Source organism: Melopsittacus undulatus, chromosome 4, assembly GCF_012275295.1.
Source record: "Melopsittacus undulatus isolate bMelUnd1 chromosome 4, bMelUnd1.mat.Z, whole genome shotgun sequence".
NCBI classification, from domain to species: Eukaryota; Metazoa; Chordata; class Aves; order Psittaciformes; family Psittaculidae; genus Melopsittacus; species Melopsittacus undulatus.
In genome coordinates this window covers 98,876,436-98,998,331 of record NC_047530.1, presented here as the reverse complement: position 1 = coordinate 98,998,331, position 121,896 = coordinate 98,876,436, and the positions used below count along the sequence as shown (strand labels likewise).

Sequence of the window (121,896 nt, the reverse complement as noted above, 5' to 3'; positions counted from 1 at the left end):
GTGTATAGTGAGCCAGCTTAGGGTTGAAAGGGCTTTTCCGGGCTGATGCAGTCACCGTGTACTGATGTATTCCCTTATATACTATAACCACTGCTAGTTGCTCCTTTCATTCCCCATTTTAATTCGAGAGCCATTTACCAAAGTTATGTTACACTCACGCTAAATATTTCTGGTCCTACTTATGTGTAGTTGTAGTATTTGTGAAAAGGAGTAAAATAAACCTGGGGAGGAAGAGAAAAGGGACGCAAGCACAGCCGAGAGATTGTGTGCCGTGCCGGGAGCCGAGCACCAGGTGGCGATGCTGCACTAGCTCTGCTGCTCCTGGATCCCTTTCGGAGCATCCTTGTCGCCCCCAAGTGCGGTCCGCGGGCTGTCCCTGTCTGAAACAGCTGGAAAGCTGAGGTGATGGGATGCCCCATCGCTGGGACAGGTCTGTGTCATGGTTGGTCTTGGTGGCGAATAGGTTGGGAGCGATGGTGGAATTGCAGATCTGGTTTGGATTTGGTGATGTGAAGGTGATGGCAAAGGAAGGGCAGGGCAGGGTGACTCCAGCAGTGCTCAGCAGAAAAGGATGCAAAGCTCACTGGGGCTATTGCACATGGCGGCTGCAGGAGGGAATGAACAGGCTGCAGCTGTCAAGGGGAAGCACAGGGTCCCTGTGTTGTTGCTCTGGTCCCTCTGGCTAATACCAGGGTAGGATTTGGGTTTGGCTCAGAGCACTGGCGTTTCACACGTCCTAATCTGTGGCAGTGCTTGGGCTCAGTACATCTGGCAGGTCAGTGCCCCAGTTTGCAGGGGCAGTCTGTGTTTTTCAGCTCTATCCCTTGCTACTGAAAGGACAAGGAGGCTGTGGCCATAGGGGGCTTCCCAGACCCACTAGAGAACCTCCTGTCGCTGGGAGAGCAGGACCTGGGGATGGCTCTTGGAGTGCAGCACAGACATGCGCAAACTTCCCTGTCCCAACAGATAAGAACTGCTCAGGATAGTAGTGGAAAAAGCTGGGAAATCTCTCATGGCTGTCATAAGAGTGCTCCTGAGCACATCCTGCAGCAGCAATGCTATTAGGTTTTGGGGGAACTGACATCACTCTGGAGAATTCAAATCCCCTTAGGGTCTTTATGTCCCTTGATACATGCCCAGGAAGCATCTGCCTCTTGCCTCAGCATCCCCCTTGGCCATACCTGTGTTTGTCAGTGGGCCTCTACAACATGTTGCTCAAGGCAGGGCTGGGATTCTCCTGTCAGGTGTAGGACCAGCAGATCTCTGCAGAGCTGGAATGGGGACACCAGGCTGTTTTGCTACTGCTCTGCCTCATCTTCAGCCACCTTACCTGGCCCCTAATGGTGCTTGGATTCCCCACAGCATGTTTTCTCTTTCTTGTTGGCAGGGACCTTTTTTTGTGGTTACAGGCACTGCCTGAGCTCTCTCCACCCAGCTCCCAAGGAAGAGGCACTCACGCCACTGTTGCTCTTACCTCAGCCTCTCGCAGCTGCATTGCCCGTCATGTTCTGCTATGCTTGTGGAAGTGGTAAACACTCAGTCACCCATGCTGCTGCAGGATACCTAAATCTTTATTCACAATCACAGTTATCCAATTTTGCACAATGAGTTATTCTTCTCTTTAAACAGAACACAAAACATCTTAAAGTAAAGCAATGAAATGCGAATGACACAAGAACACGGAGGTACATGGGAACCTACACCAGTCAAACAAAACAAAAGGTTAGAATTGTTGTTACTGCTTTTGCTGTGGTTATTTTTGTCTCCGCAGAGAGAGCCTTGCTCTCCTTCTCCCTGCTCACAACCAGAGGCCAGCTGATGCCAGGAGCAGGACTTAACCCCAATTTTTTTAGCTCGGATGCTGGGGGAGTTTTCAGCTTCTGCTAACTCCTAGAGTTTGGTCCACAGTAAAACAAACACAGTTATATATTAAAACACTCTGGATTCAAGAGGTGAAAAGGGAATTCACACCACTGCACTGGTACCCATGGATGGAGATTCTTGAAAAATAAAATATACCCCTTGGCTTGCCCTGCGCGGAGGGGAACCGGTCCCACTGTTGTGGGGGAGGCTTGGGAGGCTGCTTATTGCACGTTTCCCCACATCCACTATTTCATCAACACCTTCCCACTCCTTCGCTTCCTTCTTTCTGAAAGCTTAGCCCTGGAGTCTGTATAACTGCTGAACTAGGCTCCCTGTATCTGCGGGTCATGGCTCTGTCCCAGGGCAAGCTGGAGGCTGGCTGCATGCCTGCTGCTGGCACGGTTGCTGTGACTACCCCAGACTTGTGCCAAACAGGCTCCCTCTCACTCCTTGGTGAGAGCATCTGGACACAGGACCCATAATGATCCAGGGCTTTTGACAGCAGCTTGGAGGGCAGGGCTGGGTTACGGGGGTACATGAGAGGTATGCAAAGAAATAATGTAAATCCCTGTAACCAGAATATCAGCGTTCAAGTTAGTTCTGCCCGCCGGGAGGGGCTGGGGGTAGCTGCAAACCCCTGTGGTAGGCTGCAGGGATGGTGATGCCTTTAGAGAAAGGCTCTACAATGCTCCCTCCAGCCAGTAGCCTCTTCTGTAGTTTCCTTAAGAGGACAAAGTAAGGATATGTTTTTCCAGGTGCTCCTGTGAGCAGCTTCTGCAAGTGCTCCTTTACCCACCTGGCTGGGGCATCCTGCAGTGACTGTCTGTGCACATTAAATGCTTTTATCCCTGTGCCATGCTGTTGCCATGTGTCCTATCAGTGGCCATATGCTGCAGCACAGGAAAAGGCTTTGCAGAAGGGGTGCAACTCCATGACCTTCTCCAGCCTGACCTTATGGGTAACACAGTGTGGCAAACACCACTGTTGCTCTGCCCCAACCCTGGTCGCACCTCAGGGCCCAGACATTGTCTCTATCTCCTGCATGGCCCTGGAAGGCAGGCGAGATGATAGGTGGCTCCTGCTACACCAGGCTCAAGGGCCAGCAGCCATGAGGTTGCCGTGGCAGGCACCCACCATGGGGACAACACGGTTCCCAACAGGGGCAGGAGGGATGGGGATTTATCTAAATCAACTAAAACAAACCAAAGCCCTCAAGCTGGGTTGGGGTTTTTTTCTGTCCTTTCTTCCTAACACATAAGGACAGCCATGGCTGTGAAGGGCTGAGTACCACCCGGCTGGTTTTGTCTTGAAGCACAGTGATGAAGTTACCAGTAAATGAAACCCGCAGACATGTGGGTTGATACATTCTTCCCCAGTGAGGCTGGGGTTTTTGTTTCTTTTTTTTCTCTTTTATTTTCTCCCTCACAAGTGCTGTCTGGATGGTAGGGGAAGAAAGGTGTGGGAGACATCCCCCTCTGCTGCAGGCCCATGGGGGCAGAGATGCTGCTGAGTCCCTTGTGCTGTGTGGAGACCACACGCAAATCCGTGGTGGTGGGCTTTGAGAGCTGCTTGTCATGCAACAGGATGGCAACAAGAGATGGCTGGATACCACTGAGAGGAAGCAAGGCCAGTGCCAATGCTGGCTGCCAAACCTGCCATGAATGCTTCTGCTAGGGAGCAGCAGGGGACAGCCCTGAGGAGCTGCTCATCTGCCTGCAGGCTTGGGGAGGGTTTTGCTTCACAAATACTGGGTCCACTTCTGCACTGGCCACAGTCTTTCTGCTGTGAATGTGCTCACTGCACCTCCCCCTCTGGGTCAAAGCTTGCTTCATTCCATCCTTTCTAAGGAGTTTCCTATAGTCAGGCTGCTTGTACATAGAAGCAGGTTTGTTTTGTTTCTCCTCTTCTGCTAAGCTGTCCTCTGTATGTGCAGTGTCTCTGGAAGGAGAGGTGTAGCACTAAACCTTCTGTCACTTGTTGTCCCTGCTAGACACTGGAGGCTCCTGTCTGCTGTGCATGGTGTAGAAAAGGGATGACTGCACCAGCTGGTTTTTTGAGATAAAGATTAAAATCCACAAGGGAGAGTGGTCCATCGCAGCTTCCCTGACACACTGGAGTTCAGCCCCAGGGCTTGCTTGGAGGGTAGAAGACCAGCGTCTAAGCTTGTCTCATCTGTGTTCCATGGAAAAGGGGATCAGGGTGGTGGTGGGTGATGTTTTTTGAATCTCCTGGATGATGAATAGAGACCAAGACCTGTGTTGTTTCACAGTCTTCTCCCCACCTGCCTAGTCCCCACCACAGCACCTGCTGCTGCTCTAAGTGCTGCGGTATGTTTTGATGATATCTTTGATGGCTCGTCTGCAGATGGGGCAGCAAGCGTTGGCCATCTTCTTGAGCTTCAGCCCACACGAATAGCAGAGACACATGTGTCCACAGGAGTAAATGACTGTGTCTACCATGTTCTCGTAGCAGATGGTACATTCATCTCCCCAGGGCCCTGAGACGGATGGGGAGATGGGCGACTCAGGCAAGCTGACTGGAGAGTTGGGAGCTGTGCCTGAAACACAAAGAACAGGGTCACTCCTGTTAAAAGCCTTCCTGACATCCCATGGTAATTTCTGCCCTGAAGCTGGTTACAGAGGGAGGAACCATGCTCTAGCAGAAATGGATGCTCCAGGATCAACGGTCCTTCCTGAGACCTACTGTCCCATTCCCTGAGCCCTGGTTCACATGCCAAGGCTCAGGCAGCAGAAAGGCATCTGGTGGGATCTACTGCCCACGTACAGCAAACCAAGAGACAGCTGTTCCCACACAGCAGGGACAAAGAGCAGTTTCATGTTTTCAAACCGCTGTCTAAACATTAACAGAGGAAAAATCAGGAAGGGTGGATCAAGCCATCTGCTTTGAAAAGCGAAAGGCTGGGTGGCACATGGTGGCAGCAGCTCCTAAGACAAGCAGCGCTTCATCTCTAGGACCAACCCAAGGATGTAGAACCATAATGCCTGGCCACTATAACTCATCCCATGTAGATCCCTCAAGATAGGGGTGGGGTGGTACATGCATGGACAGCATCTAGCTCGCAGTGGGTCACTGCTCTGAGAGCTAGGAATGGCTGCAGCACTCATAGTGAGGCCTCACCATGAGGCCAGATGAAGTAGCAAGCTAATGAGAAAATTAATGTGCTTTACCCGAATGTTTGCTGTCACCAGTTATTAGACTTGAGACTGGTAGGTACCGTCAATTAAAACCACTCTTGGTTTGGACAACAACAAGGATAAGTTATATATCCCACCATCACTGCCTTGGGATCATGCAGGTACCTGGGGCTTTTAAAGTGCTGCAGAACAGCCTGTCATTTTCTAGTGCATGTGCATTTATCTAAATCTCACTGGAATTGACTGGTATATTAGAAATATCAATACTGCCTTTTCCTGTGGGGGTACTGGAGGTGTGAGGAGCAGGAACATGGGGCTGTAGGCATACCCATAGCTGCAGTCTAAGCTAGCGTGCAAACATGTCACTGCCACACAGCTCTCCAGAAGCTCTCCAGCTCCGTGCGTCACAGAGCCACGCACACAACAGAAACTCTGCTACCTCCCTGGGGACCTTTCATGATGAAAAGGGTTGGAGAAATATTGCTGTCTAGGAATGTAAGCAGCTTCTACATAAACCAGACTGAAAATAGCCCTTGCAGAGGCTCTCCCTTCCTCCCCGGGGGAGCTGACAGGAGCCTCTATTGATCACTGTGGTTTCAGAGTCCTTCTGAGAGACAAGGGTGAGCCTGTAGAGGGAGGCAGCGCAGAGCAGGCCAGGGGAGCCAGCGGAAAGGCACTGGGGGATCCCATCGTACTTACCACCGATAGAGCTGCAGAGGGGGCCAGAGACACCGCTGCAGAGGACGGTGGGGGAATTGGGTGTCGATGTAGGCAAGCTCGGTGTGGACAGTCCCAGCCGCTCCGCTAATATGGTGGAACCTGCACCGCAAGAAGAGAAACCTACAGTTACCGTTAAAACTTGGGGCTGACAAGGCACTGGGTGTGTGGCAGGGGGTGCAGCTCTCGGTTCTTGTCAGGATTTGTGTCTCATCAGCTTGGAATCTGAGAGGGGGATAAAGGAGAAGGAAAAAACCTCCTATGCCTTTTAAATGCTTGCAGCTGGCCCTGAAGAGACGTCAAGCTCCCACAGCCCCTGAAATTTGCTGGAGCTCCTTTAGCCACCATAACCCTTTGTTTCTGCCCGTAAATATGTCTCAAGCCATTAAGTGCAGTTACTTTCCTTATGGTTTCATGCTCATGTGCACCCCTGCACTATATCCAGCAATGGGCTTGTGAGGACACAGCCTGCAGCAGGGTGGACTGGACTGCAGCACAAGAACACCTTGTCAAAGCACTCTTCACTAACCCAGTACAAAACTGCATCATTCCAGGCTCCAACGAATTCATGCAAAGTCACTCAAGGCCTTCCCAAAGACTAACACAAGTGTTTTCCTCACTCAGAAAACCAGCTCTGCTCAGTGCTCTGCCTCTTTTGTAGGATGGCTTCTGTCAGAGGTAGTGATAAGTCACCAAAATGCATTTAGCTCTGGGATGAACAAGGATACCTCTCCCCCCATTCTGGAGCATTATCTCTACTCCCTGCATGTCTGGATGTGATGGCTCAAGAGTGCAGAGCCCATTGAAGTGCCTTCTAGGTGTCCCCAGCTCCATGACCTCTTGCTTTAGCTGCCCACTATCACCTCTGTGTTTGTTAATGTGCTGTTTGCCAGAAAAGCCAGCTCTGCCCCACAACCTGCTTGGCACCCTCCCTCCATCTCAGCCTCTTTCTTCTGCTGTTATAAAAACAAGTATCTTTAAACCCCTTTCAGAAGGGATTAAAAAATAAATGCTTCAAACCAGCTGTTGCAAAGGTTTTGTAGGGGAATTTCAGTGTTAATGATGCTCTCTGGTCTTTAGTAAGACAGTGGTGAGACAATAGCAGGCGCATGCATGAACCAAGGTATGGTTTCTTGGTGGTTAAGAACTAGTTTGCCTATGGTGTTAAAGTTTCCAGTTCCTCAGTTGAGAAGACAACCAGGGTAAATCCAAATCAGAACTAAAATGCTAATAATTCTTCATGTCGCCATATAAGGAGCTGAGAGGCACAGAGGATTTAGATCCGCGGTGTCCTTGAGGAGTCAGAAGCTACTCTCTAGAGAAAAAGCAGCAGCAGGAGGCCAGGAAATCCCCATGGTCCTTTAGTTCCTATTTGCAGGGATGTAGCTGCTACTGAGCCAAAGAGGACCGAACCTGGGAGGCAGGGACTCCAACAGCCAAATGTGAGCTGTGCAAACAAAGCACAAGCACAGCAGGAGCCAATGCCAGATTCTCCTGTCCTTTTTTATCTGTTTATGACAGAGCAGTTAAGTGTAGCACAGGGAGGGGGGGGGGAGCAGGTTTAGGTCAAAAATCTGTTCTGAGGACTGCATATGGGAGAAAGAGCAATCAGCTTCAGCCTTCAATCCATCAGTTTTACCCCAAATCAAAGGAGGAGCACTTTGCTCCCAGGCACAATCTGAAGTTGATTTGGCCTATAAAGGGCTTTGGGGCTCTCACACTTGAGTTGCTGTAGAAAAGCACCTCCTTTATCACACAGATGGGAGCTGAGGCTGGAGTTTAGCTCAGTCAATATGCAAAAAGAATGATGCAGTCTCTAATGACAGCCACTAGCAATGGCCCTTCCCTTCCAATCTGACAGATGACCGTAGCAGAAAACTTGCCCTGTGGGTAGCACACACTGTAAACAGGCCCAGCAGGGGCATGGATTTCAGCTCATTCCCTGCACACAGAACAAATAGGAACACTGAGCAGCTGAACAAATTTTTCAAGCCTTCCCTCTCCTCCGTGCAGCCTGGAGCCATTTCTTCCATTTGGCTGACACGCAGCACATTGCATTTGTAACACCAACCTGGTCATTTCATTCAGTGTAAAATAAAGACTATTAAGAGTATTTTCCTTCTTGGACTAATAGGAGAATTTGGAGGTGCCCCAGCAGTCACAGAGTATGAATTGATCATGCTGGCAGCACTGAAAACAGCCTTTCCACAGTGTGAGGAGAGCTCATCATTGCAGGAACCACAATCTTCTGGTTGTAGCTGGTCTGAATCCCAAAATGGCCTTACCAAAGACCCAAGGGCCAGCACACACCTTCCCAGTTCTTTCTCCTAACACAAGGCTCAGCTTTTGACTTTTCTCCAGTATAAGTATAGAGCTTTGTTCAAAACAATGAGTTCCTACCAGACAAGACACACTTCTCCCTTGGTGACAGAGTAATCAACATAAGACACGTTACTCACGCTGTTAATATATTGCTGGATTGTGTGCAGATACCATGACAAGGAGCATGGAATGAGATCATGAGCAGGGTGGAATGAGTGTGGCCAGCTTGGTTTAACTAAAACCAGATATATGCGCTCAAGGCCAAACATGCTCATTGTGTGCACAGAGCTCCCACCAAGAGCTAGCTTTCAAACCACAACTTAAAAAAAAAACAAATAATCCTAAATAAATCAATTTAACATTCTTCCCCCCTCTAAAGCCCCCAGATAAATTGCCTTTGCTGCTAACTTGTCTCATGCTTGATCTCAAACATGCTGAACACACTGGAATCACCTTTAAATGGATTTTGAATCAATTCCAATAGTTTTAACTTTGCAAAGTCCAGTTGTTAGCAAAATTCAGTGCAGATTGACTTTTTCTCTGCACTTCTGTCATTGCTCTGGGAGAGGTGCAAATAAATGAACCTATATGTCAACCCACAAAAGGAAATAGAGTATTATATTTTCAGCAGAAGAGAACATTATGATGGAATGTCCAGACAACATCACGCCAGGAAAGGCTGCTAGTATGGTAAAGGTTTGTAATTCAAAATGGTCTTGCCAAACTGGGAATAGGATCAGAAATAAATGGGATGGTATTCAATATGATCAAATGCACAATGAAGGACTTAAGTGAAGATAATCAGCTACCAAAATACAAGAGACGGAACTAGTCTATTCAATTAGAAATACAGCTGTTCTACAGAAAAAGGCCTGGAGATGGCTGGAGGTCACCAGATGATCATAAATCAACAACTCCATCCTGTTATGAAAAGGTTTCATGAACCCAGCTTCCTAGAAGGCTGGTTAAGGACTGGAGCAGGAGCCTGGAGGACTGTGGTATCTCTGTCCCTGGAAATACTCAAAACTCAACTGTACATGGTGTTGTGCTAACTTGGAAGTTAGCCCTTCTTTGAGCAGGAGGATGGATTAGGTAATTCCCAGGGGTCCCTTCTGACCTAAAATGTTGTATAATTCTATGATTTTTAGATGGCAACATTTTTCACAGGCTGATAAAAGGAGAGAAGAAACAGTCTCTTCTTCATAGAAGTTCTGGATAAGACAAGAATTATGGGTTCAGACTCCTAAGGTATTCAGATTAGATGTTATATAGATAGTGAAGCACTGTAAAGCAATCAGACTTCCTAGGGAGACCATGGCATCTCCATCATCAGAGCTTTTTAAGAACAGGAAGGTGAATTACGTAGTCTCTTGGGATCACATCCAGCAATCACAGGCACAATTACAGGTTGGGCAAAAAAGAAATTCAGAGCAGCCCTGCAGAGAAGGACTTGGGGGTGTTGGTCAATGAGAAAATGAACATGAGCCGGCTGCAGTGTGTGCTCACAGCCCAGAAAGCCAACCATATCCTGGGCTGCATCAAAAGGAGTGTGACCAGCAGGTCGAAGGAGGTGATCCTGCCCCTCTACTCTGCTCTCAGGAGACCTCACCTGGAGTATTGTGTGCAGTTCTGGTGCCCTCAACATAAAAAGGACATGGAACTGTTGGAACAAGTCCAGAGGAGGCCACGAGGATGATCAGGGGACTGGAGCACCTCCCATATGAAGACAGGCTGAGAAAGTTGGGGCTGTTCAGCCTGGAGAAGAGAAGGCTGCGTGGAGACCTCATAGCAGCCTTCCAGTATCTGAAGGGGGCCTGTAAGGATGCTGGGGAGGGACTATTCATTAGAGACTGTAGTGATAGGACAAGAGGTAATGGGTTGAAACTTAAACAGCAGAGGTTTAGATTGGATATAAGGAAGAAATTCTTTACTGTTAGGGTGGTGAGGTACTGGAATGGGTTGCCCAAGGAGGTTGTGAATGCTCCATCCCTGGCAGCGTTCAAGACCAGGTTGGATGAAGCCTTGGGTGATATGGTTTAGTGTGAGGTGTCCCTGCCCATGGCAGGGGGGTTGGAGCTAGATGATCTTAAGGTCCTTTCCGACCCTAACTATTCTAGGATTATATGATTTATAATTTTTATAGAATCATAGAATCAACTAGGTTGGAAAAAGCCTCTAAGATCATCAAGTTCAACCTTTACCCCAGGATAAATATACTTTACTCTCATAAGCTCTTTTATGAGAGTAGTTATCTGTATCCATAATTGCCCTTTTATAGAACATCCTAACTGTCACCAAAATACAGCAGCTGTGGCTGTCGAAGATGCTTTTGGCTCTCTGTGTCTATTGTGGCAAACAGGGTGGTTTCCCAGAACATTACAATCCATTCCCAGGGGGTATCTCCTGAGGCTGTCCCAACTTTTAAGCTTCTCTCTTAAGGACAGCTGTCTGGGAAAGCTGTGTAGCTGAATGATTTACATTGGAAATAAGGCCAGATACAAATTCAATACTCTTTAAAAATACAGAAAATGTTCTATTAACTCTCACCCTTAATTTATTTATAAAAATCATAGAATCACAGAATGGTTTCGGTTGGAAAGGACCTTAAGATTCAACCCCCCTGCCATGGGCAGGGACACCTTAAAGTATTGTTTCTACATCTCTTTCTTATAACAAAATTATTATGTTGACCTGCTTATTACTGTGCAGGCTCCAGGGAATGAATTGGAAAACAACCACTACAACAAAGCCAGGTGGGAAAAGCATCATGCTGTCTGCATATTCCTGCTGAATATGCTTATGGGCATTTGCTGTGATGCAAGTAAATCCCCAGGGAATCTCTGTAGCCTAGAACAGAGAGTATCTTCCACAAATCTGTTCTGCAGCTATTCCAAACCCATTGCTAGCAAGTATATCAATACCCCCAGATTCAAACCACAGCTGAGATGGAGAGAAAAGTAGACTAATGCCAAAGAACATGTTGCTTCCTTATTACTGTTGACTTTGGATCACTGGAGGTTGGGGAAACTGCCAATTTAAGGTGTTCATAACGCATTTCTTCATCTGGTATCTATTCCCAAGAGAGGCAATAGCAGGGCAGGACTGATCTTGGGACTCAAGTAATGACAAAAGGCTGAACTCCACCAGATTATAAAAAACATCCATCAGGCAGTGATAGGTACCCAGTAACTTCTTGGGATTTATTAGGGTATTCCTCACACAGTCCTGGCATGGGGAGGAGTGTTCATGTTCATAAGGAGATGAAATCAAGACTCAATCCATTTTACTAAATCTCATCTCCTTCTCTCATTCTTTTTCCCCTCATAATTAAATTCAACATTTTATAGTCCCTTTGCACCTTATCAGATTTTAACCTGAAAGGCCTGGAAGCACAATGTGTCCATCAGAGCACTGAGACTGTGCTCCACAGGCTGAAAATGCCTGCTGCTTTGCAGTGGAAATGCAGTACTGCATAGTCTGGAGATTCTGCTTTCAAGAATCTGCTGGTTGCAAACAGGAAGAAATATTATTTCTGCCCCCAGAATGTTTTCTAGCAATGCCAAACACCATCTCAGGTGTTTCACTTGCCTTCTGCTATTACCTGTCTAAGCTCTTAATAACTATTTCACAAGCATCATAAAAATAACGCGTAACCACTCCAGAGCTATACTTTTTTTTCCCCCTTTGAACCTACCCAACTAAAAGTTTGCTCTTCCTGGCTTACAAGACACTGTCAGTAAATGACCATTACTGTCCAGCTCACAGTTCACATAGTTTGATCTTCACCTGTTTAATGGGCATTCCTTAACCATAGCCATCATAAGGACTATAGTCAGATCTTAACTAAACATTGTATCTAAAAGACAAAATATGGGAGCCTTCTGCCATAGTTTCTAAGGAAGATAAAGGTTTATGAACTTACTGACTTGCCCATATGCTGAGTATCATGTGAAGCACATTGACAGCCACTTCTCTTTTTATAACACATTTGCTGCATAAAGAGGCCAGTTAATACAGATACGGTAATTACCAATAGTAATCACAGATTTTTGATGTTCCATGCAAGGTGCCGTAGCTTCCAGCATACAATGGAAAACATCAGTACAGTTGCTGGAATCTGGCTGCAGCCTTCAGCTGGCATATCTATGGGTGCTCAAGAGATCTGTGCACATCTCATACATTTCAGTCCAATGAGCACTGGGCAGAATCACATGTCATAATGACATTCATAGTCATTTAGCTGCCTTTCAGAACTCAAGTAGATTTCCCTTTGTTAAGAGACAGATTTTTGAGCCTGTTAACTAAAATAATTCCCTTATCACAAAAATGGTTCAATATCCATTCTCACATTTAACAGTATCAATATATCAGGCCCACTACTTTTGTTATCTAAATAGGATCAAGGTCCATTCAAAAACCTGGCACAGTCACGGGTACTGAGCTCATGTGAACTAAGGCCTAAGGAAATCTGCCCCATAATATGTGAACTCCTGCAGTGTGAGTGGGCTGTGATATTGCTAAAACTGGGCACCAGAGCAACTTAATCCTGTGAGTCATATTTTTGCTTAATCTAATCTACTACAGAGCTTTGGCTTGGTAGTAACCACTAGTATGTGAACACCCTTGATAACTACCCATGTGCAAGACTGGTAGGACTGGGAGCTTAATTTGGTACTTACTATGTTTTTACTGAAAAATCTTCTACATAAGTCTTTTTTTTTTTTTCTGCTCACTGATGTACCTTGGGTAGAACTTCCCCACTTCATTTATTCCTCTATTCATCCACCCATTGCAGGAAAAGTTATGGATATACTTGCTTTTAGAGAATGCAGACTAGTAGAATTACACAGCTCTTCTGCATACTACAGAGCAAAAGCCTGTACTGAAGATGCAGTAGGGAACATGTAACAGTGCACTAAATGTATGTTCTTTTGACCTTCTATTCTAGTGGCAAAACACAGCGTACTGAGATCTCCTGGGTTCTCTCCTCCATCTTCTTTAAGAAAGACAAAGTTTCTGTCTTTGGGTGTTCCTCAGGCACATGTCAGACTAACAAACACCTCTTCCTTGACATGAGAACTGGTATTACATCAGTGGTAGATCGACTAAAAGGTGGGTCTTATGAAGATAAGCTTTGCAAGACTTCAATCTTTCCACTTTTTGTATTTCAGTAACTGGTTTTTGCTAATGCAAATACAACACCAGATGTAGAGGGAGCTGCAAATACCAAACAAGAAGATAGTCTCAATGCTAAAATGACAGCCCTCCCCACAGCATGCTTTCTACTCCGCAGAGCAGCCATTTCTGCACATTACCACACTTTTTTGCCTTCAGTGAAGGCTGCAGGAGAGCTTATTCTGCCCCCCCAAGGGCCACTCATGCCTTGCCCAACAGGGATTTTTGAATCCATCATCCTAAAACAAAGGAACAAAGCACCTGTTACTGACTGGGCATATGTAGTTAAAGATCAACAATAATGTTAGGGAAGGATGTAAGCATATCCATCATTCCTGAATGCTTTACACAGCCATTTGTTATGTTCCCACGGTGATGGCAACAATACTGCATTGACCAGAAACCAGAGCTTCCTTCCCCTTGGGCACAATAGTTTTTTGGCCAACCATGCTCTCAGAGCCTGGCCTCTCTGCTGCAGCTCATCTCTGCCCCTCAGGTGATTGACATCAGTTGGGGTTTTATATATCCAAGTATTTCCTGGAGGATTTTAAAACTGTTCTGAATAGAACAATATTACATTTTGTTCTTTACAAGCCCATGAAAACATAAAAGATTTTGCATTATGCTACAGAAATGTCCAGAAATCTAGGCCAAAAAGCAGCCTGACAGATATTGCATGCAAAACCATAAAGCCTGTATTTGCAGATGGGTGTCAGACAACCACTGTTCGGGGAAGTAAAAGTTAGATCCCAACCACATAGAGAAGAACAGTTGAGACTGTAGTGTGAATCAGAAAAGGAGTGTACTTTATGGCTCCACTGGTGCCTTGTTGTCTGCTGTGTCCAGAAGGGCAGCAAGGGACCAGCACATCGATTACCCTCTGGCAGTCATGCACACTCCAGCTAAGCAGGTGCAAATGAAAGCTCCAAACACTACAGAGGGTTTTGATTCAGCAGCTCTCACTGCCCACGCCCAATGCGCTGTCTGAAAGCAAAGAGCACACAGCAAACTCAGAGGACATCTTTCCTGACCTGACAGCTAAAGTTCAGTGGTTACTCAGCACTTCATCCTGCAAAAACCTGAGGGCACACACACCATGCAATGAACATCTAGCTGAACTGAAGTGAAAGAGCCTCTACTGGGGCTCCACCTCTCAACCTGAGAAATACTAGACCAACACAGCACCCAGAGAGATGCTCACCACATGAAAAATGACAGTTGGAGCATTCATCTTGTTTAAGAAAAACAAAACAAAAAGCCCTCTAAAAGATCACAGGTATTAATTACCCTGACCAAATATGTTTTTGTTTATAAGCAGCACCTTTCCAGATCCATCTCAAAAAGGCCAAAGTATTGGGGACACAACATCTGGCTCAGAGTATTTGGTACACCACAGCAAAAGTAGTTCTGTGAGCAAAAGGAAAACCACTGCCTAACCCAGCACCTTCCAGCTCTGTGCTTCAGCAGGAGGGACATGTATAAATACCAGCACTGCTCTGAATTTCCGTGGGACTCTTTGCTGGATGAAAATGCACCTGATAAAGAAGGAAAAGAAAGAGCTTAGTCTGCTATGTGACTTTCATAGTAGCCAGAATAACTAACTTATTCTAGTGATAGTTCAATGAATAGGCAGATTTTATCTGTCCTGACAGACAAGTTGCAGATCAAACAGGCTGGTATATATCCTGTATATTCACTGTAGTCAGGCAAAGGCATTATGAGATGAGGGAGATCTATACATCACTTGCTATGAACATCGTAGTGCAGGCAGGGATAGTTTATTATCCTAGTAATGATAATAATTTCTGCTCTTGTGGAGGAAAGCATGCAGAGAATGAGACATTTGCAAGGTCTGTGACTGTTGTCTAAAGATCTGCTTGCTTTACCCAGCCTTTACCCAGATGCTGGCTGATACCTCAGTACCCAGGCTAATGCCCACTGACTTATCTGTGGGTTAATTATGTGTCACCTGTGAAGAAGTCTTTAGTGAGATGGTTCAAAGGTGCCATTAGCAGGTATTAACGCTGACCTTTACCAGAAATGATAAGCATTTGATTGCATCCAGCTCCCTGTGACTGTGGAGTTTTCCAAGGCACGAGTTATAAAGCAACTTGTCCTAACACAACAGCTTTTTGGGCTAATTCTCCTTTGAAACAATGGATATAAAATGGGATGTGAATGGAGAACCATGTGCAGCGCTAGAATCAGACTCAGAAGTTACAAACACTGTAATGCTTTTGTGCAGTTCTTACAGCTTAACATCAATAACGTGTACATCACTTGGAATGAAAGATAAAACCATGCATGATAGGAAGGTTTATAAAGAGGCATCAATTAATGCAAGCAGACTTCTTTCCAAGAGTCACTGAATCTCAACTTTCTTCCTCCTCCTCTAGTGTCTAACACCATAAAATACCACATACCCGGCAGTACATAGGAAAACTAGGCAGTTAAGTGCCACACAACACAGGTCTGTTAGATCCCAATCAGCTTAATGAGGCCATTTCCCATAGAAGTGGGAAATATTTCCAATATAATAGAATATAATACAAATTTAGAAAAAGAAAAAACCCAAACCACAGACAATAAAACTCTGGGGTACTTCTAATTGAATACGTGCTAAAGGAAGAGATTCATTGCATGCATTTCTGTGCGACAGTTATATGTGCTTATCAGGCTTCTCTTGTGCTGTGTTTAACTCGACACTTTCTACATCACTGGAATAAACCAAGGTGGAAAAGGACCAAGTTCCCAAAGGGGTAACATGGCATGCTGGAGTCCTGCAACAGCCAAGGGGCAACCACGGGCTAAGAAAATTGTTTACATAGGAAGGGACAAAAGCCAGGGAAGAGAGAAGGTAAGATGGGATCAGCTCCCAGAAAGCCATACAGGTTCTTAGGAGGATTGGGCAAGACAAGTGCCACAGGAGAGACCAGAGAAATCAGGAGAGTCTCCCTTGGAGATAATCTGGAGACAGTAGTTGCAGGAACTATATCAGAAAGATAAGGAGAGTTCCTGGGACATAGAGAAATAATCCTGATTAGAAAGGAGAGGGCAGTCTTCAGGGCTAGGTTATGGCCTGTGAATCACTAGCAGTGCACAGAGAGGTGGTGACGCACCTGGAATGGAGCTAAAGTCAAGGGCAGGGGGGTTGGAACTAGGCGATTTTAAGGTCCTTTCTAACCCCAACCATTCTATGATTCTAGGGTTCTATGAAAACCAAATGACAATATGATGAACATCACAGAATGATGGAAAGTGATTTCTCCTGATAAACCATTGCTCTGCGTCACCCAAGACACTACTCTGTTCACCCATGAAACTGCAACTCTTTTCAGCTGCTTACTCAAAATAATGGCTCTCTTGCAACACAAACAGTACTACCAGGGCTGCTAAGCTTGACACCAGTAAGAGTCCTGCTGTAATGGGATCAACTGAAGTTTGCCTGTACACACTGTCACTGAGGCTACTTCAGATCAAATTTCACTGTTGACTTAAAGAGCCCTTTGCCAGCACCCTTTGTCCCCCAGGATTCAGCTGATCTAATTCCTAACTTGGTCCTTTGCCAACTGTTGTCAGAAATCCCAAGGAACCAAGGATTTATAGTTGTTCAGTCTGCAAGTCCCTGGTCAGCTCTTTCTCCCCTCACAACTCTCTCCCAGTTTTTAGCCCATTGACCAATTTCAAGGAAGTCTGAAGGAAGGATGGAAACCTCAGCAATAACTGATTACTAAATATTTTGTAGCTAAGTAGTAGCATTTTGCATATGCCCATGGTAAAGGAGGCAGGATAGCTTAGCCCACACAGTCTATATGTGTTCAGTATGGAAGTGAATACACTTACCCACACCAAATGCTGGCTCTTAGGTTGGTTTTTGTTTTCAGGCCTAATGCTGCCTCTTGGCCAGAGAACTGCAATATTGTGCAGCTGTTCTGATGAGGCTGAAGTTATTGAAGTGTGTGGATAGAAAAGAGACACAGAAGTTGGCAGCTCAGCTTCATTGGTGTGACTGTTGATGGAACATGTTATTTCATTGCTCAAAACAAACTTCAATATTACTGGAAAGGATGAAATCCACAAGGGAAACCACACCAAAAGAAAAACCCCAAACAAATTCAACTCAAAATAAAGGACATAAAAGAAAATGAAAGAATATCCCCAACCATTTGGATCCCCAAATACTAAATATATGAACTTACTGCTCTTGATAGCTCCTCCAGACATGAGTCATACATTTTAAAGCCTTATGGGGTCAATCTAACTTCGTAAATTAATTAAACCACCAAAACCAGACTGATGCATCCAGACTGGCTCATTTCAACCTTTCAGAGCTGTTGATAAGACTGTGAGTGAGCTGAAACGCTCACCAGCAAAAGCTGAAAGCAGTAAATCAAATTTAATAGGCTGGGTTTGTCAACTGCACAGGAATGATGCCTGAAAAAAACCCAACCCAAGCCTGAACTAATGGAATTTCTAACGGATATGCAAAGACTGATCACTTCTACATGCCTAATGATCTGGGTTTCTGTTTGGTTGTCTTCACGTGCATAACCCACAGAGTTTCTGAATTAAGACTATTAGTTTACATAGAAACTATTTAGAAGGGCTTCCTATCCTGACAAAAAGATCTATTGCCTCCCTCAATAGCTGGCTCCTGTAGTTAATTACCCTCACTTATGTTTAATTGAAATTTGCGTTCCTTCATTTTCCAGCAGCTTGGTATTTGTTATGCTATTATCTGCTACATATAAAATTCCCTCCTCTTTCATTTATTTTCCCTCCATGTGGTCAAGTTGCCTTTTAACCTTTTCTTAGCAACACAGTGACATCCTTCCACCTCCCACTACAGATGACTGTGGCCTCTCAGGTGCTACAGTGTTGGCTGGGTTTAATTTGCTTTCCCTTTGCTGGAGTGACATAAAGAAAAATGGCGTTTCCAACCTCATCTTTCTTTTCTGGGTTTTTTCTTTCCCCTGCAGCAAATACAGTCAGTATATGATGCCAAATCAATAAGATGGAAACAGAAGTCAGAATTCTTTACTATCAAACCAATCCAATGCTTCCCTCCACTCTTTCAGAGCTCTATAAGACCACTGGTCTTGGTAGAGATAGTCTCCCCTGGTATTTAGATTAGGAAATAAATGTATCTATCTCCAGTGCTGTGCAATAACTGCATTAAGCAAATGTCAGCTTTTACAATAAAGCCACGAGCCAGGAGAGACCTGAGCTTGATTCTGCTCTGGGTCAGGACCAAATAACTAATCTCAAGGCATGAAATTTAGTATCCAGTGATCAATACCTTGAGTCAAAAATAACTCTTCTCTAGGTGCAAGAGTTTCATTGCTGTTCTCCACTTTTTCCATCCTTCAAACGAGATAAAACTGGAGAAGAAGCAAACCCAGCAATTTTAATTTCATTTTTATAGTCAGCTGTAACGCTGATGTTGCTTTAACAGTGCATAACATTGCTTTGATTAATCTAATAATGGTATGCCTCCAGAAATAGAATGACATCTGCTATTTAAGATAGGTTTGGTACAATTATGCCTCTTGCACTATTTGTGTCTCACTTCTTTCAAGGATATGGAACTTTACTTTTTCTATTAAAACTAGAATAAAATTACTATAAACACATCTTCTCCTTGATATAAAGCTCAAACTACAAAAGACAGATCGCACCCAATTATTCTTGTTTCCATTCTGAAGATGGAGCTTGTCATTAAAAAGATGAACACTTCATATTCTTCTTACATTTTCTAATATTATAATGACAGATACTATAGCAAGCACCATAATCTGTTCAACTGCAGTGCAAACAGTGCACATCACCCCCCTAATAACATTGCCAAAGCAAGAGATGGAAGTTCATTATTTTCTCTGCCTTCTGTTGAGATACTGCTGATCCATATAATTACTGCAGTTACAGAAATGTGCGGTGCTGGGACAGTGTTGTGTTCTTCTTTGGGCAGTTGCACTATACTGATATGGTACTGATACTGGGACTGTATTGCTCCCAGCATTGTTATACTGGAAACATAAGTCTGAAAATCTCTGTATTTTTATACCTGCTAAAGATTATAGGCAAGCTCCAACTTCATAGCTTTTAACTGGGAGAAAGCAGCTTGCTGTCCAACCTGACATGGATAAAGCTGTACACTCAGCAGGGTTCTACCCTTTCCTTGAGAGAGGCAAGGTCAGCAAGTCTGGTTCTTTTCACTTACATCTCTCTTAAGAACAATAGCCCATTTTTAGCTTCTCTTCCTGTGATCAAGACCAGAAAAGTCTGTTAGGTGGTCACAAATACAGGTAGTAAGGACTTTTCCCACTCAGCAGATTTCATTTAATGCAGATTCATCTAAAACATGCACTGGAGGTATAGGGGTTTGGGCTGAGCTTGTGAACAGGTAGGGAGGACACACACAGGGTATGCACAACATCAGGTTTGCCCAGGATGCAGAGTGCCTGTGTTCAGGTCCATGCTCTGTTGAATTCTGTATAAGGACATGCTTCTCTCTGGTGAAACAAATCCTTGATGCCCTCTTTCAAGACCCATTGCAAGCAAGCTACTCACTCCCAGAACTGCCAGAATTAGTGATCTCATATGAAAGGAAGCACTGGTCGATGAGTTAGTTTTACCAGCAGTTCAGTGACCTGGGGATGTTTTCCTTCTAACATATACAAGAGCATTTAATCTCCTACTTTACTGGGACATGTTTCACTTCACCTACCATTAGCACAGTGACATGTTGGTGGAGAGCAGAGCTAGCCATGGATTATGGTAAAGTACCCACAAAAAATATAATCAGGCTGAATTACCACTGACTGAGATTGGGGCACCCGGAAATAAATTGCAGTATTATATTTGTCATCTGTGAGCCTTTAACAGCCACGAAACACTCACAGCACAGGCCTATGGTCAACTTTAAGCAAATTATATAGGACACTTCGTACTGTTATTAAGGTGAACTGGACCCTGCAGATAGATGTGTATGTTTACCAAAACTTATCTTCAAAGACTGTCTATAAATCATAAAAAATGAGGTGTTGGTTGGCTTTTTGTTTTGTTCTGGGTTTTGTTCTTTTTCTCCCTGTTGTGTAAAAGGGACATTTTAATAGTGATGTTTTTAAGCAATAAGGAATGTAAGTATATTTAAAGTTCTATGAATATAAAAGTATAAACAAGAAAGGAACATCTTAAAATCACCTCCAGTTAGAGGAGCACCAGGAATTAGAACATCTTCTCAAAATCCACCATTTAGTTTTCTGACACCAGCAAAACCATGATACTGTCCAAATTCGTGTCCAAACACATTCTACACTTGCATACAATATATACACACACCAAGAAAAAAAGTAAATTTGATCCTAAGGAAATGCTATTTCAATGCTTTTACCTTGCACACCCTCAAATCATGACTTTCAGCATTTAAAACACTTCAGTTAACAGAGCTTTAAACTAGAGCTAAAATATCAAGAGAAAGAGGCCAACTTTTCAGAGATCAGTCAACCTCTATGAGCTACACTGCCCTAAATAGGGCTGGAGGAGGAGGAAACCCTTGTCTTGTTGAACTGGCCAGTGCTACGCTCTGTGCACTGCTGCAATTATGAGGCAAGGGGCTTCTTCTCTGCTTGTGGGCCTGCCTCTCACATACAAGTCTGAGGACATCATGGGACTGCTCTTTCTGAGAATCAGTAATGCCAGGTAGCTAACAAACACACAGAAAAGGGCATCAGATCTCATTTTTTCTGCTGTCTATGGCCTACATTAGCTCAGCCCAAAGCACCTCTCCTCCCGCTTCCTCACTCCTCCTAGGTCAGTGGTGACTCATCTATACTTTAATGGAGGTCTCTGGGGCTTAATTCATTACCTGAAAAGAGCTTTGAGTCCATGAAGTGAAGGATGCTAGAGAAGTGCAAAGAGGTGAGTCTTGCAATTCATATCTGTGCTTTTGCACGGTTGGGGCTTTTTTCCTTTTATAAAACAAAATTCATACTTCATCCTAGAGCAGGGAGGGAGCCATTCGTTCCCTCCACCCTTCCCCATGATGTATCCCCCCCTTGCTTTCTTGTGCATGAAGTTTGGAAAAAGGGGTTTCCAACATACCTAACAATCGAATTTGCATGACTGCGCCGTGTAAAACGAAGAACATCCAGAGGGGCTGGGAGCAGTCCGTGCAGACCTGCATGCCAATGCTGGCACCATTGTGACTCAAGTGCAGCTCACCATCGGAATTCACCATAAATCCCAGGATGTCTCCACTCTGAAGGGGCACCACGACTCGGCAGATGGCCCAGAACTCCTTTCGGTCAACCAAGGACTCAGGGTTATAGGGGAGGTCGCTGGGGCGCAAGGTGTTGGGGTCGCAGGATGTCACCCCATAGGACAGCGTCCCCGTGCGCACAGCGTTGGACTTGTTGATTTTGACAAAAATGGTTTCATTGATCCGAAGGGGTCTGCTGGTGAAAACCAAAGTCCTCTCCTCCCGTGCGTGCTCCAGACGGGCCACGGTTTGGTCATCGAGGATCTTGACGTGGGGTCCCCGGAGGTGGTGGAAGCGGAGGTCGCTCTCCAGCTGGGAAGGGAGGAGGTGGGAGTGCTGGGAGTTGAGGGAGTTCTGCGGGATGGGACACGTGGTGGCCGTCACGTGGAAGGTCTCCTCCTGCAGGTTGAGGTCGCAGAGGCTGACCGAGAGGCGCGTGTCCTCTGTCTCCCGGCGCAGCGAGGGCCGGCGGATGGCGGTGAAGGAGCGGGGCCGCAGGCAGTCGGGAGGGATGATCTCACTGTCTGTGGGGAGAGAGGAAACAACAGAGGGGTCAGTTCAGAGGAAGTGAAAATGTGCAGGGGTTTGCAAATCACTATCGGTTTGATTGATGTGTTTAAAAGAGAAAAACAGAGACCTGCTGCCATTAATAAGATTCCCCTTTAAAATATGGAAGTCGAGTGTCATAAAATGTATTTGCAAAAGATTGCTGTTCTTGGTACCTTCCCCAGCAGCATCAATATCTTCAGCTTCTGAGCAGGCAGACTCAAAATCAATGGAAAGAATTGACCGGGGAGGCCCTCCTTGGAGAGTGGAAGGAGAGGGTAAATATCTGAAATGTACCCTGAATGTAGCAATCAGTATCTCTACAGGCTCCAAGTTTTCATGCCCTCTTTGCTGTCTACAGTAATTCTCATAGATGTAGGAAATAAATACCTAATTACACTTTTTTAATTTTATAAGCTGCTATGTTCAGTTCTAATTTATTTATCATCAGATGAAATTTCGTAAGTATTCCTGTATATAATTAATCATTAGACTTCTGGTGCTCACTGCAAATTAGTAGAGATACAGATTTCACAGTGCAGAACTTGGGAGAATGCAGTTTTCCATAAATAACATAAAATCATTTATTATCTCCAAGCCAAACAATTAAAAACCAAATCCAGATATGTAACAAAGGAAGACGCATTCAAATCCACCAGTGGAAACAGAATTGCACCTTATCCTCTCTGTTAGTCTCATCTGCTGTTTCAGGAGCTAACCATCAATTTATTTGATTCTTTTTCTAAGGAATATAATCACCTGCCTTGAATGCCTGACTTTAATTTAACGTATCCTTAGCTGTGATGTTGCCATAGAAATTTTAAAGGGCAACATACTGTCAAAAACCTCACATTATTTAAACAGATTATAAAAGTAAGCTAAGATAATGCAAAGATTTATCCTTATGCCTGACTTTCGGAACTCTGAGATGCCCATAGCATCAAGAGACTATTTGCTGTGAGAAAACGGAGTGTGTGGGTAATTCTCTGCAAACATTGCAACAGGCTGTCACACATACTGACCGTTCCACTGCAGGAGCTATACCTGAAGACTGTTGTGGCTTCAAGAATGAGTCCAAACAGTATGAGGTTGGGACCACCCCTACAACACAAACCTATGCAGCTAGCACAAAGCAGCACAAAGCAACAGACCCCAGCCTGGACCTGCCACAAACATTGCACAAGGTGGAACTACAAGAAGAGGCAGGGAGTTATTCCTAACCAACCCCCCTGCTAGGCTCTTACAGTGGGCACCTCTCCCAGCCACTTATCCTTGGGACTTTCTTTTATGACAGAAAAGAGAGCAGGAACTGAGGAGTTTCCCTCATGGGCTGCACCCTCTCCCAGTACACCAGAGTAGTGGCTCTGTATTGGTATGCTGAGGAAAAATGCCAGCTACTGAATAACCAACATCTCCTGCAACATCTGAGGTCTGACTAACAGCCTTTCCTGCCCTCCTCTTCTGGGAGCTCTGACAAGAGCACACCCACACACAGTTTGGCTTGAGCAGAGATCTTTGCTTTGCTTAAACTGGATTATTCCAGGCTCCTCTTGAAATAAACTATTACAAGAGAAGCACAGTTTCAAAATAAAAATGGGCTTTGTTTCTCATATTTCATTTTCCCCATACTGATCTTTCAGCTTCTCTTCCAAGAAGTTCATTAAAGGAATGGAGGAATAAATAAAAAAAACACAGAAATTACCACAAGTAGTCTAGAAATGGGTCGCATTAATGATTTGTAATATATGGGCTAGCATTTGCACTGAAAATGCTCCTGCTGGATGGAATTAGACTTATTTTACCCTCCTTTTGCTGAAAACCTACATAGGAGAACAAATTAATAATGGCAGCTGACGACAATCCTATGGTGTAGGTGAATGGGTAGAGACCTTTCAGAATAGAAACAGAAGGTCCTCTCTATTTTATTCCCTGTAACTATGCATGTGCAGCCTGGCTGACAACAGTGATGTGTGGGTAGCTTGCAGCCAGGGTTTTGAAACAGCTTGTTTTCCACCAGGATGCTTGCATTTCCCTTTGGCTGCTGAACAAAATATCTTTTTCCATCTGAAAAGAGGTTAAGAGAGATGGAGCTTTACAGACAAGACACATGGCAGTGATAGCAAACCACATCCAACTGTTTTACTTAAACCCATCAGTAGCTCAGATGCCTAGCTACTTAAGGGATAAGATGTCTACAGCATATGGGAATGACTTGAGACTTAGTCCATTAATGCCTGCAAATACCCATGGAAGAAAGGATTGCAGTTTACTGGTATCTGGAGTGGGTCTGTGAAATTTTAGAGGTGAGTCTCTAAGAGATGCTAGCCTGCTCCAGGGCTCTATGTTTTTATAAATCTCAAAACACCCAGTCAAAGAAGAAAACAAATAAATAACATTAAATATAAGGTAAAATAGGAGTGGGATTCATCTTTTGGGGTGGTAGGTAAATTGGGAGAGATATGGAATGCCGTTTACCCAGAAGGCACAAGGTCTATAAAATAATGGACAAGGAATGGACAAGGTCTATAAAAGAACAATTCCAGTGAAAAGTGAAACAAATGAGGAGACTTTGAGCTGTTTCTTGCACCAGAAGATGCCAAGGAATGAAGCTTCCACTAAAGCTTTAATTGTCACTTTTTAAACAGAGACCAAGCTGTTCATACTGGGCACAGATCAAGCTGCTCATGCTGGAGTGGCCCACAACGCCGCATGACTCCTGCAAAACATTTACAACTGACCTTTAATGCTTACAAAGGAGGGACTCTCCATGCAGGAGTGTTCAGGCATATTTATATTTGCAGAGACAAACCTGGGCACACATCAAAAAGGTAGGACGTCTTTATATTACAAGACTCTAAAATACAAAACAAGTCCAATGGCCCATTACTGAGGAGATCACTCGGCTTCAGCCTGAAGAATTCAGAAATCATCTCTTCTTACTAAATATTCAAGATTATAAAATTTCCTGCATAAGGCAGTTGGCAGTATTTCTTTGGGAAAAGTCAATTGGTAAGAGACCCCCTTGGGTGAGAATAGATGGACTTGTGAGCGAAGACCATAGCTCTCATTGAGTCACCAGAGCAAGCTTTAACCCAGCTGGTTGGGGTTACCAGCAAACTGGCTGGGACCATGGCAGCTCGATGGAATCTGACTGCTCAGGCTACTTTCCAGAGAGCATTTACTGAGCTCTGCATCACTGCAGTTATGGTGTTAATACTGGATTTAGAGACTTAAAGTTTCTGGTAGCAATACAGACACAGCCAAAGCAAAAAGGATTTCTACGAAATTCACATTTTCCACTCCTCAGCTGGAGAATCTGAGACACTGAATTTTGGTCAAGGATGTCTAACTTCACAAATCTTTTTGTATCTTTAAATGGCTTTGTTTAACAAAAAAAATCAGGAGTAATTCATTTTGTGAAGTAGAAATGAAGGGCACTTGTGCAATTCAACCGTCTTCTGTTATCTTCAGTGGGGTTTAACCACAGTATTTAGATTCTTAGCAGCTGACTCCTTACACAGAAAATTAACTTGAAGTATTTTTCTCAGATCGGAGGCTTCAAATCTCTCTCTTTTCCTGCTCAGAGGGCATGGAAAAGCCTCCCACTTTGTACAGGCTCAGTATGACTGCAGTAACACTTTAGAACAGCATTTACAAGGAGCTGGTGAGCAGCCAGATACAGCTGAAATCACTGCATCCAGATCAGAAATATTTCGCTACTATCCTTATTTTGAACTACTGTTGTCTTCTTAAAATCATCTATTTACTTATAATATGTACAATATGAATTTATTATAGATACATTAAATGTGCACATACATGCACATTTAATATAGCTACGTGCACATCAAACACAAACACATTTCTATCCAGCCGCATGAACAGATCATCTCAGCCGCACACAAACCCGAAGGGGATGTGCTGCTGTCAGACAATCAGATCATTATTTCCTTCCTCTTTTCCTTTTTCAGTACTGTCTGTTACTGCCTGGGGGCTTGACTTTCCAAGGTCACAAGCAGTCAGTATTCACACACCTGTAAAGGAGCTAAGAAAGCAGAGCAAATGGCATGCATACACACACACATATGCTGGCAACTTGCAGAGTCCAGTATTTAACTGCAAGCTCTAAGGTAACAGATCTACACCTCTTGATGTGTTTCCTGAGGCTGGTGCAATCCTACGGCACCAACTATATTTCTTCAGAGTATGAGGGCTGCAACCTCTCTCCACAATAAACTATGAAAGACCCAGTATAAACAAACTAGAGAAACCAGATTGATAACCAAAGAACCTATCCCTTGTCTAATGAGCTTCCCTCCCAGGAGAGAAAAATGCTGAGATGTCAAGGAACGACCTAGTGATTCCTTGCATCTGGAGAACATTTCTGTCCTCAGCTACTAAGCAAAGAGTGAAAAATTGGTAGGGTCATAACTTTGCTGGCATGCTCCTTCCCTTCCCATGCAAAGCTTCATGTTTTTCCTTCTTTCTGTTCTTTGCTTTATTTCTTCCAAGTGCATTTTTCTTCTCTTAATCCCTCACTTCACTGGATAGTAGTATTTCTAGTGAGTACTGGAGCTCATCACATAATTTCTGTGACCAAGGAACCTCAGAGGTGCTAAACTACCAAAAACACGTTGTAGTCAGTGCCCCCTACAAGAATATTCTATGCAAATGTACAACTGCAAAAGGTTATATACTAATGAAGGGGCTCCATTCCTATTGAGGGATGCAGATGAAGGCTCCTTTTCACCAGTGCTACCTGTCACAGGTGGTTAGGTATGGAGGATAGTTGGCCTTCTGACACCTGGAATCTTGCACTGTCTCCTCCATGGTCTACAGCAGACTTATGCAGCTAACAGTCCATTTGGCAAGACATTGACATTGCAGGAAGACTTGCTTGAAATATGTACCACACCATAAAATAACATCACACTCAAAGGCAATGGGAAAAACGACCAGTCATAGGACAAGAAATAAATCTGTGCTTCTGGAAACCTTCTGTCATTCACAGCCTCATACTCCCCATTGTGGGAGTTCAGGTATTAATCCTGGCTCAGCTGCCTGCCTTGCGAACTCTGCCCATATCACACTGTGGCAATCTGATCCCTTGCTGACTCAGTCCTAGTGAGCTGATGTATGTATACTGCTGAGGAACTGCCTCACTTCAGCAAGAAGTAGCCAGAACCATTTCTGTATTTTGTTTATAGCTCAAAATATACTTTAAGGTGGCTAGGACTGAAAATTTGGTAAAATGGAAACAACTTCTGTTCTCATTTATCCCTCCTAAAACACGGATGAAGATCACTGTGCCTGGGGGCAAGGAGCAAAACCAATTCCCAAATCCCTTTGGTTACCAGATTGCCTTGTCTGTGTATGGCACCCAGTCCACAGCGTCACCTCCAGTGGAACGAAGAGCAGCTGTGACTGGTTCTGGGAAGAGAAGGACTGTTGTGTGTCCCTGGGTTCAAAATCCACTCAAGTTAAAGGGCAACTGGAAGCAGCCCTTCAGGCAACCTGGAGTACTCATGGCAGTGTACTCAAGATGTCCTCACCACCATGGGATGCTCTGCTGTAGGCTCTCTCGGTCTCTGCCATTTGTATCTTAACTGTTTTATTGTACCAGGATGAGCTAAGCAAACAGGATAGTGAAAATTGCCCTTACTTAAAATAAACATGGGAGAAAGACTGAGAAGTGAAGAAAGCCGAGGCCACACTTGCAGTCACTAAGAAGCAAAGCTCCACTCACAGAGCATGTCCAAAGTGCTTTTGCCTGCTGGCAATGTGTCTGAGCAGACACTCATGAAACTATTTGTTTCTCTGCAAACTTGTATTCTCCATGTGAGGTCTGAAGAACGGGCTGGGCTGTGCCTCGCTCAGCGTGATGCTGCAGAAATCCATGCACCCAGGTGAACACTGCTGCTGTGATGCTGCACACAGGTTTCCCCTTGCCCTCCCTGCTTGTTACTGTTAAATCTTGCAATTTATATGATCCGAGACCACTCATTGCATTCATTTTTCATAAACCATCAGGCGCCAGAATGCAGCTTCTCGGATCATACAACAAAGCCACTTCCATAGCATTATTCTAGCATGTGGGAGGCAAATGTTTAAAATCCCTCAAAGGAATGATTCAGACTAAAAATCTCCTTGGCTATATACTTAGGAATTCATTTCTACAAAGTACATTTCCCTTACGAACAACCGAGAAATCAAACTGCCTGAGTTATTGCCTCAGAACAACCATTCCTCCTCCTTAAAAACACCCACACTATATCAAGGACACCAGTTAAGTAAATACCTACTTATAAAATACCTGCATATATGCATGTCACTATTTCATTGACAGTGTAGCATCCCACTTCAAATAAAGCCGCTTCCCTCTGCTTTCACTGCTCTGGCTCCTCTGTTTATGCATACACGTACAGGAATATATGCAAGACTATGGCCAACAATGTCACTTGTACCAGCTATATATATGTGAGATGCCCAGGCTGCTCTTTAAGAGACAGTAAAATCCGCTCTGGGTCAAACATCGTCTGAGATCATGACAGACCACATTTGTTTTTCAGAATACACTGACTTGTTATTACCGCATGGTCAAGGAAGGACCAACACGTTTCATGTGCATTCATATGGTTAAAGCAGGAGTTACTGGCTACATGCAAATTTTGGCTTCCTGCTCGTTTCAGTCTGGAAGGCAAGGTAACTGGTATTTCGTAACTGCCATTTTTATTGCAGGAGTGGCAGATATTTAAATCAACTGAATGCATTTGTTTGCCTGTAACCAACACAGCCCAAATCAGCTTCCTGACAAAACAGACGTTTTTCCACTATTGCTGAAAGCAGTTGAGAGAAGGGGCAGAAGTCAAAGTCCATGCTGAGGTTTGACTCTGTGGAACCAATTGCAAGGCTACAGACATCTGCCACTTTAACAGAAAAGAGTGAAAATCAACAGTGCTTAACAAGCATCTCACTGGACTGACTTGTCTTTGCTCTGTGTTTGTATTTGCTTGGATAAAAATCAGCATTTCTTTCCAGGCATCTTGGGAGCAATTGAGCACTAAAGCTATTTGGTTTGCATGATTCAGTTTTGGAGAACTGATGAAAAATGGATGGAAGAGAATAAACCTAGCCTTTGAGTTGTTGTCGACTGCTAAGTGTTGATATATTTATTGTACAAATCTGGTGGCTTCCTGGGGCCATTTAGCACCAAATCCCACTTTGAGGAAACACTGCTTTTGTACCACTAGGCTCAGAGCAACTGGTGTCCTGCCAGGTGAATCTCAGGAAACCCTCGGGATCTGTTCAGAATACTTTTCTAAGGATAGAAATAACCTCCCTTGGCTTACTGGGATTATCACAGATTTCTTGTCATGGACTGTCGATGCTGTACCAATAATATGATAAAATATCCCAGTAAAACAAATGAGAAACAAACAAAAAGAATCAATGCTAAAAGAATGTGAGCTCATGTACTGCTAGTCTCCAAGCTGAAATATTCAGAAAGAATAAAAAACCCAAACCACAAAACAAAACAACCCAGAGCTTTAGGGAGTCGCAGCTGGTTTTAAGCCAGAGTGAACAACTGCGGTTTCCAGGCCAGCTTAGTAATTGATTGATCATCTGCTTATTCTTCAATAAAATCTTAGGAATGAAAGCATACAATCTCATACATGAATAAGAATAGTTGAAGGCACAAAGGTTGAGTGCTGACTGATAAATTGTAGTTTTGGGACACATGCTAGCTAACAAAGTGCTCTGAACAGACTGGTTCATAACAAATGTTCATACGATTCTGCCTAACATCTCTAAAGCACGTCAAATTGATTTGCACATATGAAACTGCACAAAGAGCATAACCAGCCTCATAAAATTGAAATAAATTACTGTTTTCCTTAGCAAATAGGAATTTTCTGCAGGAGTCTGACAGTAGATTATGAAGAATAAACTTCCATATATGCTTTTTACAGCTGCAGATTTGCTTTCCACAAAAGCTGATGCTCTCAGAGAGTCTGCAGGGTGCTGGCAACATCTATGTTACAGACAACACATTTGGGGGCTTTTTTCAGGTTTTTTTTCATCTGAGTATCCTCATTTCAGTGGGCCTGAAGACTAACAAATGTCTTTCCGGTTGAAGACGTGCTTAACCACTGCCACAGCCACCTCTGGATGTTGACACCTCTTTGCCTCATTCCCTTGATTGTGTTCATGGGTTTTCCATTTGATGTTTTCCAACTCCCCACAAAGTCAGGGAAATATGGTCTGAGCAAAAATCCTGTGGTTTGCATTTTGTGGAGGCCACCTAATCTCCATTATTCACTCCTTAATCTATCTCCCACTCACGCACATGAAATCTCTGAACTTTACTCCCACCCCAATGCAATGATTTCCACCTCCCTTTCCCCAGGCCTCCTAGACTCCATGATCAGCTCTTATACGCCCTCTTGCAAACCACACTAAAACCATCATCACTTTAAGGTCCATATCAGCATTATTTTAATCTCAGTCCTACCTCTCTCTGTATAGTGCCCCACCTTTTCTTTCCATTTCCTTTCATTTTTAATACAGCTGGCAAGTCTTTTATTACTTCATTTAATTACTCGTGCAAGACCTAGTTCTCTCTGGAGACTGGCAATTGCCACTTTATCTGATTCTTCCTGACCTTTAAGATATACATTTCTCTGTAGAAAACTTGTGTTTTGTTGAGCTTTTTTCTTCTTCCTCATGGGAAAAAAAGGCAATAATTGCAATTTTTGGTTGTCTAACAACTGTACAGAGCTCTCTTCTCATACCCAGTGACTCCATTGCTTGCTTCTGGCACTATCATTCCTTTTACCCTCCTTTCTCCTAGAAATTTCAGCCATCTTACCTCACCTATTCATGTAAGTAGTTCACCATTGCATACAGAGCTAACCCCAAGTTTTACCTTCATGCACTGTGTTGCAGATTGCTACAGGTAATCCAACAACTCTCCTCCCTACATTACTGTGCGAATGTTTCCATAACATCTCAATGGTCTCAGCCAATTCCCAAGCTACTTCAGACAAAAGCTGTCATCCTCTGAATAATTTGACAGCAATTTTCTTCAAAACATACTTTCTTCTTCCTTCCCATCCATCATCCTCCCTCACGTGGTATTTATGTATCTTGCATTTATCCCTTTTCACTTGCTTTCATTTACCCCTGTTTCTTCATGCAGGCAAGGACATGACAGCTCCTTCTCCAACTTGTCCCCACGTTTCCCAGTGAAAAGCTTCTGCCATTGCTGACAGTTTTACACCCAGCTGCTCAGGGAGAAATCAACCCACCAACGATCCCTGCCAAGGTCTCCCCAAGGTCCAGCATCTTATCTAGCACCATTGCTTATCAAAATGAATTAATGCTATTGGGTCTTCACACTTTTCCTTAAGGCACTGCTAAATGACAGATTTCCTAGATTTTGGTGCCCCACAGGTACTCCATAGCTAAGAGCACAACATTTTCTAGTGAAGATGCAAACTGTAAAGAGCAGTGATAACACAGAATGTTTCAGTCAACTAACTGAAGAAAAACAAACTAAATTGGAAATAAACAGCATTTCAGTCTAACCTGAAACAAGGGGCTCAGTTCATCTTATTTTCTTTAATAAAAATGAATAAATAGTGGATCAAGAGTTTCTCCAGCTGATTTCTGGGTCTTGTTTGGAAATCACTGTTGTTGTTTCAAGATTCAAACTCTGTTTCAATACCCAAAACCAAAATATGTAATTTTGAAAATAGTGAAAGGAAACATCTAGACTTTGCCAGAAGTGTTTCTATTTTTTCAGCCATGATTAATTAAGTTTACAGATCATCTCTCCTGCTCCAAGCTGGTTCCTCACCTAAAGGTTCAACAACTGTATTTGCGAAAGAATGTACATGATACTGTTTTCTTCCAGAATATTTTCTCTGGTTTAATTCCTTTAATATCTCTTTCTTGAAGATTTTCCACCCCAAAATCCAGCATGAAGCAGCTTGCGAAAGATTTCTGACTTATTTTCCGCATATACGTAATGACAGTGCAGCCATTACATCCCCATCCACCCCACTCCTATTCCAGAGCTGGTGTGGTCTGGAAGACGCACTCTCCCAGTTATGCATGGGGACAGTAAATCAAGACTTTGTTTGATGAGCTTGTTTTAAAATAGCACAATTATTGCGGTCTGCACCAATTTCTGACCAGAAGTTCAGCATGTGTTTAAGTCTGTTCCATTTCATGACAGCGTTTAATAATCCACTTCATCTAAACAAGTATTTATATACCACTGAAGGCAATGGGACATACACATGAGCACACCAGTTATCCCAAATCAGGGGCATGGGGTGAGGTTTGAAAACTACATCCCAAGTCTAAACTCCAGTTTCCATCACTGTCCCATTGTCCACTTCATCTAAAGTATTTATATACCACTGAAGGCAATGGGACATACACATGAGCACACCAGTTATCCCAAATCAGGGGCATGGGGTGAGGTTTAAAAACTACATCCCATGTCTAAACTCCAGTTTCCATCACTGTCCCATTGTATGGTACCAGAGGAGCAAACAGCAAATGAGATTCCCTGAAACAGTAGCCCTAAGTCAGTCATTCTAGCTGTCACAGCTGGACAAAATTAAGGGGTGGAATCACAAAGAGAGTCAATGCCCATTTCTGTCAAGGTACGTAGTTGAAAAGTTCATCTCTTTGATAAATTCTTCATATATTCTGTCATTTCAGATGCCCATTAGGCTTGTGATTTCTTTATGAATGATTTTGATACCTGAACTACAGGAACTAAAGAGCTGAATCTTGTTTCTCAAGCTTCAGCTAATTCCTTAACAAGAAAAAAGACAAATTCCACTCTCTCACCCCAAAGGAAAGCTTCAACACCTTGGCTACCAATAAAGCTAATTTAAATGCACAGATCATAGAATGTGGCCTCAAAAGGTTTAGACAGAAAGACAGGAGGCTTTTTTGAAGCTGCAAATTGAAAGCATAAACAAGAATCAGCCAGAGTGCCACAGTTTGGCTGCCAGTGAGGGCAGAGTAACCTTGCTGAAGCCACAGGGTTCACATAGAGAATCACGTCCAGTGTACAGTTCTGAATGATAAATAGTGGCCAAATCTTCTTCAGGTCTCTGAAGAAGAGGACCCAAGGCTTTGATTTCCAAAGGTTCTCACTGTCACCACATCCCATCTTCATCAGGACCACATTTCTCCCTCTTCCTCCTCTTCTTTCTCCTTTCCCCATCTGACTGTCTAAACACAAGCAAGTTTGGTCATGCTGGGATTCCAGGGATGAGATGGAGGATGGTCTTTCAGGAAAATAATCCCAAAACTGGGGCACAGCCCCCGTTGTGGGCAAAGCTAGACTGTCTGATGGGAGCCAGGATGTGACCATCTCATTGCATCCCCAGCCAAAACACTGCACCTGTGAAACACAAGCTATAGGCATGGCACTGGGGAGATACCTGAATCTGCAACTGGTTTCTGCTACTACTGATCTCTGAGAGTTTTCAAGGAGGGCTCAGGAGGTGAGTAAGACATGGGCACTTAAAAATGCAGTGAGTTTTTTGGCTTTCTTCTTTTTATGCAGGGTGATTTTCCTTTTCTTCTTTGACCTCTCATTAAGCTCCTATGACAGATGTCTGCCATTTCTCAGCAAATTCCTCTTGCCACATGATGCCCTGTTGTACTGTCAATGCATTTTCACTAGGAATTTACATTTCAGCTTATGCCAAATGTTGCTCTGAGGGACACATACACAAAAACTCTTTCTTCCCTGCTGGCAATGTCTTGGGTTTACACCAGTTTGGCTGGGAATGGGTACCAGTGTTCATTCGTCCACTTGCCTAGTTTCAATCCATTAAACTCCCATGCCTTTACTTTTACCCTCTATTTCCCTGAGCCCTTGATGCTACACTTTGCTGGTTTGGGAAACAGTCGATCAATTCTCTACTCTTTGATGGTTTGTAAAAGGTAAAGTTTAGCTCCAAAATGTCATGGACAAGCTTAGTTTTGGAGATTAGACTGAACTGGGCATAATCAGCAACAAAAGAGCCAATACAGCAACGTTATAGCAAGAACCTTGCAGAGATCTGCATGAGGTAGAGAGATAGTGATGAATACAAGGGTGCTTCTCCCAAACTCAAGGATTTCTCATTCATTTATAGATGCATTTCTCTTCTATTTCTGCCTCCTTCAGCATCAAGGTTTATAACAAGATTTGGTGAGAATGTTATTGTGAACCTTTCTACACATACCCTGAACTTCCGCAGGGAACTATCAAACCCTTGCTACACAATAACAAAAATTGCTGGGTTTACATCAACTGAAATGTCATCACCAACACCAGTGATGTCTTTCTCAGCCTAAGAAATCCGGGATCGATCATAGGTCTGTCTTGGACCTGGTTATCAAAGGAAAACAGTCCCTCTCTCCACTGTGCTCAGTGCAATCCCACTGTTCCTGGTACTGTAACAGCTCTGACTTTAAAAATGTGTGCTCCACTTTGTCATTTACAGCTGGGTAAATATTCTTTTTTTCCAAGCACAGATGTAGTCCAGAGCAAAAGCCTGGATAATTCAGATTAGCATTCATTCTTGCCAACCACAGGATGGTACTAGGAAGGTGCACAGCTACAGAAACATGCATTTCTGAGAGGTAGATGAGAAGAAAAACCAGATGATGTGCTCAAATTATCCTAACATCTAAAATAGAGGAGAAAGATTATCACTGGCTGCATTTCTGCTCTGCAACTTCATATTGAATTAAGCAAGGGGGGGAAAAAATCCCCAAAAGGAGCTTAGATGACTTAGGAGGAAGCCATGGATGCATGCAGAAAGGGCCCCATGAAGCTCTACATGCTTTGCTCCAGCCCAGGCTGAAGCCGTGCTACCAGCCCCTTTCACTGTGTGTCCATAGGAAACACAAAACACACGGACAGCTGTTGCCATAGCCACCCCTTTACATCCCAGGGTCAAGTTTTCATCTGCATGGAAATATTATTTATAAGGTAGCTGAGGTGTGCCTTGCACCTGACAGTTAAAAATGGCAAGTCCCATCCCAGAAGAGCTTATGGTCCAAATTAGACATATCACAGCAAGAGAGCATCAGAAACACAGGGAAGAGAAGATGAGATGGTGAGGTACTGCCTGTACAGCCTGTCAGCTCTTATTCCTCCTTTCAAACACTGTAAGGGCTCTGCATCCCCATGTGTACTTTTACAGCATCCTGCTGGTCTGCTCTGCTGCAGACACTGGGTGATGACACGGCCTCAGCAGGGACACGCTCCCTGTCCTCTCCTGGCAAAGCTGAATCCTCACGTCTGAAGCTAAACAACCCTTCTGAGGAGCTGCCAGGCCCATGAGCCCCCCCAGCCAAGCATCCTTCCCTCCACTAGGTCGCAGTGGTGCACAGGCACGTCCTGCTCCTGGGTGGCCACATTGCAGGAATCAAACAGGGGCTGCTGTCAAACCCACCACTTGCAACAGGGTCTGGCAGCTAGGGGGAAATGGGGGCTGCATTTAGTCCCTGCATTTACACCCAGCGTAGCACACAGACTTTACCAGTGGGGTGGCAGACTGATAGTACTGAGAAAAGAATTTCTCTCCATTCTGGCTTCCCAACAGCTAGCGTGGTGCATCCCAAGCTCCCTCATCCCACCAGGAAGATGTGAGGTTCACCCAACCCATGCTGCTGGCTCTGCCATGTTGGCTACCTCGCAGCTGGGAGAGCTACCCACAGCAGAAAAACTGCCCCATCTGCAGAGAAATGATGACAAAATTGCCACCGTGGCAAGAATCTGCAGGAATGGTGATAAATGACCATATCTGCTGCATTTCACTGCTTTGTCTGCCAGCAGCATTTCACTCAGGTCTGGTAAAGCCACCACAGCTGCCCATGCTCTCCCAGGCTCAGGCAATGTAAATTCCTTCCCAGATGAAGTTTGAAACACTTCAAAAATCCATATTTAAGGGCAATATGAAGCAAACAGTATTTAATAAGGAAGCAAATAACAGGATGGCTGCTGGCTTCCCATTTACATCTACTACAATCAAAAATCTATGGGGTTAGCAGGTGTTTTAACTGTACGTGAAGCTGCTGCAGAGCTGAGGGTGCCCCTTCATTGCTATAAGGTGGCTTCGCCTGCTGCAGCACCTATGAGTGCAAACCAGAAGGAACAGTGTGGGTCATGTGCCTGTTTTGTGCTGTCCACTTCTGCATTAACCCTGAGAGAAGCTCCCTAAAGGCTGCTGATGAGAAAGCACCATCCTCCAGCTCTGTCCCCACGAGGAGACAATCAACATTCATGTCCTGCTGCTGATTGCCATCCATGCCCCAGCATCCAGTTTTGGAAAGGGAGTTCCAGTTCAGGCTGCCAGAGTGGCCCTTCCCAGAGGCACCAGTGCTATGACAGGATTCACGCTCCATTTGAAATGAAACATCCCAAGTAACCTCGAGAGTCTGTTTCTCCACCTCTCTGCCCTCCAGGAAGCCTTCTTCTCCCTGGAAATTTGACATTTCTTAATCTTGGCTTGTTTTCCAGGTCAGCAGACTTGTCCCCCGGCGCTCACAGTCATTCAGCAGAGGCGTGTCAAACACTGTCACCATCTCTGTGCCTTTGCCATCCTGCCAAGCATGCCTGCTCCATGGGTGGCTGGAAGCAAAGCCATGAGAGCCAGCTGTGCACTCACTCAGAGGATGTTCTGCCTATGCGGTACCTGCCAAACCACCTCAAACCCATCACCAGCAAACACAGAGCCAGTCCCAGAAACTGGCAGGAGTGGAATGATTCAAGTGATAGATTCAAGCAAGCCAGGCACGGCCAAGATTAGCTACTGAGCCAGGCAGCTCCTTCCCTTTACCTCCTTGGCCAACTCTGTGCCATACCCATGGCCATGCATTGCCTGCCTGTCTGAGCTGCACAGCTGCGTCTGCCTCAGTGGTGCTTGCAGTCCCTGCAGCTAAATCCAGCATCATCAAGGAAAAGGATCATGGTGTTGTCAGCAAGACTGACTGCAAAAAATGATGCTGCTGCAGTGAGTACCCACATCTCAGCCTGCTGGAGCTGGGGCAGGTGGCACTGGAGTTCACTGCTATCTCAAAACTGTGAAAAAAAAAGGTTATTTGGGCCTAAATTAAATGTAGTTAGGCACTGGCACCATTAGCCTGGGCAAAACTTGTTGTGTCAAGGCATGTCTTTCCTGCTGTGGATCTGGGGGACTCTTGTGCCCCCAAAACAAGGTGCTTCTTGGTGGACTTTTTGGGTAATAAAGAGTCACTTTTTCCCCCAGAAGAGCAAGCCCTCATGAGTACATGCATCCAAGCACCTCCAACCATCAAACTGCACTTCAGCTCCAGACCAAGAGCTCCGCTTAAGCTGCAGTTTAAAGCGGGACCATTTCTGCCTCGCAGCAGCTCAGTATCATCATCAGTTTTCCAACCGTGCACATGGGAGTGTAAATGCTCACAACTATTCAGCTGCTTATGTGGTTTTACATTGAAAATACGTTGCTATGGAAAGCACAGCACGGGAACATGCAGCCACCACAACGCACCACGGCAGAAGCAGCCCACAGCTCCTGATGATATTTGCAGGCCCTCCACTGCCATCCACACAACGGCTGAAAATAGACTCAAAGCTCAAATGAAGCATCTGTAATTCTTCATTTCTGCTCGTCCCTCCCCAAGGCACCAAGACTCTTCACAAAAATCATACCAAGCATCCCACATACGCTCTGACGTCACTTCACCCATTTCTAATTCCTCGCTGCACACATGCCTGGAAAAGGAAATTCCTCCCAGCCCCATTTTCATTCTGTTTCTTATTTTTGTCTAGGATGCAGGTTTCCCTCCAGAGCCACCTTTCTGCCGGTACCCACAGGTGCTGCTCAGCCCTTACTGCCCTTTAGCCACAACGTAAAGCAAATCTCTTGTGCTGGTCCACCTTGCTGATCGTGAAGAATCTGATTTCTGTCATTTAAAGCTGACCTTGTCAAAGGTAATTCCTCATCAGCAAAGTTATCTGCAAATACATATTCAGTGCAGGGGAAACCTGTCTGTACCATTAAAGTCCCAACCTTCACAGTCTCCAAAACCATGGGCTGGGTCCTGAAGGATGCTGAGCATTTTCTGATCTCACCTGGGAGAGCTTAGGCAAAGCAAGGCAGATTTGAGCCTGCAGCACCGTGAATGATGAAAACATTGGTTTGTTTTTCTTTCCTATGATTTTTTAAAATATCTGAAATACTGTTTGTTTTCTTTCTCATATTCTGGAAGAATTTATGGATACTCAACCGCACCATAAACACACAACCATCAGCCCTCGATTTCTAAAAAAGTATTTGGATTAAGCTATGAAATTATTTACAGGGGTCATAAACATCCTCCTGGAATTTGGCAGCTGGGAGAGGGCCTTGGAACTCACTAATTTACTTACAATGTAAACAACTTGCTAATAAATAAATAAGCTCTTAATATCTCACCCACAAAAAGAGGCACATTGCGTACAGTATTCAGGGGTCCTTTGGAGGTCAAGGATTCAGCAGCTGAGTTTCTCTCAAGATCTTTCTTTGGTGAACGTATGTTTATGCCAAATGAACACCTTTATTTTGAAATCAATTTAAAATTGTCCCATTGCTTTGAATGCTGGAGAAGCAGCTGCTTGTTTCCTTGTTTTGCCTGAATGGGAGTAAGGGGCCAAAAGGAGCACTTAGAAAGCCGAGTAAATGTTTGCTGACCCTTTAGTAGTCACCATCCCTGGAGGGACTGCTATAGCTCCAGAGTGCCTGCCAGGGTAGAAATGCTCTCCAAACCAGAAGGATGTCCCATGCCAGAGCCCATGAAGCAAAGTGCAAAATACCACGCTGCAATAGCCCTGCATTTGTGTTTTACTGCAAAGGGGCAGTCAGAACATCCTCCCTCCTGGCTCAGCATCCACAGCTCAGCCACTGCCTACTAGGTGGTATAGAGCAGGGGGAATGGAAAACAAGTATCCCACACTTCCTGTCTGCTGCTGTGCAAAGGATGAGTTAGGGCCCCTAATGGATGCTGGGAGTATTTAAACTGATAGAAATGTGATTTTCAACTTCTGTGAAAAATACCACTGTGCCCTTGAGGACAAAGGAGGACGAGTGGCTGGTTCAAAGTGATCGTGGATTGAAGCAATACTGTCATCAACGTTGGTCCAAAATGTGTTTTGTCAAAAACAGCAATAGCCTTTTACAAACCCAAGGTAAACAAGGACTGCTTTCACGTACTGCTTCACTTATATAAAATCAAAATCAATCTCCTCCCCTAATTTCAAGCATTTTAAATTAAAATGTTAGCTAGCAAACAGGAGGAAAAAAATGTTTCACTCACTTTCGCTGCCCCAGACATGGAAGAGAGGGAAGAATGCATCAATTATGAAAATCAGGTTTGTTTTAACCATGTAAGGTTATACAGACAGCTAGAGACCTGAATGAAGAATTTTAAAAGAGGAGTCCCAATGTAACCAGGTCCTACAATATCATCACTGTTCAGGAACAAGCTCTCTGTGTCTCTTTACCCCATTTATCTACAGTTGCAAATGGCTTCAGAGATCTGATTAACTACAGCACAAAAAAGCTTCCTCCCTCTACCCGGCAGCCGCCATCTGCTTCATTGGGAAAGATGAAGCTGCACCAACATGAAGGTGGATCATGCAGAGTCCCCCACTGTGCATGGCATGGGTGCTTGGCACCCTTCCTTTCTGGTGGCACAGCCAATGCTTCTTGGTGCCCTGAAGAAGCTGTCCCTGCAGCACACCTATTATTGTCTCTCATCTCTTCTCAAGCACCCAAGGGAGAGGGAGTGGGTTGTGAGGATGCTGGAAGCAACCCCCATGGGCATAAAAGCATAACCAGGATGCAAAGTACCTTCTGTAGATGCTCCCCAGTTCCTGTGAGTTGTCTCCCCTACATATTCGCCTGTTTGGTCAGTGCAGGAGCTCTACAGAAACCTCTCTCATATACAGTGAGCTACATTTTGCTACATTATTTTTTCTTTTTTATAGTCAGCAATTTCCAGCCAGCAAGGGACTATTCCAGTGAAACTAGGCAGAATCCACTGTTTTCTTAAGAAAGATAAACAAAAGGAAAATGCAATGGGATGGCTGCTGGTTTTCAACAGAAAGCCATGTGATTTTGCATGTTGTGATTGCAATTCTTGAAGCAGCACAGTCTGCTTGCTGTTCACTGGACAGATCTGGGCAGAGGTTGAATGGAAGGGCTGCTCTGTGCCTTCAGGAGTAAGGGTCTAAGTTCACCCCTCTTGTAATACTGCTCCGCTCACCCCAAACAGGAACTTGGCCCTACAGTTTTGAAAGTATGAGTGGACAGCATGAATAAATCTCATCATTGAGGGTTTCCTGCCATTCCTGGTGAATATCCAGCCCTATTAGTCAATGTCAGGCCCTAAGCTACATGAAAAATTGCAGAAATCCATCCTGGCTGTCATTGGAAATCAAAGGTCATTCTCAAAACCTGGGATACTTCTCCCAGCCTTGGAAGGTATTCACGTTTCAAGACCACAAAGTACAATTGTCAAAGCTCTGCACGTTCATGTGAAACAGGAAGGAAAAATAAGACCCCGGACAATGGGACCCTGGAGGAGTGGTGGAGGAATTAGGCTTTTCCCGGGAAGCCGTTCGACAGAATATTAAAAATAGAACCCATTCACACAATAGATTGGAAAATCTTGACAGCCAAAAACGTGTTAGACAACAGGATTTCAGATTAGAAACACTGGGTGGGTTGTCCCATGAGCGTGCTCTATAATAATTTATGGGTTCTCCAAATGGAGCAAAATTAATATTTTCTGTAATGACCCTTTTGGTGGGGTTTCTAGCTCTGCTTCTGCTGTTAAGGTTCCCTCCTCTCCATACACACAACCACCTGCCTCCATCTGCTCTTGTTCCCCTGTCTCACCCTGTGTGTCCTGATCCTACCCCTGCCCAGAGCTTCCCTCCCACTGCTCTCCTACCACATCTGTAGTCATCAACTGCACCATGTGAACCGGCTGTGCTTTAATTGTGCTTGAGAATAAGAGGCAGAAAGTCAGGCTCCCCGGTTTCTATTCTTGTCCCTAGTCCTCCCCACAGAGCCTTCAGGAGGTCATTTCATCTCCGCAATCTGTGACTTGCGTCCTCCTCCTACAAGCAGCTCGTGATGCTCTAAATACCCCTCGGGTGTCTGCGGGAAGCAAGATCCCAGAGCTCTCGGTGACAGATCCCACACTGTGTGAGTTTTAGATGTTAAAAAGAAGAAAGAGCCCTTTTAAGTGTTCCTCTGGGGAGCAGATGGCCATCAGCTGAACTCTACTGGAATTCCGTGCAGCTCTAAGTGGGAAACACGGCCTATAAAACCTGAAATAAATCTACTGTAGGCTGCATAGTAGCCAGTGACAGTCACAATTCATCCTGCCCTTGCTCTTTCAGCAGCCTTCTTATGGCCAAGCGTGAAGTGCTTTCAACATACCTGAGTCTTCCCAGGGATGCAGGGGACTCTTGTTCCCTACTTTTGAAGTAAATCCTCCCATCAGTTCTCGCTCCCTAGACAGGTTTCTGCTTTGAAGTTGCCACAATGGCCAAATTAATTGTCACTATCCAGAATCCAAGTAAAATCATCCAAGATTTCAGGTCTGGTGACACAAAGACCTGAGACTGCTTTTAGCAGGTATCTCCTGGCTCCCTGAAGTGAAATTGTGCTAAGCACTGGCTAAAAACATTGCTGCTCAGTTAAGATGATGCTGACATACAGGCAGAGAGGAGACACTATGCATAGCTTTTAAGTGCTTCTTCATTGAGGGTATCTACCATCCTATACCATAATGCTGCAACGTGCTTCCCAACGTGAGGTTCTACCTTGGACATGCTTGAATGTTCTCCTGATGGATCATTTTGTGATGTGATGGACTGTGATGGACTTCGCACTGGTAGGCAGAGTCACGTTGCTGAATCTTCTGCCCACATTAGAAATAAACAGAGTTGTTTCAATCTACAAAATTCTAGGATGCCTAAAATTCGAATATGCCATGTTCTGCTTTGATTTTTATTCCCTGCATTGCATGTGTTCAACTGAAAAGATTTAATCCCATGCCTGAAGCTGAGTTGGGTGAAGAGAGAAGATAGTCAGCAAGATGATGTTTGCCTTCACACTTGCTTCTGCTGTACGAGCCACCCAGGTCTGAAAGTCTGCATATTTTCTCATGGCTCCAGCTTTGCCCAGGCTCACCTGGCAGTGCTGGGTGTATTTCTGCCTGGGGATGCAGTGAGAATGAAAAGAACAACAAGATCATACCGCTGTGTGTCCCGCAGGAGGAATCAAGAGGCATTTTAATTGTTAAAGGGAATTACCACACTTCCCCCTACACAAGTTGCATCTTGTGCTTGTTGTGCAACACAGGGAAGCACAGGGCAAGGAGAACAGTCCCAAGACAACAAAAGCAACAACAAATGCACTCTTCTCCTGTTTCAGATCATTACAGTACTGCGCATATATAGCCTATAAGAGCTAAACTCCCATCTTTTGCAGATCTATTTTCAACATGGATAATTATTTTTCAGAGAAGCAGAGAGAAGACGAATTCTGCATCATTTGTATTTTCTGGATGTGCTGAAGGTCTTAGCACAGCAGCTCCAATCTTCTATGGACACAGTGCCAAGGATGGCACTGACCACTAGGAATGGCTGACAGCCACTTTCAGCTACAGCACCCCTTCTGAGATGTAACACCCAGGTAGAGAGTGGACAGCTTGCTCTCACCATTCCCCAAAGCCTTTCAACAATTCCTTCTCACTGTCTGCATGGGATCTGCAGCCTCAAGTGCATTCCCTGTTGAGCTAGACACACTGTTATTTCAGCATAGCACTGTCTAGACAACTGAAAAAAGTGTGAACAATTTAGTGTATTACTTTCCCTAGTTTTTTTCATGAAAATGGGGAAAGTCTGAAAGATTTCTGGTCTTTATGCAGTGTGTGTATGGGAGTTTGCTTGTTTTTACACACACATACATACAGAGCTGTAAATATGTATATAGAGAGCTTTGAAAAGCCATTCTTTTCAGTTAGTGAGAGGGCTTTGTCTCACCATCAGGATTTCTATAAGATTCAGTAATTTGTCTTCATTCAGGCCATTCTGTGAATAAAATGGTTGCTGTCCTACCAGATAGAAAGCAGATACTACCCCATTTCCCCTCATAAAGCAACCGGCGAGCATCAGAAACAAGAAGCAGCAGTTATTAAACATGAGAGAACTGTCCCCTTCACCTCTCTGAACTCCATCCAGCCTCAACATTTCCTAAAACTGAAAGAAAAGATGACACTGCAAAATGTCTTATGTAAATTTTGCCATCCCAGGAGCCTCCACAGCCAATCCAACAGGTCAAAGTACTTAAAGAAACCATACCCTTATACTATTTCTAGCTCCCACTTCCAGATCTCAGTGATTACAGAAGAGGCAGCCAGCATCACCCTTGACAGGTCCACACCATGCAGCAAACACATGCTCAAATATTTTTGTGTGCCTGAGCTTCTCACAGGAATCCTCCAATGTTTTCCAGTGAATTGTGGATAGGGAAAAGCCAGCCACCAGCAACAGCAGGAAAACAACCTTGATCTATTCAACTTCTACTAATTCCTTAAATTCTTAATGTCTGCAAGAATATATGTGGATAAGAGAGGAAACCCATGCACATCCCCAAGTCTTGAAGCCACCAGCAGAACAGCATGTTCAGTACCAATGTGAAACCTTGCTCAGTGCTGGCTGGAGACTTTCAGTTCAGTGCAGGCCACTCCAAGAAACACATAAGGTGGAACAAGGAATTTTAACCTCAACACTTGGCAGAGCAGTATCCTAGCCATCTAAGCTTACACAATAAATAAAGAACAATTTAACTTTTCCTGCTCCACTGGAATCCCAGAGATGCTTTTGGGAATCCACTGTGCTCCATGCTGTAATGCCAGGGCACAGGAATGCACACAGGGAGGAGTGGGCAGAGGTGCTGCTGCCATGGTACACAGCTGGGTGAGCACACAAGTACTCGGATGCTTTTGTCCTTTGCGTCCACATGGACTCATGGGTAGGAGCTCCAAAAGTGCATACTTCCTGCTGGTATTTCTGATTCTCCCTGTTTCCATGAGGGCCAGGAATAACAGGAGAGCAGGCTCTTCCCCAGCCCCTTCTGGTACTGGACATGGCCAGCAGCATGAAGAGCGGGGGCTGAGGAACACGCTTGAGTTACTGAGGCAGATGTTGTTGGTGTCTCTAGATGTTCCAAGTTAAGCTAAGACTGCACTGCACTTAGCTTGCATGTTATCCAAATTAGTCCAGCAGGGCCTAATCCTGATGAATAGTTGGGTAGCTATTAAAATTGTTTTCCTTGAACAGCTAAATGGAAATGTGAGGGTTTGACACTTGAGCTAGCATTTAAAATGGGCTTAGGTAATCAAAACATCAGATTGGAGTGTGCTGGGGGGTTTGGAGGAGCTGAGGTTCAATTCAGCTTTGAACCTTTAATTTATTACACCAAACAATTCCCAACCCCAATAAAATTATCCCCAGTACCTTACACAGACTGGTTGGGCCTGATGACACAGGTTCACACTCTAGCTGCTTACGCCTTTTTGGTCAGCAGTGCTTCTTGTGCAGCCTAAGACCATCTGTCTGTTGTTCTGTCATGCTACCTTGGGGTGCCATTTGGGAAGAAACACGTCACTGTTCATCTCATGCTGAAGACATCTGAGATGCCAGCATCCAGGACTGCAGGTTTCTCTTTGTCCAGGCAGCAGACACCCAGTACAAATTTAGAGCAACAAATGGCACAAAGCCAGCTCCGGTACCTGCAAATTATTTTCCTGCCTACATGGCCAAGCTTCAAACCTTTATTGGAGAACACCTAGCAAAGATGATATTCTGCCTAAGTGACTATGTAGTTTTAACCTGTCACACACAAGCAGTGCAGATGCACAGCAGAACGATAGATAAACAGGTTAAATGCATTATTTTTTTCTGCTGTCCTAATTTGATCCAGGCCCTCTGGCATGGGTCATGGTGGGAAAGTCAGTGAAGAGCTACTGAGAGGGTGACAAGATGCTGGTAAAGTTATTGGTGTAAAAGTCACTGTGCAGAGGAGCCAGCTTGAGGATGGAGAGCCTGTGGGTCCTGCATGCTGCTCTTGTACCTATCCCCAACCACTCTGATGGTGGTGTATGTGGGGACAGGCCCATAAAGATAGATCCCAAACCATACAAAGCTGGAGGATGAATGGAGGGAAGGTGACCTCAGAGCAGCTTGTTTCCTGAGCATGGCAGAGCTGCGTGGCTCCCCAGGCAGAGCTTCCCTCTGAGCACCGCTATATCAGACTGGTAGGTGGGACAGGCAGCTTCAGAAAGCTGAGCAGGCACTGGAGCCACATGGCTCTGCATGCTTCTGTCCAGAAACACCAGAAAAACCTGGCTTGCTACATCCAAGCAGATGCATATTTCATGAGGAGCAGAAACACAGTTTAGGCATTCCAAGCAAGTAAAATGGACTGTATATTCATATGCATAGAGGCGGGCGAGCTGCAGGAAGAAAGCCATCACATACTGAGCCTCACTGATCTAGTTTCCTGAGCAGACAGAGAACCAGCTATAAAGGACTCCTCTCCAAGCCACATCCCTACAAAGAAGCCTATATATTGAAAAAGAAAAAGAAAGAAGAAAAGAAGAAACCATGGTCTGAGCTCAGCCAATGCTATGCACACTTCACTAATTGTAGCTATTCTGGAAAACACCATTCTGGGCTTAATGTGGCCACAGAAGCAGTAGATCAGCAGTGCTCCTTTGTGGCAGCCCTAGGTGGCTACAGAGGCAACACACATGCTAAATGCAAACTTGACAAGGGGGAAAGGCTTGTTTCTATAACCATAGCCATGTAAAACTATTTAGTACCAAGCCTGACCCCTGCTAACAGTCTAACCTTCACACTTGCTATAAGAACTAATAAAACAACATCAATTTTCAATGTCCAGAATGCATACATTTCAGATAACCTGCTGTTGTGTAACACGAGGAGAGCAGCAGCACTGCAGGGATGGACAACAGGTAATCCAGGATTTAACTGAGAACAAAGGGATAAGAGCCACAGGAAGAATGTCAATAACATGCACAGATCTGATGCACTGAGTAAGAGCTGTGACTCAGGCTTCACCTAGGGACCAAAGATGATGCAAAGATGTGTTAAAAGCTTATAATTTCTCCTTATTTAACAGTCATTGGATTCATCAGGACAGTGCATGCCAACTAAGGGTGCTCTGTGTGCCCAGGGGAAGCAAAGCCCTGTGTTGGGCTGACAGGGATGCATTAGGAAATTTGGAGGCTGTGTGGGTTACAGGGCATTGTGTGGATGCCTTTGGTACCCAATGCCAGCTATGCGGATAAAACTCTTCTTTTTACAGGTGTGGGTGGTTTGAGATACTCCATGCCTTTGGGAGAGCCCCCAAAAGTCACAGGGGCTCCCCCATGATAAGCCACAGGTCAGACACAGCAAGGCAAGGAGGGTTTTCTCAGCTCTCCCTGCTTTGATTACTGATGGATGAGCTGTAGGGGCAGCCCCACATCCCAGCCCATCACCCTTGCAGCCCCTTGAGGGACAAGCCAAGCACACACCTCCAGCACAGCAGCTCCCTGAGCAACAGCAGAGCCATCCAGCTGTGTGGCACGCAGCTTCAGCACTCTAGCTGGGGGAGCATACGGCACGAGCCAGTTGTGGAGCCTGATGTTCAATGAGACTTGACAGGTCCCAGTGAGGTCTGCACGCAGAGGGAGAGCCCGGGGCCCCCAAGCCAGCGACAGCGCCTCAACTCTGCCCAGCTCCAGCATGCCCAGGGCATGTGGGATTCAGCATTTGGATCGTCTCACAGCAGGCTGGCAGGGACCCAACGGCATGAGCATCATCCCGTCTACAAGAGCACAGGGCTGGCTCGCAGAGCACTTTTACCCATGGCATGGGGGAGGGAGGGGGAGATGGACATGCAGGGACATTCTTCACTTGTCACCCGCGGGCTTAGGCTGTTTCTTTGCAATCACCTAAAGGTGAGGAGGAGTTGAAAAACACTACACTGACAGCGCTGTCGGAGCTGTGGATTATAGGGCCTTCCGCTCCACACCAAGCAAACACTCTGGAATGGTTTGGACACGATAGGTAAACAGTGTCAGGCTTGCTCAGCAGGGAGACATTTGTATTTAGATGTTATAGATAAGTGGTGCATATTTGAGACATCTGAAAGTTATTATTCCAGGCAGTTTCTAAACAGAGAATCACAGTTGCATAGCCCCTTAACTCCGAGTTGACAGGGAGGATAATGATTTAAATTATTGTTAAACATAGGCTCTGTTTTAAGTGGATGGAATTCAACATCATGGTAGGTTTGGGGGAATGGGGGTGTATTGCAAAACACAACATTTCCAATTGCTGGAGCTCCGATCCATGGGAGCTTCTCCATCAGCACCAAGCATCACTGTTCGTGCTACGAAAATGGCAGCTGTAGAGATCCTCAAAAGGCAATATCACCCAGCTGTTTTCTGAATCATTACCACTCCCTCTAATTGCAACAACTCTGATTAAGAGAAATTCCTTTTTGAAAGCAAAACATAGAAAGTTTTCACAGACTGTAAAACAGAGTTCATCAGTGAATCGTAATTGTTTTTTATAATGTTTTTGAATTGCAAATGATTCATGCTTCCTTGAGTTCAATGAGGTTATGTTTATTATACTATCACTCTGTTTTTAACAAAGATTATATTGATTTGTTCTTTGTTATAAGTCATTTGAAACACAATTATTAGGTCGTATTAAATCAGAGTACCTTTGTTTCATCTGCGAGGAGTTTGTTTCCCAGTGTTTCAATGTACAGCTGGTCCCCCTGCACTCTGCTTCCCCCAGGCCTCCTCACCACTGCAGGCACTCTCCCCATCAGACAACAGTTTTAACCCCACCATAAACTGCCTTCTGACACACCAAAGGTTAAGCATGATGGCACACACTGGTTCCATACTGCAGCCTTCATGCAGGCAAAGCTCCAGCAAAAACAAACCCATCTCTTATGTGGAAAGGAGAAAGGGAAGGAAGAATTAATTTCTTGCTTATTCAGCATCTCATTGTCTCTTTGTGTCAGGAGCGAGCGCCCAGGCAGTATCTCCAACCTGCAGCATCCTCATTTCCCAAATGAGTAATTCACAACAATGCAGGCAAGAGGGTTTTGTCTCTGCTCATATCATGAAGATGAAACTGGGCCTAAAAAAAACCCAAAATCTCACCTTGTCACTTAAAGGAAATTACATGGCTGATTAATAATGGATGAGCCTCACAAAGGCCACCCATTCTTCTCAGCATACCAGCATCTTATCCTAATTATCCTGACCAATAATACCTCAACTAGTTCGGAAATCTTAGGTGAAATTGAGTTCACTCATCTAAGCTTTAATAACCATTGCATCTAGCAGGGCAGGAGCATCACAGCACAGCCTTTGGCATATGCAGCACAATGTAAAATTAAATCATGAAACAGTAACTCATGTCTCTGCCAGAAACTCACTCACAGGGCACTGAAGTCAAAGATAAGGCACTTCTGTTGGACTGGTATTTTGGCTTGCCCACTTCAGCACATGGGGAGTCCAATAACTCAGATGAATTGAAACCCTCAGGAAGAAAAGTGGGATCCCTGTCCTGCAGAAAGGAGGGTCATTTGTCTCAGGAAGATGAGAAATCTGAGCCTGAATTGTGAGCTAAATCCTTTGCCACTAAAATTAAGGATGGCTTTTTGTCTCTTACTGTTAACCACTAGTTATTGATCTGATGTACTCATACCAATGTGTAAAGGCTTTCCCCTGCAGGCAGTACTTGGTTGCTTTTCCTGCACAATTAAATCCTAATAAATATTCTTCCCTCATAAAAGTAACAGGCTAATCTCTGCCTGGGCTTCTTTTTTTTTTTTCTTTTTTTCCATCTTTTTATATGAAAAAATAAATAAAAAGAAAAAATCCTAGAGCTTGGTAGGAAACAAAAAACCCAGGTATATAATATCAACTGGGTATTAAATACTGCCTTATTTGAAGAAGCCAAGAGAGCCACTTCCAAAGGAAACTGCAGCATTCAATAGAAAACATGGAAACAGTTCCTTAGTCTTTAAGCTGAACACTGAATTTGTGCAGAGACAACCTTCATGGGGCAGGCACAGGGATCTCACCTGCCTCCTGTGACTTGCAAGAAGCAATGCCTGCTCCTTCATGCAGCGCTTTCAGTTACTGCTCAGCCAACAGCACATCCTTCAGATTAAGCAAAGGTACAAAGGCAAGTGAAAGCAGAATTCCCTCCTGCATTTGCTTCCAGAGTCAGAGCTCTGTGTAAGGAATGGGAAGCTCCCTCATGCCTCCAAACCCCTCCTTACAACAGAACAACCCAACACAGAAGAACAGATTGGCAGCACTTCATTCTTTCAATGGGCAGCCAACATGGTCCTGGCCTCCAGACATCAAATCTGACACATGGATATGTATTGGAGAGAATAAATGAATGATAAGGGCCGCAAAGATAGTATTTCCCACTTACTTTTCATTCTGGTCTACTTTCAGTAACTTCAGATCAGCCACCCATTTACTCAGTTGAACCCAAAAGGATTCAAAACCCAACAATCTGAAACATTTCATGAGAGTCCATTTTTGACAGAAAACCTCAATGCGATACAGCCAGTCTGAAAACCCCTCACTACTAAGTTCTCATGTCCTGACACAAGCTGATAAAGCCACTGTGTTCCCTGCCTACCTGTGAACCAAGATTCACTGTTTCCAGATAAATGAATCTGTAATTTCTGTAGTCACCTTTATGGTACAGAGCCAGCGTGGCCTCAACTACCTGATGATTGGAAACTGCAACAGTAAGACTGGTCTAGGATATTCTTTGGTGTCACCTTTTCCATGTGTGGCATCGAAAGCCAGAACAAAAGCCGGGTGTCCAAACAAAATCACTGCAAACTCTACTGCTCAGCTCCACTGCAGTAAGAAAAAGGATATTAAACATGGAGACAGGGTTGCAATCAGCCTTTCTGAGGAAATAATAACCTGGGAAATTCTGACTCATGCTGATTTGTGATCAAGGACTGTGACTGAGGTACCAAAAAAAGGAATTGAATCAGATTTTCATGGCTGTGTCAGAATGAATTAATTCTCATCATACAACTGGAAAAGATTTAACATCACAGAAGCAGTTTAGAATGACAGCAGGATATGGAGGCTGTGGTAAAGAAGAAAACATGATTATTGGGCTGGAGAGAGTGACAGTGAGAAAAGATAAAAAAGAACTAAATATACCATAAAATAATATCTTGGTCAAATAGCTGCCAAGAGGAACATCCTGAGGAGGGGAAGCAGTAAGCATCTCTGACTGGTGGCTATGAAAATGCCCCAGACAACACTTATGCCAGCATAATCAACAGTGACACATCTGCAGGAGTGATGGTGAGGTTATCTTTAGGTCTATCTAGAACAGTTTGAGAAGCTCTTATCATTCACTACTGGTTTTATTCGTCATGGCTGCCTGGGTTTCACCAGTGGCCACCATTTACTCCTGTGCCTATCTCAGAGAAAGGCTGAGATATATATTTTCTCTCATTTTTGTGGTTGCCAGCAAAACTCTTCAAGTAAATCAAATGTCAGCTGAGTTCGCTCTGAATCTACTAAATGAATGTCAGGCTATTTTAATTCTAAACTCTTTCCCATAAAAATATTCAGGTTAGCATAACTAGTCCTTTTTAAAGCCATGTTTGCAATTAATTTGCATTAATTTCCTAGGTTTTCCATTGTAACTAAACCCTCCCCAGGAAAACACTGCACTCAGTACATATTTTAAAGAGGGTGCTGTTTTTTTTAACTCAGCCAAACAAGCTGCTTAGATGAGATGCTAGAAATGCTGCTGAGTGAAATATTAGACTCTAATGTAAAACTCAATAGACAGGAGTTTATTTGGCAGCAAATTCAACAAATACAGACTGTGGAGTGTGAAAACCCCACTGCAAAGTACTGACAAACAAGAGAGTATCTCCTCCGTCCTCAACACAGCCTGCTCACCTTCACTCAAAACACCCCTTTGATAGATCAGTCACTGTTTGTTATTAGCAGAAGACTTGTATAATAAATGAACTATATGATGAAAAGAGCCATTACACAAAGAGGAATAGGTGTCATTAAGAGCAGAACAAAAAGACGCCAATCTAATTTGGGGCGTAAGAAACACATCTGACTCAGATATTACCCCACGTGTTGTTTTGCTCCTGTATCTTCATGATCCCTTTTGATAGAGAAAGTGTCAGTAGTATGTACTTGACCTGATAGAAGAGCTCACTTATCTTTAAGGAACATACCAGGCATCCACAGTGACCCATGCAAAACAGTTCAAACACCCTGTGCTGTCCAGATAAAGGGGAAAAAAAAAGGAAACCAGAGCCTTTGGGTTATGAATTATCAACACAAAGTCTAAACAAGCCAGTGATTTACAAGTGTGAACTGAACCTTGTTTAAGTGAAGAAACCAGGCAAGAAAGGGATGGTTTCTTTCCTTTCCCATCAATATAACCTGATCTCTCTTGGCCAAACCTGTCCTTCTTCCATTGCTTTCAAACAGCAGTTCACCCTGTTTCCATGTTTTCATCTCCCTGCTCCCCTCATGCTTCTGGACCCCTGCTTAAACATTCCTGAACAGAAACTAGCCATTTTAACCAAGAAAAGCAAGTATTGCTGGGAGGCAACCTCTCTACAGCCCCTCCAACTTCAGCAGTGTGTTCCAGCCTTCCCTGCTCATGCTCATTTCTCTCCTCTTCTTCCTCCTAAAAGAGTCTTTGCTGCTCAGAAAAACCATTAAACACAGAGTCTAATCCCTGCATAACCACTGATTACTGATTAAGCACAGAACATGGGTTTTGACCTAGCAAGCCCTGCACAGAACCCAGCAACAGGCAGATGGCAAAGAAAAAGATCCAGCAAAGCACTTAAGCACATGGCTATCTTTAGGAATGTGAATTAACATACTTACTCAAGCATATAGCGCATTTCTGACATACCAAACACAACTTATATATGCATAAGAAGTGGTTAAGTAGTTAACCATCCTGTTGAATTCAGGCCCTGCAGCCTATGCAGTCCTCTGTTCTGAGCAACTGAGAAAGGGTAATCTGCTTATACACACCTTTAAAAACAGTATTTAGCTTCCCACTTGAATTTTTCCTCCATCAGTTTGTTGACTTGGGGGTTTTGTTGGGGGGGGGGGTTTAGCCTGACAACATAGAGCACCCTCTGCTTCACCATTAGGTTGTTACTTTGACACTTTGGAGCTTGTCTCCTTTTTATGGAACACTGGTCTTTTAGCAACACTGGTCTTTTACGTCTCACATCCAAAACTGAAGTACTAGAAATTATCATACAAATAGTCCTAAAAGTGATTATGGCCTAAGACTGAATTATTTATGTATTTCTCGAGTGAGTCAATTAAGCTGAGTTGAAATTGTAGCCCCTGCAGCTCTGCAGTGAATTTCTCCATCAGTTCAGTTTTCTTTCCAACTGTTTCTAGCACTGACCTTCAGCATGAGGCCAATTTCTCTCCACCTGGCTAAGCAGTGTTACAGTCACGATCTGCAGTTTCTACCATGTTAGGATTGAAGCAATAAAAAAGCGTTTTAACAAATAAAGGCAACATCAAGGCTTGCCTCAGACATAAGCACACTCCAGCGTACGGAGCCATTGAATTAGCTGCAACCAACCAGGCCTACAAACAGGGACACAAACCAATGGGACCAGTGTTTTTGTCTACAAGATACTTTCACACAAGCAAAGCTGGGATAACAGAGCAGCCTGCTGATGCCTGGGAAAGGCTCAGGAGGGCGATGGCTGCTGCCTACAGGCAGCAAAGAGGACAAAGAAAATCAACCAGGAAAACACCACTGCAGAATGAGGACGAAATGCAAATGATTATGGAAATACATTGAATAAATCGTTATCAGTCTCCTGTTCAAGTAAACACATGGCTCTGAGGTGCTGGAGTCGCCAAAACTCAGGCATGCAGAGGAAGAAGGAACACTCTGCATTAAAGATTTTGGAAGCTGCAAATCTTTTCATGCAAGTGCTGTGGTATTTACTGGCATGGTACTGGAGCAGGAATAGGATTATTGGATTCTAAAGGCTTTTTCCCTGGAGTGGTCTTTATCCTCTTAAAAGAGGATAGAGCAATTAAACATTTATTTTTTTCCCTGAAGAGCATTAATTGTCTGTGGTCACACCAGTGGCAGATGCATCACAAGAGATTTTCATCTTAAATACACCAGCCACAGCCAGTGGCACAAGATTTGATTCAGTGGCCAGCAAGCTGATTTATCCCTAGCTACAGACTAAAAATTTACCAATCCCAAGTAAGTTTCGTTTCAAAATCTAATAGGAGCAGATGGAATAGAAATTTCTTTTTAAATATTTCCGTAAAGATCTTTAACCTCTAAATTATTCAAATGGATGAGAAACAAAACTTGTAGACAACTGGACACACTTTTCTAGCCTATGTACATGGAAATGCTTTACATAAACTTTACTAAGTTCTGCCAACAATACCCTGCTATAATTCCCATAACAGTAGGAAGAAGCATTTACTTTAGCTCATGTCAGCAAAAGGGATGATATTTTCACCATAGCAGAAACATGTAATAGAATCACAGAATGGTTTGGGTTGGAAGGGACCTTAAAGATCATCTTGTTCCACTCCCCCTGCCATGGGCAGGGACACCTTCCACCAGACCCGGTTGCCCAAAAGCCCTGTCCACCCTGGCCTTGAACACTGCCAGGGATGGGGCAGCCACAGCTTCTCTGGGTGAGCTGTTGAATGTCTCACTACCCACATGGTTAAGAATTTTTTGCTGATACCTAATCTAAATCTACCCTCTGTCAGTTTAAAGCCATTACCCTTTCTCTTATCCCTACAAGCCCTTGTAAAAAATCCCTCTCCAGATTTCCTGTCAGCCCCTTTAGGCACTGGAAGCTGCTCTAAGGTCTCCCCTGAGTATTCTCTAGGCTTAACAACCCCAGCTCTCTCAGCCTGTGTTCATAGGTGCTGCAGCTCTCTAATAATCTTTGTGGCCCTCCTCTGGACTCACTCCATCAGGTCCACATCCTTCTGTGTATTTTCCTGCCCTGGAAGCACCACTGAGAATTTTACTTTTTAAGAAATAGTTTCATTTTATACAGTCCTTTCTCTGCACAACCCCAAAGTTGCACGTTATGGTTTATACAAACACACAGTCATATGCATTGCATTTTGTACACACCAGAAGAGTCACGTACAGCTGGTGAATACAGAGGCTCTTCCTGCTTATGAAATCCCAATTAATATCTTTGGCATACATGAACAAATGGATCATGCTAGCCCATGTATTAGCATCATGATTTAGTGTGAAACTTGGTGTCTAAGACTAGTTCCTGGTAGCACAACCTTATGCATCACACATGGACAAGAACTTTTTGATGCAAGAATGCACTGTAATCTAGCAACAGGTACTTTGATAACAAAGGTTGGTGAGTGTTTAATGCTGTGGCAGGCAGCACTGCACACTTGACTGTCTTCTGAGTCTGCACGAGCAGATGATACCACCTGCATTTTTGCCATCTTTCAGCCACTTGTGAGCAGTTACACAGACCTCAAGAGGCTCATTTCTCCTGGCCTGGACAAAGGTCTATGGAAGGAGAGGTCCTAGCTTGAATCAGTGCAAATTCCCTGAATCGGAATGTTTTGTTTTCTTTGAAACTAGCCAGCCAAGGCGCAGAGGAGCATTTGCTGCTCAGTGTTTGGCAACAGAAGTGATGAATGAGCAGAAACCCAGGGCTAGGTTCTGCTCACAGTGTAAAACCAGAGTGACTCCACTGGTGGCTGCAAGATTAGGCTGGTAAAACTGAGTAGAGTTGGGCTACAGGTAAGGATTTCCAGACTGAGTCCAAGAACAACAGTTTCGCACATACAGCTTGGAAAAAAATTAGTGGAGACTTTGGAGTACAAAGGAATCTCATTTTTAGCTCTGTTCTGATATGGATGGGATGAAAAAGCCAATTTAATTTTATTAAAGTTGTCAAACTTTTTAACAACCCAGACTCCTACAGGGACAACAAAATCATATCCTCTCTACAATAAATTACACATTCAGCAGCTGTGATACCAATTACACATTGAAATGACAAAGTGCTATCTCACACCAGCAGAGACATACGGTACAGAACCAGTGTTTAGTTTTATCATATAAGCAATGTTTAGCTGTCATCTATCATACAGGCTTAGAGGAAAGGGCCTTCACAGCCAGAACAGCTGGAATTGCAAGATTAACACAATAAATTGTTATACTTTTACCACATCATCTACTCAATTCACATCCAAAACTTACCTCCAGCTCCAACTGTCTCACACCACAGTAAATGCACTCTTTTTATCAAGCCATTGCTTTATGAATGAAGAGGAATTAACTTCCAGCATTAAAGCCAAAGGTTTGTCCAGTTTAAACTGTATTGCTGAATATTTTGGAGAAAGGTATTAAGCAGGCTGCAAAGATTAATTCCCTGCAAGAACATATTCTCTCCACCTTTCTTTTTAAAGACATTTATTACTTACAGGATTACAATAAGAACCACATTAAACAAGCTAAGAAAATATACAAATATATGCAGCATTAAGCATCAATTAAGATAATGTATCTTTGGAATAAACAGCATAGTTATATTATCCTAATGGTTTAAATCAAAAACACCAAAATATTTACTAGCAGAAGGAACTCTGAAATGTTTCTCAAAAGAATACACTGCTCTATTAGTGGTGTGTTATTCTCTAAAGCCCTGACTATACTAGAAACTTCTGTAACTAACTATAGCTGTGTAATAAATTCAATATATATTCAACTATTCCAGTACTTTATACCTTCAGTAAAAGTAAAGGAAGGTCAAAGCCCTTTTAATTGGAATAAGTGTTTCCAGACTACAGGTTCCATACTCCTGCTAAAAAATAACAACACTTAACAAAGGCAAAATAAACTTCTTAGTGTAAACCAGCAGTATTCACCTCCTTAAAGCAACAGCCAAATAAATCATCATAACAAATATTTCATGTGAAGACATCACTTTTTTAACTCAGGGGCCTACCTCTGCAGTGTCAGCATCTGAACTACAGCGTACACATAACCATAATGTAAACACCACTTACAATTGTCAGAGTCTTCGTATTTCCATGGGCTTTTATGGGTAACATGGAAAATATTACTATATAGCCCTTATTGCCTGTGTTACGAATGATATTTCAGCCTACCAGAGCTAAAGGAATTTTATAAAGCACAACATTCATTTTTCTACTGGTTATTCTGTTTTGTTCCAGCCTTCATTTTCCTCACGCTGGGCAATAACAGCCAGACTAATCCTTCTTCAATTTATTCCTACTCAGGCTCACCTGCAGGCTCTCCTGACACCAATGTAGTTATATTGTGGATATAATGTGCCCATTGGATGTAATGTGCACATTGTGTGCCAGATTTTGCCCTCGCTCTTCACCTGTAGCAATGCCTCAGCTCCACAAGCAGTCCTGCTAAGGCAAAGGTGATTCAGGTGAGAGCAACAGGTTCACCAGTGAACACCACCAATGAAATATAGGTAAAGCACACAGCATCTGTGCAATTTTGTCATTCAATACCTCATCAAGACCCGGTGAAGCCTGAAATGCTGATCCCTCAGAACCTTATTTTACTTGGCATCTCGCTGTTCTGACTTACTTGGTATTTGCCATTCACCTGCACAGCCTGACCCTCCCAGCACAGGCAGCATGGGCAGTGGGACAGGGGGAAGTGCTGGGGAGATGCTGCCCTCCCCTGCAGCCCAGCCCAGTCTCCTCAGCACAATTCTCTGCTGTTTACAATCAAACACAAAGAGAAGGGAAAAAAAAGAGGAGCTGCTGCATGCCCATGGCCAAGACGAGCTCTGGCTTGCTTTAAAGTGCTGCATCCACGTCCTTATCATCGTAAGGAAGACAGACAGACCTTCAAGGACAAGGAACTGCCTTTGGGCTGTGAGCTAACTTTCGGGTACTTATCACATCCCTCTAGAGGTGCTAAGGCAAACCAGGGATTAATTGGAATGGCAAGAGATTAATTATTTATTAAACTGGTTTCTCATGTTTAGCAGTGTTAGAGAGCTTCCTGCAGCTGCCATAGAGACAACAGCTACAGACAATAAAACTTTATGAGCAATTTGAATTTGCTTTCCCCTTAGGAGATACAGAAAAACAAGGACAACTGACTGTTTGCAGGTCGTATATATCTTGCCTTCATTAAGTAAGGCTCTGTTTAAACATGTATTTCTCTTTTCCATCAGATAATCACAGACTTCCACAGAGAGTGTAAATAGTTTACAGCTTCCACTTTCAACAACAGACTATAAAAATACACAGCGGTCATCTTTGATTATCCAATTTTGTTTAGTGCAAAACACTCTCTGCAGATCAGTCTGCTTATTTGCATGTGTCAGAATAACAACAGAAATGGATCCCCGTGGGCAATGGAAAACAAGTTTTGCACTTGGAAAATAAAATTGTAATAACCACATGGTAAAACTGCAGATGCAGGCAATAAATAAGATTTATCATCAGTCTTATACCATTCACACCTGAAATTTGCCCATAAATCCACCTCATTTGAGGCTTTTTTAACATTTCCTCAAAAGGTGCCCTGGAGCTAGAGATTCAACTTACATAAGAACTGAGAGGGATGAAGAAAGAAAAACATGTTTTCTTTTTTCCAACAAAGTGTGAAACTTCCTTGTCAAATATACACCAAGATGAGTAAATTTCCACCCATGAGCAGTTTACATTTTGACTTATTATGCTTTTCAGACATGAAGGAATAAGAAGTTAGGAAGGGGAACTGGAGAAATGAAAGATTTTCCAAATATCTAATATAATATACAACGCTGCCAGTTAATTCTACTGCATCTACTAGGATATCTATATGTATTTATGACTGAAGTATATATTTACACTGTTTCTAATTCAAGTAAATGTAATACATGCACATTTAATATAGATGCATGTAATTTTTTTCCCAGTTTGCAAGGTCTTACGAGTTTTTCACATTTTTGTCATTTACAAGAGGTGGCGAAGCTTTGCTGTCGACAGGTGCCTCTCAGTGTGCCAATCTAAATAAAGTTATCCTTGGTTTCCAAATCTGTGCTGGTAAAAGACCAAGATAACTTTGAAATACTGCATGAATGAAAATACAGGTGGATGGGAGGAAAGCGTGAACAGCGTAATAAACAGTAAAGGGGTTTGGTTGTTGACCATATTAGTAATGAACAGGACTAAGGAATCTGAATAGACAGTTCCTCATCTCCCCACTGGAAATACAGGGTAGGTAGAAGGGTATGCTGAAATCGTTTCTTTGTTGTGCCATTTTTCCATGCTTTTAGAGCATGTGTTGTGCTTCGAAAGACAAGACACTAGATGGTAGGACTAGATAATCTTCATAGGTCCTGTCCAACCTTAACCATTCTGCAATCCTGTGCTGCAATGCCGCTGCCAAAAACAATGGGGCAATTTTCAAACAGGCACCATACAACAAGAAAACCTGGAAATCCCCACCAAAAGCCATAGGCAAATGTTGAAAATACAAATTACACCATAATGTACACATCACTGAGGAAAGCTGCACCCTTGCTGTCCTGAAGTGAGTCCATAGAAAGAGCACATGAACATTTCTTAGACTATGCCAAGCTCACTAGCCAAGTGCTTGAAAGATGCAGGTTAATGTGAAACACCATTTTTGTTCCCAGGAGCTGCCATTCCTCCTCCAGGGCACTTGAAGCCCATAGGATTTAAACAGCTGGTCCTTTTTTTGATGCTTTATTGTAGCAGTGAGGCAGCAGATTGCTTATATTCCATTTTTCTCGGACTCTTTTTGAAGTGTGAATAAGTATGCCTGTATGTTGAAGTGATAACATAAGGACAAGCCACATTTCTAGTAAATACTACTTTAAATTACCCTGGAATGTAAAAGTGCACTTGTGCAAAACTAGCTGCCCAAAAAGGGAAGCAGAGCTGTAAACCATCCTGCCTGCAAGTTGAGCATGTCAGCAGGAGAGTCACTGTATAAGGGCATGTTTACAGGTCACACAAGCCTGCATCTATGCTGAAACTCATGCCCTAAAACACAGAACATGCATGCACTCAAATAACAACCTCCCCCATGCAGGATGTTTCACCATGGCAGGAAGATCAGCTGAGACCTTGTGGTCAGAGGAGACCAGATTTCTGGGTGGATTTAAGCCTTTTCATCCCTATAATGTGGGTAGAGGCAAGGAGAGCAAGGAATAGCCTCTCACCTGTGACCAAGCATGTTAGCACTGTGAACCTCACTGCTGAAGCCACCTTCAAGGCAGATTTAAACCAGTATCTCATTTTGACTCACTCCAGCAGGTACAAGCAAGACATGGTCCAAACTCGGTTCTGAACTCCCCTTAGCTGAGATGCAGGGGACCACACAAGCCCTTTTACCTGTTTCAGAACAAAATCAAGCAGACAAAGATGTTGCTTAAAGGGCTCTGCTTCTGAACATAAAGCAGCTGGACCCAGGAACATCTGCGACAGCCACATAAACCTGTGTACTGACAGCAGTAATGACATATGGGTAATTATCGGTGAGGCTGATGCTATGGGTAAAGCTATAAACAGAAGGAAATGAAAAATTAAGGTACAAGCCAGCTGTTTCTCTTTCATCTACAGGCACAATTTAGTGGTGCCAGAGTGTTGTGCAATGCCTGTGACGCTCATGGAGAACGTGGCAGGACTGAGCTAGGCAGCAAGGCTGATGGTGTCCCTGTATCAGCTAACACTGCTGATTTGCCTCTGGCAAATCATTTAATGCTTCCAAGGCTTTGGACCCTGTTTTGTTCGAGTCTCTATTTAATGTGTAACACAGGAATGGTGTCACTAGACTTGGTCGTTCCCCTGCTTTATTGGGTTCCTTATTTTGGCTGGAACTGCTATTCTAGCACAGGTAAGTGAAACAAAAACATGAAGTTTGTTGAAGTTGTAACTTTTGGGATCATAAACGCACACTTTGCATTTCCCTGTAGAGCTGGGATCTTGCAGTGACACAAAACTTAACTGCTGCACACCTTTGGGCAAGTCTGGTTTTGGAAGTGAAGTTACATTCTTGGGAGTTGGGAGGAAAGAATTCTGCAATAAACAAAGACTGCCACAAGAAATAGTAAAGCTTTTGGTCAGATTCTTGGGTGAAATACACACAAAAGCAGATGGAGGAAATGCAGAGGTGCAGTATGAGCCTGAGACCCTATAGTAATTTGGAAAACAGTGAAGTTCAGGAACAAGGAACATGTTTGAGGTTGGGAGGAAATAAATCATTGAACTGGAATCTGAAATACTAGGCTCTTCTGTTCAACATACTACTCTAGCATACCCAGCCTCCATCAGATGCCCTGCATGCCATACCAGGCTGAATTCGACCATATGTTTGTAGCTAAGCTATGAAATTCATTTGTCAAGTCCTGGGAGTTTCTGGCATGTTGTCCTGTACTATATGTGTGGTCTGCTATACTAAAACAGGCGTGCAGAACACTGCAGTGGGTATGTCTGTAGGATCCAAAGGCAACATAGCCGATGATTTCCCTGCTCTGACTTTCAGTGCTGTGTAATAATGAATGAAGACAGAGAGGACTCAAGTCAAAGACATTTCAGCACAGTTTCTAGGCTTAAAGCCTTCTGAAGACTGCTGGAGCAAGCTATAAATACATATTTGAGCTCCACGCCAACTGTGTAAATTCAGAAGCTGCCTGCTTTATTCAGGGACTTCATACCCACCAGAGAGTCCGGAGCCTGTAAGATGAGAGGCAAGTCAGTGGCTGGCAAGAGTCACATTTTCCTTGTGAAAGGGGATGTGGAAGATGCTAGGACAATGCAGGGGTGGGTGATACATAGGAAATACTTTCTCACTTATTTTGAAAAGAAACACATAATCCAGAGTTATGGGTCCCCATTAATCAGGCCCAGAGGTGCCAAATCTTGCAAGAACAGCCAGAGGACTTGGAGTCATTTGTAAGCTATTCCTAACTGACCCCTCAGCGTGATATTTGCTCATATTCTAGATCCCGGTTCAAATATCACCACCTTGGCCTACAAACAGTTGCTTAGTGGCTCTGATTCACGCTTATTCACAGCTGAAGATAAATCTTTCTGCTCTGAAATGAAAGCAAAAAGCTGCTGAGAAATTCAGTTCCTCTGCCTTGTGCAATCTCAGGCCAGTAGTTTTTGCAGCAAGAAGAGATCAGCCCTCTTTCTTCACCTGCTGAGCCCACATCCTCTTCCCTGCCATGTAGGTTGCTACAGGCAGTTCTGCCACCATGTTTTTCCATACATGCAGAAAGGAGGCAGAACTGTCAGAAAGAAGCTTCATGACATTTTTTTGATAATAGCATGAAGATTTCTTTTTAACAGAGTTAAATGACAGCTGCATGACAGGAAAAAGCCAGGATCTCTCAGCCTAGCAAGATCATTTCATCTTCAGAAGGCCTTTCAGCTCATGAAGGTCAGCAGGTACCATCTAACCTTTTCCATAGTGAAAACAAGATCCATGAAACTACTGTTACATTTAGAAGAGCTGTTGTTTTCCCCCCGGTGACAATGCAAATCCAACTCGAAGGCTGCATGCCAACACCTCTAGTCCCCCAGCAACCTAGCTGCCCCTTAAGTTGGGTCCTTGGAGGCTCTTCAGTTCTGCTAAGATGTATAAACTCAAATAACCCAAACCTTGACAACCTGCGCATTTGGGGCTTCATTGAGTCCTTGTGAAAGCCAAACTCTCTCAATTTCAGCTGAGGATGACAGAAGACACAGGCACTCAGCACTCCTCATCCTCCAACCCCGAATGTTTATCCAACCTTCAGGCTCTAGAGGACAAACCTAACTCCTCTGTGAAAGCAGCATCCAGGCAAAACCAGCCACAGTTTCTCCCAGATAATTTGCAAGATACTATGTTTCTAATCTTCCCATTAAACCAGCCAGAAAAATCATAACAGTGCTATCCAGGAAGGATTTATCCATAACATGTAAAATGCGTTTAAACCTTTTGGCATAGGCAAAGCAGAAGATGAGATAAAAAGACAGTCTGCAAGGTATATGCCACACTCCAGACTATGCTCCGACAGAGCAACATCTCTGAGCAGAAATCAACTTACAGATGGCTTCTAGTGTTATACTGTAGTGGTTGTTTCCCACCTCCCACTCATGTTATATTTATGTGCTAAGTTTCAAACACCCAATGATCCAGGCTGAGGTCATGGGATGCTCTGGGAAGGATCAACTGCTATTTCCCTGCTCCTGTCCCAGCACAGCAAGAGGGATGGCAGCATCAGGCTGGCCTTTCTAGGGGGATGGGTTAGCGTCATCCCTGTGTGTTTGGACCCAGGTACTCACCTAAGAGCTGCACTCCACGGGTGAGTCCATAGACATCAATCAAAGCCCAGAGGGGCTCTGCCGTCCTCACCCCACTGAAGAAGAGCATCGCAGCAGAGTCGTTCACCCGATAGAAAACCCGTCCCTTCTTGTCCACCCAGAAGGCTATGATGTTTCCCTCATTTGCAAACTCTTCTGGCAGAGCCTTGGCCCAAAAACCACTTTGGGAAACCAAGTCAGGGCACGCATACTTCGGCAAAGTGTCAGGGTTAATCCTCGATGGATCCTTGGAAGTAAACCCAAGCCGAAGAGCCCCACTCCAGCAGCACTGCTTTTTAGTGATCTGAAAAGATAACAACAGCAATAACAGCATTTGGCACTTGAGCATCTATTTACACACTACAAGCTTTATGTCATCCAGCACAGATGGCCACTGGGCAGATGAGCCCTCTAGATTTAGGAAACATTTTACCCACTAAACACTGCTGCAGCTTTTTCAGTTGCAAGTGGTAATGCTGCACACTTAGGATGCAGTGTACATAAAAAAAAAGGAAAATCAAATCTATGCGGAGAGGTGAAATGTAATTACAGCTGCATGATGACTCACTTCTGTTTCTAGGGTAACTCCTTTTGGCCTAAGAATCATCCTCTCACAAAATATGCCAAAAATGGCCATAAGAGCTCAGCACCTGCAGCAGCAGAGCTCTTTCCCCATAGTGCTCACATGATGGGATCTCTTGTGACCTGAGGGAAAAGCACTGGCTCCAGAAGCATAGTCACCACTACAGGGTTTTTCTGGGTTTCCAAGCCAACTAAAAGATGGTCTTATCCCTGTTTAGCTTGTCAGATTGGATGAAATCACAGCCTCACAGCAGAGAACACGTGTGAGAAAGCACAATTTAAAGTATTTAACTATGTTAAATACATAATTTGGAAGCAACAATAGATATTGTCTTATGATGGGAGGAAATCTATTTATCAAGATATGTTGCACACACCTGCACCACCCCCCACCCCCCCCCCCCCCCATCTGGGGTCAGGAACATCTGTTATAGTTTTGGGGATAGTACATGTGTAATTTGCACCCTTTATCACCTGAGAGACAGCAGGACAAAGAATCACACATGGATCCGGAGTCACTGGTGCTTTCTTAGAAGAACAGTCTCTGGTCTGAATTGGATTTGAAGGGAGCAGGCAGTGGGTCTTAAACAGATGCAGCACATTCAAAACACCAACAGTTACAAGGTCTCTCTCTTGCCACAGAAGCAGGGAGTCTTCTGGGGTTAGTATGGTCCCCAGATGGAAACGATGCCCTTCAGTGTTCAAGGCCAGGTTGGGTGAAGCCTTGGGTGATATGGTTTAGTGTGAGGTGTCCCTGCCCATGGCAAGGGGGTTAGAACTAGATATCTTAAGGACCTTTCCAACCCTATGATTCTATGAACTTTGTGTGAATCGTCCCTCTCTAAGGGATTCAGGCTGTCAGCATCCAGACTACAAACTGAAAGACTTAAGGATGTTGGACCCAGTCATTTAGGGCCAGGACAGTTCTTGCATGACAGTTGGCACATAATTGGTGTTTCTGTTTGTGCACTGAACCTGAAGCAAACATGAGAGCACTTGAGATAGCCCTCTTCCATCAGAGCACTGGCAGCTTCAGGCAATTTCACTCTTGGCTCAATACAAGACCAGAAACATGGATGGTACCACCTACCAGATGTCACACAAAACTTGCTACCTTACTGTAATTTCTTGCTCTGCCAATGTGCAATGGCTCAGATGGGTGGCATTGCCAGAGACTGACCTGTAAAGGACTGTAGGATTTTGTCCTCAGGTGCATGGCTGAAGCCCCTTCTATCCTAATTTGGAAACCCAAGATTTTCACCAAGGGATTGGCCAAGACATTTTCTTTGGTCTTCTTAATTCTCTTCTAATCACACTTATAAATATTGTATTTTTCTTTCACATGTTTCTTTCCAAGGTAAATCTGGAATGTGTGCCCTTGGGGGCACAACGACCTCACAAAAAAGATATTGTTCAAAGCCTAGAGGTTTCTATTTATAATTAAACTATTGGAGAAAACTCAGAGCTTCAGTAAAAATTTATCAACAGAGTTCCTCAGTTAAGCCAATGCTGCTCTTTATCCCTGCTCAGTCCAGCCAAGCACCTCAACTGTTTACATGAAACACTTCAGCACTGATCTCAGTCCCAGCAGCCATGGCTTCCCATGTCTTGCTTGTGGGATGGACATGAGGGTGGCACTAAAAAGGACTAAAGCAGATTTTCTCTTTTGCATGTCTAGCCAGGGATGGAGTGGGATCACGCATGTCCCCAGTGGAATGGGGACGCATGAAGCATGCATGTGACAAAATGCGGAATACACACACACTCCAAGAAAAAGCCTGGTTTATTTATTGCTGCAAATTTACTGAAAGACCCAAAAGCTTTTGGGTCTGAGATAAATATGGCCTCATTGTTATTTGTGCAATTTACTCTTTCACAGTCTCTTGCCAACACTTCACAGCAATCACAGGCCACATGAAGTAAATATTCATATGCTAATCGAGGCTGTACATGTTCCATGTATTAATCAGCACCTATAAACAGTTCTCAATACAGCCTGACCACAGGCAAACTAATATCCAAATTAAAATCTAGTATAAAGCCTGCCAAGAATTAGACATAACTGGACAAAGGGTACACAGTTTTGCTAAAAAAGGCAATGGTTAATGACAGACTAAATTCTCTTCAGCAGCCACTGCTAGCAGAAAAGCTTGGGAGGTCTACTGGGTACCAAAAGGGGAGGGAAATCTGCATCCAAACAGCTAAGCTACGGCTGCTTCCACAGATTCAGGCTTCTGCTCTTTACTGCCTTGTGCCACTTTTGACAACCTCACCCCACTCCCTAGCAATTGCCTAAATTACACGGAAAAAACATACCGGGATATATATCTTAGAGGCAAAGAAAGGAAATCTGGCAGCTTAATGGCATTCCCAAAGCTGCAAAGCAATCTCAGAATAAAACCTGGGATACAATACCAAATAAACAGAATGAAATCTCTTCACTTCTTTCCTCTAGCTTTCCAAAGGGAGTTTAGACTTTGTAGGACCTGAATGATTGGGTTCATGGTTAGTCTTGCTGGTAAGAAGGTTTCAGATGCCATTTTCCACAGGCACACACAATAACAAGGTAATTGCAGAATGGAATTATTGGAAAAGTCAAGATGTTTTTACATTTCCATCCATCCCTAGAGTACAAGTTTTGCTGAAGCCCCTTGGTTGCTCCTGTGAGACCTTCCTATTGGACTCAACAGGAGCTCTGCTGGTAAATCCCTTGTGCAGATTTGTGTGTGCATTCTTCACATACGTTATATACAAGCTAAAATCCTAAAATATACAGTAATAAACAAGTGCAAGTCTCCAGAGTTGGCTTGTTTCAGAATGAAGAAGAAATAACCTCAAATCCCTGCCTAAACCACTAAACCCACTCAGATCTTCGATGGTGTTTTCAAAAATGAAACACTGCTTTCATCTCCACCCAAATAATTTTTTGTGGTTGTTTGTCCAGACTTCTGGCCAACATGGAAAAAAATCCCACTAGGCAAAGTGAGTGAATCCTGCTGGGTTTCTAGGCTGAATAGGAGCAGCAAGAGCTCCACAGGAAGCATAAGCCTGTAGGAGGTATTTTCTATCTATAGGCCCAAGCCTGATATCTCTGTATATTTTCAAAAGGAGGCATCTTCCTCATTTCTTGCTGCTTTGCTGGTGGTAAGAGAAGAGGCAGGGAAGGTTGATACACTGCTGTAGGTCCCAGACTCAGTAGATAAATGCAGCTAAACCTCCTGGAAAACTCCTTGTGCATAAATGAAGGATTTGCAAGCAGATCTTTCATGTGTGCCATCAACTAAAGCTGCCAAAGATGACAACCTACTTTGTGCCAATGAAAGGCATGAAATCAGCTATGAACAGAAAAATGCAGTTCCACAAACTAGAGGGCATAAAGATCAGAAAGTATCTGTGGATTAAGTTTGAAGTGCCCCAAGCTCCTAAAAAGTGTTTCAGTTCCTAAGAGGACTGATGATTTTCTTCACTGGGAAGCTGTTGTCATGCTGTCTTAAAGGAGATGAACTTTCCATGCTAACTGCAGCTCAAGGGGTGCTAACTCCATCCTCCTGGCTACCATAAATACAAAGGAAGTGAAATTCGCCTCTGCCAGCAAGAAAAATGTGATGCCTGCAATGTTCTCTCCTCTGACCTTAATGCTACCAGGGGATTGTTTCAACAAAGCAGTCAGCAGACCATTAGAAAGATACTTTTCTTACAACTAAGATGACAACTGTGACAGAACTGACTGCCTCTTTCATCCTTTCAGCCAAACCCTCTTATCTTCCCTGCTAAGCCTATGAGCAAGCACCTTCACTTCCAGGTCCCTTTCACCTCTTATCTTTTGGCTTTGGAGAGGCTGACTTCCACCTTCATGACACCAGCCCTCACTGTTTGCCTTGTTTACAGGAAGAAAAGGGCTTGTTGGGGTACTCACCTCATCTCAGCCCATTCCTGCAAAGCCTGGAGGACACACTGGCTAGAAAGATTCTGAGGCTGCAGGCTTCCCAAGTGACCAATATAACCCTCTTTTCTTGCTGTTTTCCATGCTGTCTTAACTTAATCTGCTGTTTCTTTTCTAACATCAAGATTAACTCTTTTGGAGTATGGATTTCCCTTTAGTCCCCAGTTTCTACGGCAGTCTGTACCAATGACTTCAAAAATCATGGTGACAAAAGCAGAAGTACCAACAAAGACCACAGAGCTTTAAGGCCAAGATCAGCCTATTGTGCTTTTCAATGAAGGGCTAAACATCTGGTGCAAGCACCAAAGCCTGGTACACCCCAACATTTATTCACAGCAGCTTCCATGGCAATGAGGATGGCAATTTACTCACCTTAAGCCTGACTTGTTCATAAATAACAATGGGCCTGTTGCTGAAGGTAATGGCATTGCAGAAGCTAGCCTGGCGCTTCACTGCCTTCTGAGTTGTGTCCATGATGATCTGGGATCCCTTCGTGTGAGGATGGAAAAGCAGAGGGCTGATGGACAGAGCTCCACACTGCGGGATGGGGAGACAGTGCTTCTGCTTGTGGTGGCATCGGTGGGAGGAAGTTGAAAATGACCCACCTATGGAATCTGAAAGGAGAACGAGATAAGGGTTTCACATCTGCTTTGAGTAGAGAAAATTTTCAGTACAAAAATAAGCAGGTGTACTTCAGAGGGAAGCTACAGATAAAGATAAAAGTCAGTCAAATCCCTACTTTGTGTGTTACTGTGGGTTTCTAGAGCAGCTGGAATAATAAAAGGCTAGGAGGATACAAAATGCTCTCATCTGTATAGAGCACAACATGGAGATCACAGCCCAGGACTGAAATCACAAGCCATCATGAGGCCACACATCAGAAAAGAAGGAAGAATTGATTCCAAAACTGGAGCAAAGCACATGTGAAGCTGCTGTATCAAAGTTGTCACACTTTGGGGAAAATCTTCCACTTCTAAGGAATCCCACACAACTTGACCTTTTATCTCACTCCTCCTTTGCAACAGCAGCTCCATTGATCCTTGCCTCCATGTGTCTTTGGATGCTGTCCTATCCACCCATGCTGAGGGCCAGCTCAGGCACATACCTTGCTTATATATACTGAAGCACCACTCAGCAATAACCCACCTGGATTTCTCCACCAACCACCATTCATTTTCCTCTCTCCTGCACAGATGGGAACCTCAGCTGAGTTCCCACTTGTCATGAAGGTATTGATCAGCGCACTGTAATTACGGTGAGGAAAGAGAAGTGGGAAAAAGGCTATGAGGCAGAGAGGAGATTACATCTTTTGCTAGCCAAGGCCCTACACAAACAGTCAATGCACAAACAACACAGCCATGACAGCAGCTTTGTTCATGAACAAATGGATGTGTGAGTTTCTTTTCAGTAGGGAGCCTGCAGCAGTTCAAGCACAAAACAATCATTATACCAAACGAAAGTTGTCTGCTTCCTTTTCCTTGTGTGCTAATACACACTGTATTATGCACATATGTTTGAGAGGACATACTCATAGATTTGGAAACAGTGTCAACAGAATAAAGGATTATTCAGCGATAGACTCAGGGATGCAACAAAAGCAAATATGACCTTAACAATGTGCCAATTTGTGCTGTAAAGTTGCATGACTAAACAGTATGGTTAAAAACATCTATTCCTCAAACACACAAACTATAGAAACTAATATAGAAACTAACTACATTCTTCGTGCAAATTAATTGCTGACAGTTATGTCTTTATATAGCTACTAGAAAATAAGGCTGACACCTCTAATGTAACTCTTTGTAATAAAAAGCCTGGACTTATTCCTCCAAGCCTTTTGGGTAGTTTTACCTTGTAGCTACATGAAGTTGTAATGGCACATCAATAGGGTGAGCCTGAATAACTACCAACACAATATCTTGGTTTCTGAAGTGAACATTTTAATTCAGCTTCAGCATCAGTCACTTCAGCCTTCTCATCTCCTTGCTGGTTTAGCTCCCATTTTCAGCAACAGAATTATCCCTTCAGAACAGAGCAGCAAGGCTAGACAAACAGGGCTATTACTTTTAAATGCTTTTAGGGGAGAGATGAACCGAATGGGAGCTATTTGATGCTAAAAATCTTGTGGAATGTAAGTCATCTTCCTTCTCCTGTTCCCACCACACACAGGAGAAATAAGGAGCTTGACATGGGGAAGGGAAGGTCAGGATGGAGCAGCTCACATGAGTCTGATCTTTTCCCTTTGGGTCATACTACTAACATGGGGCAGTGCACCCGGCCTCTCCTCACAGCCCAGACCAGGTGGTCAGAAGACAACACAAGCTGCAGCAGCCCTGCAGATAGAACCTCCTGAGGTTACTTCCTAAGACGTGTATAACTGAAGCCTGTCTTATGCCCCAAAGAACAGAAAATTGGACTTGATGATCTTAAAGGTCTTTTCCAACCTAGTCAGTTCTATGATTCTGTTATGTATGTAAGATTGAATCCCTTTCAGTATCACTAGCTTTTTTCCAAACCAGATATGTTCTGTACTATCACCACGCTAAGCCCTCATCTTTAGCAACACCTTGCCAATGAATTCCTCAGGCTTAATGGCATTTTGCAAAGAAATACTTCCTTTATCATTGCAAACATGATGCTGTTCATCATCACAAACAGTTATGAGTCAGAGCCAGCGAGAGCGGCTGACTTAATCTTTCTCCACTCCACCTTCCCCAGTGGGCCTGGCTGGTCTGTAGGGACAAGACTGCTGACAGACGGTCAAAGCTAATGATCCCAGCCTCTCCTTTAGCAGAAATTTTCAGGCCACTGGATCTCCTCATTGCTCATCTCTTTGCAGTCTCTCTGTTTCCGTTATACCCCTTTTTATAGATAGACTAATTAAAACATCAAGCATAGAAACTTCCATTCCCAAATTTTTCGCCTTCTCTAAGATAAATATGAGGTCACAATGATCTCTGAAACATATTGCATATTGAAGGATATATTCAACTGTTTGGGATAATTTAAAGTCAAATGCTCCATAGAGAAATATGAAAAACACTTTTACTAGTAATTTCTAGTCTTGTTTTATTCAACATATCTTTGATACGGTGCATATTATGTGAAAGAGAAGAAGCTACCAGTGAATATACATTCAGTTCCTGGCATCTTTACATCTGGACCTGAATTTTGTAGCTCAAACTTTTTGCTGGCAGTCACTCACTGAAGCAAACTTGTGCAGTATAAAGGCACACACATTTTAACCTGATTGCAAATCTCAGTGCTCTAATTTTACCAGATAACTTGGCTGTGATAGTAGCTGTTGCACCTCTCCATAGGCCATTGTTCCCTTTTAAAATGCAGTAATGGAGTTACGAAAGCTTCCCATAGGTTCCAAAACAGGCTCTGATGACAACAGTGTATGTCCAGAGCATCTGCTGGAACAGCATTTTGGAGCTGTAGGGTCCTGTCTGGCCCCACAGGAAGGATGCCAGAGGAAAGTTTATTTGCTGTGATGGTCCAGCACTTCTAAGTGAGAATGGGTCAAACCCATGCCAGACCAGCATCTGCAGGATGAGTGACCCCATGCAGACAGCTGAAAAACAGGGCCATCATGCTCTATGGGAATAGAAGAAACCACCCCAGCATCAGTTTCAATCATTATCCATGGATAATGCAAATGGAGAGAAGACCTCCTTTGTTTTCCCAAATACTCTTACACAGCAATGAATCTTACATGATTAATGTGCTCAGGAAAGGACAAGAAAAAGTCTTAATTTGTAAATGGGCAGCTATTTAATAATGAGGTTTTGTACTTTACAAGTACATGGAGATGTTAAAGCAATGGGTCAAATACAAAAGCCTTTGCTCAACTTCTTCAGGGCAGCTTGTCCACTCCAAAAGGAGGAGATGTCATGCAATTTCAGATGGCAACACAAACACCTAACCCTGGACTTAGACAAAGAAAAGGATACTTTAGCAACACAAGCTGGTGAAATAAATTGCTTTCCTTACTTGGCTGGCTAAAACTAAAATAAATCATCTGCTTAAAGTTTTTGTTCTCACTGGGCTGGAGCTGGACCTCAGCCTTCTCCCATCCCTTGTTTAAACTACTCACACATTTTGACATCCTCAGCCTTTGCTACCAGCAGTACTGGTAGACTACAGCTAGAGTCCTTGCAGTAAGTTTCAATTACTTCTTTTGAGTTTCAGCTGGCAAAAAGAGTCAAAAGTCCTTCTGATTTCACTGAGAGTCTGTCCCAAGACGACTCCTCTGCCACAACCTGACTTACCAGTCACCCAGCAAAGACAGAGTAATTGCTTGAAACAAAAGTTGCAAACAATTAAGTATCTGAAAGAAGTCTGAAATACAACAGCGTGTTCAAGGACACTAAAAGTGTACCATTCCACAGTATAACATAACTTCCCCCCCAACAAGCAGGACCTGTAACATAGACTGCTTAGACTGGTATCTCATGACAAAAGTCAGAACAGGAAAACCATGCCTGTTTGCAAACAGCCTCTGTGGCAAAAGGTTACAAATCTAGAGATGCACCATGGACCCAGTATAGCTTTCCAAGTTTCATGTTGGAGGTCACATAAAACAACATCTGCTCACTTGGAAGATTGGAGAGACATCAGTTTTCCATTCATGCCCAGTAATAGATGCTCTTTGAAACATTTCTGTCAGTACTGACTTTGAACCCCAAACACAACCTGCCTCTAATACCATGAGCCCTACCAAGAGAGTGGCAAAAGTGATAACGTACCCCTTGCTCCCCTGAGCCACAAGCACATGGGCTGGATCTTCTGAAACCTTTAGTAAACCAAGATGAAGGAGACATTAACATGAACCACAACATGAAACAGTCTGAGGCACTCAGCCTTCAGTGTCCCACACGTAAGCACATCCTTTTTGTGGCCCTGTTTGAGAAAGCAGAATATTGCCCCAAAGGTGCTACACTTCTCCCTCCCATGTGCACTAGATGTCCCCAAAGATGTCTTCTGGAACTCAAGGCCTGAGCAACATCCACATACTATATAGAAGGCAGCACTGGATGTTCTCAACATAGCAAAATGCATCCCAAAGCCTGTCAGGGGTTTTCACCAGAAGTGTCCATTCCCTACAAATATTAGGCATAATCTTAAAGGCTTGGGATTTCTTAAAAGCTGCAAGAAACGACTGGATTTAAGTTTTTAAAAATACAGTTTTTCCAGTTGAAAAAAAATTCAATCAGCACAATCAGAATACTGTCAAAACTCATTTCAGACTGAAAAGTAACTGTGAGGTATTTAAGATTAAATTCTTTGAGCATTTGTAATAAGTGTCATTCAGAATTGAAAGAAATAGTAAAGATGACTTGAAAACAGAGGCCAGGGACTAACACAAAATTGCAAGTGGGAACAACAAATCCCTGTCCACATGTGGAGAAGGAGAGAAGTTTGGGGCTGGTGACAAAGATGCTTGTCCTGCAGGCTAGTGACAGTGAATAGAGTGGACAGGACAGAGCACCACACTAGGAAAGCAGAAAAGGGTTTCAAAATCGTTACATTATCAAAAGAAGATGACAGACAGTGCTTTACCTGGCAAGTGGCCTTGCTGTGTAAGCATTTAAAAGGAAGGATTCTTAGAAGGAAGAAAAAGAAATTATGTGTAGATATGGGGTACACAAGGAAGACCTTATCTCAAGGATGCACACACGGTGGGACAGAAAAGCTCTAGCCCTGAAAGAGTACCTCCACAGCCTCTCCAAAGCTGGATGGTTACTAGAAGCACAGGGAGGAAAAAAACCTCAACTATGAGATGAATGCTTATAAGCCTTTTTGCTTTCTTCCAGACACTTTAAAGAATTATCAGTGAAATACAGCATATTTTGTTAAACCAATCCTTCACATTTGTTAATAAAATCAGAAGGAGAAAACCATGATGAGTTTGTTGTGCTAGGCTTTGCAAATGGATTCTTAAAAACACATTACAAGATACAGTTTGCTAAAAATAAATATTAGCTTAACACCAGTGGAAACTGAAAAAGGGTTGCTAACCTTGTTTTCTCACATGCAGCCTGACCCAGGGCATGTGCACAGAAGAAAGAGAACCATAAATTTATGTAAATTAAAACCAAGGGTTTCTTCACCGCCTTTAAAAATGTTTGCTATTCTTGAACGAATAAGTAATCATCCATCTCCAGTCTATATCCAACTCTTCTTGCGCCTGTTACGATGGCAACAACCTTATCAGATTGCTGTCACCACAGTCAACTTCTCGTCTTGGCATTAAAAGATGACCAGGAGGCAAAAAAATAAGCTTTGCTCTTCCACAAAGGCTGACTACAGCTTTGCAGGTGTTGGAGAGCACTCAATGACAGAAATACAAAGTGTTAATCCTGGAGCACTAACTCCAGAAATGAAATTATGGAACATCTTGGGTTAAACTTTGGCGAATAAGGGACATACCTACAAGGTGGATCTCAGCCAGCAGGTCAGATCTAGCACTCCCATCCAACACTCCAAGTCAAAGCCAAAACATAACTTATTTTCATCTGTGCTATTTTAGCAGTGACAAGATGCATCAAGGGGGTAGGTTCGCACAGTGTAAGATTTTCCATTTAAATTGCAAACTGCAAGACAAGAGGCAGGTGCAGACAGACCACATGCACATGAAAGGAGATAATACCAGCCAGGGTGGGGCTTGAAGTTGTGCTTTTTTATTAGTCCCAAGAGAAAAGCTGTGTTTAAAGTAGCAGATCTGGAAGACAACAGGGGTGGCTTTATAAACACCTATGAGAAACCCCCTCAGTACAAAACCTGGGCAGTAGAAATTATTTGATGCACAATGGACCCATCTGTCAAACCTGACTGGGGCATGGTAGGGAATTTTCAGTTTGTGAGGAGTCTTCAAAGGGAAGAAACTGATTTTCAATTTCATAGAGAAAAATAAAACTGATGAGAGAGATGCAAAAAGTGACAGAGGGTGCTTAATATTTATTTATAATTCCAGCAGAAATTTGGAATAACTACAAGTGTGGCAAGACTCGGTCAATAGCGGAAGAGAAGACTGAGGCTTTTAGAAAGAAAAGGGGAAAAGCTGTGTCCTGAAGGTGGGACAGACGCAGACAGAATCTGCAAGACTCAGGACAGTGATGCGTTTGAGTGGGTTTAGGAGGACAGGCTGAAAGAGAGACTGTCATTTCCTCTGCCTCTGCTCAGCAGTGTTTGCCCTCCATCGTGTGCAGTGCAGTAGCTGTGGAGCAGAGATGTGTCCTGTTCAACAGCTGCTCCTCGTGCAGAGCCAATAACCTCTGCAGGAGAGACAGGGAATTACCTGGGCATGGGGCTTTTTTAGCAACACCAGCTGAACCCATGGACTTACAACTCAGGCTTTACCAAGGCTTGAAGAGAATGCTGAGGCTACAGACATTAGGAAGAATCAGGATGGTGGTGATTTTTATAAAGCTTGAAAAAAGAAGGTGAAAGAGCTGAGGAGTGACAGGAAGAATCAGAACTCTACTCCAGTTATATTAAGCTAGAGTTGTCTGTAATATTTTATTACAAAGAAAAAAAAACAAACACCCCAAAGCAAAAATTTAGGTTGGCCAAAGGAGATTTAAGCACTACAGAGGAGAGGTGAATCTGTTCATTGATTGCAGGAAGGATATGGCTGAAATTACACAGAAAGAAGTGAGAAGTTGCTCCTGGGCAGAACCTAGAGGTGACTTTGCCAGATGTGGGAAGGAAGGCAAGGAAGACTGCTGAAATGCAGGAGAGGCAGGAGGAGAGAACAGCAGGACTGGGGAGGGGATGCAAACCCTCACACACACCAGCTCCAGGAGAAGCAATCCAGCTGACAGCACTGCAAGCAGTTGAACATACCAAGCACCACGAAGGTGACTGATCATGCCCTTTTTTTCTGTGAAGAAAAGATGACCTCAGAAGAGAGGTGTGTGGATATGTATTTCTATGTGCACATAAAGTTTTAAACTTCACATCTTGAGCAATGATGCCGTGTGATCTTTAACCATCTCCTAGTCCCTAACTAGGTCCTGTTTACTCTGCACCTCTCACAATCATTCACAGCAATTCAGTCACTGATGTAGCATGCCACAGAGGATGGCCACCAGATCTCCAGCACTGCTCCACTTCTCCTGGGTGCAGAACACCCTTTGCAGGCTCCTTCCTCACCCTGTCCCTGTGCCAATCCCCCCTGAGCCCCTGTGGGTCACAAGTCCACTAAGCTCATAAGAGCAGCAAGAACGTAAGTAAGCAGCCATATGCTCCTGCCTGCTGGGTAAGGAGAGAGGGGGTGAGCAGGCCCCCAGAAAAATGCTGGGCAGCAGCAGGATGAATTCCCCAGGAGCCATGTCCCCCAAGGTCCACCCAAGTCCATATAAAGGAGACTGAGATCCCTTCAGCAGCAGCAGCTGCTTCTCCCACCCCGTCTTCTAGCAGCTCCTCTGACCCAGAGGCAGAGCAGCTTCTCTATGCCATATAATTAGTTATTTTTGAGAGCAGCAATACACTTCTGACCTTATTCTCTTTTCATCTTGGTGCATCTTTATTATTATTATTAAGGCATCATATGTTAGAAGTTGTAAGTAGAAAATGAGAAGATCAAAGTAAAAAATGATGCTCTGGAAGCATCCAAGATCTCCTTCTTGATTTAGAGTGGTTTTGCTGCAGTGATCAGGTCAGGTCTGTCAGCAGACTAACAAGAAATGTAAAAATGTATTTATGTATTCTAACAAAAGAAAGCAAGATCGAGTCCAGCTCTGTTCAAGATTTAGGGATGTTTTAAAAATTCTGTTTATCTTTCTCTTCCAAATGTGCTGTTTGGGAGTCTTCTCCTTTGCTAATATCTGGTGATTCAAGAGGAGGAGGAACAGCTTGACCAAGGTGGTGGCTGATCTGTCCATGCTGCAGATGGTGGCACAGAATGAGTTAAAAAAACCCTAAACTTTCCATGCTATCTCCTCTTGATAAACCTTATCTTCTAAAAGGTAAACTGGTACACTGTTGGCCATAAGATTACGTATACTTTACAAGTTAATTTGCTTCTCTGTATTAATTAATCAGTTCCCTGCCATAGCTCCTTTTCCACTGTCCGCTTTGGACAAGCCAGTGAACCCTCCTATCTACCAAATTCCCGTTAGTTACTATTCCTAGTGTAGATCAGAACTACTTACAGAGCATTTTACACCTGTATTAACATCACAGAGTTAATCCAGTGTAAACTAAGCCTGACTAGTTATTGCAGACATGTAACTACAACCAGCGCTGCTGAGATTAGGGCCAACAGCACCTCTGCTCCTCTCTCTAACCTTGTATGAGCACACACAGGGGTCAAGTTCAGCTTCTGCCCTCACCCACATCCTCCTGCAGGTCTGCCAGGAAGCAAAACGGTGGCTCCGCTTGTGCTCTCCCTAGAGGTTTAGATTGGATATAAGGAAGAAATTCTTTACTGTTGGGGTGGTGAGGCACTGGAATGGGTTGCCCAGGGAGGTTGTGAATGCTCCATCCCTGGCAGTGTTCAAGGCCAGGTTGGATGAAGCCTTGGGTGATATGGTCTAGTGTGAGGTGTCCCTGCCCATGGCAGGGGGGTTGGAACTGGATGATCTTAAGGTCCTTTCCAACCCTAACTGTTCTAGGATTCTGTGATTCCATACCACATCCCCTCAACCTCTGACAGAGGCAGGCACCTGAGCTAGAGAGGTCCCAGGGTACAGTACAAGTATAAATCTTGCATCAGTTTTGAACCAAAGCTGTATCTTTACGATTCAAGTGTTTCCACTGTGCACTGAGTTTTCCCTTCCCCTCCTGCCATACCAGGCACAGCCATGATGCACAGCTAAACTGCTGCCCCAGAGGTAGCCACGTTTCCCTGCCCAGACCACAGCCAGTGGAGCAGCACTCTTAGAAAGTTCATGACAGTGCACACTGCAAAAAAGTAGCTACATAGAGCCCGAATGCAATTATTTCATGGCCACATAGTATTTCCATGCTGCACAAATCAATGTAAAAGATGCTTTCTTCTAGGGGCCTCATATAGACACTGTTTTTAAAATGCATTCCCTCTGCTAAATATAAATCAGTAAGAGTTTTTGTTCTTCCAAAAGATTAACTAGCCTCAGTATTTTGGGATCTAATTCTGGAATACTTGCAGAGGTGCCAGCATTCTCTTCCAATTTAAATACAGTTTAATGGAAAGTCTATCCTGGGCACATTTTCCATGTACAGTGTAATAGCTTGGAAGTCTGAATATTGAGATCTCACCAGAAACTGAAGTAACCTGTCAGGGTTAAACTTTAGATATTTGTCAGGGCAAGAAGGAAGGTGGGAGCAATGAAGAGCAGGAAAAAAGCAAATGTAAGAGTGGTAGACACAAGCAAATGGACTCATAGAACCAAAATCCAAAGATGGTAGAAAATGAAAGAACTTATTGACAAAGACATGCAAAGAAAATGTGAGCTAGAGAAGCTGTGGTTCTGAACTCAAGCTCTTGAATTAGCTTTGAGTTATACCTCTGTAAAATGAAAGGTGTGCCTCTAGACTCAAGACACTGAGTTGGCTCCACAGCAGCCTACTCACACTGCATATTTAGAATACCATGAGCTAAATTAAGATGTTATTTTTTATACTCCCTCTATCACCAGTGGAAAAAGATAGGGTCATAAGAGGGTAATAAAGAGCATCTCTGAATTATGCTTCTCATCTGGATCATCAACTGAAGCACATACTGCCACTGCACTACCATTCATCCCAGGGCATGAGATGCAGAACGCAGTGGCCCAAAATCTGCTGTTCGTGACTATCCCATATCCCAAGCGTATTGTTTAGAACAGCTCCCTAATGAGAGACCACCTCTCATCAAGAAAGACAAAAGTCCCAGGCTGGAGACACCATCCTGCCTTCCTCTCTCCAGAAAATTTTGGCTCTGCCATGTGTTCCCAGAATAAGGCAAGCGAACAGTAAGAGCCTGGAATAGTGCAGGCTCTCCAACATAGAACAGAAAGCAGGAACATCTTACAGAGACAGTGTTTGCAAGTATTATGAACAGGTTCTGTTCATAGCTCCCAAGCAGAGAACAATGACTGCTGGAGGGATACCTCTAGAAAGAGCCTGGAAAACCCTCCAAGACAGGACAGCATCATTCATCTCAGAGCAAACTCTGGAGTTGTACTAACTGAAATATCCCTGAGATTATAGTGATTTAACCCTCAAATACCATCAGTTCCTCAAAGCCATGAAAGGCTTAGAGACCAGCATACCAGGTGAGCTTAGATCACAGTGAACAGCAAAGAACTCCTTCCTCAAGAGTTCAGAGAGCTCCTTGCTCAGGGCTCAGCCATACTGGGGATTCAGCACCACACATGCTTTTTGCCTTGTCAAATATGTGTCCTTGTGCACAGCACAGCCCTGATGTGCTCTTGCTTTACAGCAAAGCATGTTAGTATGGCATAGTATTTCAGTTCAGAAACTTTGTTGACAACTTTGGACTGTAGTTGTGAAATCTCCAGTGGCTTCATTCCCTCTTCGCCTTTTGCTGCTTGAATTTATTGTGAAAGTCACATGTGTATGCTCTCACTTTAATTTAGCATGTGGGTAGGTCAGGATGTACATCCCAGAGCCTGTAGCTGGACAGTGCAGATTATGTTTATCATTCAGCACAACATACCATGAAGTTTGATGCTGTAATGCTATTTCTAAAGAATCTCAGGAAGCAGTTTTAATTCTGTCATGCATGACATTTACACTTGGAGTGTGCATTTTTTTCCTAATATAAACCATCCATTAGATACACTTTGAGGTACTGTAAAGTTGAGTCATTTCGTGTGCAGTCTTGTTTGAAAACAAGGTAGATTTTTAGATTGGATCTAAGGAAGAAGTTCTTTACTGTAAGGGTGGTGAGACACTGGAATGGGTTGCCCAGGGAAGCTGTGAATGCTCCATCCCTGGTGGTGTTCAAGGCCAGGTTGGTTGGACAGAGCCTTGGGTAACATGATTTAGTGTGAGGTGTCCCTGCCTATAGCAGGGGGGTTGGAACTGAATGATCTGAAGCTTCTTTCCAACCCTATCCATTCTATGATTCTAAAATGCAATGCTCAAGTCACAGTTATTTCACACGCTTCCTCCTGAAGTCCCCTGCTATTGCTCCTTGCAGGGCCTCTTGAGAGCATGCTTACCAGAAGCACCTCCTTACTCCCATCCGTATTTAAAACCTAACAAACACTTCTGAGACGTAGTGATTACTTTCCTAGGGCCCAAGCAGTACTCTGCCTCAAGGCTTACACTTAATCCTTTCACTGTTAGCTGTTAGTCGGTACAGTCTCCAAACTATTTCCAGCCACACCAGTTAGCCAAATATCAAAAGTTTTCATTCAAGATAAAGTCCAAAAGCAATCTTAAAGCCCTTTAAACACACACCTCCTGAGGGTCTCTTTGCTGCAAGGCTTATGTCATTGTGAAATGGAATATGAAATTTCTTTACTGATAATGAAGACTGCACTTGGAATTCTAGTTTTGCTACACAGTGACTGCACCCAAAAGATACTGATTCCAGTGGCTTTTTTCCTGATTATATTTGGCAGCAAATAAATCCTGAAAGTGTGGGGTTATTAGAGCAGGTGAAACTACTACTGGCCATGTTTAACATCCTTTTTTATGTTTCAGAATTATAGGGACCATGCACTTGCCTGAATTCCTCCTTTCTGTTCTTTCATCTCTCCCTCTGGCCATTTCTCTTTGAGGAAAATTCATACAAACACACAACCTTCCCCTCTGCTTGCTTTGCTATCCCTTCCTCTCCAAAACATCTTCCTCCTCTCTTGTCACCAGTGTTAAAGTTTGTTAGCTACTTCCCTCTTTCAAGTGTTTCACTTCCTTCACTGACCTCATCTGAAACAGCACATTTCTCCCTCACTTAGGATCTCTTGCACTCTGCTGATTTGCTCTCCTCAACACAGGCACTCTTCATACCTTCTTATTTTGAAACAATAAAAAACAAACTAAAAATCCCACCACCCCTCTCCTGAAACAAAACAGGTCCTACTGATTATACAAGGCCCCCCAAGCATAAAAATTTATAATCAGATGGATTTTGGTAGTACCTACTAGTTAATCTGTAATGTATTCCTGCAAAGTAATTTGCACTGGCACTAAGTGAGGTTACAGAGTTTGACATCAAAATGGCATTTTTTCAGGGGCACTGCTGGGATTAAAGCACAGGAGCTCTACGTTTGACTCCCTTCATCCATCCTACCTGGCAGAGCTGGCATGGCAGCACAGAAGTAAAGCTGCCAACCCAGCACAGGACACCAGCCCTGCTCTCCAGCAACTTCTCACTACACAAGCAGAAATTCTAACCAAGAACTTTTGCCCAAACCAGAGAGGTCCCCAGTAGCACCAGAAGTGTTAACTACTACATGGTTAAAATACTATTTCTTTTCCAGGCAAATAGTTTAAGTACTGTTGAGGCAAAAGCAGAAGAAAGGGCAACACATCTCCTTTTACGCAAGAATTTGGCCATCCATACACGCATTCCTTTATTAATCTGCACTTTCTGTCCCACAGTCAAGTGAAATCTAAATTACTGACTTTCCCACTCTTGTCTGGCTCTGAAGCACATTGCTTGCACCAGTTTAAACAACCTCTACCAGTAGTTAACCCTGTTTCTTTAGCAGACCAGCATCTAAACCTGGGCCATTGAATTAAAACATCAAACTTCAACAGCCAGTCAGGGCATAAAGTTACAGTTTATTTTAACAAAGATAAACAGCATCCCTGGCACTTATTCCAAAGAAGCAGCATGAATACTATTCCATCATCCTTCCTAGCAATTCCCATGCCAGACCCATGAAGTTATTAATTAATGTTTTGCTATAAATAGCTGCTGGAGTAGTCCATACAGGAACTTGTTTTCCTTAGCAGCTGCTTCAACACGTCAGCTGAGGCTGTTGAATCCTTATTTCCTGAGAACAAGAGCACACAGGACTGTTTTATTTCTCTAAAAGTGATTCTACCTGGTAGCCACCCCCTCATGTCGAATCTCACAAAGACAGAAGATATGTCTTACCCTGACCTTCTTACATAAGAAACAGCAAATAAATGGGAGTAAGAGGGAGACAACTTTGTAAGCAATAGCACACTTCCTCTGAATTTCAGTTGATTTTAATGAATCTGTCAGAACATATGCTGCTCAATACCCACAGCCAATGCTTGCACCAGAGGACAGCAGGAGGTGTCTCCTCACCTCTTCTGCTACTGTAACAGAACACAATAACTTCAGTCCTCAGATTTGCATAGGCAAAAATACACTTCAGACCAAAGCTCAAAGCTTTTTAATTACAAACCCTCATAGAACTCCACAAACTTTCATTATTATTTTCTTACAACTTGGGTAACAGAGTCAACTCCCCAAGTCATTCGGTAGAGGCTAACTCAATGTTTCCTATAAAAGGATGCTGAGGAAGCTTTGCCACCCCTTGCTCGGAAATTGTGTTAACATCAGTGTGTGCAAGCTGTGCAGAAGAAAACTTCCCAATGATTCAGTCTTCAGCAACTTTATACTACCCTGATCCTTCCTGGCTCAGATGACCACTTACCATTTACTGAAGTTGGGTAACGTGACTTGGTAGGAACATCATGAAAATAAAAAGATGACTGCATTTCTAAATAGCTGAAGGAAGAGACATGCTAGAAGAGCAAGCCAGCCTGGAATAGAAACAACACACTGCTTGAAAATTCATGCAAAAGGGCATTTTTGTATATTGGGGCATTGATAAGAGTGGAAAGAGGAGGAAATTCAATGTCACGCAATTTAGAGCACTGTTCCTGATGTAGCCAAATTCATGGCGTGACTGCTCTGTCACAAATAGGAAACAAGCCTAAAGGCTCAGGGGGCTTTATTCTCTTGGTGGAAAGACACCTACACCGTTTCATAAGAGCGAGGAGCAATTAAGTGCAGACGTCAATTCATCCATTTTCCTTGCTCTTTGTAGCTTGAACAATTTAGTCTTTGTCCAGCTAAGAGGCATTTCTTCTGATAAGACTAACCACTGGATTAGTATTATTATTATTATTAAGTATATAACTGAACCTGATTCTCTAAGCCATAGCTCTAAATTATGATTTAATAAGGACCACACTGCATCCCTGACAGCTGCTCCTTCCTGCCAGCACAGAGAGATGCAGCTGTTGAACTGGAGTCTGCAAATCCAGACCTCTGGGCTATGAAACATTTCCCTGATTAGTTTTCTGCACCCAAAAGCAGATCTCAACGCATGATCTGAACCTACCGCTGTGAACGCAGTATGCAGAGAAAAAAATATATGTCAAACTGAAGTTGCACAAATTCAAAACTGCTATCAAGCAGTATTTTTTCCTAGAGGATGCACTGCAAAATTACTTCTCTGGAGTACTGGGGTTATTTAAGGTACCTTGCCCATATTTACACTTTATTATAGCTGCCCACACAATACTACATACCTCCTCCTGCCTTAACTGAGCCAGCAGTACCAGCCACGTATGTGTCATACGACTACAGCTTCTGTCACATGCTAAAGAAAAAAAAGGATAAATTCCATCCCTGAGGGTTGAAGCACAGATTTCCCAAAGCACAAGATTACAAGAAGATGGAAACTGTGTATTGCCATGCATATATAACCAATGAATCTTAAAATAGTCCAACTCCTATATGCTAAAGAGTTTCTTCATCTACTTCAAGCAATTGCCTGTAAACTGGTCAGTCTGAAGCTGCAATCAGTTTGAGATGAGGCACTACATGGAGTCCCCATGAGCAGCTTTGCTGTATGGGGATTCAGAGCAGAAAGGTCTCTGTGGTATAACTCACAAGTGGTAGTCACTTTACAGATAATGGGACAGAAACATCTTCCAGCAAAATGGCTGAGGTTATCACATCTCTGGTGAAGAGCATTACAAGAACTGCAGTCATCTCTTGGAGGAACAAGTTTGACACTCTTTCAAATTTACTTACAGAACATTTGAAGGGTATTTCTCTACATTTTATCCTTCCTACCATGGGAACAGGTAGAATGTTTCATCCTTTGTATGATAAACACCATTGCACATCTGCCTAGGAAAGATACAGGGAGCTGTAATCCATTTCAGAAATTAATTTCTAATACGATGCAAGATTTTCTGCTGCATCCCAAAGACAGCCTTGCTTATTTTCCCACCTAAGCCTGACTGCTAGAAACCATCCACAGAGTAGCATAGGCCAAGCATGGGAAGATAATTTTACAGCTAATAATCATCTGAAATCCAGGCAATGAGATACAGAGACAATATCTAGAATCACTCACTCTTGCTCAAGCAATAGAAACTTGGGCTGGACAGAAAGGAGTCAGGAACCTTGTCATAACAATGCTGCTTGATCAAGATCTCTTCAGCCAATTTTGCAAAGCCAGTGATGGAAAGAAGGATTAAGAGCAGAAGGACAGCAACTCCTCCCATGCTGCAGCCCCAGCTCCATGCAAGATGGACCTGCACCCATCAGAACTCCCACACTTGCATGATTTCTAAATACATAGCTTCCCTCAGAATCAGAAAACAAGAAAGCAGCATGAGTGATGGTCTCTTTCCCTTTGGAGATGAAAGAAATCCGAACTAGTTCAGGATAACCAGAAAATAAATTAGGCGATTAATGTCTTCCAAATTGCACAAAATTGACAGCATCAATGATGTATCTGCAACAGGAATTAGATTCTTAAGACTACTTTATATTTGATAATCTGATTCTATTTGGTGTGCAAAGACAAAAGTAATTTTGATCTGGGATGCTGCAAAACATTATAGGCACCCACATATTTCTATCTTCCAGAGTGACTTTTTTCCTTGAACTTCTTTTTTAATCTCAGTCACTTTGTTAATCTCAGTCTCTTTGTAAAATGCTGTTTTTCAGCCTTTGAAAAATGCCAATTCTTAACAATCCTTATGTCTCCAGTCACTCTTCCAGCAGCTCTACAGAAAAGTAAGGTTTTATTTAAAGTATTTTTAGTTAAGTCAGTGAACATTAAAGATAGATCAGAGCTGAAGTTATAGCTTCCAAAACTCTCCCCTCAAAAGCCCTTCCCCTTCTTTCTTCACCTCCCAAAAGCTAAAGCCAACCAAACATTTCTGTCTGCTGACCAAAAGCTTGATCTGTGCAACAAACTAAAATCCAATCTCTATTTCATTCCAAAACCATACCCCCAGTGCCCTTGCCACCAAGTTGCCATTTCCTCAGCTTTCTAGCATTTAGATTTACCAAGAAAAAGCAAAAGAATGACATTCTCCTCAGACAAAAAATGTTTACCGGAAATCTTCTTTGCTTTAGAGCAGCAACCAACCAATGGTGCATATCGCATTTACGCCAGAGCTGTGACGAATGCCTGTTGAGCTGCAGCACTTAAACCACTTGCATTTTAAACAGCAGTTTGTCAAGTGATGTTAGTTGTTTGGGAGGTCTCTGCTCCTAGGAACATAAACATTTCTTTTTATACTGATTGCATTTTCTTTTCCATGTGGTGCTTCCAGCAGAGGCTGAAATTAAAATGGTTTCTTTGTGTGCCACAGTGTGGTTTATGGCTCAATTCCCCCTCTATGCTTGTGAGCAGGGGGTAGCATCACAAGAGAACTCTGCACAGCACATTCCCCATCCTTGCTTTACAGGTGGAAGAGCTCTCCCAGGCTCAAACCCATCTACCCTCCTCCAGGCTACACAGCTTCCGTCTGGCTGATAAAAGGCCTGGGACTTGCAGCAGCCTGAGGACCACTTGAACTTTGGAAAGCACACAAAGGGCTCAGTTGCTAGGAAGCACTGCAAGAAACAGAAGAAGAAAAAGCTCTTGCAGGAGTCCGAGTCAAAAAAGAGTAAACAGATAAAACCAACCTCCAGACCTGACAAGGAGCAGCTCAAACAAATGCACATGTTTCCTTCAAACCACCTTGCATCTCAACCCACACTGCTTTTGAGGTTCCATCCTCGATGCCTGAGCTCTGCTTAAGCCAGGCCACAAGCTTCACAGCTCCTTGAAAAACGTATTTTCAGCCCTGCCCTGGTGTCTTGCAGCAGGTCCTGCTTTCACTGACCAGTCTACTGGCTAAGATCTTCCAATGTCACATCCATGCGGTGCCAAACAGCTGCACAGCAAGGTCTGTCACAGAGAAAATATGACAATGTCAGCCAGAGAAAGCTTTGTGAAATCACAGCAAGCAACGCAAAGACTTTACCTGTTTAGCAACACTAAACCAACATTTTCAGAGTCCCACTGATCCATCTGCAAGTCAGTTGTAGGCACTGTCATGTTAGGGTTTTGTGTGCTTCAATCCATGAGTGTTTATCTCCAATGGTAGTCAGAAACAAGAACAGCCTCTTCTATCCAGGCAAATTTTACAGAGGTCACTTACATCCATCCTGCCTGGGACAAGGGTTGTGTTCTTTTCTATTCTTCAGGCTTCATAAGCTAAGCCTGCTGTGAGCAGCTTCTTGAGCCTTCGGGGCTAAACCTGGGTAGGTCACCTCATGTGGACCAGCCTCACTCTGCCCTTATGCAGAACTGCCACATTAGGTACAACATGACTGGGCAAATTCAGGCTACTCAGCATCACTCAGTGCTTCCACTCTGCATTTGGATGCATCTACCAGTATAGGCAGAAAAAGATGTAAACTGAACCACAAAAAGCAGCTGATTTTCTTAGCAAGGGGCCTTGGTTTATCACAAAGGCTTCTCATAAAAAAAGTGATTTTAACTCAATGGAGAGATTGAGAATTCCAGATTTCTGCTGACACTGGCTTTTGGGAGGGAGGCAAGCAGAAGCAGACTGTTTACATTCTGTATCATGCTCACGAATATATATGGTTTTTATTATAGCTCCTAATTTACTATTTTCCATTTTTTTTAAATAAAATTCCTATCAACATTTCTAACAGGAAAAATATGTTCATGCATCCGATCAATTACCAATGCTCTCTCTGAGCCCACCCCCTTTGCTGTGCTGTTGGACCCACAGTAAATCTCAGATAAACCAAAGGTCTCCTCTCCCCAACCCCATCAACTGCAGTCATCTTGAATGTAATTTTTAATGCCAGCAAATCAGAGTGTGCCTTTAAGAGACAATCAAGGACAGAGTCAAGGAACAGAAATACCAGTGAGACCAGGTGAGACCAACTCCACAAGAGCTCCAGATAAGGTGGCTCTCATCCATTTTAGACCAGCTTCAGTCAGATAAATGCATTTTCAAAGGAAAACACTGATCTAGAGGGAGGCAGACAGGGAGAATAATGAACAGACAACAACGCTAATAGGGATGAACCCTAGAGCAAAGCACAGCAACACGCAGGGCTGCAGCATATGCTGTGATTGTGGGCACTCACACTGCAAGGCTTGTGGCTGGCAGCCACGCTCTTATTTAGCCTCTGGAAGGCAAGATCTCTCCTGACCTCCAGCTCAGTAGCCTGCTGTGCCATCAGTAATCCCTGCCGATTCCCGAGGGCAATCTATCAGGAACAATTTTTGCTTTGCTTTCACTTTCCAGGAAACTCCCTTTCCTTCAGGATTAATGTTTTTTAGATTGACAATGCAACACTCTCTGCATGTATGGATATCATTAATGTAAAATTCCTTAATAGAAGGAAAGCAGCCCTATCAATTTTGAGATCATATGTCTAGAGGCCGCCTCTTCTTAATTCCTGCTAGAAGTCAGCAATGGTAATTGTATTTGTTTATCAAATCTGGTTTATACTATTAGCAACATTAATCTTCTGGCTGCAACAGTACTTGTTCTGATTAAACATACTAATGATTCCCTAGGTTACGTCAAGGGATGCTGCAAACCTTCCTGAACAGACACCTACTACCTCTAAATTATTTGAATGATAGCTAAACGCGTCACTCATAATTCTTAAGAAAACAGGATTTCAGTAAGGAAGAGGTGAAGAAGGATCAGAGGTAAGGATGCTTCCACATGAAGAAGGGAGAGGACCAGTCAAAAAGAAGAAAAAGTAAACCAACAAAAATCTGACAAACAGCATCCAGTTCCCAAGTCCCACCAGAACAGAGCATCAGTTTGACACAGAAAAGCTAGCAGGAAAATGTCATGAAAGCAAAGGACAAAATGAGAGCTCTTTGCTCTCACCACATGTAGCAAGACCCCTACAGTCAAATACTGCCATAACTAATGAAAAACTCATTTGCCTTTCACAATAAATAGAACAGTTTTCAAGCATTAAGATGGTTACCCATAAAATCTTTACATACAGAGGTACCACACACTTCATTTTCAGAAGTGTTGTCAGCAGTCAATACACTTTTCTATCAGCCACCTTGGGACACTGGCAGATGACCCACAGGTCAGAGGCATGAATCAAAACAATCTCTGGGAGCCCCACTTTTAGCAAATGCCAACTCTGCTTTGGCAACTTGCCCTGAGTCTTCTGCACCAGTTAATCCAACCCTGAGCAGGATTAATTTCTCATACACACACATACTCATTTGCTTTCAGGGCTATGTACCAATTGTGCTGAAAGCAGAGTGAACTTAGAAAGAGCCTTTTCTCCACAGTCCCATACTAGTGCTTAACAAGCAATTGTCTGCAGAATATGGTAGATGTTAAACCCCTAATGAGGCTGATCCCATCATGCCATCAAATAAGAAGTTATTCCAAAATCTAGGCAATAACTTAGGCATGATAAGAATACAAATTAATACTAATTTGGAAAGAAATCTCACTTATGATTGGTGTTGTCAGGTCTTCATTATTTCCACCATTGCTGCTTCTTATTTCTTCTGGAATACTTGCAAGGGTTGGAACTAGATGATCTTCAAGGTCTCTTCCAACCCAGACCATTCTATGATTCTATGAGTTAGGTATAGGAAGATGGACATTATTAAATTCAAAGATATGTACAGCAGTGTGCACTGGAGGACCGTGCTACTTAGTGATATTAACTGTAAGGGTAAAATGTGGTATTTGGAACAGTTATTGCAGCATAGGCAATAAGAAACAAAGCATAGGGCTGATTTCAGCATTTACATATAGATACACCATTCCCTACACTACAAGACATTAAAAGAAATCTAAAAATAGAGCTCTATTGTGCAATATAAGAATAAACAAAGTTGCATACAGTAGCTATTTTACACCGGGGAAATGGCCTCCACCCTCTGCTGTTCCCCAAAGCCCTACAGCAGCAGCTCAGCAGCTCTTCCTAGGGCTGAGTATCAGCAACTGAATATCCCATATCTCCCACCCACAAGTGTGAGCAAGACAGAAATCATTCCCCAGAATAACAAAATGCAGAGGAAGAACAACACCAGTTGTCTTTGCACAGGAATAAATGACCAGTCAGATGAAGTGAAGTCTATGGCAAATAGATCCTGATGAAATGAGAAATGAATACAGACAGGCACCCAAAAGCCTATTGCCATGTAAAGTGGACAGAGCCCTGCTACATCTTAACTCCTGCTTTTTCTCCATTATTTCAGCACAACCACATAACTGTGGCTGTATTGCTCACCAGACCTATATATACATGGTAAGGGGAAAATCTGGCCATGCACAAAACTCATGTCGGCCTCTACACCACATGAAGACGAGTAAGCCATTATTTATATTGTATCCACAACTTACAGAGCATTATCTGCAAGCAGCTTAAAACCTCAGCTGTTCAAACTGAAAATCACATCTATCAGTATCTCTTCCCAATCTAAAAAGCTGATGCCCTCTCACTAGGAACATCTTTTCAATTACATTGATGCCATACAATTACAGTTTGGAAAATGTAGCCCAAGATACCTTTCTTCCTGCTCCTTGTAAAACTTATTCTGCTGCAAAACACTGATGGATTCCTATGACATGCAATTAAAGCAAAGATAAAACAAAGCTCTGCAATAAGAGACTTATTAGTAATTATGACTTGTAGGAGGGAAGGTTATTGAGCAAATGTGCAGGTATGCTCAAGCTCACATATCCCCTGAACATGAGTTAATCCACTATGCACACTATAGCTAGTCAAAAACCCTCTGAAGAGATGTGTGCATGTTAATCACTAAACTCTGCACATCTACATACACTGAATCCCTGTCCCAGCTCAGTACAACAGTCTCCTTAGCTAAATCATCACTGTGTGTTAGTTTGGTTCTGAGTGAAAGAGAAATGAAAAATACCCAGGTGGTTTTTTTTCTCAGGCAGAAACTCATGAAATTAAGAATAGGATCTAGGTGCAAATAGCATCTCACTCATAGCCATAAGGAGGAATTAAAAACCACTGCAGCAGGTGAACAGTTGACGCAAACACATAAGAACATATATTATGACATATGCATCTATTGGAGATACATTTCAAGCATTATTAGCTAGTAAGTAGTTTAATATAAATATTTAGTAAACTTATCATATGCAGTCATTCTTGAAGAAATCAGATGAACCACAAGCAACCATATTAAAATTTCCTGTTTAAAATATTGCTGAACACCACATGTATAGATATAACTTTTTAAATAGCAAGTAAACATCCTGCCCACCAAGATTGTGCTACCTTTGAACTTCCTATTTCAACTTGTCTTAGCATAGAGGGCTCTGGAAAGCACTCCAATGACTTCTGTGGATGGTGGTGTGAAAGGAAGAGGGAACATGGAAGAGGAACACAGACCATCACAGTACCAAGCACAAGGATGTAGATGGAGACTTCATGAGTGTGCTTCATCACTGCACATCATTTCAGAGAGAAGGACTAACTCCCATGTCCCAGCATGTCAAGCCATCAGATATCTCCTTTTCAAAACAAAAGTGCTGCCTTTCATGGCAGAAGCCCATTGGGATTTGTTTGCTAGCAATGAATGACCTTGGAGGTGAATCTCTCCTGGGAAGCTCAGGCAACTGATGCTTCAGTGACCATAGTTCAATGCTTATTTTTCTTCCCAGTCGCACCAGATGGGAAACTTTCCTTGAGGTGACTCAGGGCCCATTTAGCAACCACCAACTCTATCATTAGGACAGACTAGCATGGCTCTCCTTGTGCTGCCACCATAACAAAGGAAATCAGCGTTTTAACTCAGAGATGCCTACACTAAAGAGGGCAAAAGATGTCAAGTGTTCCTCATCATGTCAGTCTGTGTACAGTTGCACTTGACCACTACAAACCTCTGTCCTCACTCTAGGGCACCCACAGCTTTTAAAAGATCACCACCCTGATTTTATGCTTTTTTGAAAGAGTCCTCCCTCATCATCCACTTCAGAAGCTCCTCTCTCCATTTACTTTTTCAACCCCACCAAGTCCAGAGTAGGTTCCAGAGGAGGTGTATGTTGGGGAAACACTGACTTCCTCCCTAGGACCAGCTCAGCAGAGCCACAAGCAGCCAGCATGTGCACTATCTCCCCATCTGAGCTAATTTTCAGTGAGGTTAAATTACATAGGAGCCTGTGAAAATCCCAGCCCATCCCTGCAGCATGGAGAGGTCACCAGGTATTTCTGGAGGGCATGAATTTATGCTTTACCTGAGCTTCCTAAATGAAAGAATGCCAACCCCCAGGGCTGTTAATGCAGCTCCTTTCAGCAGTTTTACTTGAGTTTCAATTTTATTTCAGAGAAATGGATAAGGTTTCCGTTTTCTTTCCCTGACTATTTTGAGACACATCTGAAACAGAAATATTCAACAGAAAGATGGAACTGGAGGAACAGTGGCCACAGACAAACCACAAGTGCAGATGCAGTCTGTTTTTGCTAAATGTGCTTTGTTGCATGACTTTTTATTATTTATTTATTTAAATTTTAATGCATGCCCATTTTTTTTAAAGCATCACTGTGCTAAACACAGAGTGCACCACATCTGAATATAATACAGCCTGTATCCCCTCCGTATGAAGAGGGAAATTTGAGTTCATTACTCATATCTCCTTATTTGTCTCCCTCTTCCAATAAAACAAAACTAGAGAAGCACACTTGCTGGAGTGGAACCACTGAAAGGCAGAAGTTGCAGGATTACTGTGCAGTGTGCTGCCAGCTGCAGGCAGAAGAAAGCCCCAGCAGCAATGCCAGGTCCCTGGCACACACAGGAAACATATACAACTATTTCTTTCCCAGCCAGGTTTGGGGTTTTTTTTAAATTCATTCAAAGAACGCTTCAAAGGGGTAAAGGCACTTACAATCGCAAGACAACAGCCAGAGCTCTTGTTTTTTTACATTGACCAAACAGTCCTATTGTTCTGCATATATTATGTATATCATGAGATTAGAGAAGAAATAAAGCCTGGCCACAGGAACTTCAGAGCACAAACAATAAACAAATAGCAATCTCTATTGAGGCATGCTTGCTCAATGTCTTTAGGATGAAAGTCATCTACATCCTATACTCATTTGTTCCTTAAACTGTAGGGTTTGGATTTTGTGGAAAACATGAGAAGAATCAGGACTGTAATTTACAGCCTAAGATTATATACCTCAAGCATCTTTATTAGAAGAAAGGACACAAGATACTTCAAGCCCACAGGATGCTTTACCTGCATCTTTCATAACTATGTTTACTATTGTAACAAGGAAGTGTGTCTGAAAATACATTCATACTGCACTGATACACAGCACATTTACTATGTCCAAAGTTAAACAGAACAACTCAGAGCAATAGGCAAGTTTAATATTAAAGGAGTGCAGTATTCTCACAGAAGTATTTATGGCATGAGATTTCCACAGACAGGGATATGGCTAGTATTGCTCATTCTCTGTAGATTCAAATCCTGGTGTAGCATTGGCTTGTGCAGGATATTCCAGTCCCTTTCCAGCTCCCCCCTCTTCTACACTGCAAACGCAGCGAGTGTGCTGCACTTAATGGCTTTAGCTGTGTCTAATATCAGTCAATTCAAACCAGCGCTCATCCCAGACCTTATCAATTTAAAACGAAATACACCAGAGTGTGTGTTAAGAAAGAACTGCTGGTGGAAAGGAAGAATAAGGTTTGGAGAGCCTGCTAAGCCGCCCCGCAGTAACCTCTACCATAGCTTAGCTGTTTTTTCCCCGTGGGAGCTGTCAGACATGCACACATTTACGGTTACTTTCTTTTCGCCCCTGCCTCTTCCCCCGCAACCCGCCAGCGCTGCGCAGGCAGGTGCTTATCCCTCATCCCTGGCAACCCAGCTAGCCCAGCGCACCCCAGCCCGGCTGCTCCTCCGGCCGCTCTCCGCTGCGGGATGCTCTGGAGGACGGGGCTGACACAGCCGCATCACCCGCCGCACCTTGCCCTGCCGCTGCCCCGGCTCCTTACCGTAGAGCAGGCTCCTGGTCACCTGCCCGCCCATGGCCACGCAGTGTTGCGGGGCCGCCACCGGCGGCTGTGCCCTTCCCGCAGCCACCGGCCCAGGCGGGAGCCGCTGCCCCGCGCCGGCCGCAGCCACCCACTCCCGCGCCTCCCGCCGCGGCACCGGCGCTGCGAGCTGTCATGTTTATTTACATAAGAAGGAGGAGACTCCGCGGCTTCCTGAAATAGCTGCCGGCCTTCCTTCCATCGGTGCCCCCCCCGCGCACGGCACGCACCGGCCCGCGGAGCGGAACGCGGTGGGTAACGGCATCCACCCGCGATGCCACCGCCGACGGTGCTGCCGGAGGGGGCTCAAAACCCGGCGGTACCCAGCGCCCTGGCAACATCACGGACAAAGCAGGAGGCGCTGCCAGCTCCACGGGGGGAAAACGCAAGAAGTCGTTTAGAAAATCAAACAAGTTGGGCCATTTGAAACTTTCACTCCCCAGGGGTTGGTGTCCCAGTGCAAAGCCCTGGAGTGCATGAGAGTGGGGGGAAAAATTAAAGTAAGAAAAAAAAGTATTACCAGACATCACCGCACCAGAGTCTTCCAACTGGCCTCTGCTGGTAAATTATGAATTACTCAATGGCAAAGTGCTTGAAATGCAGAATGGTTCGCCACGGACTGTAATAATAAAAACATTACCCCCCCTAAACTCTTTCTATGCGAGGCTTGCATGCTCAGCCCACATAAAATGCTCCCTGCTCTCCAGCTCATTACCTCTGCCGATGGATAATGGCCAGCATTACTAAAAGCAGGGAGATGCCGAGGGTGGTGCAGAGAGGTGCACAGGGTACCACAGCCAGGGTTGGTCCCTCGATTGCTCTTTGCACCCCACAATTCATGCAGGAGCCTGCTTGATCCCTCTTCTCCATCGCCAGCACAGCGCGCCCCTGCCCACACTCACACCTCCCTGCATCTCTCCTATCCACTGCTCTTAAGGGTAAATTAATTCAGCAGGCGCCTAGCTGCCACAGCCAGCAGCGCAGCGGTATACCCCAGTTTAAAAGTAGCTCATGCATCTTTATGCCACTCTGCAGGCGCTCTTTACTCCGCAAAGGAGAGGGAGTCAAACTTCTGCAGCCACGGGTGCAGCTCTGCCTCCCAACTCTTACCATGGTGCTGGGCAAATCCTGTCATCCTACTGCCTTGACTCTGCCAAGTCAAGAAATAAGGTTTTCTCTTGGCTGCGCTGTAAAAGTTATTGCCTAGGATGGCTGGGTGCTGAGGTCTCAGCACTTTTGGAGAGAAGAAAATAAAAATGCGGTGCAAAAAGAGCCCAAGCCGAAAAGCAGGGTGTTTGCACTAACGCTGTGTGCCTGAGGAAAGCTGTGCCCAGCTTTTCCAGCCTGGGAGAGGAGCCCCTCCCAAGCCCCCAGCAGCAGCCAGGCACAACTACAAGCTCACCCACCAGCTCCTTCTTGCCCAGCCGAGGCAGCTTGCACCTGGACTCCAGAGCCAGGCAGCAGCTCTTCCCTAGCTGAGCCTGCTCTGCTCCTCACTGCCCAAAGTCACACTCTGCAGAGCTTATGGCAGTTTCTTGGCAGAAGAATTCCTTCTTTTTTTTCCCCCCCTTCTATTCTTTCCCCCCTCCCCTTTCCAAATGATGCTGCATTTACAGCAGCAGCGGTGCAGGGTGAAGACACATCCCTAGGAGCACTACAGTGCAGTCCCCACACCCCAGCAGCTTCAGGACATCTCTTGGATCACAACACCCTGCTCTGCTCCCACGGATGCCACAAGGACATTGCCTGTTATGTCTCATGGCAGGCAGCCCACACACTCTGGTGACAGCACAGGGTCTGGGTGCTTACACCATCAACCACCACATTTCACTTGGAGGAATGGAGATTGACTTGGATGTTCTCCCTCAGTTCCTCATTTCAGCTCTACTTTCCATCCTTACCTTAACCTTGCTACAGCTCTGTGAATAATTGACTTCTTGGTTCACTGCCTCAACCAATAGATTGCTAGGGAAGAAAAAATATCATTTCATGTGGGCCCAAAACCGAATGCTTTGTGCGTCTCACTGAACAAAATGTTTCTTTAACTCAAAATGAAACATTTTATTTTCAGAGTTATTTTTACCTCATTTTTTCAAGTTATAGTCATTGAATCCAGCTCTGAAATGATGTCTTAAAAAAAAAAGCAACACCATTAAGCCTTTGTTTTGAATATACCAAAAGGAAAAATTTGGATTGTTATCTTTTCAGATTATTTTTTGCAACTTATTGGCTTTGTTTGTTTGTCTGAGAGGGAGGTTCAAGAGGGCAAACTGCCAAAATGAGTCATCCCGTTTGGCAGAAAATGACAATTTCAATTAATTTTAAAATTGGTGGTTTCTTTATTTTCTTTTTTTTTTTTCTTTCAGAAAAAAATATCCAGCATCCCCTCTCCTGCACTTCCTCCACTGCTCTGGAGCAGCTCCTGGGGGACATAGTCCCACAAGGCCATCCATGGTAGTCAAACAGCCTGTTTGCCCTGTTGCATGATAATTCCTCCAGGATTATCTGCCATGTGGTAAATCTTTCCTTCACAGCCATGTCATGCTGAAACCTACTCCTGATTTGTGCTCATCACCTCCAAGTCCATTTCAGAGTTTGCCCTTTGCCAAATTCCTTTTCAGTCTTTTGTGTTTCTGATTTTCCTCTAGACAGAGAGAACCAATCTACAGTACAGTTCTTATTTTACAGTTCTCTGCTGATACCTCTAGATCCCCTTAGGGTATTTCTTTGCCCTTGCCAATACAGGCAAGGCCTTCCAGTTTGGCATCAAGTTTAAAAAATCATTATCATCCCCATTTGTGCTTCCTTCAAAATCACTGACAAAGGTATAAAGGCTGGACCCAACAGAATCTCAGCCCCTAAATCCATTCCCATTTGTGAACAGCATCCAGCAAACTCCAGCCAAGCAGCAGCACTGCTGTCCAAGCCAGTAGGAATCTGCTGCAGGACTATTTTGAGGCAATGTCTGATCTTGCTAAATATACTTATTAACTGCAAGAGTAGGATGCTGAGGCTGCAAAAGACTTCTGTAGATAGATTCACGGTCATCAGGCTGCATATTAGACTAAAACCTTGGATCTTTCCAAGTGGCCTTGAGCAGACAAGAGGGCACGCTCTTCATTCCTCCTGGGATAAAACCCCCAGCCCTGCATACTGGGCAGGAGGTTTGGGTATGAAGTCATGGGGTAGTAAATACCTTCATTACTTCCCTGGTGTCCTGGCTAGAAGACTAGCAGTCAAGGTAGGATGGAGGCCAGAGATCCACCATGGTCTGGGAAAAGACATCCCTACATGGCCAAACAGCACATTCCACCCCAGCTGAAGGAAAGCAGCAAAGATACCTGCAGGGGATCTTGGCAGGGAAAACCAGCTCTGCACAGACCTGCTTTGCACAGGAGGAGACACAGAAAAAGGTACAAAGAAACAGGAAAAGAGAGGATGAGGAATCCATCTCATGGAGATCGAGGAAAAGATTACACAATACACAGGCCAGGCCAGGAAAATGGAATTCCAGTTCATGTGAGCCTCACACAACTAAAACTCTTCTGGGACTGGATTTGGTTCTATGGAGAACTGTCATTTACTCTTCACAAGCAAGACAAAACAAGCAATAAATCCACCTTTGATGGGGGTTTTAATGGTGCTGATCATAGAGACCTCCACTTACAGAAAGGGTTGAAAAAGCTTCCTTGAATATCTGTATGGGGAAAAGGAGGGAACTGTGGAAATCAGATACTTGCCAAGAACAGGGAATCTTCTTTTAATGATTTTTATGTTTAAAAAGTGCTCTCAGTTTCTCTATTGCCACTTGCACTTGACTTTATGGCAACAGAGTCATTAGAAATTGTCCTTTTCCACTCTCATCTCATCTGAGAAGATGGGAGAATTTAGGGGAACACATTCTCAGGTCTTTTCTCAGCACAAGTCTCTGACTGCTATTAGGGGGAGGAAACTTTACCTGTACCAAAAGCAGATTTCCTCCAAGAATCTCTGCCACTGTAACTCCAAAGAAAATCTTATGTTCTCAACAGTAAAACATCCAAAAACAACCATCTTACCAGCATGCTAGTGCACAAGAAACATGGCCCAGAGAGAGGAAATCTTGCATTCTATGCATCCTTCTGGTATTAATTTATTGGCATTAATGGAGGGGGTTTAGATGAAAGACATGTCTCTACTTTCAATTCTTTATCTGTAATGCAAGGGTACAGATACTGCCCTAGCAAAAGGTATGCTGATTAGCTGATGTTTATGCAGGCATCTGAGAACATAATGAGTTGGCAGGGGGTTGGAACTACGTGATCTTAAGGTCCTTTCCAACCCTAACTATTCTATGATTCTATGTCATTATTAAGCACTACTGTAAAGCTGCAGCTCTGGATGAAAGCCACTTTCTCAATGTGTAAGTCAAAGGAAATTCAAAATCTTGGCTGAAATTCTTAAAATCAAAATCACCACTCAAACCTACAAACTACAGCACCATGACTGCTACCGCAGGCGTTCAATTACTCCGGTGGAATTCTCTGCAGGACCAGCAGGAAGGGGAATTTAAGGACAGGGAAAATCTTTACGTGAATATCCACCTCACATTTGCACTCAGCGTAAATGAGACATCAATCGTGTTTGCTTCAGCGACAGGAGCTGCAGCTGCGCAGTGGTAAAGGCTGCCTCTTGGTAGGGCAATGAAGACATCAGCAAGGTGTTGTAATGGATGTCCAGGATGCAAATTGATTAGGTGAAGAGGGGACAGCAGGGATAGGAAACCCTGAGGTCTCATGTAACTGCTTGGGGGCTTCAACCCCTGTTCAGGAAAAGCCAAAGCTGGCACAGACTTAACCCTGGCCCTGCCAACACTCCATGTTTTATCTTGACCTCCTGTGCTACCATCTGCAGGATCAGAAGAGGGGAACAGCAGTGCTGGAGAGGGGCAGGAGGCTGAGCAAGAAGAAGGAATTCCAAGCCAAGGAACTGAACTGACCTCAGGCCAAGCTGCACAACGTTTTTCTATCAGCAATGTGAACATGTGCAAGCCCCCACTGGAAGCTGGGTTTATCTTCAAAGACTGTGACTCCGTGCATGAAGGTGTCAGGAAAGAAATTAATGCTCCAAAAGCCAAGAGTGCCCCTCCTGCTTGAATACTTTTGGGATAATCTATTGAGAAAACCCAGTAGCAGAGACTGAAAATGACAACTCAGTGTAAGTTGTGCCTTGCCATAAAGCAGTGCCTTGGACTAAATAGCATTTCTAAAAAGTAGCTTTCAGATAATACAGAAAACCTGTGCCTGTTTTGGGGCAAGATCACCTGGACTCTGCTAAAAGACCCTTTCTGTGGGAAAGCCTCATGCTGTGCATGACACCAACTGAGCCTTCAAATGCCTCCAGCTCTGCCCTTCATTTATATGCTAAATTAACATTAATAACTTAGCCTCATGCTGTCATTTCAGACTAACTCTTCAAGCTCAAGAGTCAGAAGATCTTAGGATAATTGAAAACAAAGATAAAAGAATCGTTGTAATTAAAAAGAAATAAATAATTATAAATAATTTAAAAGAAATAAAATGCTGATTTATAACATTCACCCAAGGAAGCTGACTTGCCATCAGAACAGGCATAAGAATCAGACAGAAAACTAAAGTTTCTATCTTAAAGCAAAGATTTTCTTTAGTCTCATGTGAATATCTTTATTTTTACTCTGGCTGGGGGCACAGCACAGCACCAGCAAGAGTGAGAAATCTCTTATTTAAAGCCCATTTCTGGGGTTATTAAACTTCTGGAAACTTTGAACAGTACTGTCCCATGTGATAAGGCACTACAACAGCCTTTAGCTATACGAGCATAGTACTTTTCCACAGAGAGCTACAGGGAATATTGGTACAATGTATTTACTTTTTATATAATACAAGTAACTCATTCACACTTTATCATAGGCAACATGCAAACTCTGCACTGAAAAATGAAATTACCAGCTGGAATCATCATCATTTTTATGACATTTTCCTTTTAACATGTGACAGTTGAGCAAACACTTTTTTCCACTATATTGCTGTAGGAAGAAGTGATGCCTCTGCCTAAGCTAAAGCAGCATATTTTGAGGCTTTGCAAAAAGTTAAATGAGGACCATAGAAACAATGGGTTAATTCTTTCTAACAATGTTCTTTCAATGCCCTCTGTAAAGAGCACAGGCAGGAGCTCTGTGAAACCAAAGAGGTAAATAAGGTAATCAGAAAGCACCGGCACCAGGGGCAAATGAAGGTTAGATAGGCAATCTCCACTCCAGCATGCTTTGGGAGCTTGACTTTGTAATCTTAATAATGTTCCCTCAACACAGAAGTGTAATTTCTAAAGGGTTTTCTCAGCAAATACAGTAACAGGAGAGAATAACCTCTGTTTCCTGTCCCACCCTTTTCGAGAAAAGCCTCTCGCTTGCATGCACTGATGTTTGTAACCAAGCAAAAGCACCATATGTGTTTGTGATGTAAATATTAGCCCGGCAGAGAAACACCTTTTATTACCCTGTAGAAAGTCCTTCAGAAAGGGTGGTGAAGGGCAGCATGGGCCAAAATAAATCATCTGGAAGGGCAAGACGGGCAGGCAGGACCAGACCACACTTCCATGATGCAGCATCCCCCAGTGTGTGAACCCACAACCCAAGCCTGGGCTTGGAAAGGTTCCTGGAGTTGCAGAATAAAGTCCCCAAGTCCTACAGGACTGGCTCCCCCTCCACCCCTTCTCACCCCAAAACTTCCCTGCCTCCTGCTACAGGGCTATCCTACAGGAAATGGGATTTATTTACAAAACTTGCCTTCCCAGGGCTGCTTTCGCAAGCTCTTTTACATTAAACTTCAAGGTACCAACAGAGCTGGAAGTCAAATACTCCAAGGGCAAAATATATGGCAAGGTTGAATTTTCCAGCCCAGGCAAGATGAATCTTGCAGGTATAAATACAAAATAAATCATGTGACACCTGTTACATGCGTTGGCCTTTCCCACTCCCTCTGTTCCTCTGTTGGTCCTCCTTCTCCAGCTTCTGCTCTCCTCACCAGATACTGCTGTCTTGTACCTCCACATCCTAGACTTTTTGGGGCTTTTCAAGCTGTATCTGAATTTTACCCTTCCTCCATTGTTTTAGCTTTTAAACTCCTTTCTGCCATTACTCAGAAGACATTTTACATGTAAGGCGGTCTCACAAAAGTATCATGAAAGATCCCAAGCCAGATGCAGTAGGCTGGTGGCAGCTATTATTGGAATGAGAAATGAATTTTGGTTCTTCAATTCAGGAAAACAGGATTTAATCAGTACAAAAACAACCCCAAGCTTTACCTTCACAAAATGCCACTTGTTTTGGACCTACATTATCACAGCACAAAACAAATGAATGTAAAATGCAGATACTGTACTGAGTAGTCATATTCTCCTCCATCCAACATCCTGATTTCCAGGAGAGATCAGATATCAATAGGATATGAGCTTCATAAAATTACCACAAACACAGAAAAATGCCTGTGTGCCTAAGATCTAAGACATGCTGATATATTCATCACTACAGCATGTAGACTGAGTGTCTCTGACCTACCACAGCTTCATCTGATCTGCTGCAAAGTTTTGCAAACCAAAACAGAGCTGACTCTGCCATTGCTTCTCTTCTTCCCATACACCGTGCCTCCAATCCAAAGGTCTTTTTCACTTCTCTTTCTTCCCTCCCTCATTCTTTGTCTCAGCATCCTCTTCTGCACCGCCTACGCACTTGGAGAGCAGAGAGCAGACCAATCTGGCAGGCTCAAACAACAACAAAAAAAGCAAAGAAAAGGGAAAAGAATCCTCTGTATTTTTATCTGGAGGGAGCAATCAAATCTCTGTTCCTTCCACCAGGAACCAAAATGGCAATGGTTCCTAAGGTCTCATGTTCTCACAAACCAACCTCAACAAAAACAAGGGGAAGGGCTGGCATTTCTGCCCAACACACAGGCACCTTCGAATAGGAACATTAAGCCTGTTTTTAACTACATCATCTTCCAGCACTGAACGTCAGTTAAAAATACCCATTTTTACAAGGTGAGGGTTGATTGCCCAGTCTTCTTGTTTGCTTTTCTTAGAAAGGGCTGAGGACAAACTCTGCTGCCTGAGGGTGGTTTAACCAGCTAGGCAGTTAGCAGCAGTATGGGAGCTGCTGGGCTGACTGGGCAAGTTACCACACACACAGCACAAGAAGGGGGCTTGGGAAGGTGCAGACCTCCATGTGCAGCATGCACCCTCATGGTGCCAATACAGCACTGGCAACATTTATTCATCAAGGTCCCAATCCTGCAATCTCATCAGCATGTGCAAAAAATCCACTCTGGCATAAAGCATATAATGACATTAATGGCACACAGCACAGCGATACAGTCCAGGCATGTGGAAATAATCACAGGCCCAGAACCCAGGATGACTGACTTTTTTCCCATTCAACATATGTTTTACTTAGATTCTGCTTCTTCCCACCCTTCTTTCAGTCTCCCAAACTAGTATCTGGGTTTTGGTGAAACACAAGAAAACGTCTTTAACACAGAAATTGTGTAGGTGAAATCACACCTATCTGAGAAACAAAAACAGAGTTTATTTGTATAAAAACTAGAGATTTTATTAAATTCACATATTCCTAATAATAGGCAGAATATGATCCCAGCACAACTGGTCACTGAGCAGATAAAATGCATCTGAACCCCATTCAGCTTGAGGATCTAAAAATAATGTTTGTGATTCCTACACAGAATTAGAACCAAAGACGTTGAGTTTCAATGTTTATCAGGACCAAAGTGTATGCTCCACAGGATGACTCAAAACCCCTAAGCTTTTCTGAGCAGTTGTTTGCTTTCTCAAGGTGACCCATGAGCCATACCCCAGGGTGGTAAAAATCAGCAATGACATCATTTACAACAGAGCGTCTCTCCTTCCCTATCAGGTCATCTTAACTCAGCTGTTCTTATGTCCTGGAGATGTTTTATCTTCACAAAGGCATTTTTACCTGTGCAGCTACATGTCAACTATGACGACTTTTGTCATTTTAGCTTTTTGTAACCACACAGAAAAAATGCCTATATTCAACAGCTTTAGCAACACAGTTGTAACAACAGAGACCTAATAGTGCATGTACAGTCTTTAATCAGGCTTACACCAAGTATCCAACTAGACTGCTCTGTTGAAAACAAGTTTGGTTGTTTCTCTGTGAGTAGATCAGCCACCACACTCTTTGCCAATGTTTCTGACCTGTCAGGGCAGAAGTGGACATTTTCACACATCCTGCCTTGTAACTTTAGGAACCAATACCAAAGCTTTGGTGGCAGCATCATGTCCTTGACCACAGAAGACTGCTGCCCTTTCCAAGGGAATCCCCACTTGATTCTCACTCAGCCTTAACCTCCAAAGAGAAAGCACAGACAGCTGATGCTCAGTGCTCCACAGCTTCAACCAGATCTTTACCAAATTGCACTGTGATTCACTTCTAATTCACATAGAGTGTATGCAGTCCACTGACATTTCCAAGACCTCTTCAAGATCTGACCGTGGTCTCACTCCCACTTCAGGCTAGTTCCCCTGCAGCTGCAGAGTGTGTTTGGAGGACAGGAGAGAAGAATGTTTTTCATTAATATAGAGTAGCTTAGAAGTGTAAGTCTTTTCCATCCATCTAGATTAAGATAGGAACGTTATACATAGGCACAAGAGATTAGTATCTCTGCATGTTCAGTGTTAGCAGGACAGGCCTGTACATTACATGGACATGATGTTATTTCAGATAATGGTCTTTTTAACAGTTAGAAGTCTACTCAAGATCCGTGTCCTAGAAATTTGTGGTTTTCACAGATCAAGACAAACCCCAGTTACCACCTGTCAGGACAGAGGTTTATTTACAATCTTATGTATGAAAGGTGGGCAACCCATGCCACAGTGACCCTAGTAACTCCCCTACAAATCAGCTGCTTTTGTGGAGGATGGCAAGGAGCCACTTGTCCCTGGATGCTCAGAAACCAGTTTCCTTGCTAATCATTCCATTCTGGATATTGTTCAGGCAAACCTAAACATCAGTAGCTTGTATATCTTTCCCCACAATCTACTGTATATTGCTGATACCATTTAGCAATCTGCTGCTTTTCAAGCCTGTGAAGCACCTAACAGTCTGACCTAAAACTCAGGTGACACAGAAAAACATTGTTATTCAATACCTTATTTTACCTCCTAGCAAACAGAAGCAGTCACTCTATCACACAGCCGAGATGGACACTTATCTGCGTAAGGCCACAGTCTGAGCAAATACTGGGGATTTAGACAATGTGAGCTGAGGAAGGAGACTTGGAAGATGCCAAAATTTGAGTGGGAGAGTTTTGTAAAGATGCGCAGAAATATTTAAAGGAGATGAGATGGGCACAATAAAGAGGGAAATACATTTTTGCTGCCTCATGAAAATGAAACATATGCACGGCTTAATCTGCCACAACTGAAATCAATAAGAATTTTGCCAGTGAAGCAAAATAAAAGCAGAAATGAAAACAACATCTGACATTTGCTACATTAGTCTCATATGAATTGCTGTAGTAATAGCCTATGAGATGAGTAATACACTATAGGCAGCGGATGGTTTTAAACTTCCATTTTCACAGTATGAAGGTGTCATGATCTGAAGAGTTTTGAACTTTGTTAAGGCTGCTTATGCTGAGTCATGTTTAGAAAGAGATTTTCCATTTGGAGAGCCATGCTGTATCTATAAAGGCACAAAACAAGAATACACAAGAGGAAAAAAGATAAAAATACAACATAGAGATTAAAATGCAAACTCAAGAATGGAAAACAATTTGGCTAAAATTTGTTCTAAATAATTTGTTATAGAAGTAGCCCTCATAAACTTAACTTCTTGGAATGTAAAAGGCAAAATATTTCTCTAATTTATTAATGTTTGAGAACTGATCATATAAGCCTCAGAGGCCAGCATCTTACCCAGTATAAATGAAAGCAGCTGGCCTCGTATCTTTAAGATCATGTGATGGCTGCTGAGCAGTCACCATGGAAAGCTTGGTATTCAGAAATTATTATCTTTCTGAGCACAGAACACATAATGAAGATAAGGCAGAACAGAGAAACAGGCCTTGGTCTATTACATCAGAACCTAGGGATACTTAGGCAGGCAGGCAACAGACCTGCACTGGGAAACAGCAGAAGGAAGACATGAGGAACTGGGATCAGGCGGATCATCTCCCACTAACCCCAAATGACCTTTGGGTAAGGAGCAAAGCATTATCAAGCCACCACAACTAGATCCAGCTCCAGCGTTTCAGGTCAGTCAAATCTGGGGTTAGGTCCCATTCTGAGAACTGTGTTTGTTAAAGACATTTCACAATTTACAGCCCTTAGAATGCAACAGGCTCTGATATCATCGTTTTCTGAATACTGTCTGCATAGCAGATGTTGTGTGCGTGCACACTATCCCTCAAGCTTCTGCCATCTGCTTTTTACCTAGTAGGTCAGGTGTTCATGTTTTTTAGTCAAAAGAATAAAATGTGGAGGTTTCATCTTCAGCAGAAGAAAGTGTGGGAGTTCTTCAGTTATTCTCTACACACTTGCAAAACCTTGTTAGAGATTTCTGAAAACATGTTTACAGCAGAAAGTGAAATGATGCCCCTTTAATCACGTAGAAAAAAACAGAGTAGGGCTATAAGAGGGTGAATTGGCAGCATGCACAATGGAGCATGACACCGCCTGGCTTTCTTCCCCCATTCTTCAATAAGCAAAGAGTAATATGAAAAGGCACCATGGAGACAGAGAGCTCCGATACCCAGCAAGGTGTGGAGGAGGAAGAGTAACACTGGATGAATGCTGACATCTAATAAAAGTCAGGGATGTCAAAAATGGGTCAGATCCCAAGTTCTTTGAGGACCTCAGACTGCCATCCCTGATATGGGAGAGGTAACCAGCACCAGATGCACAGAACTAGAACCCCAGTGCTCAAAAGCTGCCCACTCCTCTGCCCCTCTTCCCCCCAAGAGACACAAGCCAAGCAGCAGACATTTTAATGGACCATTGCTGGTGATGGACCAGATGTGACACTTGTTAAGTTCCTCATTACCAGCCCCAGAGAGATGGTAATCATTGCAAATCTCATGGCTTAAGCTCAGCATCTTTTCTGATTACTGTTTGTGTACAGGAAGCATCCCTGCTGGAGCAAGTTCTTCTGCCATTTCTTCATATTCAAATAGTGTTTATAGCATTAAATTAAAAAAAAATAAAAGTTTTAAACCCACTTCAGTGTTGAAAGATGCAAAACTCAAACAGCATGAATGCCTCACCTCATTTCCCAAGCCTTACGACACAGCCATGATATGATGGTTCTCTCTCAACTGAATCTTAGACATTTGCAATGCTCTGAAACACTAGAGGCAAATAAAACCCCACTATATGTGGAAATAAGTTGTATTCATCACTGGTAAAGGCACAGACAAGCAAAACTGTGCTAAAAAGAATGTTTGGAGAAAGTATATTTCCCATCCCAAACCAGACAGCTACAATCACCCAACCAGTAAGCAGAGGCACTACCATGAAGATATCTATCATGTGCCAGGGAGGTGAGCAGTGAATGAAAACTCATTATTGACATTTCAGAAGTGATTAATTGTTCAACCAAGAGTGGACAAATTTCTGATAACAAACATGTAAACATCCCAGTTCCACCAAAGTTAATTACAGAACAGGGAATGGGACACCTCAAACTGTTCACTGCACACAGTGCACCCAGTCTGATGTGCCACTGAAGCCCAAAGGGAGCCTTCCCACAGTTCCCAGGCCACCTTCTATGGGTAACCTTCTGTGCAGCCACCACTTTGTTACTCATGCTCTCAGCAAAGCAGCAATTTCAATGGTGAGTTTTCTCACCTATAATGTGAAAATAGAACTGGATCAAAAACAAAATCCCTTTTCCCAGAGGTCAGCTATGCAACAACTTTAGTCAGGACATGCTATCTTCAGCATCCAGAGGGACTCTGAAGGTTGACTGACTGTCAACAGCAATGAAATCTTGAAATAAAAGCCCACAGCTGTAATCTTTGGTACAAGCTACAGGGTTTGTTCCATGTCTAGTCCACAGAGCGTAACATGTCCACAGCACCCTCTTAAACTACAGCTCACTCCTTTCACTGTGTTTACACCATCAGCTGTTGGGAAACATGGCTAGTACACTTTCTTGCTTTGAGGCTTACGAGCAAAATATCTCTTGCAGGCTGGAGCCTGCTCTGCTGGTTGCCTGAGTCAGGGCTCTGTATGGAGACCAGGATCTCACTGGTCATTCATCACTCTTCTCCGTGTAGAGCAGAGTCCCCTTTCATGCCCACCTTCCTCCCATCCCCAAACCAGTCTCTGAGCACCCCTCTGTGGCTCTGAGGATGAGACAGGGATGCACAAGGTCATCCCTACCACTGCTCTACCCAAATGGAAGGTAAGGAAATAGAGAGAAATAGCCATAGAGAGAAAGGCTTTCTCCTTCACATACGAGGATGGGTGCTAGTGGGGCATCAACCACTGTCACAGCACGTGCTGCTCATTACACACTTCCTTTCCTTTGAGTCAACTGCATTTTCCCATTTGTGGAGCAGAGCACTGTTTGCTATGTCATATATATATAAAAAAATAGAGATAAGAAAACTAAAAGCACCTCTACATTGTTGTATTATCCAGGGTGGGTGTGAGTTGCATCGCTCAGTGTCCCAGTTTGCTTTGTGCTCATAGGCAGCACTCTGCCACAGCTCAATAAATAAGTAATAGCAAAACAGATCCCTCAGTCAACTGCTCGTCAATAAAGTGAGAATGCTGTAAACTGCACCAGAGCATCTCCCAGGGGCCCATGCCTATCAGAGATGCTTGGAAAGACAACACATAAATAAATGCTATCCTGGCTCAAAATGGTGAGAAGAGCAAGTTACCCTGCTCAGATAGCAAGCAATCGGTTTGCTTTCTTTGAGCACAACAACTTTGCAACACATCTCTAGATCCCTTGCAAAATTCAACAAAGTCTTCCAGGCACCACAAAGCAGAAAGTTCTCCTTTTGGGAGGATCATTATGGAAAAGCTAAATCAGAAGAGAAAAAGAGGGGCAACACAGATTTGCTAGCATCCAACTTGCAGAGGCTACTGCATGCAGGTGAAATGAACAGGTAGTGCTGGCATAGACAACTCTTCAATCTCACTTCTGCTCCCCATCCCTAGAAAATTTTTAGGAATAATCAAAAGTTACATGACGTCTCTCACAGAAAGAAAAGAGGCCACACAAACCACTGACTTTGTGGGAAATGGCACTTGGGATTCACAGAGCCCTGAGGAAGGAGAGAAAGGGAAATGTTGTTCTGAAGTCCCCATAATCCATCCTTACATTAAGGGAGGGATGCAGGGAGCTTTCAAATACAGGATGAAAGGTCTTATTTATAGGAAGAATAGAAAAACATTAAAAACCTGCTGTATTTGCAATGGTCTACAGAGGCAAAATGTACAATCCTGTGGTATGTAAAGATAAAATAACTTTTCACTGTTAGCATTGCTGCAATCTGACACCTCAGACCTTTGGAAGGAGCCTGAGAGACAGCAAGCCTTTGCCATGCAGCCTGCCAAGCAAAGACCACAGGAGACATTCAGTTGCCTAAGGAGAGGATGAAGGAAGTCCAGCAGAATGATGTCTCCTACCCTTAGCACTGCCCAGGCCAGCAATAACCTATCTCACTTGAACATCTCTCACATGGCTTAGTTCAAGTTTCCTAAATACAAGCTAGCATAAAGCCACATGAGAAATTTGTGTTTTGAACAGGCCCTGGATGACATTAAGTCAGCAACATACCACACTGAGTCTGCTTTCAGACACACACCCTGGGCTTTGGTCCTTTCTCCCTGCAAAATGGTAGGGAGTTCAAGGATGTTATTAATGAACAGATCTGCCCAGAGGTGATGAAAACACACAGGGAAGGGCACAGCCTTTCCTTCCTTCTATTGCCAGCAGCAGTTATATGGGGGAAACAAAGAGACTACAGAAATAACACAGGAAGACTTGGGGTTGAGGGGAGGCTGTAGGGTGGTACCCTGGTGGTCAGGAGACTGGTCTTCCTTTGTGTGTCAAATCCTATGGGTGCTAAATCCTACTAAATAGTGCATTTAAATGAGACATAAAAGCTTGTGGCAGGGGGAAACAGGCAAAAAAACACAAAAACAAACCTCACCAAAAAAGAGCATTTTTACCTTGCTTTTAAATGAGTTTAGCAGCTGATCTCAATGATGTTACCCCATGTGCTTCTGCAGTGGGTATCTATCTCCATCACAGATAGTCCCACAGCCTCTAGTACAAAAGCTTCATTTGGGAAACAAGTAGTGAGAAGTTAGAGGGGATGAACATAGATATAACACTGATGGAAAACACCTGCCTTACTTCTACAACTAGAATAGACCTAGGCCATCCTCTGAACCATGAGTTATTTCTCATACTTTCATGCAACTGAGAAAAATGTGCCAGAGAGAAAAACAGACGTGTTTTGTTAAATCCCACAGGTACTAAGTATTTTCCAGTTTAAGAGACCAAGGTACTCAGTACCTTACAAATATATACATACTTCCACAACTGGAAGTAATTAAGACAAAAGTCTACAGATAAAGCACCATATATTCAGCTTCACTTTAGCTTCATCCTAAATATGTTCACTATTGTATACAGCATCTACTATGAGACAAGCAGGGCTGCAGGAGAAAAACTAGATACAAATACACGAGACTATCTGATCCAGCTCAAGCAGAATGTCATTTTTCCTATGTTGTATCAGTCCTTCAAATCCTTCAAGATCCTTGTACATCTATCAGGTGACCTGAGACGCTGAGCAGAACATCAGCAATAAACTTCTTCCAAGAGATTCTACTGGTGAGTTATAAAACACGCACTAATGATGGCACCATGAACAACATCAGCTGTTGATCATAGCAAAGGCTTTCAACAGTCTAGACAATACAAAATGACTTACTCTGCTTTCTAGCTTGGTTTTGATCTTGAAGAGAGCAGTATGAAATCTAGCCATTGCTGGTTGTGTTGTTGGAGTAACCCCAACAAACATCAAGCATTTTTGTGATGAAGATGATCAAAGGGAATTCAGAAAGTGTTTATCCTCTAGGTCAGGAATCTGAACTCCCTATTAGATTTGGACTTCAGTGGATATTGATCGAAGAATGTTTCAAAGCAATCTACTTAAAAATACTTTATCCCATCAGATCATTGAGATTTCAGTTTTCCTCTGTGTGCTTTCCCAAGAAGTAAAAACTGAAAGAAAATTAACAACAAAACAAACAGAAGCTGAAATAAAGGCTTTTAGGTTACACACCATAAAAGAGAAAAGACAACACACTAGGATGGCCAGCTCTTCCACGAGCTATCTTTAACCCAGCAATTCTTTAGGGACATCTTGCAGCAAAGCACAGCAGACACCTTCACTTTGCTTTAGACTAGCAGACCTTTCAGGAATTTTTATCACCTCATTTCAGCAGCAGCTTGCACAAATGGTCTTGAGCATTCAATTAGCTCCCATTTCAGAACTAGAAAAATATATTCCCAGCTCTGTCAAAGAGAAAAAGCAAGACGTAAATTGTCTCTTAGCTCCCCAGCTGCTCTTAGATGCGTGGGGATGCACCAATCTCTTCAAGCCAGTGATTTTTAAAGCTGCCTATAATGTATCAGTATGCACAGGAGCATTTTGTTGTGTTATTCCATGAAAACAAAACCCACCATCTCCAATCAGATCAAGGCCCCCTCCATTTCAGAGTTGACTTGCCCATTTTAGCAAAGGAGTCCCATTAAGTTACTGTCCCCAAGTCCACCAGACTGCACGCTGGAGTAAACATGCAGAGGGAAGCAGTGAACACTACCTCTTCACGCCATTATACAAATGTCTGGTAACAACAATGGCTATAAAGGCTGAGAATTTAAATGACTTAACATCTAAGTGAATTCACTGGAAATACTTTCATAGCCTGAAGATACGCAGAGACTGGAAAGTGCATTCAAGATGATGAATCTGATGTTGCTGTCTATTTACATCAGTACAATTTCCAAATCAAAACACCAAAAGCAAATGGTCTTCCCCAGGGAGCAGACATTTGAACACAGTGATGGGAACCAAGTTAAGAACATAGATACAGCTGAAATGCTTTCATTAGGTTGAGACTCCAGCCACCTCTAGAGAGTGTGTTTCCCAGGGAGATGCTATCTCATATAGCAAGCCAGAATGTGGCATTTTTAAAAGCAGCAGTAATGTTCTCCAAGCTAGTTTCATACAGAAGACAAAGCCTCTGCAGCTCTTTTGCACAAAGAACTATTTTTCTCTTGTACTTGGTTCCAAATTAGGTTTGTAAGTGCTTCCCTGCTTTATACCAGTGAGTGAAATGGCATATGTGAATGATTTGGGAAAGCAAGAAAATATAGCAGGTTCACTGGATGCTGCAAGACATGAGGATTTTCCATTTGCTTCTTAAAAAGTTCACTGCCTTCACATCTAGAATACATTATTGTACCATTTATATTGCAGCAGCCTGTTGGATCAAAGCAGGATAAAGGCAAGATTTTTGCCAGGGCTCTGTTACAGGTAGAGAATCCCATTCCTTTGGATCCAGCTCTAATAATTGAAGCTGCCTTAAAGGACAGCACTGGCCCACATGACTTGACCCTTCCCAGAGCACACACAGGCACTCCTAAGCTATGCAATGATTTGCTGCACCACATGTAGAGATGCTTTGGGTTACACTGTGCAAACAGCTTTATATTGTTGCCTCTCATGGGTAAATAAGAGACCATGGCAGCCTAGCAACTTAACTGCAACAGAAGATATGTTCAAAAGTAAATAATTGGTGGTTTAAGAAACATTTTCCTTTACCCACTTGTGATCTAGTTTTTAGCAAGACCATAAACCATGACTCAAAAGAGCTGGATTCTATTTCCAGTGTTGGCAATGGTTTTCTGACCTTGAGGGTGTCTGTTTCTAGTTTCTAAATTTACAAAAGAGATGATAAATTTCCTCCACTTTGGAGATCTCCAAATGACAAGTGCTATATAAAAGAGTGTAACTTTCTGGCTGTGTACTACTTAATAGATGACCTCTTAGACAGCAAAGCAGTAGGCAGAGTAACCAATGCCTAAGTCATACATCCTCTTCAACCAAGAACAAAGGAGAACTTATCTTTTAGGTGAAGTCAAAGAGCCCTGAGCAGGAGGGAAAGGGCTTCTTTATCTGTTCCAGCCTTTTTTACCCCAAAGTTTTAACAAGTGAAGATCCACCAGCAAATATTTTGTTGAGAGGTATAGATTACTACTGTGTTATCCTTGATGCTCTGGCTCAGAGCAGCTCTTGTTCTCTCTGTGGTTATTCTGAAATAAAGACAACAATCAGTTTGCCAGCAAGTTATCTCTGCAACCAAGTCTTCACCACTTTTCAACAACACTGATTTAACTGCTGTATCTACAGCAGAACAAAGTCTGTGCTTGTGCCATAAATGAAAGGGGGCTATAAACTGAAACTGGACACAAACTTTAAATTATGTGTAAATACTCACCAAGGTTATAAAAGGGCCACTTGAATATGAAACAGAGATAGTGAACAAATCCTGGAATAAGCTTTTAAAGAAAGAGGAATCCAGGCCAAATGGAAACACACTAAGTATAATTTATAATGAGCAATGTGTAAAAAGCTATCCAAATCGTGGAACTCAAAATGAGAATAAACAGTGATCTTCCAGCAGGGACAAGTACAGATAAGCTAAGTATCTGCTAAAAGACTGAACTCTGAGTAACCCTTGTGGAATCAGCTCTAACACCCAAAGTCATCACTACGTTTCACTAATGGCCAAATGGACTGTGGCAAAAATAGTGCACACTTCAATGTGGCCAACCTGGAATTCAGTACTTGCCTCATGTATGGCAGAAAAAGATTGTTGCTCTGCAGTAAATTATGTAAAAAACAGACACTCAATCCACGTCTGCTTACGATGAGCATGGCTGATCCTGCAAGATAACCGATTTGCCCAACAAGATGGAACAATGCCTGCAGCCACCGAACTGCTGCAATACAGAATAAACAAAAGAACAGAAAAAGCTGAGCCTCACTCTGAGCACACATGTACTCATCTCCATCTTAATCTGCACAGGCATAAGCAGACATCAGCATGATCACTTTGAGATGTGAAATGCATCAGGTGATCACCAGGAAGAATGCTACTCACAACAGAAAACAATAGAGAATGAATCTTTCAAGTATGAAGACAGGCTAATAAAGTTGGGGCTGTTCAGCCTGGAGAAGAGAAAGCTGCATAGAGACCTCATAGCAGCCTTCCAGTATTTGAAGGAGGCCTGTGAGGATGCTGGGGAGGGACTATTCATTAGGGACTGTAGGGATAGGACAAGAGGTAATGGGTTTAAACTAAATCAGGCGAAGTTCAGGTTAGATATAAGGAAGAAATTCTTTACTGTTAGGGTGGTGAGGCACTGGAATGGGTTGCCCAGGGAGGTTGCGAACATCCCATCCCTGTCAGTTTTCAAGGCCAGGTTGGACAGAGCCTTGGGTGCCATGGTTTAGTGTGAGGTGTCCCTGCCCATGGCAGGGGGGCTGGAACTTGATGATCTTAAAGTCCTTTACAACCCAAACCATTGTATGATCCTATGATTTTTATACACTTTGGAGTATTTTTACAGTTAAGGCTCTTTGACAGACCATTTCACCACTAACTGATGGAAATAAAAATCAAGCACTGAGTGAAGCTATTTAGACATCACAAGGAAGAGTGCAAGGAGGCCCTCTGAGAGCTATTAGCAATGGAGAGAGCAGCCTGGGTGGTTGGAGAAATGCAGTTCCCAGGTGGAGTTGGGAGTCTTTAGGTAGGGGGTGAATTATTCAACTGTCATGTTTATTTTCAGAGCGATAACTGCCTTTTACTCGTTACTTGGTTTCAGAGGACATAGCCTGTGTCATTAAGCCTAAGACAGTTTTACTTCTTAACTAAGTAGACCCTTAAAGTGTAGTGATAACGTGACAACTTTAATGTAGAAATCTTGCCCCATGCCCCAGTCTTCTCCAGAACTCTGGGAACAGGAGCCATCATCCAGCACTTTATACCTTCCTTGAGGCAAGTCAGATGCTCACTGAGTGTTGATGACATCTGACCAGCAAGCAGTCACTACCCCCACCAAGGGAATAAGGAAATGTGCAAACACACCAGAAATATGACCATGTGTCATGCTGGCACCAACCACTTCTCATCAAAGAGAGCAGTCAGTACTGCAGGGAATAAACCGGCCAGGGCAACAGAGCTCTTGCTGCAGTCTGTAACTCTATGTATCTTTTCCCTAAGCCTTCTAGCAGAAAACAAAATGTGAAACAGCCAAAGACACGTGAGATCACACAACTGGCCATTGCAATCACTAGGCATTGCAGCAGAACTTGGCCAGCTCAACAAGTATCTTGAACATCTCTTGCCAGGTACTTGAGTTTCCAGCAGAGATGCTGTAGTTTCTTCCAGAAATGTTGCCGCCTTAAACAAACTGGACAGATTGTTGTGGAGATGCTAAGAGAATGTCAATCTGCTAAATGTCAGAAAGATTTTGACTAAACTAGGAAGAAAAATAGTCAGGAATTGCAGCTACATAATTAGTAATAAGTCTTTAATTCTATGTGCTTAGAAAGTGAGGCTGATTTAGAATCAGTTGCTGAAGTGGAGCAGCCAAGAGGACAGATTCAGATCTTCCTTACATCAGTGGGAATGCAGAGTAGCTCCACTAAAGCCAAAGTATGTAATGCTGCAACAGGCTCATGCCTTACAGTTTGTTAAAAGCTAATCTGATGCAAACATTGCCTTCATTTTTTCTTAATCATCTTTTTATCTATTTATGAAACGCCCAGGAAGACTGAAGATCCTCAAAGGCAGGGGCTGAGCCAGGAGCAGGTCCTGGGGTGAGAAAGCTTCAAGTCAGGTGCTTGTTCCAACTTGTGAAAGCTCAGACCCCACATTTTTAATTGAGGAAAAATACTAAACAAAAAATACCTTCAGAGGACAGTTTGCTCCTGCCTGAATGATTGAACCATGGAGCTGGACTTCCATAGCAGACACTGGACTTAGTGCATGCTGTTAAGACACAGTTAAGATAGAAGATCTTTTGAAATGCATTAAGTCTCTTTAAACTCACAAAAGAGCAAGAAAATCATAATCTATATATGAAAGTGGGTTTGTGAACTGGCACATCTTATATTTATACGTTGTTCGTACATGATCTGTAGAAGAGAGTCAGTAGTCAACCAACACCAAGATGTTGAATATCTTGCAGCCTAGATATGAAATGCTTCCAGTGTCCCAGCTGCTTCATCAATTGCTTCTTGAGTCACAAGGACTAAGCAAAGGTGGTGCATATCACCATAGAAAAGATGATGTCTTTAATTGGACTAAAATGTTATCTTCTCCCCCTTGAAGTTGCTACTAGCAGTAACTCTATGCCCTGCCATCACCATCTCTTGTGAAGGAAGCAAGGCTACAAACTTTTCCCTCCTTTCTCATGTCAGGTCTTTTTACAGCAGACAAGGGTGGTGAAGGAATAAAAAATAAACCAGAAACACTGAAATAAAGCTAGGACCAGTCTCTTTGGACACACACAAAAATGTATTACAAAAAATGTATTACAGAAACATACCGCACACAGTCTCAGACCCTTTCATAATCTCTTGTTGATGACTTTAACATGGTCGCCTTGGATGAGTCAGCGGGAGACTTGTCCAAGCAAAAACCTCAGGATTGCACCCTCCAAAAATCTCTTTACCAAAATCCAGTGAGCTTAACAGCCTTGATGTGCTCCCACAATGCATTTTGTGTCATTCCAAGGATGAATTTTGGTTTACCAAAATTCTTTGCCTAGTTAAAGCAAGGACAAAAATAGTGGTGTCTACCAACCTGAAGGAAAAACAATTTCAAAGCCATTTGTCTTTACAGTAATTTCAGTGGTATGCCACCTACGTATTTGTAGCATATGGCATTCACAGAGGGTCTTCATCACTGCTTGGAGCACTCAATAGGAGTGAGGAATGTTCAAGATGCAGATTTTGGTGGTTGAGTATAGTGCAAGGAGGTAGGGAAGAAAGAAAGTACTGAAGGGCACCGACGAAGAAAAGCAATGAGATAGAGCTTGGATTGTGACTTCTGATGAGGATATGTTTTCTTAACCATGAAATAATGGAAAATAGTACTTTCTAAAGGGCCACTACTGGCTTGTACGAGAAATATCGACTAAAGTAAGTAGTAGAAATGTCCCAGCTTCCAAGTCCTTGTTTCAGACTGTTAACAGCATTGGGATACCTTCCATATTCCAGCACAAAATATTTTGTCCAAGGTCACATAGAAAGTTTAGAACATAGCAGGGAAATGATTGGAGGTGTCAGACCACCATCCTACCTCCTGACCACCCTCCTCTTCCACACTATTCACAATTCAATCACATAGAAAAACCTTCCTCTGCAACTGCATAGGCCAGATGCATCAGTGAAAGGAGTGGTTTTCCGTGGAGGAAGATATTCCTTGTGCCTTCTCAGCTCACACCATGAAGCTTTTCCCATGCTATCATCTCATTCATTCCTCACCTCGCACTGCCATCCCTTTTTATTTTTGCCCAGTATTTTACTACCCACTTACGTACGTAACTGCTAGGAATGGCACTCAGCATTCCTGCAACACAACAGACTCCAAGGACCTAAAACCACACAGGACCACTTAGCTGTACTCAGCAAAAAGTCTCGCTGTACCACAATGGTGGCTGTTACCCAGTGCCTTCCAGCACGCCTGGGTGGCTTTTCAGCAGCAGCACAGAGTTTCTTCAGAGCAAAGCAGCTCATGAAGCCAGTGACAGAAGCTGAAGCCACCTGGTCCTGAGCTGTGCCCAATGGTACAAGGGGGATTTTACCCAGGCTGTCCTTAAGAGGATTAGGGAATCATCTGCTTGCAGAAAACAACAGTCACATCTGCTGCTCCAGCGCAAGTCACTCTTATCTTCTCTCACAAAGCTCATTTCTGCTCGGTCCTGACTTCTCCTCATATTACAGGAGCCTAACACATAACACAGATGCTCACAAAGAACAGAGGTTGGAAACAGGTGGAGAATGGGAACCAGATCAGCTGTATTCTGAGCTCTCAGCAATTAGCTCCATCCATCGCACAATAGTTTAAGCAGCAATACTCAAAGCAAATAAACCAATAGGCCTGGTTCTCAGAGGCTGGATATAACTGAGCAGTTATACCCATGAGGATTCAGAAAGAATTTAAGAGGACTTCAGTCTGTTCAAAAATTGTGAAAGTTTGACCAATTATTTAGCAGTTTAAATGAGTTAAACCTTAAAGCTCAGCTCTCAAGTGATATTCCCAATATACCTCCTGTATCAGACATAAAAATTTTCCTTGTGCCAGACACAGAGAGGTATAAAACGGTACCAAACTGGTACATGTAAAAGAAAGAGCAACTCAAATTCACTAAGGCAAGACCTAAAACCTGCCTACTTAGGTTTCTGAACACTAAAATACAGGCAAACTAGCCACTTTGATTGTTTTTCCTCCATTCCATTGGCAAGAGAAGATCAACAAAGTGTCTATAAATTGCTTTTATGGATTTTGCAGATAGGGGTTTTTTCATTTTATATATTTTATAACTAGAGTTCTGATTTAGATTTCAGCTATGGCTTCATAAAAGAAATCCAGGACTGCCCATTTGACCCCTAAGTAAATCAATCCTAATCCTATAATATAATACTCTTCCACAGGATTGAGTACCCTTTCACCCCCAAGGTGTTCCATCAGGTCAGGATTAAACTGCTGTACTCTTGGTCATCCCACTGGTGCAGTGGTAGTATACCTATTGCATGGATTAGCCATGGACTTTCTCTGCCAGGACTCAGCTTGTGATCATCAGTAGGACTGTCCTGGTTGTACAGTACGAGGAAGCAGGGACAGAGAGAGCTGCAACATGCATAGGGCTTAAGGCACGGTAAGGAGCTGGACCTGGTGGATGTTGTCTGGATTGTTACTAAAACCTCCTGTGAAACAAGCTTCTCCTGCAGTAACCAGTCCTAGTGCTCAGATACCCTTCCCTAGAGACATATTTTCCCAAATATTTGACTAAAATATTCCACCAGAATTGGTTGCCCCATCCCTGCTGCAGAGGGACAGAGGATTGCTCTGTGCTTTCTCACAGCCTTCTCCAAGGAAGACTTCACCTCCCTTCATCTTCTCAAAGGAAATTACTTCTTTCTACAGCCTTCTTACTGGAAAAAGCTCCCTCTGCCTCATTGTTCTTGTTTGCCTCCTCCGAGTTCTGTTAAGCGTTCCCACATCTTCCTCAACACATGCTGCCCATAACTGGACATGTTATGTTATTTCAGCTTAGCCCCTGTCACTGAGGGGAACAACTGCCCCAGCCCATTGGCTTCTGCTGATTCCCCTGAGAATGTCATTCTTTTGCACCAGGATTACACCACTTCTCATTGTTCTCCTCCCAGACCCCCATTACACTAATATTAGTCTGCACCCCTGGATTCTTGCGTCCAAGAACAGCATTGTGCTGTTGTCTCTATTGAGTCACAGCTGCCAATTTCAAATTACTTCTCAATCTTCACCATCCAGATGGATTTGAGCTTCCAGGCCTGGTCCGCTGATATAAAGGATACAGCACTCACCTTTCTGCAGATCTCATTCAAATTAAGCCTGCTTCAGAAATTAGGGCACTAAAAAATCCACACAGGCAGACATTTTTCAGATAATCTTTTAAAATACAGCTACTGAGGAAATATTTAATTATAATTTTTTAAGGTGACCTAAAATCAGTTAAAAAAAAAAAAAAAACAAAACAAAACAAACCCTCCTAAAACCCATCTCCAAAATCTCCAGCAGTCGTATCTTTGTTATAGAGCTTAGCTGTTCAGGCAAGATCAATATCCTAAGCAAAGGGATGCTGCAGGAATTCGATCAATCCAGTGATTTTCTTGAGCCAATTCATTGCTTTTAGAATTATTTATTGCACCTCAAATAAGAACAAATATTCCTTTAACATCACTCTTGACACCAGTTCTAAAGGCTATTAGATGCTATTAGCTGCTTTCCTAAAAAAAACACTAACAAAAGCAGCAGCATCTTTGGACTGGAGGGGGTTCAGGATCTCAGCAAAGATTCATAAAGGAATTAGGAATTTCTGTGCTAGGCTAAATCACTGATCCAGTTAAAGGATTGAAGACATAGGCACATAACCAGTTACTTAAATTATCCCCCAACAAGTGAGTCACACTAATTGGTGAAGCCCAAACTCTCAGCCTGCTGAAACATGTAATATGCCAGATCTTCACCTCATCACAAGGTGAATCTATTCCTGAGGGAAGGTTTGTTAGCAATATTCATTTCAGAAGCATCACTGCAACAAGAGCCTGCCCTAAGTAGCATCTTAGTTATCACACACAAGGGATAATCAATACAGCGAGATCGTGACAAGTAGGCTACTTGACCAAATAACTCGAATATATTAAGAAGGGGCAAAACAAAGGAGCTTACTGATTATTTCATTTTATTGGCTATTTCAGCACTATCCTGGTGCTGCCAGATGCAGCACTATTTTTTGCACTCTGGTGCAACAGTGAGGAAAGCACAAGCCAAATGTTTGGCTCCTCACAACCCACAGTAAGGATCTCAGATGCTGTCAGCTTTGGAAGTCAGCTGAGGAGAAGACAGAGAAAATAGTTTTGCAGGAAAGGTCATAGTAAGGACAGTGGGGAGGGTCCTGCTGCAGGTGGGTGCCTGGCTGGCAGTTTCTTTGGGAACACAGAGCCACAGCAGCAAGTGCTTGACTCAGTAGTGCCATCACCAACGAGCTCCTATGCACGTCTCCAAAGACTCAAGTGTTTCATTGAAGCTAAGCTGTAATCCAAATGTTCACCTTCTGAAATCTCCATTAAGGGGAGAAATGCCACATCGGATCTCATCTTCACACAGAAAGAGGAGTTAAAGAATAAAAATAGTGGCAGCCAGGTGCTCTAGTTCCTCAACTTGATTGCACTTGGCATGTGAAACATAGTAAGTTCAAAACAGTAATTACAGAATAATGCATATGATAAAAAGACCCAACTCATGAAAATGAAAGCAATTACAAGCAAAATTAGCTGGGAAAGAATTAATGGGGAAATATGACTGATGATGGACATATTTTACCAGGTATTAGAAGGGTGACAATTACAGAAAAAAGCCTGCTCAGAAAAAAAAAAGACTTGTTCCATAAAACAAATTAAATCAGCTAAAAATCAAAATTAGGTGAAAAGCAGGTGAAAGGAATTTAATAGAATCATTAAATAATTTAATAGTTGGGAATTGTTTTAAAAGCTGATTGAGAATAGTGCATATACTATCAGTCAAGTCCATTAATAGGTATAAGTAACTGAGCTGACAGGAAGAAACCAGCAGCTACAAGGATATTCACAAAGTTTTCCTATAAGTACACCTACAGAACAGACACCTCTGTGACTGGGAGGCAGGTAGCAGAGGTATTCATAGGATCACTTGAATGACAGGTACATGTTCAGGCACATCACCCAAAGAGGGCCACAGAGCATGAAGTGAAATGAGAGAACACACTAATTGGGAAATACAATCACTAGGGAGAACTAATAAATAAACAAGAGGCTTTCAGAACGCTGGCAGAAGACAGCAGAGGAAGAGCAGACTAAGCATAAAAACTTGGTACATCCTGAAGAAAATACCCCCTAATAAATTCCATGGGGAAGGGAAACCTACCCATTTGAAGAGTATTAAAAAGCACTCATTAAAATAAATTTGTTACAGGTGTAAAAGAGGCCAGCATACTAAACTGGGAGGACTGGGATGATAGGATTATTTGCATGATCACTCCTTATGATCAAGTATGATATATGATCACACCTGAAATACTGTATGCTCAGGGCAGCATTTCCAGTCCAGACCACTCTTACAAATGGAAGATCTCTAAAATTATTTACTGAATTAGTAGAAATATCTCTGAAGATAACTGAGGCAGACTAAATCTGTACCATCCAGCCAACAGTCTCGCACCCAAGGTAACATCCTGTTGGGTCAAACATCCTATTTCAGATTCCACAGTGCTGGGATTAAGGGCGGGTACTTTCATCATCGTGAGTCTTTCCGCTTTTCATTGGTGCTTACTCTTTAAACACCTGTTAGAAAACAGCATTGCTACAATTTGAATTCACAAGCCATTAAGCTGAAGCACATTCTCTGGCTGCACTCTAATTGCCATGCAGAAAGCATTTAAATATTAACAGCCTTTCAAAGTGTATTCAAACAGTAAAATATTTACAAGCAAGCAATGATTTTTAACTGTATTACACAACATTAAAAGACAAAATTCAGAGCAATTTTGGAAAGAGGTGCCTGCCACAGAGGGAAACGCAGCTTTTGCTAGCAAGCAGTAACTTTGCTTTGTCTCCTCTTCAAGGTTTAATGTAATGAACACAGTACAACCAAATGTGGCATGTTAACTGAGCAACAACTACTGTTTATAGATCTGTTTAAAACAGCTTCACCTTGAATGCAGATAAAGTGAGATATCCGAAAGAAGCTCTTTTCTATGTATACAAACTTCCCAATATTCACCCATCCTGTACAGCCCACCCTGGATAAAAAGAGGAGAGCTCTGGGTGGACAAGTAAGAGATCATGTCTCTGCCTTTTAAATGATGAATGCCTGCTGTCCTGAACCTACAACACAACTCTGAGGTCACCTGAGTAAAACTCCAGAGGTACATCCAACAGGAAGTTGTTGGGAACAAACTCTTTTCACCGACTATAAACATTTACTACTTGATCACTATGAATTTTAGTGTCCACAAAATGGTCTGCATTGGAAGGGATCTTAAAAATCATCTTGTTCTAACATCCATGCCGTGAGCAGGGACACCTTCCAGTAGATCAGGTTGCTCAAGGCCCTGTCCAGCCTGGCCTTGAGTAATTCCAGGGATGGGGCAGTCACAATTTCTCTGGGCTACCTGTTCCAGTGTCGCACCACCCTCACAGTTCAGCACTGACTATCTCAGCATCTGCCATTATTCTGAAGAATAGTCAGCAAATGAGAACAAGTGACAATGGTTACTTGTATGCTTAATTTTCAGTGAAAATGACAGCAATTGCTGTGTGTTAGCTCAAAAGGATAAAAATATGTACAAGAACAGGAACCAACTGCAGATAGTCAGACCACTGCATGCGGCAACCATCAGACAATCATTGAAGTAGGAAACAATAGAGGAAAAAAGCATATAACAAAGCCATAACAATCACTGAACAGAGGCAAGTGCTGCAAAATACCTGTATTAGATAAGAATCAACAAAAGTAATCCTTGTATCAGAAAGGCCTTTCACTTCTGTAGGGAAGCAAACACACTGGGCTTAAATTAGCACTACACAAAATTTAAGAGAAAGTTTCTTCCTCAGTAATTTTTGGTTAGGAGAGATGTCCAGTGGAGCTCATGGCCCAGATATCCAATAATCATGCAGACCAAAACACAAAGCCAGGCAGCACACCCCCCTCTACCCCCCCCCCCATTATCTAAAGTATCTAGAATTAATAAGGACAGAGCTCATTTTCCTTATATTAATTAGTGGGAATCAAGTGAAACGTTTTGATCTGATCAAAAAAATTAGTGATATCTACCTAACAAATCACAGCTCTGCAAAGAAGGAATTTCATACCTAAGCCTTGTCACTGAATTCAGACTGGACAAGATTTCAACTGATCTGTACAAAACCAAGAGTAGATCTTCCCACCCTGTGTGTCTGGATTGGAGGACCAGAGGATAGACCACTCCTTCAACATAGCATGAGCAGCACAACATAGAATCATAGAATAGTTAGGGTTAGAAAGGAGCTTAAGACCGTTCAGTTCCAACCCCCCTGCCATGGGCAGGGACACCTCACTCTAACCCATGTCACCCAAGGCTCTGTCCAACCTGGCCTTGAACACCACAAGGGATGGAGCATTCACAGCTTCCCTGGGCAACCCGTTCCAGCACCTCACCACCCTAACAGTAAAGAATTTCTTCCTTATATCCAATATAAATTTCCCCTGTTTAAGTTTTGACCCATTACCCCTTGTCCTGTCACTGCTTTAGCAGAAGCTTCCCAGTATACCCACAGTACTGGCATGAGCCATGTTTCTAGAGGAAACTTTGATTTTTTGCATCTCTTAAGCATCGTAATAACTGTTAGATTTGGCACTGCTGGGTTTTACTATTACATGGCAGCAGTGCCGTATACTGAACTTAAGTGATCAGGAGGAGGTCACAAGAGACTTTACAGGTTAGGAAAAGGAAACCTGCAACTGTGGTCAGCAGAGACCAAGGAAAGAGAGCATCCCACAGCAACAGGGATCACTGAAAGGTTACAATGGCAGCTGAATGCAGCAGAAAACAAGACCTGAGGACAGCAGAGAGAG

The 121,896-nt window shown here is 43.3% G+C and overlaps 1 protein-coding gene across 1 annotated transcript; it reads right to left on the bottom strand.

Moving 5' to 3' along the window:
* Window positions 1–1,602: 1,602 nt before the first annotated feature.
* Window positions 1,603–92,440, bottom strand: NEURL1 (neuralized E3 ubiquitin protein ligase 1). The gene is made up of 6 exons (XM_031053893.2): window positions 92,344–92,440; window positions 67,487–67,728; window positions 62,572–62,893; window positions 21,336–22,016; window positions 5,718–5,837; window positions 1,603–4,420 (listed from the first exon to the last, which is right to left on the bottom strand). The coding sequence occupies exons 1-6, from the start codon at window positions 92,375–92,377 to the stop codon at window positions 4,179–4,181; spliced, it is 1,641 nt and encodes a 546-aa protein (XP_030909753.1). The 5' UTR covers window positions 92,378–92,440; the 3' UTR covers window positions 1,603–4,178.
* Window positions 92,441–121,896: the final 29,456 nt, after the last annotated feature.

Bases quoted from the DNA above. Each gene is read 5' to 3' on its own strand.
- NEURL1 (XM_031053893.2), bottom strand. From the start codon at position 92,377: ATGGGCGGGCAGGTGACCAGGAGCCTGCTCTACG. The intron at 22,017-62,571 runs GTGAGTACCTGG...CTCTCCCCACAG, and splicing joins CCGTGGAGTGCAGCTCTTAG to ACAGTGAGATCATCCCTCCC. The intron at 5,838-21,335 runs GTATGTTGGAAA...CTTGCGGTGCAG, and splicing joins CATGCAAATTCGATTGTTAG to GTTCCACCATATTAGCGGAG.